Source organism: Lynx canadensis, chromosome B4 (assembly GCF_007474595.2).
Source record: "Lynx canadensis isolate LIC74 chromosome B4, mLynCan4.pri.v2, whole genome shotgun sequence".
Taxonomy (NCBI): Eukaryota; Metazoa; Chordata; class Mammalia; order Carnivora; family Felidae; genus Lynx; species Lynx canadensis.
In genome coordinates, this window is record NC_044309.1 from 64,922,330 (window position 1) to 65,066,508 (window position 144,179).

General features: G+C 35.5%; 1 protein-coding gene across 1 annotated transcript; it reads right to left on the reverse strand.

The window, feature by feature from the left end:
- Positions 1-15,380: 15,380 nt before the first annotated feature.
- On the reverse strand, positions 15,381-79,186 carry SYT10 (synaptotagmin 10). Its single transcript, XM_030321722.1, is given in 9 exon segments — positions 15,381-15,483; positions 18,492-18,515; positions 18,517-18,614; positions 21,110-21,216; positions 21,219-21,284; positions 24,617-24,737; positions 46,035-46,602; positions 60,531-60,888; positions 79,025-79,186. Coding segments are annotated over 9 exon segments (1,563 nt in total). The 5' UTR covers positions 79,176-79,186; the 3' UTR covers positions 15,381-15,413.
- Between the last annotated feature and the right edge of the window lie 64,993 nt (positions 79,187-144,179).

Consider the following 144,179-nt stretch of genomic DNA (forward strand, 5'->3'; position numbering starts at 1 on the left):
GTTAATCATAGTGCTTCGTTTGTAGACAAATTATCCTCATTGGTCCATGCAAAGCCGTCTTTTATTTTATGGTTGTAGGTATGGTGCATATGTGTATTATTCACATAAAGAGCATCAATGAACTCTCAATCAAGAATTAGACTCTTTCTAGTTATTTATACCTATACATTTATTTGTCCTTATTCTATTCCTCTAGCTCCCACTTCCAAATAAACACTATCCTGGATTTTTTTGTCATTCACTCTCCCTTTCTTTCTTTTTATAGCAACAGCTCTATTGGGATATAATTCATATACCAAATCCATCATTTAAAGTGCATAATTCATTTTTTTAGTGTATTCACCTAGTGGCGCGTTCATCAGTACAGTCAATTTTAGAACATTTTCATCTTCCTCAAAGTAACCCTGCTCCCTTTTGCCGTCTTCCCTGCCTCCACATCCACTGCAGCCTCAGGCATCCATTAATCTAATTTCTGCCTCTATGTATTTGCCTATGCTAGACATTTCATTTAAATGGAATCATCGTACCGATTGGTATCTTTCGTGACTGGCTTCTTTCGCTTAGCATAACGTTCCAAGGTTCACCATGTTGTAGTGTGTACTGGTGTTTCATTCTTATTTATTGCCAAATAATATTCCATGAGGTGGATACACCACATTTTATCTTTCTGTTCATCAGTTGGTGGGCATCTGGATTGTTTCCTCTTTTTTGTGCTAATATGAGTGATATTGCTCTGAACATCCATGTGCAGGTTTTTTTTTTTGCAGACATATGTTTTTATATTTCTTAGAGATATATTTAGGAGTAGAATTTCTGGGTCACGTGATAACTTTTTGTGTACAAGTTTAAGGAACTGCCACACAGTTTTCCAAAGTGGCTGCACCATTTTGTATTTCTATTAATCATCAGTTAGGGTTCCATTTAATTTTTTATAATTTTTGCAATACTTGTTAGTATTTATCTTGTATTTAATTTTTTAATGTTTTTCTCTTTATTTTTCAGAGAGAGAGAAAGAGAGCGTGAGCATGCACGAGTGGGGGGAGGGGCAGAGAGAGAGGGAGACACAGAATCTGAAGCAGGCTCCAGGCTCCGAGCTGTCAGCACAGAGCCTGATGTGGGGCCTGAAATTAGGAACCGTGAGATCATGACCTGAGCTGGAAGTCAGACGCTCAACTGACTGAGCCACCCAGGTGCCCCAGTTATTGTCTATCTTTTAAATTACAGGCATTTTAGGGGCACCTGGGTGGTTCAGTTGGTTAAGTGTTCGACTCTTGATTTTGACTCAGGTCAGGATCTCACAGTTTATGAGATTCTCTCTCTCCCTCTCTCTCTGCCCCTCCCCCCACTCGCGCATGCTCTCTCTCTTTCTCTGTTCACACTCTTTTTCTCTCAAAATAAATAAATAAACTTGAAGTTAGAGACATTTTAATGGGTGTGCAGTGGTCTCTCATTGTGGTTTTGATTTCCATTTCCCTGATAACTGATGATGCTGAACCTCTTTTTCAGTGCTTATGGCCATATGCATATCTTTTTGGAGAAATTCTTTTAAGGTCCCTTGCCCATTTTAAAATTGAGTTCTTTATCTTTTTATTATTGAGTTATAAGAGTTCTTTGTATATCTAGACACACAAGGCTTTTATAAGATATATAAGTTGCATATATTTTCTTCCACTTAATAGTCTGTCTTTTCACTTTCTTGATGGTATCCTTTGAAGCATAAAACTTTTTAATCTTGATGAAGTTCAATTTACTTATTTCTTTAATTGCTAGTGCTTTTGTTTTCACACTTGAGAAACTGTTGCTAATTCCAAGGTCATGGAAATTTATGTCTATGTTTTCTTTTAAGAATTTTATCATTTTTGCTCTTACATGTAGGTATTTGGTCCACTTTGAGTTAGTTTTTGTATATTGCATGAGGGAGGGGCCCAACTTTGTTTGGATGTGGATATCAAATTGTCCCAGCACTATTTGTTAAGAAAACTGTTGTTTTCTCTTTGAATTGTTTTGGCAAAATTGTCAAAAATTGGCTGATCATAAATATGAGGGCTCATTTCTAAAATCTAAATTCTATGCCACTGGTATATAGTATATTCTTATTCAATTATCAGTTTTTATTCTATTGCTCTAAGTTAGTTTGTGCATAGTTTCTGTTTGTAATGATACAATATACTTTAGAGATTAAAAATATATATAATATTGTATATGTAAACTCTTCAGAGGCTTAGTGTTTTTAGTCAGTGTTTTATTACTAAATTTTATCCCTGTTGTAGGTAGAAATAATTCAGTTATTTCACTGATATGTCATAATTTGTTGTTGAATATGCCATACTTTCTTTATCTAGCACCCTTTCTATAGGCATGTGGGTCATTTCCTGCTTTTATCACCCCTGTTTTGTACAGTGTTTCTATAAAGATTCTTGTCCTATTTACTAAATGCACGTGAATGAAGGTTTCTCTGGGTGTATACTCAAGGGTGGGATTGCTCCATCTTCAGTAGGTAGGTGTTTCATAGATATTTCCAAACAGTTTTCTTACTATTAGTCTCCTATCAGAAATATATTAGGAATCCCATTAGTCACCACCTCTTCACAGTTGGTGTTGTTAGACTTTGTGAGTTTGTCAATTAATACTGTATAATATATCACTATCTCATTACAGGATTGATTTGTATTTCCTTGACTAATAAGGTGGAGGATGTTTTTATATGTTCATTGCCCATATGCATTTATTCCTCATTAAAACACCTTTCATGGTTTTCATGTTTCTGCCCATTTTAAATTAGATTATTTAAGCTCTTAATGATTTAAGATTTTTTTTTATAAAAAAAATCTTTTTAACGTTTATTTATTTTTGAGACAGAGGGAGACAGAGCATGAACGGGGGAGGGTCAGAGAGAGGGAGACACAGAATCTGAAACAGGCTCCAGGCTCTGAGCTGTCAGCACAGAGCCCAATGCGGGGTTCGAACTCACAAACCGCGAGATCATGACCTGAGCCGAAGTCGGCCGCTTAACCGACTGAGCCACCCAGGCGCCCCAAGATTTTTTAAAATATAACTTGCTGCTAACTGTTTGCTAGTCATATGTGTTATAAATATCTTATCCCCAATTTGAGCTTCCTTTTCACTTCTGGAAGTTGTTGTTTTTTGTGTTTTTTTTTTTTTTTTTTGATGATGACAAGTTATTTAAGTTTTGAGGTATAATTGACATACATTATATTAGTTTTAGGTGTGCAACATAATGACTTGATATTTGTAAGATAATCATCACACTACGTCTGGTTAACATCTTTCACCATACATTGTTACAGCATGTTTTGTTCTTGTGATGAGAACTTTTAAGATCTGCTCTCTTAAGAACTTTCAAATACTCAATACAATATTATTAATTATAGTTGCTATGTTGTACATTACATTCTCATTATTTATTTATTTTATAACTAGAAGTTTGTACTTTTTGCCTTTCTTCAACAATTTCACCTTCCCTACCCTCATCCCATCGCCTCTGGCAGCCACCCATCTATTCTCTGTATCTATGAACTTAGTGTGTGTGTGTGTGTGTGTGTGTGTGTGTGTGTGTATAATGATACAATATGCTTAATGATATATATGTATATATATAAGATTCCACATATAATGAGATCATATGGTATTTGTCTTGCTCTGTCTGACTTATTTCACTTCACATAATGCCCTTAAGGTCGATTCATGTTGTTATAAATGGGAAGTTTTCATTTTTTTTAATGACTGAGTACTATTCCATTGCATATATATTTTACATGTTCTTTATCCATTCATCTGTTGATGACAGACATTTAGGTTGTTTTCATATCTTGGCTATTGTAAATACTGAAATGAACATGGCAGGAGGTGGGTACAGATACCTTTGCAAGTTAGTGTTTTCCTTTTGTTTGGATAAATTCCCAGAAATGCAAATACTGGATCATATGGTAATTCTATTTTTAATATTTGAGGAAACCCCACACTGTTTTCCATAGTTGCTGCGCCAATTTACATTCCCACCAATGGTGCTGGAGAGTTCCCTTTTCTCCATATGCTTACCAATACCTGTTAATTCTTATCTTTTTATAATAGCCATTCTAACAATGTGAGGTGATATCTCATTATGGTTTTGATTTGCAATTCCCTGATGATTAGTGATGTTGACCATCTTTTCAGGTACCTATTGGTTATTTTGATGTCCTCTTTGGAAAAATGTCTGTTCAGTTCATCTGCCCATTTTTTAATTGGGTTGTTTACCAATTAATTGGGTTGACTGGCTTACTGCTATTGAGTCAGATGAATTCTTTATATATTTTGGGTATTAACCCCTTATTAGATTTATGATCTGCAAATATTTTCTCCCATTCAGTAGGTTGCCTTTTCATTTTGTTGATGGCTTCTCTTGCTGTGCAGAAGCTTTTAGTTAGTGTAGTCCTACTTGTTTAGTCTTTTGTTGCTTTTGTTTTGGTGCTAAATTATTTGATGTAATACAATTCATTGGTCTTTTAAAAAATACCAAGCATATTTTATGCTCTGTCATTCTCTGTCTCTAAAAAATTTATAGTCTACAAAGAATTTTGACAGTTTTTGACATTTAATGCTACTGGAAGTTGAATTTAGTATGTGGACTGTATTTTTCCCTATGAATAACGATTCTTCCAAGTGCAATTATTAATAAATAGTTCCATTTTTCCACGATCTAGTATGTCCTCTCTGTCACATATCTCATTTCCGTATCTGTTTGACAAGTTTTTGCTCCATTTGTTTTGTGTATTTGTCTAACCCTGCACTCGTGTCACACTGTTTTAATCACTATAGCTTCAGAATAAGCCATGATATTTTCAGAGTAAGTCTCACCTCTTCCTCTTCCTTCTATTTCAGCAGTCTGGCTGTTCATAGACCTTTACTTTTCTATACACATTTAGGAATCACCTCATCATGTTCTATTAAAACAAAATAAAAAAAAAAACTCATTTGGGTTCTGATTAGACTGGCTTTGAAACTTTGAGTTGCTTTAGATCAATTTGGAGGAAATTTAAATCTTTCCATTTTAAGATTTTCTATAATTGCCTTGGGCTATTTCTAAGAAACTGGAAAGTCTTAGCCAGGGGTGCCTACCCCAAGGTCATAAAGATATCCTGCTTGGTCTTTCAGAAGCTATATAGGCTTACAATTAGGTGTGACATGTCTGAAATTACTTTTTATGTAGGATATGAAGTAGGTTTTCAAATTATTCTTTTAAAAATGAATTTCTAGTTGTTCCGGTACCATTCTTTTCCCCTTTAAGATTCATTTAAGGCTTTTTTGTAAGGATATGGGATGTACAGAGTTGCGTTTTCTAGAGGTGGACCTAATAGCAGTGGGTAGTAGAGAATGGTTTGGTGAGAATCTGAAAGTTTTTAAACCAATTAGCAAGATTTGCAGAATTCAAATAACAGGTTTCATGGCCTGAACTAAAATAGTGGCAATGGAAAAATAATTTAGAAATGAGATAAGAATAGCAAGACTCTAGGACATGAGCCTATGTATCATGCTCCCTCTCTTACCTTCTTTGCCCTTTTTTGCAAGGTCAGGGTCAATTTGGTATCTACTCCCTCCTTTTTAGCAACTTGATCTGCGCATACACCCAGCTTATGGCTCTTAGAAATATTTGTCCCATCCATAGGTATTAGGCATTAATGATAGGAATGGTACTGGTGACAAAAACTAGTACCCACTGTTTGCATAGTGGTTTACATATTATAAAAATGACACATACATTAACTAATTGGTAGATCGGACAGACACAACTTATCTCAGTTTATAGATGAGTAAAGTAAAAGTCAGTGAAGTTTATACATCTTTCATCTTGGTGATTTATCTACAGAGGCAAAAAACCAGTAAGTACTCTTTTGTTTCATAGCGTGTTTAGTGTTGTGTTCTGCTGAAAAAGCATCAGGTAATAAATTGTGCATGAAGTTTGAGGGCCAAAGACCTAGATTTGTGGCCCAGTCCCACCACCTACTATGTGAACTTGAGCTTTCATTTAACTTCTCTCAATCAGTCACCATCTCTGTAAAATGGGAGTGATAAAACCCACACGCCTTGTGGTAATGATCAAGAAACAGCATAAGTGAAAAAAAAAAAAAAGAAAGAAAAGAAACAGTGTATGTTAACATTTTTAATTTGCATAAATATTAGTTTTTATATTTCATGACACATAGAGAATAAAAGCCCAGACTTTGGAATGATTTAACCATGTGTTCATAGCTGTAGCTCTACCATTCAATGTATGTATGTCTACATAATTGATGTGAATCTCAATTTCTCCATTCAAAAATGGTCACAGTAATACTTCATAGGGATTTTGTGTAGATTAGGGCTAAGATAGAGCACACTGCTTGGTGCATCATACATGAGCTGTATGTTTTAGGCAATATGCCCAAATTTAAAACAAGACAAAACCAAAAAACTCTCTCTTAATCCTTGACCCTCGCTTTCAATTACAGTTTCTGGTTGAAGTAACTCTATAGCTTTTAGCACTGCTTCTCCATTGTTGTTCCCTGAGTTGGTTAGATTTTTGCACTCCTAGAGGCACCACTTCCATAGACTACAGTATGATCAATGCCCTCAGGAGCTGTGCAATTGGGTGGCTTGTTTGTGTTTTGTGTTCTCGGTATGATTTTTATGTATTAGTTCCTTTACTTTCTGGTTTGATTTTCTGCCGCTCACTCAGGCATAGCTTCCCATTTAGGATAAAATTTTCTGTCATATTTGTCCTGAAATTTAAAAAAAAATTGCTCACAAAAGTGCATACAAGCTAACAATTAGATTCACTAAGTGCATTCACAGTGGGAACTGATTTTGTTCACATAATTTATACTCCTATTTGGAACTTTTGGTGATTTTTCCATTTGGAGGAAAAGTGGGTTAAAAAACCAGAAACTGTCAGGTGTCCTATTTGTGGTTACTGTTCAGATTTTTGGCTTTATTCTCTGTAGATATCGATGGGTATATAGTCCTGTTGTATATGTTATGAGAGTGGATAGAATCAAACTGTTCAAATCTAGCACATAATGAATTTTTAATTGCTTATTAATGAATTGAATGCTTTTAAATTCTTTCAGATACACAGGTGGTGACAGCCCAAATTGTCAAATAACAACTCATGCTTTTCAGAGAGGATAGCTTTTGATTGCACTTTTCTTTATGTTTCTCACATATATTTTTAATGTATATTATTTTTAATCATATATATTATATAAATTGCTTTTCTGATTATAACCTAATTATTATACCTTGTGGTTAGCAGAATGGAGGTATGTTTAAGATGTGATCAAATGAAAAATTTGTCTGCATTTAAAAAATGGGATAATAGGGGCATCTGGGTGGCTCAGTCAGTTAAGTGTCCAACTTCGGCTCGGGTCATGATGTCATGGTTCATGAGTTGAGCCTCGCATTGGGTGAGCTCCAGCCCCTCTTCTGGCTCCACGCTGACAGTGCAGAGCCTGCGTGGGATTCTCTCTCTCTCTCTCTTCCTCTTGCTCACTCATACCCTCTCTCTCTCTCATAAATAAATAAAATTAAAATTTTTAAAATGGGATAACAATATCTGAAAATCAATAAGGAAGAGTATGGGGAAAATCTTAATGAAATCCAGATTTTCAAATAATACCTACGAAAAGTGATCATACCACTAGAAAAAAAAGAAATAAGAAAACATTGAAGAGATATCATTTTTGTCATGTCCCATTGGCAAAGATTAAAAAAATTGGCAAAGATTCTAATAACACCACAAGTACTGACTAGAGTACTTAGAAACTATCGTATATTGTTAGTGGAAATTAATTTTAAATCAATGTGAATAGAAATCTAAACATTTGTTGGGGAGATATTTGGAAATACTAACAAAGAAAAAGCCATTTGTTGTTCTTTTCAGAAGCAACTTAGATTCATTTGGGCTCCACCACACTTTTGGGTGTAGAAAACTTAAGCAAGGCCAGACAGGTCACATCACTAACTCTTTATCCTACATTCTATCCAGAGGCATAGATTGATTTACTTGCTGCTTCTTATGAGCTGGTTCTTTTTTTTGAACAATGATTCTAGTATAGAACATCCAGTTTATCATTGATCATGATTTCCTTTTGAGTCAAGTGCTCTGTTGACCACCTAAAACTAGATGCAACACCTATGTTGTCCTTATGAAAATATTTTTGAAAATCTGAGGAAAACAAAATGAACAAATGAACAAAATAATGGGTATACTCCAGCAGCTAGATCACTTTCTATTTATGGGGATTTTTTTTTTTTTTTTGCATATGAAACAAACGTAGCTAATATGTGTTAGTATTTACCTCTTTAACACTCAGGTCATGATTATTTCCTTACTCCTCAATGGAAATAATCTAGGACCGTACATTAATAGTTTTGTGAAAGAAAAATTTGTGTGCATTGAGATTTTTAAGGTATATTCAGTTGCTTGAGTTAGTGAATTATTGATAAATAAATTACACTGCTTTCTTTGGAGTGCCAAAAATAATGACTGCTAAAGAAAATTTTATCAAAGGAAAGGTCTCAAAATGAAATCTGAAAAAAGGTATTTTCTTCGAGGACAAACAAAAATAATTTATAATCACTTTATTTATTTTCAAAATACATAGGAAACAGTAAATTATATTTCAAGTGCTTTTCCATTTTCTTTTACAAAAGTAATCATAAACTGTACACTTCATAACAGCTGAGGTTTCATTGTTACATAATTCATCTGAACCTGACAAATATTCACACATTCTAAGAAGACATTGTAAAAATACTGAAATGTGTAACATCTTTTAAAGGTGGTTGCAAAACATTTGTTCTAAGTAATACAATTATATGCAGTCAAGTTTCACAAGTGGCTGGTACCATGTACAAAACCCGAAACACGAATTTCAAAAGATTTTAAAATTTCTGTTCTATAATGCAGAAGTCAAAGATATTGATTTGAACAATGGCTACGTATTACATCACAAACTTCAGTTAAAAGTCACCTTATGAACAATGACTGAAGGATACCAAAAAAGATCAAATATGATGGATCTAAATTATTCAATATCATGTGTGCATTGAAAAAAAATTAAGTTTTTCTGGCAGTTGAGAATAATTGGCAAATATCTTGGACTATTCATTAGTGGAATCATCACATTTAAAATGTGAGTTGGTTCTTTTCTATTTTGACCTCTCAATTCTTCATTCTGAAAGACAGTCTCACTCACTGTGTTCCATAACTTACTCATATTTTGCAGATGAACCCCATTACTTCTCTCAGGTGGAGGGTCAGTAAAAAGTTGATGCAAATGACATGAACTGTGTTGGACTTTTTGTTATAAAAAAACTATAAATGCAATGTGTTGTATATTAAAGTTGGTTTATCTGCTTCTTTCTTATAGGGATAGAATTAATGAAGCTATTCCTAATGGAGATTACTGTGTCTTTTAAATGGGCAGCTTAAGGGGTGGGTGGGGAGGGTGGGTTAAATGGGCGACGGGCCTTAAGGATGGTACTTTTCGGGATGAGCATTGGGTGTTAGGTAAGAGATGAATCGCTGAGTTTACTCCTTTTTTTAAATACCTTTTTTTTAATGTTTATTTATTTTTGGGAGAGAGAGAGGGGGAGGGAGGGGTAGAGAGAGGGGGAGGGAGGGGTAGAGAGAGGGGGAGGGAGGGGTAGAGAGAGAGGGAGACACAAAATCCAAAGCAGGTTTCAGGCTCCGAGCTGTCAGCAGAGAGCCTGACGCAGGGCTTGAACTCACGGACCAGACTGCGAGATCATGACCTGAGCCAAAGTTGGATGCTTAACCCACTGAACCACCCAGGTGCCCCACTGGGTTCTACTCCTGAAGCTAAGACTACACTGTATGTTAACTAACTTGAATATAAATCTAAAAAAATAAGTGGAAGGCTTAAAATGTCTTTTTAAGAAAAGAAATAAACCCACAAAATGATCTATATAGATACAAATAGAATAAATCATTCAATTTTTATAAAGAACGATCTTTAGCTAGCCTTAGTGATTATAGTGTTCTGTTGTTTTGGTTCATAAATTTTATTTCTATAGCAAAATCATAGCCAAACTCTGTATTGATGTTTGGACTGGGAAAATAAAAAAAAATAAAAAAAAATTTTTTTTTAAATTTTTTTTCAACGGTTTTTTTATTTTTGGGACAGAGAGAGACAGAGCATGAACGGGGGAGGGGCAGAGAGAGAGGGAGACACAGAATCGGAAACAGGCTCCAGGCTCTGAGCCATCAGCCCAGAGCCCGACGCGGGGCTCGAAACTCACGGACCGCGAGATCGTGACCTGGCTGAAGTCGGACGCTCAACCGACTGCGCCACCCAGGCGCCCCGGTAAAAATTTTTTGAAATATATAACAAAAACAAAAATCTGTATTAACCTTCCAACATTGAGACTGACTTCTGTAAGAATTTTTCATTCATTTTTATAATATCCCTCATTATCCATTAAATGGTTTTTGAGGGAACAAAATATGAAATTGAATAATTGAAATCCACCACCCTGTACAGTAAATAGGGATTCTGTGCACAGTTGATGTAAATCACAACAAAATTGCTAAAGAAAATGACACATTTTTTACGCTTTCATAAGATCAGGCATAGTTTGTTCTTCGGAGAGAGTTCTTATACCCAGGTGAGCTTAGAAGAAATTATTGTCAGTTGGAGATGAAAACAATTCCACATTAAGTGCCATCTGTATCTCTAGATCTATCAATAGTTAGTCATTTCCAGTATTTTCAATATAGATAAAAATAGAATTACTCTAATCAATTCCTCCTTGTAGGAGTGTATTTAAATCATGTCAGGCATAAAGAAGCCTATCTTTTCTCTTAAACACCTACTTATTTTTCAAACACCATTTCTGGTATTCAAAATGTTTGCATGCAATAACTTAAGCCTCATTGCAGTCCTTAATTTAGTTCTTTCTTTTTGAAGTTTCTATACCATGGTATTGTCATGCCATCAAATCATGCCACCTTCATGATGAGCAGGGTGAAAATGAAAAAAACACCTTTTTACTCTGATGAGAAACACTTGGGCTGAATATTACTTTACTGCCACTGTTCAAATACACATCTTTTTGGTTAACTGTAATGGTGGATGACAAGTATTAATGCATCTTTTATTAAATTATTATTCACTGTAACTAACATAAAATTGAGTTAATAGGAAAAGTATTTTAATGAAATAGAAAATTCTTACGTTAAAGAGCATCACTAAGTAATACATTGGAAACAGAATTACTTTAATCAGCTCTGTTTCCTATGTAAAGTATAAACTCACTATTTTCTTTGAAGAATGGGTCTTAGTAGGTTCAGATGAATCATATCTGAGCCATGTCACTGAGGAACTATTAAAATTCTGTGTCATGAATTTTTTTTGGACAGTATTAGAAGATTGTATTCCACCAAAAGTTTAAAAGTACAAAGAAGATTTTGATTTTGCATTCAAAATCTTTATTTCCATGTGCTTTAACATCTGTGTTTAACTACCATTTAGTTACATAGATTTTAACTTAAAACTTTTTTTTAGCATTTATTTATTTTTGAGAGACAGAGGAGTGGGAGAAGGGCAGAAAGAGAGGGAGACAAAGAATCCAAAGCAGGCACCAGGCTCTGAGCTGTCAGCACAGAGCCCGACACAGGGCTTGAACCCACAAACCACGAGATCATGACCTGAGCTGAAGTCAGATGCTTAACTGACTGAGCCACCCAGGTGCCCCATGTAGATTTTAACTTTAAATTACTTTACTTTGCATACTTCTGCATCATCTCTTATTGGCAGCAATAAATTCTTAGCCTAAAATCTATGAAAGTTTAGATCAACTGAAGTACATCAGAATAACCAGAGCTGCTGCAAGAACAAGTTGTGACTCAAACAGATCTCCACATTGTCTTTAGATTTAGTGGAGGCTGAATGACTTTCTGAAATCCTTATCAAGTCTATTTTGTTTTTTGTCTTAGTTATCAGGTAGTCAAGTTACCTGGTAATAATCACAATTAAGGTGGCAAAAATGAAATGCCATTCCATGAAACTATATGTACTGCACTTAGATGACATCAAGTACTCCTTAAAGAGGTAAAGAAATGACTATGTGTTCAAAGTTAAGATTTTGTATCCCTTTGTTTGCAATAGCCTTCAGCTCTTTGGAGATAACCCATTCTGAAATAAGTTATATTTTGTTTTATGGACAGCAGAAGTTGAGAAGGGATGTGAAAGTTTAGCTTTTTTCATTTTTAAAGGAATTCATCATTAAGGTAAAGTCTTACGAGATTGTTCTTATTGAGTCTGCAAAATCTTAAAATAAAAATTATAGGAGAATAAACAAGGTGGAAATGACAAGTATCATAACCAAATAGGTTCAAATATATTTGCTTTTATCTAAAACCTGAGTCAGTTTTGATCAATTGTGATCTCCCTGCAGTAACTAGAACACACGCACATTCGCCAAAACTGCATGAGAAAGTGGATGCTTGGCTTTGCGTTCCGTCTCTAGTTCCCTGACATAGTCGTAATGATAGTTTTTACTGAACTGTGAATGCATTCATATCATGAGTTTTTACATGTAAAACAAAGTATCAGAAACAGGGCTAGCCTTACAAAGAAGATTAAAATTGTCAAGAAAATATTAAGAAACTAGTGTAAAAAGCATTGTCTGTTCAGATTTTGGTGAGAAGACTGTAGACTCCACAAACATTAATGTTCTTTCATATTCAATTTCCTCATCCCCTGATTATTTAGAGAATCAGGTAAAATACACAAGTAAATAAATAAATTAAATTAAATTGAAAACCAAAAAGAAAATCAGTGTTACAAAATGAATCAACACTTGCTCCCTTTTCCTAGACTTTATGTTGGACAAGTCCCTGAATAAGTCCCTGAAATTAGGTGTTCATTATATACCCAAATTGCAACTTCATAATGGGTCAGTGTTGTCATTAAAATGTTAATTTTAAATACTGAATTCAAACATTCCATCTTCAATTACAAGCAGAAGGAGGATCAGTTTGAATCGGTGTGTGGCTGTGTAGAATGAGGGTGTGTTGTGTTGAAAGTGGTAGGATTATGTTTTTGCAACAAGAAGTATTATTTTAAATGATCACGCTTTATGAATAGGAGGGTAAATGTCCCTCATGCGTTGCGTGAAAGATGAGCTGTGGTAAGGTTTCTTTTCATCTGTCTCACAGGATTAACAAATACTTGGCATGATGGGTTTATTCTAATCCCTAGGAAACAGTTTTTAAAAACTACCCTAAAAACAGATTTTATCTATAATCCCCATAGTAAAGTCTCCTGTTTGGCTGGTTGTTTGTGTTGTTTTCATCACAAGCATTGGCTTTTTCTCCATAGGAGGCAAAGAAAAGCAGGAGCTCCTAAGAATGCATAAAAAGTCCTTTAAAATATGTTTTCAGATGAAAATAATTATTATAGGAGATATAAGGAAATACAGTCGCTAATTAGTTATAGGCTGCAGCTATATCTACTAATAAAAAATCTGTCAGCAAAAATGTTATTTTATTGAGTATCACTTGTCTTCCCATTTGACAATTTTTATTTCCTAGTGAAACAAAGATTTCCAAAATTGAATGATCATCTTCAGTCATTCTGTGTATAGCAAATGGTTCTTCTAAACTTCATAAGGTAGACAATTATTTTCAAACAAGAAACTTCAAACTTCAAACAAGTTCCCTTCTGTTATTTTTTATCAGCTAATATTAGCTAGAAATAATTTCTTTTGTTAGGAAGATACAGGCATTTTTGAAAAGTTGTAGGGAATTGTGTTTGCCTTTAAAATGTTAATGTGTAAAATATTTACATCTTAATTAAACAGTAATGCCATCAGATGAGAGATGCCATGATCAAAATTTCATAGCTTAATTTTTTTAACATGTAGAAATAAGGGATTCTACTAAAATCAAATTTTATAACTACTGATAAAATTTTCTCATTCTGATAATGTGTTTTTACATTCTAAATACAGATTTTTCTGCCTTTTTTGTTCTTTTAACCTCCTATCTTGAGATAGCTTTGAAATATGCACTATCCATTGCATATATATCTCAAAAATATGGTTGAGGTCATTCAATATGGATACCTTCAGATAGGGTCCAGAAATGAGACAATAAAAAGTTGACCTGATTTAAAAGAAAGTTCTGTCATGTAAAAACATTTGCATAGTTTTTACAACTCCTGGCCTGATCCTTGATCCTTATGAAGGCAATACCTTCATGAAAGGACTATGGGTCTGGGCCTTTAGAATTATTTTATTTCTATTAAATGTGGAAGTTATGTTATTATGGTATGTGATAGAATTTTCTGAAAAATAAGTCATCCATTCTTTAGGAAAATACCCAGTTCTAGTGATTAGTTTCTGATTGGGTTTAAAAGTTCACCATTACTATGTACAATCTAATTGACAATAAGCACAGACATTTTATTGTACCTTTGGTGTAGTATGTTCTACAGAAATACAGGATCTATGTAATACCTTTAATGTCATAAATATACAGGCACAGTACTTGAGAACTTTACAAACACTTAAAAACTAAACGACTTCTCATTCTATTGACTTAGGAATACTAACGCTTACATTTGAGATAAAGGTTATTAGAATTTTGAAAATATCAGTTAAACAGTTCAACAGATGTTTTGAACCACCGTAACATTAAGACAGTATAAAATGGTAGCCCAAATGGCTCAACCTCCATTTTCCAGCTACTAAATATTACTCCTTAAGTTTAATTCAAATTGTTCTTTAAATTACAGCTTTACGTGTATGCTTCAAAGAATGAGCTTGAGAGACAAAGTTTTGAGTTTAGCAGAGCCAAACCTCACTAAGGACCTAATTTTCTGAGAATGAAAGAATATATGATCAGATAAGTAACATTAATTTGATTGTTTAAGGATTTAATGCTGTTTAAGTTCAAAATTTCCATTAAAGTCTATATGGAACCATCTGTGCGACTAGAGATGAACATTGTAACAAAATCAAAACCATACATAAGTGACATGTGCTACTTTATACAATAGCAGCATAAACTATATTTAATTTTAGATAAGTATGGATTCTTTTAAAAGAATGTATTCTTATGCAAAGAATTGCAACTTATTAAAACACCTTTGTGCTAATAGGTATATGAAATGAAGAATAAAATGCCTTATGAAAGTAAGGACTATTTGTATTCAAGTAAAATATATCAAGATGTCCAAAGTTAAAGAAGGGACAAAAAAAAAAAAAAGCAAAATGAAAAATTGTACATCAAGTTTGTTCATTATCAGGATATATTTTAAATGAGGAAATCAAACCTTCCACTCTTTTTCTGATCTGATGAGCACATGGTCCTGGGTCCTTATTAAAATGGTCTTTATCTGGAGGCATTATGGTGTGGAAGGTGGTTTGGGAGATGGACAGGATCCTTGACTATCAAACTGGTTGCCCGGCAGGTAACTGAAAGACAATAATTTCATAATGGCATGATCTAATGCAAAAAAATAACAAAGTGGGTAGTTGTTGCTGTCTCTTAAAAAAATGTATATTTATTTTTTGAGTGAGAGAGAGCATGAGCAGGGAGGGGCCAGAGAGAGAGGGAGACACAGAATCCCAAACAGGCTCTGCACTGTCAGCACAGAACCTGATGCAAGGCTCAAACCACGAACTGTGAGATCATGACCTGAGCTGAAACCAAGAATCAGATGCTCAACCAACTGAGCCACCAGGGTGCCCCTGTTATTACCTTTTAATAGTGAATATTCACCCATGATATGCAGTCTCTGAGGAGAAGATATACATAAATACCCCCACCCCCAGAACTCACCTTCTCAGGCAGCACGATGGGGCACAGACATCTCACGGAGATGTAGACACAGCATGGTACAAAATGGCATGCAGACCAACACTGTACACACAATTATTCATGACTAGAGATTCATTTCACATTCTATGAATGTTCTCACTGCAAAATAATTAATGGTTGTGATAGTGGAGGACAGTTGCTAGGTTAAGCGCAAGAAGGCTCAAGGCACAAGAGACCGCATTGCACTTGTTCTAAGGCAGGAGGTGATTTTTATCAGGGTCATTAAACGAAACACAACAGGGACTGACTTTGGCAATGGGAGCCATGGGGGTTGAAGAATAATTTCTCATGGTTCTTAATATTACATGTATTTAAAAGTTCAATTACAACAGGATAAACTTTTGATTATTTAGGTAGAAGTAGCCAGATTTTCTAAATGATTCTTTAGTCTCTGTCCCACCAACTTACCCTGTTTTCGGGTAATTGTTCCTTTATTATTTTAATCCCTCCTCTGGCAACAAAAGACATAGTTATACACTCACCACTTTCCCAAAATGCAAAATCCAGCCCGTTCTAGGTCTCTAGTCCATATGTTCTGTTTGACCAATGAATGTAGGTGCAGGAGTTGGAAAAAAGGAGCTACTTGCTGGAGAAAGTAATTCCATAGTCTTTTAGTCCCATTTGTCCTCTGATACTCAGCTGCTATAAAAATATCAGGGATCTTCTTCTGATGCCCAGATTGTAGCTTGTTCTTCCTGTATGTCCTACAATGACTGAAAAGTGTTCACATTGTCCTGAGACACCAAACAGATGCCTATTCCATAGCTCCCCTTCACCAGATAAATATAGAGCTGCTTATTAAACACTTACAAGTAATTATAATATGCCTTGGGTCACACAAACCCTATCCTGTTTATTAGTGAAAAGTTTTTGCTTCATATTATCTCTTTTCTCCTTGCCTAATTCCCTGTGAGTCTGGAGGGGCATGCATTTCTATTTTCATTAAATATGCAGGAATGCGGCTGTAGATAGAATAAGTGATTGCTGAGGATTAGACAGCCAGAGAAGCAAGGATTAGAACCCACATCACTTTCCAGTGTGGTTCTCTGCCCAGCAAACTCTACTTTTCCTGTCTAGATTCTTAGAATAATATTCGCTTTTCAAATTTTAAGTAAAAACAAGATGAGAAGCAGGAAAAGGGATAGTGATCGAATAATAAAGTATAGTATACTTTAGACCAGTACCACACTGTTGACATGAAACACAACTTTCCCAAGACTTGCTGAATTAGAGAATGCACATGTCTGTACTTTGAGGGAAAGTGCTGCATGAATGTGCATTTGTGTTTGTATATGTGTATCTTTTATGATTTATATGAAATGAAATGAGGTAAAGATTAAAAGCATTAATATATATAAGCACATATCTATGATAACAGTTCACCTCTGTTGCCTGAACATGCACTGTTCATATAGGGTTCATCAGATTTTCCCTATAATATCCTGAGTAACAGCCAAGGTCACAGTTTTGTGACTAAGATGAAAGGAACCTGGACCCCTCTGACATTTAGTTAATTGCACTGTGCTGCCTTTCTCATTCAACCCAGGGCTTAGTGCCAGATAAGAAGCAGAATCTTACTGGTGAACATAGGGCAGAGTATTTTTCATTTACTATGTGGCTATCATAACTATTTTTATCGAATTGCATAAATTCCATCATCTACCACACAACGTTTTGTCAACCTGCATTATCTCTCAGGTCACATAAAAGGACTTACTTTGTGACTCTTCAAGAGGCCTCCAGAATCATCTTTGAGAAAGAAAGTCATTTCATCTAGCAACATTCAGTGTATCAAGTACTGACAAGTAACCTTAAAGCCTAAAAATCCTGATAGAAACTGGTATGATACTTATGGTTAATATAACTATTAATGTTAGTTGTAATCAGAGCTAACATTATGCCAGACTGCTAAGCACTACTATTTGGCATTTTATTTAGTTTTACTCTTTGACTTTACTACTATTACAGAGTAACAGCAGAAATGTAGAGAGGTTACAGTAACATGTCGAAAGTTCTCTAATAGACAGTCACAAAGCAGAGCCAGGCTTCGAACTCATGGCATGCTGATGTCTCAACATTCTAAATATTGTGAGCACTTTCACTTCCTGGACCAAGTATTGGGGAGATATACCTGTCCCTTTACACAGATGAGTCGATTAGAAGATAGTACTTCTATTTAAGGATCTTGGGATGTTTAGGTGAGGGTGGCTGTTTTCACAAAAAAGAAGCAGCAAATTCGGTTTCCAGTAGTAATTAAATTAACTTCATTGCTCTATCAATCATTGATAGAAGTTTCCAGGCTACGTAAAGATAATGACAGTCTTGCCAATTTCATGAGCTTACTGTCCAAAGGAATATCAAACACAGAAAGTTTATGGTTTCTAAAATACACAAGGCACACAGAACTCTGAATACTCGGATGATAGAATATGTAGGACAGAAGTAAGAGCAATCTCTGTTTAAAAAAATAGATGAATATATAAATTTCAGACAAATGTTGGCAGGATCAATAATAATTTAAGCAAAGAGATTAAGAGAGATAGAGAGAGAGAGAGAGAAGAGAGAGAGGAGAGTGAGTAGATGTCAGGGAATCACAGCATACCTCCAGCAAGGGTGCCAATGGTTTTGGTTTTCGGTGATAGGCCAGCATTTCATTCCAGTGGTCTCGCCCAAGACCCTCAGCGTCCAGTCCTGTTCTACACACTCCTATGACCTCATTGTGGTCCTACCCTACGATTCGGAGGATATTACACTTTCATTCCAACATTCAAAGATAAATGGAGTTTCATACATCTTAGCAGAATTTCAGCATATGATTTAAACATGGATTTTGTGATGGGCTCTAAATGATTCTGCAGATCAAACTACTTTCGGTTCAAATTAAAATCTTAAGGTAAACAAAATTTACTACACAAGATCAGCATTCAAATATGAATTTGTAAAGGAGCACACATAAACCATTTTAGTTCTCTGTAACTTGAGCACATGTCACAATAAACTAGAATGAGAAACACTGCTCCTTACCTGTACTGTTGAATTTGGAAGCAATACTATCAACTTTAAGTGACATAATCAGCTCTCATTTTTTCTTCACAAGGCTTAATGTTTTACAATGATGCTTAGATTTCTTATCAAAAGGTCAGTACCCACTTTCTTGTATAAATGACCATATTTAATTGACTCTAAGTGATATGTCAGCGTATGTTACTGCTTATTACTACAATTAAACAGGGCAGGGCTACTACAGCATTTGATTTATTATTGCATGGCACCAGAGCACACTGCACAACATTCCTATTTTCTATTCCTGTCCTGTTTTCACAGCAACAAATCAAAATAACAATGATAGTTAATAAGTCTGAGAGCTTATTATGTGCCAGACACTGTTGTAAGTAATTTAAATGTACTAACTCACTTAATTCTCACACCATGACCATGAGTATCATTATCATCATCTCATTTTACAGATAAAGAAAGTAAACACCCAGAGAAGTTAAGGGACCCACCCCTACTCACTTAGTAAGAGGCAGAGGCCAGGGTATGAATCAAGACAGTTGACTCAAGTGTGCATGTGCTAAGTTGCGTAAGAATGAAATGTTATTTATTTATTATTTATTTATTTATTTAGTCGCTCACTTATTTGAGGGGTGGGCAGAGAGGATGGGACAGAGAGGATCCCAACCAGGTTCTGCACTGTCAGCACAGACCCCGATGCAGGGCTCAAACCCACTAACTGTGAGATCATGACCTGAGCCAAAATCAAGAGTCAGATGCTTAACCGACTGAGCCACCCAGGTGCTCCTAGAATGGAATGTAATTTAAGGGCATTTCTATAGGGTATTTTGACAGACATCTCTAAGGAGACTTTTGAGATAATTTAAGATCTTTTCATTACTTTCTTCCTGTCATTGATGTAGATATGAATGCTTAGTATTGTGATCTTCCATATAAAATTTCGCAAACAAGCGTATTTTTAGGAATAATTTTTCAAATCTTTCTGTTTATATATTGTTAGCATCCATTTCCCTAAAACTGTCTGCATGACAAACACTCACTTGTATCTACCTGCAGTCACTGCTGTGGTAAATCAATAGGAGTAATTTTTGGTAAAACAGAACAAGGGCTTCTGATGGAAACATTGCAACATTTTTAGAGTTTGAAATTTTAACCAATTCAAGATTTCTCTCTCTATAAATAGTAAAATTTTTTCCCATAAGCTGTGATATAAACTAATTGCAAATAGATGGTATAAAACATTTTATTTTTTAGTGCTTCATTTCCTCTGAGCCAGAGGATAGCATATCAATTTCTCTAGGTTACAGGGTTCTGGTTACTACTATTTTCATCATACCATAAAATGGAGCACTCTTTTGAATATATTAGAACAAAATAAATGTAGTAAGACACTGTCTGTGTGCTGATAATTTTGTAGGTTAAACATACAGTATTCTTTTCTAAAAGGTGTGTGTGTGTGTGTGTGTGTGTGTGTGTGTGTGTGTGTGAAGCTGTGAGCATGGGTGGGATGGGGTACATAGAGCTAGGTAACATTTCAGACCCAGGCAAGAATGGGAGAATAAAGTAGGAGCTAAAGCAGGAAGAAACTTCAGATGTGCACTTGGGAGTTTGCCATTGATTTTGTGAAGAAGTGACTCAAAGTGTGTGAGCTGGAAGAATTATCCACAAAGCATGTTTTAAGATTGACGTGAAGGTATCAAGGCTGTCTTCCTATGGCCGTTATTCACCTTCCACTCTTAATACTCACTGTTAATGGTCCTATAATATGCTAATGTCTTTCAAATGGGAAAAGTGAATCCCAAAGAGATTACATAATTTGCCCTTTCACACAGCCAGTTGATGATAGAGCCTGGTTAAGAATTACTATATTCATATTCCAGCCCCGTTGGGAAAACAAACTTGACTGGTTGTAATTTCTGTTGTTACTGTAAAAGGACATCACAATAGTGCTTTGTGTAATGGGTTCCATACTACTTCTGCACCACCCTTACACCAGCCCCAGGTGTCCTGTCTTTCAACTTAAGAATGACTTCTTTTGGAAAGAAAAAAGAACTATTATAACATGGGAAAAATAAATTTTGAATGACTAAATTTTCCCTCTTCCAGTTTAAATTAAAACCGTTGTTGTAGCAGTAAATAACCAGAAAAACTGTATTTGCTCTACATATGACCACACAGGGCTGTTCTTCAGTGAGAGAAATACACATACCTATCATAATCCATGACTGCAATGGAGAGGCTGACCTGGTCCACATTCTCTGGAGGGATATCGAAAATAATAGCCTCATTGTACACAGGGTTTAGAGTGTTTTCTTCGTCGTTGTTTTCCTCTTTTTTAATCTCCGACCTTCACACATCAGAGACACTTTGACATAAGGATCTAGGAGTAGTGAGGTAATTTCATTAAAATGAAAGTAATAGTACAAGACATAAATCAAACTGTAGGTAACTATAACTAAATAAGGAAAGTAGTATATTAAGCCTTGTAGTATTACGTTTTAAATTCGAATGACTTATTTTGGGCAATAGACTAAGACTTCTTACTTAAAAAAAATTTTTTTTATGTTTTATTTATTTCTGAGACAGAGACAGAGCGTAAGCAGGGGAGGGGCAGAGAGAGAGGGAGATACAGAATCCGGAGCAGGCTCCAGGCTCTGAGTTGTCAGCATAGAGCCCGATGCGGGGCTCGAACTCACAGACCGCGAGATCAAGACCTGAGCTGAAGTCGGATGCTCAACCGACTGAGCCATCCAGGCGCCCCATGACTTCTTACTTAAATGTAAGAATTATCCTGAAAGAATCAGAAAAGAATTAATTTCATTTTTAATACAACAGAGAAAACCTACTAGTTTATCAAGAGCCAGTCTAGAACTATAATGTGTCTTTTAGTCACAGCTATTTGAGGACATATTTTGTTAAAAGTGATTTCTAGGGAATATAATCCTAACAAGTAAGAATAATTGCATTAAAGTTAATTTCCTTCAAATGATTTAGGATAAGAGTAAAATTTGTGAAGAGCAATATTGTATCATATATGTGTATATATATATATATATATGTATATATATGATACAGTACGTAGAAATTAGAAAGCAAAAACTACATTAGTTAGAATTTCCTCAATTGTTGGAAAGGTACTAAAATTAGAAGTTTAATTTTACAGTCAGCATGTTGGTGCTTGATTAAGGAGCTCCGATTGAAGAAGAGGTCACTACAAATATATTAAATAGATTGTATTATATTTATTTACATTGTATTTGGTATTATACAATAGTATACAATAAAAAAAGGCGATACTTGGTTTAAAGATGTTCTTAAGGAAACCTATTGATATGACATTGCCTATATGATGCCGACTTGGAAGAGAAAAATTTAGTTGGAGTACATTTTTATAGGCCAAACGGGTCAAATAAATGTTAACAAGTTCTGCCCCCACTGACTCATCTCCAGACTTACTTCTGCCACCTTAAGTAGAAAAACTGGTCCAGTATTATAGAAAATTATGCAGAATCATATGAAAGTTTCTGTAAAAGCCTTACTTTTGTACCTTTTTATGAGAAGCAGGTGTGGTTTTGGGAGGGGGTGTTGGCATTGGGGTGAGAACGCTATCTGGTGAAAATCCGTGACTGCTCTACATTCATTCTTGTTTTTTCTCCTTTCCACCTATGGAGTAATACATCTCATTTCCTTAGAATAAGACAAAAGCATGGCAGTATAAAGTTATTTGAGCAAATTAACACCTTTTAAGCGCTAGAAAAATGTATCTGTATATTTCATAAGCATTTCCATCAAGGGGCAAAATATATTTTCTGACTAGAAATAGAGTATGCAAAGGAAAACAAAGTAAAATGGTAATGTTCAGTGACTGCTTCCCATTTATTTTTCAGTTTTTTAATAGGAAGTATGTTCTAAGGAAGAAACTCACTTCTCTGATACTCTTTGGTCTATGAGCCCCAGGCCTAGGCCTCTCATTAACAATGGGAACAAGGCATGATTTATCCTCCACCACCCCCATCATGTCTCTGACCACATTTCTCTACTAGTGACAAGGATAATTTACTGGCTCCTTAGTTGATTCACAAGCCTCCTGTGAGAATTAATGAGGTGGTGTTCTCCGAGCATGCACTCCTCTGATGAAAAGCTTCATATAAACAAAAGTACTCTTGTAGCTAATTATAACTTTGATGCTGTCTGCTTGCCTCAAAATTTGATCTCTTTTGATACATGGTGGAAAGAGTAGAATAAACAATAATTTGCAGAGTTCTTCAACATTTACTGTCCCAAGACTTTTTCACCAAAATAAATGTGAAATTTACTTACTTTATTCCTACCTTTATATATCAATTATGTGTTGCAAATTAAAAAAGATGAAAACATAATTCACAAAATAGTTTAAAAGTGAAGATGATAGAGAAAAATTTACAATTGGAAGTCTCCCTCCCATCTGTTCCCATACCTCTCTCTCCACCGTTTAGTTTTTGTGTATCACTTTGGTATTTCTTTTGCAAATATTAACAACATAAATATATATTGTAATGTTCCCCATTCTTACACAGAAAGGAGCATGATTTTTGTATTTATTTTTGCACCTCACTTTTTATTTTTATTATTATTATTATTATTCACTTAGTATATCCTGGAGCTCTATCCCTTAAGCTTTTTGCAAATTTAGTTTATTTTTTTTGTTCTGTAGAATCATAAAGTTATAGATTCGTTTCCTTAGGTCATCCTTTCCTGTATCTCCACTACCATTTTTTATTTGTTTAATTCAACACATGCTTACTGACCTCCCTCTTCTGTCCTTACCATTTTTCCCTTCATAGACCTGTGCCAGAGTTCACATATTTAGTTAACATATAACCCTCCAGACTGTTGTGATTTAAACAAAGGGATAGGGGTGCTTGGGTGGGTCAGTCGGTTGAGCGTCTGGCTTCGGCTCAGGTCATGATCTCACGGTTTGTGAGTTCGAGCCCTGCGTTGGGCTCTGTGCTGACAGCTCAGAGCCTGGAGCCTGCTCCGGATTCTGTGTCTCCGTCTCTCTCTGCTCCTCCCCCGCTCGTGCACTGTCTCTCTCTCTCTCTCAAAATAAAAAAAACTTAAAAAAAAATATAAATAAACAAAGGGATAAAAGAGAATGGTGTGGCTTTACCTCTTTATCAAAATTAGCATAAGAGAAATTTCCTCCAAGAACATCCTTAAGAAACTTCAAGAAGCATTTCTTTACTTTATTATTTCTTTCAGTCCCTACTGTTGCCCCAATTCTTATTTAGAAAGGTGGTAAGAATAAATGCACATGATGGTGTTGGAAACAAGTTATTTCTCTATAGATCAGGTAAGGGAGATAAATTAAGTCTAAATGTGTTTTCATACTTGTAGGGTAATGCAAGCTTGAAGTCCAAGAATCTTTTATAAGCCAACTGACTGGTTAGAAGTGGGGCAGTGATTGGTAAATTATGAATTTTTGAGAAAGAACTAGATCAGCAGAGAAAGAAAAAATAAAAATCCAAGTTCATAGTCAATCTATTTGATAACATCTTTAAAAATTGTGAAATGATAATGTAAATAAAACAGGTGATTTGGAGTACTTTGTCCAAATGAACTATAGACAAATGAACTCAACAATTCAACAGCCATATAGTTCTGTATATATGAAATATTTTATTTGGAATTTGAGAATGTACCCTTGACCCATCAGGCCAATTGTGTACATACCTGATGACCCAGTGATATCCATAGCCTTCAGATTTCTGCACTTGATGACTGTCAATGTCATACGTCCAGCAGTTGGCAAATAACAAAGGGAGAACATGATTTCACCCAGATCTATACTTTCCTAGAAAGGCAATAGGTAATGTTAGTAATTTCAAGCACCAGATAGTGAAAACCAAATATAATTGAAGATGTTGAGTAAAAAATCACTTTAATAGAATATCTAAATGTCATTCTAAATTGTTTTTATTAAGGATACATATGACATTGCCAGAAGCTGTTCTAAACAGAGTAAAAAAAGGGAGTATAGTCCAGTCGCTCCTTTGACATCTCCACTTGTGTTTTTAACAGGAATCTCAAACTTATTATAGTCAAAACCAGACTGCTGATTCCATTCATTGCCATTCACTTTCTGAAACCAATTCCTCTGTCAGTCTTCCCCAAATCAGCACATGATGTCATAATTCAACCAGAGGCTGGAGCCAAAAGCCCAGCAGTCACTTTTCTTCCTTCTTTCCCTTCCTTACACATCCAATCCATGTCTTGTCTACAAAGTCTACAAAGTCTATCCAAATTAGTGACTTTCTTTTTAGCTCTAGGAGTATCAGGCAAATATCAGGATTACTTTATCAGTCTCTAAAATTGATCAATCTCAGAAGGAGCCAAAGTGATCACTTATGAAATGCAAATCAAATTATTTTGCTCTCCTGATTAAAACCATCTAAGGGTTCACAACTATACTGGAAACTTCAAACTCCTGGTATATAAGTGGGGTAACTATAAATCTTGGTATATCTGGGAAATTCTGGGTTTGTACCTACTTTCCTGGTGTAATTATTAAGAATATCCCTTTCGGGGAGCCTGGGTGGCTCAGTCGGTTATGCGTCCGACTTCAGCTCAGGTTGTGATCTCACAGTCTGTGAGTTCGAGCCCAGCATTGGGCTCTGTGCTGACAGCTCAGAGCCTGGAGCCTGCTTCAGATTCTGTGTCTCCCTCTCTCTGCCCATCCTCTGCTCATGCTCTGTCTCTCTCTGTCTCAAAAATAAATAAAAACATTAAAAAATAAAAAAAAGAACATCCCCTTTAATTATTTTTTCCCTTTTTTAATTTCAGAGAGAGCACGCATACGCACATGAAATGGGGGAGGGGCAGAGAGAAGGAGAGACAGAATCACAAGCAGGCTCTGTGCCACCAGAGCAGAGCCTGACACGGGGCTTGAACTCCCAAACTGTGAGATCATGACCTGAGCTGAGATCAAGAGTCCGCTTACCTGAGTGAGCCACCCAGGAGCCCCTTTCATTCCCTTTCAATTACTAAATATGTCTTTGGTTTGGACAATGCATTACAAGGTGACACATATAAGGCCTTGGTGATAGGGATCGTATCTTTCTAATTTTATTTCTTGACTCTCTTCTCAGCTTACTCTGATGCAGACTCAAAAGCCTTTTTTCTTTTCTGTTATTCAAACAAATGAAGTTTGTTCCTGCTTTTGCCAATTGAATTTTCTTTTTCTCTCTTATGTCTTTTTTGTGGATGACTCCTTCTCACCATGCAGGACTCGGCTCAAATAGCATCTCCTTCCATCTTCTTATCCTATGCTCAACTATTCACAGACCCTTTACACTTTTTCACAGCACTTATCATCAGAAATTATCTTTTAAATTCATTTTTTGTTTCTCTGATTCCCATATTTAAGGTTAGGACAGCAGAGTTCTTGTCTGTCTTATTGCTACTTCCTTCTGAAGTACATGGTAAATAGCTGGCTCTCAGTGCATTTTTTGGAAGGAATGAAAAGATTATTAGTTAATATGGACAAAAATTGATCTGCTTTGTATCAAATGTGAATTTGAACTGTGTCCAGTACCCTGATATAGATATATTTCCTCTCCATGGCTGCGTAGATGGTGGACAAATGAAAATGAGTGTGAACAATGCACATTTAAGATGCTTCCAAAAGAGCTGTTTACAGGATTTGATCAAATCATTCCTGGTGAGACAATATATGGTAGATTTAATTTGGTGGGAAATAAGTTGCTTATGTACCCAGGCCCATAGAAACAGGTTCCAAAAAATTCTTCATGACAAACTATTCACATTTGCTGGACTTATTCTTCCAGCTTAGGTTCCGACTTCTATAATTCTGATTTCTTTATCCAGGCTCTAGAAGTAGTGGAGCTTGGTAATTAAGAGCATAAACTTTACAGCCAGTTAACCTTGTGTTTCACTCCTGTTTTCTACTTCCTAGCTGTAAGATCCAGGAAATTTAATTCAACTTTGAATCTCTGAAGCTTCATTTTAAATTGGGAAAAAATACCCACTCAACAGTGGTGTTAATCATTAAATGAGATAATGTAAATAGAGTCCAGAGCATCCAACATAGTGTCTGGCATATGATAAAAGACGCTGTTTTGTTCATGGTTGTATTGCTATCACATGGAGCAATGCCTTACACATATGAGAAGCTCAGTAAGTACTAGATAAACGAAAAAAAAAATTACTGAAGGAAAGCAGCTATTATTTTTTAAGAACATTGGTAAAAAATATGTGTTTTAAAACAAAGATATATCCAACTGGGTCTCCTCTGGGCTGTTGAATTGCTACAGACCCCAAATAGTGAGTAAGATCCAATAGGAGAGGCCTGATGAAAAACAGGAAGAATATAATCTCTTACAAAGGATTCATTCTTTTCACCACCAAGCAGTTAATAAATATTATTTGCTGGGTGCACTGGTAGGTGCCGTAGATGCCAAGTAGATGTGGCATGATTCTGTCCTTGGAGATGTCAGTTGAGAAGGAAAACAGTAGGCTCTGAAAGGCTGAGAAATTAAGTCTGATCCTATTTTATCTGATTATTTTCTTCCTGTTTCTCTTTCTGTCTCTTTTTCCAAGTATTTCTTTTTCTTTCTTTCTTTCTTTCTTTCTTTCATTTTTCTCTTTCTATCTTTCTTTCTTCTTTTCTTTCTTTCACCTTTCTATCTCTTTCTTTCTTTCTCTCTTTCTCTCCTCTTCTCTTTTCTCTTTTCTTTTCTTTTCTTTTCTTTTCTTTTCTTTTCTTTTCTTTTCTTTTCTTTTCTTTTCTTTCTTAAGTAGGCTTCATGCCCAGCATGTAGCCCAATGTGGGTCTTGAACTCACAACCCTGAGATCAAGACCTGAGTGAGCTGAGATCAAGAGTCAGGAGCTTAATTGACTGAGCCACCAAGGTGCACCGCCCCCCCGCCCCCCCGCCCGCCTGAGTTGGTAGAGTTTTCTCCAAAGTTTTCTACCTAGCAGCCATCCCCCTTTCTCTCACTGTGTATTTCTCCTTCCAGGAATTATCAGTTGGGGATGGTGATGGAGAAGCTGGAAGGTAACAGGAGACATGGTCTCATAGATGAAATGCTTAGAGTCCAATAGGGAATGTACCACAAACAGTCAAAGGTACACAAACAGAGAAATCAAAGGGATTAATGAAACACTTTCATGTGTGGTGATTGATATGGTTTTCCTTTTACACATTAAACAATCTGTGGAAGTAATTTGTCTACTTTTCTAGATATATCACATGCTTACTGGTTGGAACAAAGAAAGTTTTGCCATATTTGGTCCCATCTCTCAAAGGTCCTTTCTATGGATCCAGCTGCAACATAATTTTGACTATCTGTTATTAATGGGTATTGGTAAACATAGAGGTTAAACTGAGGAGTTGACCAAAGTACTAGCCTAAATCAACTGAAAGCAAAGAGCATGATTAAAGAACATCTCCATGCAGCTCTGTATGACAAGCTAGCAGGCTTTTTGCCTACTGTAGTAGTAATAAATCTCCTGAAGCATTTAAACTCCATGAGGTCAGGGGTTTTAAGGAAACTGGAATGGACTGGGTGGTAATGCTTAATGTATAATATGCATGCATAACAAGTGCACAAAAGTTAGTCTTCATTAGACTAGATTTTTCCTTCAGGAAGTATGAATGTAAAAGAACTGAAACTGCTCACATACTGTAAAGGGCAGAATACTCTCTAAGATAAATACCAATATTCTAGAACTTTTTACATCTGGAAGTGATCTAAGAGATAAGTATGAAAAATGAACTTAATGAAGGTAAATGGCCATATAACCTTTAAAAAGGTCCTCTAACAAATGTAACAGCAGAACTCCAGACTTTGGCTATAGTCCTGTGAACTAGCATACACTAATGCTCAGTACCCTGACAGAGTTTGTCCCCGTGTTGATGGCCTCACTCCAGGGAGCTGAGTGTATTTTAATTCCTGCCTCTTCTCTGCCCCAGATCACTGCAGTTTATAAGGCCACACTCAGCCCCAACAATCTGAACCCTCCAGTGTCCAGCAAAGAATCAGGAAATAAGTTGAAAGGTCTCTGAACATATGGCATAAATATAACACAGTTATCTGATGAAATTCTCTTAAATAAGGATTCTACTTCATTTTTTATTCAACACCCGTTTACTATTATTTTAGACAAAATTCTAACAGTGTTTACTTGGCATATCAATAGCAGGTCAAAACTCACACGTGAAATGTGGAGATGGGGAAACAGAGTTGATCTGGTGAAGGCAGCAATAAATGATGGCTAGAGAGACAATATTCATACAAGAAAGAAGGAAACATTTTAAAAATGATAACAATCTGGGATCATCTTGTATCAAGGGGAACTAACACTAATAATGTCTTAGAAACTTAAAAACAGCATTTTATTATAAACTTCAACAGTAATTAGTATTCAAAATGATGACTCGAGTCATTAAGCTAAGAAAAAAATATTTCATATGTTCTGTTTAAGAAGGTAGAGAAGTATATACTAATTTTAGAGTTATTTTTATCGAAATTCCTTAAAATGTTGAAGTGGTAATTTGGGGTTTTAGTTTCTTAAATGAGAAAGGCTTTGAGTTTCTGAAAATTTTATTTATGGGTAACCTCATTTATTCCAATTCTACATAAGCATGAACTTCCCATATTAATCTTTGAGAAACTATTGTATCTTTGGGCAAATAATCATTTGAAAACCTGCTTTAAGTCTAGGATAGTGTTCCATAAAATTTCGTATGGGTAAGAAGACCATTCTCATACACACTAATGTAGTTGGTGGAACATTCACAGTGACAATCTTTTAACTGTATACTTGGGAGAAGGGCTTATGAAAAAGTCTGACACTGAGGCTGAGTCAGGGACCGTATGTTTGATTTCTTTATCCTGGTTCCACAGACATAGGGCTGGGTAGATAAAGATCATTTTCTAATAACTGGCTATAGTTAACCTCATAAACATAGTCACAGTTATAAAGTTTCTTTCCACGTACCACTCTCCAAGATAAAAATAGTCATTGGCAATCCTATCCCAGGACTGAGCTAATAGTAAGGTCAAACTATAGCAACTGAGTATAGAGATGGAGAGGAGGCAGATTCAAGGCTTGGTAACTACAGTATGTCATAACCAAGGGAAGCACTCCTGGAGGAGGTGAACATCATGTTGGGGTTTGAGAGTCTAAAGAGGTGGGATTTGACAGAGAACAAGAGGAATAGTGTTGTATGTGAGTACTATGATTGATATTTACAAATAAGAATGAGCAGCTTATGTTGAGAAATAAGGAATTTGGTAACATGTTGGAGGTCATGTAAGGCTATAGGTAGCTTATTCTGTGGCTCCTATGGTACCGGTAACAAGAAAGAATGGGAGCTTGGCGGAATGAAAAGGGCGTATAAGTTTCCAGATCAGAAAAACCAGAGTTAAAATCCTACATCTTCCATGTACTAATTCTTACATGTCAAAAATACATGACCTCCTTGAACTTCGGTTCAATCACAACATGGGGATAATAACATCTGCCTCACAAGGTAGGTATCATGCATGTAAAGTGCCTGACATAAACAGACACTCAAAAAATAAGGACAGTAATGTAAATAATATTTGAAAAACATTTCTTCGTTGTGAGTAGGCTAGGTTAGGATGAAAAAAAGAGAGGGGCCATTGAAGTAAACAGGTGTGTGAAGGTGTTGGCTGAAGAAAGGTCTGGATTCAGAAATCTATTAGGAAGTAAGAATCATTAGGACTTATTGAAAAGAAAATTTTAAACAAACAGTTGGTTGCTATGGTGACAGCAGTCCTCACATCCACTTAACACCCTAAATGCAGCCTGCCTTTCACATTTCCTGGTTGGTAAGAAAACGGATGGTTTTCCTCACACTGTTAAACGATGTGTTACTAGATCAAAATGAGCTTCTTCATTAAATTACCAGTGTTTCATCCACCTGCTCAGAAAATGAAGCTATGGTGCAGTGCAGACCCAGAGTGGGTCTGCTGCATTCAAACTACTATAAAATCTTTATTTCTTTCTGACCCACACAATCCATGCACCTGAGAAAATCATGGAATCCAACCTTGGGCAATCTACTTAAGCTCACTTAACCTCAGTGTCTTCGGTATAGCATGAGGGTGTTCCAAGAGATAAACTAGTTTATTTTCCAGCTCTAAAATTTTGTAATTTTAAGCACTGGTAAAATGAGGGCTAAATAGAATATATAATTCAGGCTTGTTGAGGAATGTATGAATAGGCCCTTTTAGCCCTTGTGCGCTACAGACCCAACAGAACCTCATTAGAAAGACCACAAAGGATCAACTAGTGCTACCAGCTCCATTTCAAACTCAAGAACAAGATCAGGGCTGATCTGGTTGGGGATTCATGAGAAAAGACCATACTGGATAATGATGTATCTGACTCTTCTCATGAGAATTAGGAGAACTTCAGAGGTAGGTGACTTTTGATCTGAATTTTGAAGAATGACCAAAGGTAAAGAGAATTAAAAACAGAGGGAGCAGCACAAAAAGAGGCCATGAGGTGAGAAATGAAGTGTCCGGCCATGACCAAAAGGTGAACGAGACCACTGGCTCTGGCAGGGCCACAGGATATTTAAATGGCAACACACTGGCCTTATTCTAAATGACCTCTCCTCAGGAATACTTAGATCACCCTGATTTTTTTCTGCAGTCAGGATGAGATCCATTGTCATGGCTAATACCAATTACCTGGAAGGGTTGCATTCAAATTTTAAAGGGATATATTATGGGTCCAGTTTGTAGTCTGACACATAGAGTGTTGGAAAAAATACCATTTCTTTTCTTGTTTATAACAATGTTTCTGGGGTCAGTGACTGGAATAAGGTTGAATGGTCAGTAAAAAACTTATTGAATGAATAAATCATAAGAGCATCAGGCTGGGTCATGACTTCAGTGATAGTAGGGACACCTACCATTTGAAGGAGTGAAGGCTACTCCATAACCAGAGAACAAGTGAGCAAAGGCACAGTTTATGGGTGTTGTGGACTCTGTGCGTGGGGCCCCCAGGAACTGTAGGGTATGTTCATACGGTGGCCCTGGAGGTACAATAAATAGTCCTAATAGTTTTGAGCCATCTAAAGATACACTAAGGGCTTGGGGAGCTAAAGCTAGAGGATACTTATCTATTGGTTTTATTGAACTTTATTTCTTGGGGCGCTTGAGTGGTTTAGGTCGGTTAGCATCTAACTTTGGCTGAGGGCATGATCTCATGGTTTGGTGAGTTTGAGCCCTGCATTGGGCTCTCTGCTGTCAGCTGAGCCTGCTTCAGATCCTCTATCCCCCATCCCTCTCTGCCCCTCCCCTGCCTTGCACTCTCTCTCTTTAAAATAAATAAAAACATTTTCAAAAAAGAACTTTATTTCTTCAAAGATCCTTCTACTCTGGAGTGATCTGGGATTATGTTTGCTATAATTCTGTCATGCATTGGAATTTGTGAATCAAATGTATCTTTAAGGTGTATAAATTGTGTTTTTTCCTTGCACATCTGGCCATCTCCTCCAACTTGCCGGCACAAGCAGTCTTGTGACTCTGGGAGGCAAAGGAGGAGGAGGAAGCTGTTTGATAGAATACAATTAGGAAATGTAATTAACATTGTAAATCTTCTCCAGTTTCTATTCCACTTCTCTCCTTTTCTTTCAAAGAACCACAATTTTCACACACTTCCTTCCTGCCCTGCCTCCTTTTCCCAGTGATGTGATTAAACCAAATTTCACCATGTTGAATGAGGGTGCAGGAAGGAACAGGCAAAGGAAGGTTCTGCCACAGCACCTGGTTGAACTCCTGGATTTTTACATACATTTTCATTATTGATTATTTTCCACTATCTCCACTGGAAGACAGAGAAAATGCTTACCAGGTGCCCTTTAGCAGGACCTACTCATATTTCTGCAGGAAGGAAGGAATACACTTTTCAATAATATATTTTCAGTAATACAGTATCATATTAAGCATTGTGCTTGGCCATAGCACAAAGTCCAGGTGAAACTTTGCTGAAGTCAGGGCAGAAAGGGGCAGAGAACATGGCAGTGTTAGAGATGGAATGATTACAAACCCCAATGAGCATTAGTGATCAATAGTCACCACGCAGAGCTACTATTGCCAGGGATGCAATTTAATAGTGCCATGTTTCTACTCAGTGGGGAACCACTGTCAGCTCCCAATCTGGGTGGGAAGTAACTCTGCCTGCCAAAATGGTTTAGCTTTTATCCTATCCAACACAACCATGGATTTAGCTCTAGAAGCCACAAAGTGCTCAGGTTGTAGAAAAGAGCTGAGACCTTAAAACAGCCTTTCCTGGATTTAACAATCAAATTTCATAACTACTGGTATAATAAGCTGCCTGAAACAAAGAGGGGATAGTCTGTTGTAGACACTGGGACAAGAGCAACCTGGGGCATAAGAAGAGAATACAAATCTAATAAGAACTCTTCCCTTTATAATACTGATTAAGAGATACTTTAAACTTTTTGCTGAGAGGAACTGGTGACTTATTCTCAAACCTTGATGACTGTTTATAGATAGTGGCATAGAAACTTGTGTAATAACTATGCAGCTCTCCTTAGAGTGTTTGAAGCTTTTAAATACCTTCCTAAAATTCCTAATTAAAGACATCCCTCTCAGTATCGTTGTACATAGACACTTGGACTGGAGGAACTTGGCTTCACTATTTAAGAAACTACCTTACTTTACATGGTTCACCATCCCATTGTGTATTGACTTGTGATTTCAAACCAATGTTTTGAAAGCTTGTTTTGTTTTCTTTGTTTTTTTTTTTTTTTTTTTTTTTTTTTTAAGTAGGCTACATGCCCAGTGTGGAGCCCAATGTGGGGTTTGAAATCACCAGCCTGAGGTCAAGACCTGAGTTGAGATCAAGAGTTGGACATTCAACCAAACCACCCAGGCACCCCTGAAAGCTTGTTTTGGACAGCACTGTTTGTAGTTTGAATTTGTTTTGAATAACTTGTTTCAATGAAATTGTTCTGCAGTTAGATATTAAGACTTTCTTGCCAAACTCTTGCACATGGAGTAGAGAACCATTATATCACTGATAGTGGAGTAATGGCAAGGGTGTCCATCACGTGATGGACTTTTAAACTTTAAAAACCAAGGTTTGACCAGTAACTCGAGAGTGTTTGGTTTGGGCTACTCTTGGCTAATCTAAATAGCTGTCTGTAGATTTTGACACACCTCCTCCTGCCATGGCCAGGCTACTCTTGGTTGGCAGTGCCATTAAACTGTGCAGCAGTGTCAGGAAGGGACAGGTGTTTCTGACTTGGCAAGGCTACTTGTCATAGGCAGTGGTGTAAGCTGTGTCCCCTGAGTAATAACCTTCATAGAAGCCCATCTTGTCTGTAATATTGGTGCTGCCTCCTGCTAGCTACATGGTCCTAGCTCCTACTAGGCCAGCAACTGATACCCAGATTTTAGTTGGAAGAGTTGACTACCAAGAACAAACTCGTAGAAAGGAATACCTCGGCTAAATGTGGATTTTATTTCATTCATCTCCTCTTTGCCTGGAGCAATATTGTAATTATTCTATCATTGACTTGGTATCTCTTTATTGGCATATTAAAAGATGTTATCTGGTATGCTATTGGTTTGTGAACTATTATTGTAAATTATAATTCCCACAGTGACCTATGTTAAGCAAATTACTGGCAAAGACAATCTTAGTCTCCTCAGCATAATTCGCTATAAACAAAACAACCTTAGCTCCCCCATGTCTGTTCTTCATATAGTAGTCAGAAATCTTACTGAGGCTAAGTGACACCATAGCTCACTTCTGACCAAAAGCCATCAATGGTTTCACAAGTCAATCCAAGTAAAACTAAAAGCTCTTCCATGGCCTGAGGGCTCTAGAAGATCCGGCCCCTCATCTTCTAACACTCTCATCGGAGAGGCCCTTTCTGACCACCCTTGTACAGCAACTCTGCCCCACTGCCACTTACTGTCCCTTTACTCTGCCTCTGTTTCACAAAGCATTCATTCACTGGACATATTACATATTTTCCATTATTACCTGCCTCCCTTTTCTACAAAGTAGCCCTATATGGTGGGGACAGATTATGCTCTAAAACCATCCAGAAGAGTGCCTGGTAAAATGGAGAATTCAATAGAGTTGGATGAAATGGTGGATTTAAGATTCCTGTTCTATGAGTGGATGGGGTAGGTAACGACTTCCATCACAAAATGTTCTTTTATTCATTATTTTTCTCTGGATGTGCAATATATCATACTACCTGCTACTCTGTAGATAGACTATAAGTTAAACATCTGACCTGCTCTGACAAAAGCCTGACTGGGCATAATTTTCTGCTTCTGGTTATAGACTCTTTTGTAGATTGGTATTTGATAAGTGCCTGTACTTGTAAAGCATCCTTTACTTACCATGGGGTGTGGGACGTCATAAAGTATTTAAAAATGTAAAGGCACTCTAAAGACATGAGTAAAACTGATACTCAGTAGAATCTCTGGTTTAGTGAATTAAATTTATAGAAAGACTGAATTTGATATATGCCATGGTATAGTCTTTTATAATACTATCCTATTTTATTCAAGTTCAAGACTGAAGAAAAGAAGTAAAGGAAAACTATCTCATTCATTTTAAAAAAAAACATGAAGGTGATTCACTTAGGAAATTTAATTATTAGGGTAAGAAATTTAAAACATGGAAGAAACTGGGTTCTTAGCAATCAAGTGGATAACAAACAGCTGTTTGTGTGCAAGATTACAGCATGCTGGGATAAATGACACTTGGTAACTTTAAATTGTACAAGAAGTTCACATTTATTATCTCATTTTATTTTCAAATATTCCTGTTGGTTGATTTTATTATACACCTTTTTTATATGGACAAAGAAACGAGGTCAGAATGTTAAGAAACTTACCCAAAGTAATGGAGCCAGAAGGCAGCAGAGCCAGGCTTCTAATGAAACTACACTCACTTAAGTTCCTGTAGACTTTTCTTTCCCTCTTACCTTCCCCAGCCAGAAACAATGCTTCAAATTTTACTAGCCAGGACAAAAAACTTTAAATTGTTTTTCATGGCCTTAGATTTCAAAGCCAAGAGATGAGTAACTATATGTCCTTGAAAAAATTTTTTAGAAATTAGGAAATCAATTACCTGATATATAGGAAACTGTTTTAATGCAGTCTACTATAGGGAAGGAGGAGAATATTTTAAACATTCACATTTAAAGTCAACTGCATGTTCTCTTCACTATATAAGAGCATGTTAATAATACTTAAATTAGTAAAGTGCAAAAGGAACACATTTAACTCAATGGTACCTTTAGAACTATAATGAATTCCTAAAACTTACAACGAATGCAGATATATTGCTAGAATGTCATGGGGCTGAAACCTTCTCCTTTTTTATTCATTTTTTAAAAATTTTTTGAGGGGAGGGGCAGAGAGAGGGAGAAAGAGAATCCTGAGCAGGCTCCAGGCTCTGAACTTCAGCACAGAGCCTAATGCGGGGCTTAAACTCAGGAACTATGAGATTATGACCTGAGCTGAAATCGAGAGTTGGAAGCTCAACTGACCAAGCCACCCAGAAGCTCCCTGAAAAGTTTCTCCTTATCTTTTGCAACTTCCAAACATTAAATACAGTAAGACACAAGTGGTAAATTCAATTATACCCCAAATATGGATTTTTTTTCACTAGTTCCATCTAAGAGGAGAAAATGGCCTAGAAATTTCCTGAAATAACATTGATTGCAACTGTTCCTTTTGAATAAGGCCAAGAGAGTCATTGTTTAGCTCTCCATGCATTTTAATAAAAGTTGTTAACAAGACAGATTTGACAAGATTATAAATTTTTAAAAGCCTTAAGCATATTTTTGTCATAAGTATCATATTAAAAAATTTCTTTAATTCAACTACGTAAATATTTTGAGATTTCAACTCTGTAAGCCAAAAGTTGAACTCCCATATTAAAAGAAATTCTCTTTATTTCTTTTTAGTATATTCCAAGAACAGTAACACTCCAACATAATTCAAGACAAGGAACACTGGACTAAGAGTTGATTAAAGATTTAAAATATAGTTCTGGATCTCCTATTAACCAGCTGGATGGACATAAGTGATTTTTTTTTAACATTCCTTGGCCTTCATTTTCTAGATGATAAAATTAAAGGATTAAATTGAACTTTCTAGCAATTCTAAAATACGATCACATGATCTAGACCTGAGTGTTCTCAAAATTCTACTCCAAACACACACCAGAATTTTTAAGTTAATATGAAAAGTCTTCTGACCTATTGTAAGTTCAAGCATTTTACTCTGAGAAAAAGATCTCAGGTCATTATTTAAGGCATTGATTTTATTTGTACACAATTCTCTCAGTGTAAATATTCTTTTAGAAACCTAAAAGCAACAAATTGGAAAGGTAAGGAATGCAGGAAGCATGTGTACTTATAATGGAAGAGTAATGGACAGAAATAAAAATTTGCTTTTTAAATTTATTATAACAACTGATGGTCATAAAGATCACCACTATTAAGAAAAGGTTAAATTATTCAGTAGATTTTACTTAAAAAACCAGGACATGCATAATATTTGATAGTGTTTCTATTTAAAATTTTTTAAGTAGGAAATTAGGCACATAAATATGTTTTGAAACTTATTAACATAGAGTTTTTTTCAGACTATTCTTAATAAATAATGTGTTATTTGTCTGAAATCTTGATTTTTAAGAAGCAGAAATTCTGACTTTCTCAATTGTGATGAAATGTGAAATTCCATTTTAAGGAGTTCCTTTGCAATTCTCTGTGTATAAAGATGAGAGGATGTTAGCATGGCCATGGTTCTTTCTCACTTTCTGCAGTTGAAGGCTTTGTCTTACTATCAAGCTTGTGAAGGACTAAAGACAATGAACACACAGAATAGCTCAGACACAAGGCAAAGTCCAAGGTTACAATAAATTAACCTGTTTGTAATCAGGAATCTTTTTTTTTCTTTCTTTAGGTTATCAGTCAGGGATCCAGGAGGAAACAGGTGGCACACACAAATTAGACTATTTCCAGAGGGCTTACTAAATAGACTATCTACAGAGATGTGAGCCAGGGTAGAAAACCACCAGAGATGGTACTGCACCCGGCTGCTGGGAAGAGGGGAGGCCATGATGCCCTACTTCTAAGTCTGAAAGGACAAGGGTGGGAGAACCATTACCTGGACTTGGATGGAAAAATGGTGAAAGCAAAGGCTGCTTTGAGAGAAATTGTGCCCTCAGGTGAAGGACACGGCCAGCCTGAGGCATCCTCTCAAGAGAAAGATGAGAGAATACACATCCAAATGACATTCTCCTCCTGCCCTAATGTCTCTTGCCAGAACTCCGAGAACAGTGTCAACAGTGTCGGTAGACCTAATTGGCCAGCCCCCTGAGGTACCAGACAGGGTGGAGAATAGTAGAGAGTGAACCTAAAGGGACACATGGACTACATCTAGCATCTTTAGCTCCTGAAGTTTTACAAGATGCACTTTTTAATAAACACATGTACAGGTTGGTGAAGGAATAAAGAGAAGTGCCCAGTGTAAAAGGAAGAGTCAAGTCAGGGTGCAGATGAGAGGCGTGTGATGTAACATTATAAGTGTATACTTCATTTAAAAATCATATACTCACTGAATCACACCATAGGTAACTAAAAAGATTTAAATTAACTCTTACACAAAACTTTCCACCCTAAATAGAAAAGCGTACCACCTAAAACTATCTCCTACCATAATATTAAGACATAACCATTTTTTTGCACCAAGATCTCTATTCCTATTTCATATGTAAGTGACATCAACAACCAAAACCATATCCTGTATCATTCTGTAATAACTTTTTGGCAGCTAACATACAGTGAGCATTTACAAATGCCTGACTCTGTGCTAAGCACTTATTTTATTTACTCTATTCAACAAACTGTGGTTTGCCTTCTCATAATTTCCATTTTATAAATAAGGTAATTAAGGCTTAGAGAGACTTTGTAACTTGCTCAAAGCCATAGATTCATTCAAAGTCATAAGTGACACAGCAGGGATGCAAAGGTTGTTAGTTTGTCCCAGAGCCTAAATTCTTCAGTGATTGGGCTACTCTCCTTCCAATAATAGCCAGAGAGGGAGAGGGAAAGAAGGGGGTGGGGTGGGAAAGGGGGGCCAGGAAAAGGGGAAGAGGAGGGGAATGGGGGAGAGGGAGAGGAAGAGAGCCAAGAATGATAGAGAAGTTAGATAGCATTATAATCTTTACAAATTGAGCAAGGTAGGAATTTAAATTGGAAATTATGTGGATGCAATGAATTTAGGCAAAAAAAATTATCTTGCCTTTTGAGCAACCCCAAATGTTATGACTAAAATATGGTCAGCTTTGGCTACCAATCTGTGATATTCTTTTAATGACTCAAAATGTCTTACTGTGCTCACCCAACAATGCTGTATTTATTTAGCATGTGTGGGTTCAGTTTTGAATTAAGACTAAAACTGGTGGCATACATACATTTAAGTATTGGATATGCATTAACTTTTTTTGTTGTGTGAAACAAAATACTATAATCAATATTACAGGAATCTACTGCTTAAACTGATAATAAAAGGCCAATATAATTGTTATGAGCTATTTTAAAGCCAATTTGCCTGAGGTATTTTATGTAAAATGCAAAGGTAGTCAAAACAGACCAAACACTAAAGCCTTGCTCTCTAAATGTACACAGATGTGACTTAACTGTCAAAATAATATAAACAACTATGGTGATTTATTTAATTCCAAATATTCATGAGACAAATTTCCTTATTTTTATTTCCTTTTCCTCCATTTGGCCCATCTCTCCACTCTCTTCCCCTGTGGCAACCACCAGTTTGTTGTGTTTTTATGGGTCTGTTCCTGCTTTGTTTGTTTCCTTGATTGCGTTAGAGTCCTTTAACAATCTTTTGGAGTTGAGCAGGTGTTAAGGCCAAGAAGAGCCAAGGTTTGGGAACTCACATAATCTTTTGATAGTCTATGATAGACTCTATTATTTTGAATTTAATTTTAATTTGATTTTATATTGCAACAAAGATACTTCCTATAAATTCTTGCAAAATGATCTAAGACCAAAAGATCTGATAGGTTTATAGATTCGCATCATGTAAGTTAATAATAAATTAATGGTGGCCCTTTAGCAGATGTGGTATCTGTGACACTCCAGAGATGAAATAGAAAATTAGGAATGCTTAAGGAGGAGCAGATATGGGTTCATTGTCCCATTCTGCAGGCCTATGACTATAATCCTGCTGCTGCACTCTGGAGATGTAGCGGGACAGCCCCTGACCAAAAAGGTTTACTCTCTCCCACCTTGCCTTTCACCACATTTTTCTTTAGAAGAAGGTTGGAATTTTGCCATTCTTTAAAATGTTACTGGCTAACCCATTATTCCATAGTTAGCAAACTTTAAAAGTGAATTGATAGCTAAATGCAAACAAAGCAAAACAAAACAAAAACCAGCATTATTTTGATCCTAGGATAGACCCAAGATGCTCAGAAAAATTAAAAATATATCACTAGAAATAGAAACAAATTAAAAACAATTTTTAAACATTTAAAGAAATTTTAGTCACGGACATTAAAATACATTACTTCAAACTCAAGCTCAGCTAGTACATTTAGTACTCTGGTTGGTACAATGAACATAACAGTTTCTTTCTTTCAAACTTGACAGATCCTTAGTTAAAAGATAATAGATTCAAGTACTTTATAGCTGTAAACTAGGTCAGTGTGGTTATGTGCATATACCCTTTTTTCCTGTGAGAATTCTTGTCTAGAACATCGTTGGTGCTGAAAAAAAATGTTCATTGAATAGATGAGTAAATAAATATGTAAGATGAAGTTCTAGTAAAAAATAAAGACAAGCTTTTCTTTATCTAGCTATACTTTCAGTGGCTTCTTGAGTGTGCATGAGATCACTATATTTAAATATTCAAAATACATTAGTCTTTATACTGATTGACTTTTTGAAAATAAGTGAATTAAAATTTGACAAATACACTTTTACATAGCTTAAAAGTAAATGTGTATAAAGCATACATTGCAAACGTATTCTACCATTTTTGCCAACTTTCTATATTAGTGCAAGAGATGACTGGCTTGCCATATTTCTGATATATAGTAGGATGATCCCTAAAGTGAAAATTATTTTTTTGTAAAGAATTAAGGCATACCTTTTTTTTTATATCCTTTGCCATTCAATCTTAAATTTTAAAAAACCCTGATTCCTGATAAAATGTTAATTCTTGTATAGACATAATTAGTAATTAAATGTGAGTACAAAATATGTTTCAACCTGATGGAGTTTTTTAAAAAAAAAATTTTTTTTAACGTTTATTTATTTTTGAGACAGAGAGAGACAGAGCATGAACGGGGGAGGGTCAGAGAGAGGGAGACACAGAATCCGAAACAGGCTCCAGGCTCTGAGCTGGCAGCACAGAGCCCGACACGGGGCCCGAACTCACGGACCTCGAGATCATGACCTGAGCCGAAGTCGGCCGCTTAACCGACTGAGCCACCCAGGCGCCCCACAACCTGATGGAGTTTTGACAATAAAATATTCCTGCTTTATTTTACATAAGAATTTATGCCACAAAGTTTTTCATTTTTTCTTACAGAAGGTAGTTGATGTTAACAAATAGAACTAAGAAAATATTTATTAATTTGTAATCAATAGGGTACAATACTGCATTGTTTTTTCCCTCTGGTAGTGGCAGATTTATACTTGCAAACATTCTCACACTTGACCTTGTGTGAAAATTTGCTATGTTAATTTATTCAACAAGTATTTATTGACTAATCACTAAGTGCTCATATATGCTGAGAAGAATATAAGAGGTATACAAGGTGATTTCTGTCTTCCAGCTCAGAGGGAAGAGGAAGACATGAGACATCTACTCAGACAAGGTATAAATATGTGCTACAGACAGCGCTTCCATCGGCAGATATTAGCTTCTTTCCATTTCCATGGCTCCCAGCCTACTCCCGTCTCTATTTCATTTAATCTAGACTCCTACCTGGACACCTACATTTCATGATCCTTTACTCCTACCCACTGTACACACTGAAGCCATATAGGATGATAGCTCCACTAGTTTTATTCTCCTGATAAAAACAAATATAAATTCCCACAGCATTAAAGGGCTTACTGATTGTAGTTTAAATAGAACATTCTACTTTTGGTTCCCTTTAGTCCCTCCTTCATCTCATATTCCACACAAGTCTACTATTTTCCCCCTGAAAACGTGCTGGTCTTGTTTATTTCCTTTTCCTCATGCTGTTTCCCTGTCAAGAAACATCCCTTTCCTTTATTCAGAATTCTATCATCCTCATATGGTGGTCTTATAAACCATTTTCATATTAGACATAGTCTGCATGAGAGGAGAGAGAGAGAGAGAGAGAGAGAGAGAGAGAATGTATGTGTGAACAAGACCGTATTTGTGGAGGTTTTCAGGAAAATGTTATATAGTATTATTTATACATTAACATATACTTTATTTCTTTGTTTCTTCTATTAAAGTTCTTGATCAAATACAAATTTATTAAATTTTATTAAATTTGTATTTTACTAAAGTATAAACTTTGTACATAGGTGATTCTCAGTAAATTCTTATGTAATCAAATTGAAGTTGTTTGAATCTAATGCCATAGGGAAAAAGTCAATTTCATTTAATGAACCGGCCTAGGAAGATTTTTTTGAACAGGGCCTTGGACAGGCATCTGGATATATGGAAAAAAAATTGTGACAGATACTCTAAGATGAAAATTTTTTGGAATAAGACACATAAAATAATTAAAAACAACAATCACAAAAAAGCAGCAACTCTTATTTCCATAGAGTTCTATATTAATAATTATGTCATTGGCCTGAAGAAGAAAAAAGAGGTCCATGGCATTTACATCAATTGATATTAGTAAAGCAGGAGATTCAACAAGTTGGTGACAAAAATTTTTTTTACTAAATTTTAGAATTTTTAACTTGGACGTTTGTAGTATATAAAGGCACTCTCTAAAATACACATGATTGGGGCACCTGGGTGGCTCAGTCGGCTAAGTGTCCGACTTCGGCTCAGGTCATGATCTCACGGCTTGTGAGTTTGAGCCCTGTGTTGGGCTATCTGCTGACAGCTCAGAGCCTAGAGCTTCTTCAGATTCTGTGTCTTTCTCTCTCTCTCTGCCCCTCCCGCGCTCACACTCTCTTTCAAAAAAAATAATAAATAGAAAACAAAATACACATGATTATCTCAGTATGAGAACCTTAAATTATAAGAATGGTTTTTCTAGATCTGTGTTTACTTAACTAGGTATTTATCTATATTTATCATTAGTGTCTCATAATATAAAGATAGCTAATATTTTAATTCAAATATATGTTTTATCTGTTACTTAAATTCTTTTATATCTCTGTTCACATAGTTGGATCACCTTTGCAGGTTCTACAAAACTTGGGTGAGTGAGGGCATATGACTACATTTCTTTCTATCTCTTTCCTTTTTTCTCCTTCTTTGTAGGAAGCTCTGTATTTCTGTATGAAATTACTTGAAGTTAAAAGTGTGTAAGAAAAGATAGTCACTTAAGCAATTTCAACCCATATTGTTTTCATTAATCTGAAATATAAAATTGCTTAATCATTTTTCAAAAGCTGACGAGAAGCTTTAATTAAACACTATGCTATGCATAAAGATGATACTATCATATATTGTGAACTTGGGTCCCATAGTCAAGAAATGTAGGTTTCATTATGATCTTCCTAAAAGAAAACCCGTAAATAGTATCTAGAACAATATGTACCTCAATGTTCCAGTTACAGAGAAATGTCATTTGGCTAGAATAATTTAATAATATATTTTATTATTACCCACTTATTTTTGTATCCAGAATATTGAAGCGAAAATGTGTATAGATGTGGTAATCAGAATAAAGGTACCCCCAAAGATGGCCACATCCTAATTTCTGGGACCTATGAATATGTTGCCTACATGGCAAAAGGACTTTGCAGATATGATTAAGATTATGAATCTTGAGATGGGGAAATTATCCTAGATTTTCCATATGGGCCCAAGAACATGCTTTAAAACAATTTTTTGCATCCTTAAATATCTAGAACATGCTAAACCCATACTAGGCACTTAGCAAATATTTATTGAATGAATAAAAAAGAAGGGATAGTTTAAGATTGGGGCATCAAGAAAGAAATAACCTAACAATTAACTATTACCTGCATTTGCAGATTTTCCACTATAGGAATATAAGTAATAAAGTAAAAAACAATGTGAAATTAAAAGAGCTCCAATGTATCTTTGAAATATGATCTGGTTTCAAAATTTCTTCTTTGTTCCCTAATAAATTTCACAGTGGAAACCAAGAAATAAAGACCCAACAAGTGAGAATGTTATGATGATGCAATTCAACAAACTGGAAGTATAAAATTTTAAATGATCTTATCTATATCATTCTTAGTGAAAATATAATGACCCCAAATTTGGTTTTCATTAGTAAAACATTGACGGGGGAAAAAGTAAAAGGAGTACTCTTGGGGCACCTAAGTGGCTCAGTCAGTTGAGCATCCGACTCTGGATTTCGGCTCAGGTCATGATCCCAGGGTAGTAGAATTGAGCCCCGAGTTGGGCTTCGCACTGAGCACGGAGCATGCTTAAGATTCTTTCCTTCTCTTTCTCTCCCTTTGCCATTTCCCCTGTTGACATACTTCTCTCTAAAAATTAAAAACAGCAGCTACTCTGTATTAAAATATAATTCCTATTTTTATTTTTAATATATTTTTAAAAAATTATCTTATTTTTAAAATTATCCCTTATCTCTAGTAAGGACTTCTACATTTTAAGCTTATAAATTTTGGTAAAATTTCGACAAAAGATGGTAAATACTTAAAGACAACCTGGTGGTAAAAAATTAAATGTACCCATTTAAAAACCAACAAATCAATACAATTCTGCAATCTAACCTAAGTGACCAGTTTTCTAATTCCAATTCCATAATTCTATCCTAGATACATAATCTTAAATAAAACAGATTTGTGTAAATAAGAACATAACAATTTTTAGTATACCAAAATTTATGCCTAACTCAAATGTCCAACAGTAAGAGAATGGTTAGGTAAATAGATTATATATTTAAACATTATACAATAAAACAAATGTAACATAAAAGAAAATCAGTGGGAAAAAATTTAAACGTGGTTTGAACTATTTATTTATTTATTTATTTATTTACTTACTTACTTATTTATTTATTTAGAGAGAGAGTGGAGGGACAGAGAGAGAGAGAGAGAGAGAGAGAAAATCCCAAGTAGGTTCAGTGCCATCAGCACAGAACCCAACACATGGCTCGAATCCACAAACCATGAGATCATGACCTGAGCCTAAATCAAGAGTTGGATGCTTAACCAAGTGGGCCACCCAGGTACCCTGAAACTTAGTTTGAACAATAATTTCAAAACATGTATGGAAAAAATTTACAAAGCAATATGCCATGATATTATATGTAATTGGTAGCATTATGGAGTATTTTATTTTGTATTATGTTTTTTACTGTTTTCCAAATTTTCAATATTAAAGTTATTATTTTATATTAAGAGAAAGAGTTTTGTAATGTAAAACAAACATTCTAAATCACTTCTGCTCATTCAACATTTCAAATTCTGTAATTGTGTCTATTCCATGAAACTTCTGAAGAAATGGGCTGTTTTAGACTAAACCAAGGGCTTTTCCAAATATCATCAAAGTACATTTTAGGTTTGATCTGAGGAACAATATCTGAAATAATGAAAGTCACTCAATATTAACTATGAGGAAACTGAGTGCTGGGAATAGGTTATAAAATAAACATTTTACAAAAGAAAAGAACTACTATTTTTGTTAACTTACAAGAGCTGGGTTTTTTTATTTACATAGTCACTAATATCATGTAAGTGCCTAAATTATTATTACATACGTAATCAAATCCTACCTTTGCACGTTCTTAATACATAAATTCCGTAACTTTGTAAACTCATTCCAATAAGTTGAATGATAATTAGTTTTATATACTACTACAGGTGAAAGAAAATAGTTTGGTGGAATTATTACTTACTGTGGTAGCACAATGAATATCTTTCCACACTGTGGCTTCCCTGGAGAGATCAGAGACTTCAAACAAATTATCAAGAATCACTTCCCCAATCATGTCATGTCTAGAAAATCTGTCAAAATCATATACACTGAAATGTAGTTTTCGGTTGCTTAGTTGGTCATATGCTACAGGAAACTGAAAAGTTTCATCAAATAGAGGATTTAAAGTCTTTCTGTGCACACGGGTCTGAAATTTCTTTTTCCTATCTGGAAGAAGATACATCTTCACATAAGGGTCAGAAGTGCCTGTGAAGTCTTTAGCAGGGAGATCTAAGGCTTTGATAATTTTAACAATCAGAAGTTCATTTTCATAGTCATACTGGAGGGTGAAGTTAAGTTTCCCACAGGTTTTGACATCTTCTTCCCTGTTGCCCTCAGAGTCAACGGATTTCTGTTTGTAGAGCTCTGGTTTTATCCTCCCAATGCTGGTTGTTGTTTCTCCTCTTTGTAAAACTGGTTCTGTGCCCATGCTAAAATCAACACTGGAAACCTGCATTTGCCTTGGTAGGTGTCTCCTGAAGGAATTGTGGCTGTATATACACACATGTACACACAAGATAATTTAGGTAGATCATTTTGATGACATTATACAGTGGCATATAAACTCACCCCCACCCCAGGATAATGAAAGCATTGCATTTGTATAAACAGAAAAACGGATGGACACACACGCATGCATGCACACGCAAACACACACACACACACACACACACACACAGCTACTTTCGAAAAACCAGAAATGCAATATTCAAAGGAAAAGACTTCTAAAATTATAGAAACATCTGAAACACTCAAATGTACATTTTTATGAACTTTTGGAATTTTTTACTCTCAATCATAAGGACATAATTAAAAACAATTGTGAAGAAACACAGTTACAAAGTTTAGTATTCCACAAATACCACAAATCATACATCATCTGGTTATATCTTGTTGTAATTTTTGTGTAGACAAATCATGTTGATGATTGGTTTCTTTATATCTGGATTTTTTGTATCTCATGAATTTCGTGTTTTTAGTGACTGCCCCATTACAATAAAAAACATAAGTCCACCTATTCTAATACTATTTAATTATTCCTAATACTTAAGATAACTAAATGAATATTTACTTGTGAAAAGAATATATAGTGGTGACAGCCAAAATTAGTACATTTTCCTTTTTTCAACATGGAGTGGGCTTCAGAAATTCTAAGGATTAAAAATATACACTTTTAGAATTTGGGTCCAACCTAATAGAGTTTTTTAGAATTCAAACTGACTTTCCTTTATCACTGTTACTATTCATCTAGTCAACATTTCTGGAACATTAGCTATATCAACTTACCATTGTCTTGTAAATGTGACTTGCATTAAAATCTGCTTCTCTTCTACTTCATCTGTGATTTCTGGTATGAGCCGTGTCAACTTACGTGTCTCCTCAAGGCTTAGTCCCAGGTCTTTAGTTCTTTATTCTCCTTAGTCTCTCCAGTAGACTAATCATCAATTCTTGAACTATAACTGTCATCTTAAATCTGGTGGTTCCCTGCATATATCTCAGATATGTAAACTTCTAGTCCCATACTTACACATCTCTAAGGGAGATTTCTAAGTGGATATCTTAATTTTTCCCCAAACTCAAGCAAAATCATTTTCTGCCTTTTGCTCTCAAACTAGTTCTCCCTTCCACAATCTCACACAATAGCTCTAACATATTTATCAGCCACTTGTGCTTGGGAATCTGCAGTATGCTCTGAATCACATTTCCTTCATTCATGAGATTTACTCAATTTTCGAAATCCAGTTGATGTTTGCTTTGAAACATTCCATATACTTGTCCATTCTGTTCCATTTCTATTGCTACTCAGTCCAGATCCTCATCAACTTCTGTTTTGCTTTCTCTACTAGTCTTTGCCTGACTCTCCTTTCAGCTCTCTCTTACACTTAATATCTATCTAGCACTTACTTTAAAATCCTGTATTCACTTCTGTTGTCTGTTACATCAGATCTACATTTTTTACAGTAAACACAAAGTAATACTGAGGACATTGGTTTAACTAATATTTGATTCATTGATGCACACATAAGGACTGATTTAAGAGGGATAAAAAAAAATGAGTGAATATCCAGAAGATACCTAGCCATGTTACCATTTGAGCAGTAATTTGAGGAGCTGAGGATGTTGAACCTAGAAAGGAGAGGAATCTGTCTTCTAATTTCTAAAGCACTGTCATGGCAGAATTAATAAGAATCTATGGAAGTTACACGTAAAGATGGACTTTGGCTTAATATAAGGGAGCATTTAAAAATATCTACAGTTGTCCAGGGGCGCCTGGGTGGCTCAGTCGGTTGAGCGTCCGACTTCAGCTCAGGTCACGATCTCGCAGTCCGTGAGTTCCAGCCCCGCGTCGGGCTCTGGGCTGATGGCTCAGAGCCTGGAGCCTGCTTCCGATTCTGTGTCTCCCTCTCTCTCTGCCCCTCCCCCGTTCATGCTCTGTCTCTCTCTGTCTCAAAAATAAATAAACATTAAAAAAAATTTTTTTCAATAAAAAAAATAAAAAAATAAAAATATCTACAGCTGTCCAAAATGGTGTACATGAAGTATAGAAACCAAAGTTAGATGTTGAAGAAAAAGGTTTATGCCTCAGGTTGAGATGTTAGACTTCTGTTTTCTAACACTTAATTTCTACGATTCTCTATCATTCTATGATTCTTTAATAATTTTATTCATGATATCATTATGTATATTAATAAAATGGAATTTTATTATGTAAATTATGTTATGTAAAATCAGAATTATAATCTGAGGTGTTCCAAATTTACTCTCTTGTGTTTAATTAGCTTATTTTCTATTCTCAGGACGGAAATATTAAACAACTATTTAAATACCATAAAAATGGTATAGCTAATCCCATTCTAATTCTTTTTTTTTTTTTTTAACTTTTTTTTTCAACGTTTATTTATTTTTGGGACAGAGAGAGACAGAGCATGAACGGGGGAGGGGCAGAGAGAGAGGGAGACACAGAATCAGAAACAGGCTCCGAGCCATCAGCCCAGAGCCTGACGCGGGGCTCGAACTCACGGACCGCGAGATCGTGACCTGGCTGAAGTCGGACGCTTAACCGACTGCGCCACCCAGGCGCCCCAATCCCATTCTAATTCTTGATATTCTTTAGTGCTAATCTGGTATTGGAATATCATTTTTTCCTTAAGCTTCTATATCTGTTCCTTATATAGAATCAGGGGCTTAAATTGGGGTCAGGCCACCATTGGAGAGTATTTGTGAAAATAAGAATAATTTTAAAAAGAATACAAGTAGTATATGTTCTGAATTATTAAAGGGGTCTAATATAATTTAGTTATATATTCAGTGTTCTTAAGCAATTTAGAATATATTGTTGAATAAATATTTCTGCCTAAATCACTTTCCCTTATGTAATGATTTTCATTTTTAAAATATTTATCTATTTACTTATTTATTTATAGAGCATGTGCATGAACGGGGGGAGGAGCAGAGGGAGAGAGAGAGAGAATTCTAAGTAGGCCCTGTGCTGCTAGCATGGAGACTGATGCAGGGCTCCATCTCATGAACCATGAGATCATGACCTTCACCAAAATCAAGAGCCAGAGGCTCAATCAACTGAGCCACCTAGGAGCTCCTGTATTGATATTTAAAGAAAATTTTTGTAAGCAAAATTCCCCCAAAAGTTAATTCCTTATTTCTTATAAATTGATTCCATAATTTTACCCTCATACTTTTCGATATAACAAAATTTTAATCTTCTAATCTCTCCCTAAAAATCAGCACTTTCTTTATGTCTGTGAATATAATTGTACAGCTGTAAAGCCCCTCTGGCAAGAATCAAAGATTAGTAATGTTTTTGTTCTAGTAAGCCAGTGCCCTAATTATAGGGTAAATAGTGCATATTCTAAGTCATAGTTTAGCTAGTCAGTTAAGAGAAGCTTTAATTATTACAATGTTAAACTATTGCCATGACAAAACAGACCTTTTTCTTTTTGCTTCCCCCCCCCACCCCTTTCCTTTTTCTCTTTTGGAATGATATGATAAGTGGCTAGTCTCACAAATATCCAGCCAATCAAAGTATAGGACATTTTACTATTACTGATCCCATTCTTACCCTTCAAACCCTAGGATGGCACCACCCAACTATTTCTCCAATAGAGAAGGAAAAACTTTCCCTACCTTGCCTAGAATATCTGACAGCAGCTAGATAGATCAAACTTAACTTAATGCCATAGGAATAGCATGCATTACCATGGTGATTTTCAAATATTTATTACCAACAGATCCCTTCCTTCAACGAAATCAGAAGCCAGAAGTTGAATATGTAAAGACAGCACTGCTCTGGTTGACGTGTGGGTAGAGTCCTGGAATCTCACTGGAAACCAAGCCAACTTTTCCCTACTACCCAGAAGAAAGTGCTTGAAGATCCTAACACTGAGATGAGGTAGGCAAAGTGCTGGACTAGAATCAGACAGTTTGCTCCCAGCTTCCCTATAAAATAAGAGCAACTTTGGGCAAGTCCCTTAACTTGTTTGGGCTTTCCGCTCCTTACCTATAAAACAGTCCTTTCACATTGTGAAGACCCAGTGAGATATTAGATGACTGAAAACTGTAATTTCTCGTCTGATAATATCATTACAATTCAGGATACAAGGAGCTAAGGTGCAAATGCCATACTGAACTCTCTGGTTCTGACAATCTGAAGTATAGGGTTGCTATTTGGGGGTGCACAGATGGCACAGAGTCACTCCTGTGGGAGAATGTCCTGCAGCCACCGCCCTGGACAACATAGACTCTCTGATTAACTCACTTCTCAGCACCTACCAGTTCTCTTCTCCTTAAGTGGGAAACCTTTATCCTCCTACTCTTAACTGTAGTGCCTTTACCATCTGTTCAGTTTACCTTAGATATTGCTTGAGAAATCAGAGAGGAACAACAAAAATATATTTAGCAGCACTTTATTGACTTATTTTAATGTTTATATGGAATTCATCTTACCTTGTTTTTTGTTGGTATCGAAGTTTGTATCAGAGACTGTCAGCATATATTAAAGGTTACAGCCCCATTTCATAGTTAAGAAGTCTTGAAAAGTAAGACTAAATCAAGTTTCTGGTAAAGTAAGTTTTCATCTTTATTTGTTTCCTATTCTATTCAATTCGAAACAAGGATTCACTCAATACAGGCACAAAAATAACAGGCAGAGCACCACATATACGAAGGCAGACTAAGTTGTATAATATGTCACAATGAATTTTTAAAATAAAAATTGGAAGGGAGCCTGGGTGGCTCATTCCACCAGCATCCAAGTTTTGATTTCGCCTCAGGTCATGATCTTGTGGTTTGTGACTTCGAGCCCTGCGTTGGGCTCTGCACTGACAGTGTGGAGCCTGCTTGGGATTCTCTCTCTCCCCCGCTCTCTCTGCCCCTCCCCTGCTCACACACTATCTCTCAAAATAAATGAATAAAACTTAAGTAAATAAATAAAAATTGGACATCGGCAAAATCCTCTATATCCTTAATCTCTTCTTTGAATGTTCTCACATTATTGCTCAGTAGAAACATGACTTTTCTCCAAGGACATGTTTCCTGTGTGCCCCTCTCATGTGGTGGCTGATGTTTTCCCTGCAATCCTGTTCCACTGGCCTGGAGGCCAGGCAGTCGTACATTCCTCTTGTTCTCCATTGCTCCTTTGACACCATTCTCCCTTCATCCACCTCTCCCAGTGCTGGAGCTCAAGTCAGCAAGTCATATCCCCATTACTACTTATTTTTAGTAGTCTGTTGATTACATCACTCTCATTTAAGTCGTCATTGTTTCATTTCCTGCTCCACTAAAACACTGCCTTTGACAATGTTTTTGTTCTAACTGCTAGCAATGCACATGTCTCTTCCCACCTTGTGGCCTCTAGGTTCCCTGAACTCCCCTTCTACCATGATGCTCTTTACTTACTCAAGCTACTACCATGTACATAGATTTTGTCATCATTAGCTGCAAACTCTCCAGAATCCCAGTGTCATGCATGCCTCTCTCTGATCAACACCCATTATCCTTCTAGCTCAGACCCTCTTACACTCCAACTCAGACAACCTTTCCAATTCACCAGAACCTCCAATCCATTGTCTATACCACCATTTCATAATCCCTATTTCCCTGATGTCATTTCCCTCTCTTTACCCAGTTTTAATTTCATAGCTAATCAGTAGTCACTCTCATTAACACATCCCCTATTCCCTGTTGCTCCCTACCTTCTTAGTAGCAGGACAAAACTGTGGCTCTGGTTGAATTCAAGTCTCCATCATTTCTACACCTGCACAAGTGCAAGTGAATGCAATTGGAGAAATACATAAAACAACTCTCACTGGTCTACTTTATTTTTTATTTAGAGAGAGAGAGAGAAAGAGAGCACACGTGTGTGCATGCATGCACTTCAGTGGAGGAGGGGCAGAGAGGGGAAGAGAGAATCCCCAAACCCATGGGGTTTGATCTCACGAGAGATCAAGAGTTGGATGCTTAACCACCTGAGCCACCCAGGTGCCCCTCACTGCTCCACTTTAAATTTGTGACCACATTCCTCATGCAAACTCTAATGTAGCATAGCAATCCCTTCTCCCTCTCAACCTCCTGGATTCACAAGACGACTATTTCATACCTTCTCATTTTTCTACAAACCTCCATCACCACCTTCTTCATTCTTAGTCTACATTAAGGACCAAACTTCCCATTGCACTCAGAAAAAACTGAAGCAAAGAGCAGAAACCTTCCGCAGACTCCCACTATCATCAACCCTCTTATCAGCATTTGTACCTATATGTTTTGCCTTGAAGCCAGTCCCTCCACTTATATACTAAATCCCATTTTTTCTCTTATTACCTTGAAGAATATTCCCTCTGCTTAATGCATTAATCCTCCCTCTCTGTTGAATCACTGCCTATCAGTATAAAAGCACACTATTGTTTCTCCCAACTTAAAGGAAACTTCTTTACACCACTTCTTCTCTCTGTACTACACTGTTTCTCTGTCACATTTGTAGCAAAACTCCTTGAAAGAGTTGAGGACAGTCTGTTTACTGTCTAATTGATTTCCTTCTATTTAAACATATTCTAATTAGCTTTACATATGCCCAACTCCACCATAACCACTCTTAGAAATGTGAACAATGTCTTCCCCACTTTGCTAAGCTCCCAGGGCAATTCACGGTCTTCATCCCAGCTGACCTTATTAGGGTCACTTAACAATTAATCATTCCTGGTTATTTACATACTCTGTTCACTTGGCTTCCAAGTTATACCTCTTGGCTTTTCTCCTGCTTTACAAGTCTCCATTTCTCAGTCTGTTATGCTCTTCCTGATGTCTGCAAACAGTGTATTGAAATTATTTGTTTCCACATCTGTCTTCCATTCCTCAACCCGTGTGCTAGACTGTAGTCTTCATAACAGCAGAGACTAAGTATTATTCACCTTTTCATGAATTTCATAATAACATATGCTGAGATTCAGGAAATGTTAATTGGAGTTTGTATTAAAACAATTTACCCTAGGGGCGCCTGGGTGGCTCAGTCAGTTAAGCATCCGACTTCGGCTCAGGTCATGATCTCACAGTTTGTGAGTTCGAGTCCTGCATCAGGCTCTGTGTTGACAGCTCAGAGCCTGGAGCCTGCTTTGGATTCTGTGTCTCCTCCCCTCTCTTCCCCTCCCCTGCTCATGCTCTGTCTCTGTCTCTCAATAATAAATAAACGTTAAAAAAATTTTAAAACAATTTACCCTAATATTCCTGTGACTCATGAAATCAAACTTCCCAAGAATATTCTGTATTATAAAGAAGAGTCCAATCAATTCATAATTAGTGCTTATAAAGAGGAGATGGTATTTGTCAGTGCCAGAAAACAAACTCTCCAAGTTTGAATTTATTTTATAAAGTTTTGTCTTTGACCTTGGTTCAAAGAGCCATCCCACTTCAGAAAAGAAGTTAGTGTATTTATCAAATACATGTTTCATGAAAAGGGTTATTTAACCATTTCAAGCACCTGTACAGCATGTTTCATGAAATTTTATTTCAAAGAGATAGTTCTCAGTTCTCTCAGTTTTGGGTAAATACTGCTTCTTGACATCCTAGCTAGGTTTATATCTTTTATACTCTCCCTTTGTGTAACATCTTGCTTTCCATTACTTACAGTGCCCTGGAATGGATAATTGCAATTTCTGCTTTTAGGAGGAATTTAATTGAAAAAAAAATCTCTTAAAGAAAACTATACAATCCAGTTTTATGTATTTTTATATAATTCTTTCATTTCTCTTATATAATGATTTTAAAAATTACTTTTGTAAGCAACCATACATAGCTGATTGTAAGTCCATGAACACATATAAGACAATTTCTTCCTATGCACATTTTCCTGCTTTTGTTAATGTTCAGTTGGCTCTGCCATTAGGTTTCCCAATTATTTTTCAGTAGGTATTTAGAATCCTAACAGTGGCTAACCTATGTAATTCCTCATCCTCAACAAATTACTTTCCACTTACTATTCACCTCTTCTCTATACCATTAATGAATGCACAGAAAATTGGCCCTCAAACTCATCCCTGGGAGTATACCATCATTAACCTCTTTCTAATATGGGCAGTTTATCTCACCACCTGATGCTGTTGTTAAAAGAGCACAGAGAAGTGGAGACGACCCCAATCAGTTAGAAGCATCACTTGACACTTATTCTGTATCTACACAGTGATAGAAATTAGGAGCGCATAAAAGTAGGCTACACAGCCTTGTTCTCCTGAGAACTTAGCATCGAGTTTGGCAAATAGCTAGAGCTAAATATTAGGACAATAGATAATTGCTAGATTGTAACTATGGCTTCAAATGATAAAGGGTAATAGCTCATAATTGGGCAGAGAAGGTAGACTCTGGAATGCATTTTCCTTAAACATCTTACAGTAGATAAAAAAGAGGTCACCATCCCAGATGAAGGAAGCACAGAAGCAAAAATGCAGATGCCGAGAGGTGGGGATAGTCAAAAGACCAAGCACTCCTCTAGTGGACAATCATGAAGTATCCATTTGGATCAATAGGATGAGGTCATCAAATTATTTAATGATTTTTTTTTTAGACCAACAAATATAACCTGAGTTCCTACAGTACTTTGTCTAGGTGTCAAGAGCAATACACAAGTGAATTCGGCATTTTCTGCCTAAGAAAGCAGCATAGAGCTCTATGTGTGGGGGAATATGGAACCATAATGCTTGAATGGTAGCTTGATATCATCAAATTGTAATTGTTTGAATGGTAGGCTTTTATTTATTTATTTATTTATTAAATGTTTATTTATTTTTGAGAGAGAGAGAGACACACACAGAGTGCGAGTGGGGGAGGGGCAGAGAGAGAGGGAGACACAGAATCCGAAGCAGGCTCCAGGCTCTGAGCAAGCAGTCAGCACAGAGCCTGATGCGGGGCTCAAACCCACGAATGGCAAGATCATGACCTGAGCCAAAGTCGGACGCTGAACCGACTGAGCCACCTAGGCGCCCCTGAATGGTAGGCTTTTAAAAGGTATAGGCTACACTCATAATGACTAAAATGTCACAGTGTTTTTTATAAGGGATCTTAGATTCTTCCTTTACAACTTCCCTCAGGTTTTTGTCTTTTGGTTATTGTTTGCTATTTCTTGATTTTTATCATGCCTGAACTACTATATTAGTTTCCAAATAGATGTCTTTTTCTTTAGTCTGTCCTATAAACTGTTGCCAAATTAATTTTCCTAGAACACAGCTCTTTATCCAAGGGACTCTTCTGCTGCAAATATTTTTGACAGGGCAGACCTTGAGTATCCTGCCCATGGTTTCAAGACCTCCTTATATAGTTTGAGTCCAGCCAACTTTCTCTTCTATTTTACTCCTCCACTGAACTCTGTTTTCTGATCAAGTAAATTCCACTTTCATGGCAACATTTCCTATTCTAGGTCTTTTCACATAAAATGTTTCCATCTGGGATGCAAACTTTCTCCCAATTGCCATTTGTGTGAATTCTTCATTTCCTTTAGCCTTTGCCTATTGGCCCTTTTCTAAGCCTCATGCTAGGAATAATTTTTCTGTTCTCAGAATTCCACATTCTCCACCACAGTCTATACTTGTAATTCCTTATATTGAAGTTGGTCTTTCATGTCTTATCTTTGCATTATGTTGTAAATTTTTTTCCTGCTCCCTTAAGTTTGCAGAGTGGACAGGGTATGTATAAGACACTGATGATACCTATTAGTAAATATCTACTGAATAAGACTATTGAATGAATGAACAATCAATCAAGATACATGCTAGAATAATGTTAATAACTAAGAAATACGGAGATGCCTCCTGAGTCATTTGGCTGCTGGCAAGCTGATGTGGCCAAGTGTCTAGGCACTTGAAAAGGAAGATAAGAACTTGGAAAATGTTCCAGTTTCCAGCAATGCTGTTAATCTCTGAACAAATCAAAATGTTATTAAGTTATAGAGACAAATAAGACTTGAAAGGGTAAGATGTTTGTCAGCTACTGTCTGAGCCAAGTAAAAGGGAGTCCCAAAGGGAGTCCCAATGGCAGACTGGAACTGGCATAGCCTAATAAGGTGACAAAACCAATTCATTGTGTGCGTGTGCATGTGTGTGTATGTGTGTGGTTTGATTTTGCTACATTTCAGTGAAAAGTTAAGATTTGAGCAGAATAATCTGATTTATGATAATGTGCCCTCAATCTGTGTCCAAGTGGGCTGCATAATGAACTCAGCAATTTCTTCCTCCTTCCATATAAAGGTAATTTCTAGTATGATGAAGGAATTAATGTAGATGAGGGGTTTTGAGAACTAAGTATAATCAAGTTTTAGGCAAGGAATTCATCTCAAGGCCAAAGAGATTAAAATCGTGACTCTAGTCATTCACAATAACCACGTACAATCTTAGATTTCTGAGTAGAATGAGCAGGAAGATGCCCTCATTCTTCAACCTCCAAACTCTCTGTCCTCAGCAGACTGTAACCAACATCTTTGATTGTAAAAAACTATATATCCCCTTGGCTTTAATGCTTAAAATGTGAAACCATCAATCTGGATAAATTTGAATTCTAACTTTCACCAGCTGCATGACTTTAGGCAAAATTGTAAATTTCCCTGGGCCTTGAGTTAACTCACAAGTAATGGGAATAATTAATAACACTTACTTCATTCAGGTCGGCAGGATTAGCAGGAAGGGTGCCTGGCATAGTGACCAAATTGCAAGTGCTCAAAAATAAATCTTTCTTCCTTCCCCAGCCACTCATATAAACAAGGAAATTCAAAGAGGTAGATGAAATATCAAAGTTCTAGCAAAACTATGAATTTGTATTCTACTTTTTCTCTTAGAAAATACAAGATATGTGTAATTTAATCTTTATGTTTTTTTAAGATTGGGGGACAAAGTGCACTTATCAACTAAAAGAGCTTAATGATTCTGAGTGCTAAGCTGATTGATGTACATACTGCTGTCAATATTTAAAATATGTTTTATAAAAAATAAATAAAAATGTTTTGTAAATTAATTGAACATTTTTACTCTAAAACTTCTGAGTGTCTTTAAGGCTTTACCAAATACTGTATTTGGCTACTGTTGCCAGTGATGAGAGTAGTGATAATCAAGTAATATGATAGTTTTAAAGCAGTTTTTCTTACAAATATTTTTTTTATTTTTAATTTTTCTTAATATTTATTTATTATTGAGAGATACAGACAGAGCATGAGTATGGGAGGGGCAGAGAGAGGGGGAGACATAGAATCTGAAGCAGGTACCAGGCTCCGAGCTGTCAGCACAGAGCCTGATGTGGGGCTTGAATTCACAAACCATGAGATCATGACCTGAGCCAAAGTCAGATGCTTAACTCACTGAGCCACCCAGGTGCCCCTCTTATAAATGTTTTTAAAAGTGGCATAGGAGATAATTATTTCAGTTAAATATCCATAATAGATAAGTTTAAGTTAACATATATTCATATTACATAGAAATCATAAAAATTAAAAATGACCCTAAATGCCACTGCTCAGAAAAACTAACTATGAGACATACATTGGTTATAAATTTTTTTTTTTAATTTTTTTTTCAACGCTTATTTATTTTTGGGACAGAGAGAGACAGAGCATGAACAGGGGAGGGGCAGAGAGAGAGGGAGACACAGAATTGGAAACAGGCTCCAGGCTCTGAGCCATCAGCCCAGAGCCTGACGCGGGGCTCGAACTCCCTGACCGCGAGATCGTGACCTGGCTGAAGTCGGACGCTTAACGACTGCGCCACCCAGGTGCCCCGGTTATAAATTTTAAAGAGCACAGAAAAGCATAACGTGGAAGACACCTCCATCCATCCTCCTTATTCCAAAGTTCCTTATCCCCAAAGTAACAGTTATTCTTACTTGTTTGTCTGGAATGTATTTCAGAAAGAGGTGGATTTATTTATTGATACAATTCTCTTCTTTTCTTTTTTTAAAAAAATTTTTAATGCTTTTATTTATTTTTGAGACAGAGAGAGACAGAGCACGAGCAGGGGAGGGGCAGAGAGCGAGGGAGACACAGAATCCGAAGCAGGCTCCAGGCTCTGAGCTGTAAGCATAGAGCCCGATGCAGGGCTCAGACCCACGGAGTGTGAGATCATGACCTGAGCCAAAGTCAGACACTTAATGGACGGAGCCACCCAGGCGACTCTGATACAATTCTTTTCTATTTCACAAAAGATATACTGAATATTCTTTCAATCCTAGTGGCAAACATGATCCATGCACATTGTTTCAATTTCACAGATTTTTAAACCTACAAAAGCATGTCATGTCAGAAAGCATAGATGTTACTTAGATTTAGAGAGGTAGAAAGGGAAGATTAGGAAGTCAGTTACTTAGCAGGAAACCACACTTGCCTTCCCAAACCACTGATTTTCCTCTGCCCTCGGGTGAAACTAGTTGTTACTTCTGAGAACCAGAGAAAAACCAGTACCACTACTTTGTCATTCATTTTAAGGACTGATGACCATCCTTAATAGAAAAAAATGACCCTTCACAAGAATGTGTTTTTCCTTGGGACGCCTGGGTGGCTCAGTTGGTTGGGCATCTGACTTCGGCTCAGGTCGTGATCTCGCAGTTCCCGGGTTCGAGCCCCGCGTCGGGCTCTGTGCTGACAGCTCAGAGCCTGGAGCCCGTTTGGGATTCTGTGTCTCCTTCTCTCTCTGCCCCTCCCTGTTCATGCTCTGTCTCTTTCTCAGAAATAAATAAACATTAAAAAATTTAAAAAAAGGAATCTATGTTTCCTTTAGAGTTAACACAATTTGAAATACATTACAGCAAATTATTTTCATTCAAGCAATCTTTTACTGATTTTTCCAAGCAGAGTTAAAATATATCTCCATGAAGAGGCTCTCATTTCCCTCCTTTTGTATACACTCTTTAATGTGCTCAGGATATTCACCAAAACTCCTGTGGCATTTACCACACTCTGCCCAATATGGCTTGGCCTGTATGTGTTCAAATAGCATTTTCCAGTGGTTCCATGTTACTAAACAACTGTAGACTCAGTATTAATCTCTGTTACTCAATTTTGATTGTGAACTTCCAGATGATTTCATGACAGACATTGCAAGTAGCTGTTTTCTTGATATTTATTGGTTGACTTAAACTACACTGAGACTGCAAGTAGCAACTATCAAGCAATGATCTTTCAAGGGAAAGAGTTAACAAATAATAGTCAGTAGTTATGTTATCTTACTGAGACCTTAAATTCTACTAAAACCCCTTCATGGTACTGCTCCCTGTCTGGCTCCTTTGTCCTCAGTTTCCCTCATCCTTACTTCCTCTGTCCTACCCTTTTCCTCTTTTTTTGTTTTTAAGGTTTATTTATTTATTTAATTTTGTAATGCTTCTTCATTTTGAAAGAGACAACATCTGTGCATGAGTGAATGGGGGAGAGGCAGAGAGGAAGGGAGAGAATCTCAAGCAGACTCTGTGCTGTCAGCATGAAGCCCGACTCAGGGCTTGATCTCAAGAACTGTGGGATCATGACCTGAGCAGAAATCGAGTTGGACCTTACCCGACTGTACCACCCAGGTGCCCCTATTTATTTATTTTTGAGAGCCAGAGACAGCCAGAGAGCTAGCATGAGAAGAGGAGGGGCAGAGAGAGAGAGAGACAGAGAATCCCAAGCAAGCTCCATGTTGTCAGCTCAGAGCCTGATGTAGGCCTTGAACTCATGAACCGCGAGATTATGACCTGAGTTGAAATCAAGAGTTGGATGCTTAACTGTCCTGCCCTTTTCCTCTTTATTCAATGATCTGTTTCTTATGTCATTCTCATTTCTCCTGTTTTTCTTTGCTCCTTTCTCATCTCCATTTTTCTCCCCTTACAAGGTCACACACACACACACACACACACACACACGCACACACATACATGCACGCACAGTTTTATATATTTGATCTTTTCTTACCGGGATGAGGATGTAGGTTCAGTAATTTGTCTTTGCACACGTGCATGTTTAATTAAATGTTCTTTTAAAGCATTTTGGACTTCTGCTGGGATATCAGGGGAAGTGTGGCTGATTTTTATAGCAGGCTCAATAGCTTTTAGAGCTGGCTTTTCATTTTCTTTAACTTCTTTTTTCTCTTCGGTCTCAAAGACTTCAGTAGGAGCACTTGAAATGCTCTGTGGAAGGGTGCTGACATTGGAAGTCACAGGTTTGCTTTTCCAACAAGGCCAGCACAACTTCCAGAAGACAAAAAGTGAGACAACCAACAAGGCCAGGCCACAGAAGCTGACAACCACCGCTAACAAGCTGACCGAAATATCTGGAAAAAAAATCACAATGTAAAGAAATATTAATCCACTGATAGTGTACATAAAAGAGCAGAAACAGTGAGATAATTTACATTATGGTTATTGTCAACAGATTTCTTTTTTAGAGTTTCAAAATTTACTTTTAAGTTAGGGAGGAAAGATTAATAATTAAGCCTGGAAATTCTCAAAGGAGATATATGAAAAATCCCAATTGTGTACAGAAAAGGCATGATGTATGCACATTATTTCAAAGAACAGTACAAGGGGTCCAAGAGTTTGCAAAATGAAAGGTGGCAACTTATAACCTGCCATGAAGTTATGAAACTTAAGAAACTCAGAAAATGCACACAATAAGAAGGCTTCTGTTTGTTTCATCTTTTATCTAAAGATGTAAACTTCTCACTTTCTAAGCAGGGAATCATATCAAATATTTGTATAAACCACTTTCTGTAGTCCAAATAAGAATAATATGTTACTAACAGAGAAGAGGTACACTGGTAGTTATATTTTTAACCTCCCTAGGTCCTTTCTGATAACCTTGCATGTTCCTACTTTCTAATGTCCCAAATTAATGATGTAAGTATCTCTAAAATATCCTTATTTCAAAATAACCACAAAATTAATATATGCTCATTATGTAAAATGATCCAAAGAAATATAGTAAAAAAAAAAAAGTAAGATTGAGTAAATAAATGAATGAGAGAAAAGAAACAAATCTCCTGTGCAGAAGAATTCCAAGCAATATACATAGATACTCTGTTCTAAAGAAGGTGGACCACAGCTCCCACCCCTCAAGTGTGGACATAGTGCACATACTGCACATAGTGACTTCCTTCCAGAGAAGACAGTATGAAAAGGAGTAAAAAAGGGTAACTATAGTTGGAGAGACCTCACCAGGTGATCAAGGTGACTATTGGCAATAATGAATCATGTTGATAGTACACACCCTTAATATGATGTGATGAAAATGGCACTCTACCTTTGTGGTCTTCTTTCCCAAACCCATAACCCAAGACTAATCATTAGAAATCTATAAGACAAATTCCAGTAGGAGGGCATTCTACAAAATATCTTACCAGCACTCTTCAACACTGCCAAGGTTGTCAAATAAAAAGTCTGAAAAACTATCATAGCCAAGAGGAGATTATGGAGACAATGACAACCAAATGTAATGTGGTATCCTAGATGGAGTCCTGAGATAGGAAAAGGATATTAGGTAAAAACTAAGGAAATTTGAATAAAGTATGGACTTTAACGGTGTATCAATACTGCTTCATTAATTACAACAAATAACCCATATTAATGTAAAATATTAATAACAGGAGAAACTGGGTGTGGGGTATATGGGAACTCTGTACTATCTTCCCAATTTCTATGTAAATCTAAAGCTGCTCTAAACAATCAAGTCTGTTTTTTAAAAAGTTAAGGATATCCCCCTACCTACTTCCATTTTCACCTTCCTAAGAAAACCAATGTTGGCAATCTGGTGTTACAGCACCCTTAAAAACTAAACAGATTTCCTGTAAAGGGAAATTTGTCTAGATGTAAATAATCTTGTCATTTTCTTTTACAACTTTGCTTAGCCTCAATGTAAATATGAATCCAATTTCTTTTGTTTAAAATAAAAATGTTAGGAATATGTTATAGGCTGAATTGTGTCTGTCCCTTAATCCTTTCCATTTTCTTATGTTGAAATCCTCACCCCCTAGTGCCTCAGAATGTGACTGTATTTGGAGATAGGGCCTTTAAATTAGTCATAAACGTAAAATGAGGTCATTATGAATAGGCACTATTCCAGTATGACTGGTGTCCTTGTAAGAAGAGGAGATTAGGACAAAGGTGCTCACAGTGGAAAGACCATGTGAAAACACAGGGAGAAGGTGGCCACCTATAAGCAAGGGGAGAGGCCTCGGAAAAAAAATCAACCCTCCTGATACCTTGATCTCAGACATCAAGTTTTCACAACTGTGAGGAAATAAGTTTCTATTGTTTAAGCTACCAGTCTGTGGTACTTTGCTATGAAAGGCCTAAAAAACTAATAAAGAATAAATCTAATTTCCTTTAACCACCACTGGAAATTCAAGATTTCCTACCCCTCCCTAGAAGCAACCACTGATCCCAGTTTGGGGTGTATCTGTCCAGCCCAAGCACTAATAGAGACACTTCTTAAAAACCCATACACAACTTTTTTAAAAAATCTTAAATGGCTTACTGCATATTTGTTTCTTCAATTTGCTTTAGTTTTTAATTCAATGATCCTTGGGGTCTAACTTCATCTCACATAGCATTCCATAATACTTCCCCATGATGGATATTATGGGATAGATTATACCCAGTGTTTTGCTATTACCACATAGCTATAATGAGCACCTTTGCCCCTTCTTCTTGTACATATTCGTGAGTGTTTCTCTAAGGTAAATGTCTAGAAATAGAATTGCAAGGTCATAGGTTATGCACATATTTCATTTTATTAGCTATTTCCAAAAGAATCCCAGAGTGTCTATAACAAAAACATCCTAAGAGTATACTAGTTCCTGTAATCTCAGAGAAAAGCTGTTATACTTTAATTTTCACTGACATGATGGGAAAATGATACCTTGTTTTAATTTACATTTTCCTGATTAGTAAGATAAAATGGTTCTGTTGAAACTCCCAATTTGTAGCTAATGGAAATCTATTCAGAAATTGAAATAATTCCAAATTTTTAATGCTACCTAATTATAAGATAAAAATTAATTTGACATACTGTGATACATAGATATTAATATTTTCCTTCATTTTCTACTTGCTTATTAAAGCAACCATTAAATATATTTCCCATTTATATTCAATTGGTGAAGAATGTGTGATCATATTTTATATTTTGTAATTTACTTTTACTTATTAATTTGTTCATTAGCCCCGTAACTTGAGGAAAAAAAGAAAAACACATCAGTATACTTCCTACTTTTTTTAATGTTTATTTTTGAGAGAGAGAGAGAAAACATGTGCATGTGCACAAGTGGGGGAAGGGCAGAAAGAGAGAGGGAGACACAGAATCCAAAGCAGGGTCCAGGCTCTGAGCTGTCAGCACAGAGCCTGATGACGTGGAGCCCAAACCCATGAACTGATCATGACCTGAGCCAGTCAGACGCTTAACCGACTGAGCCACCCAGGTGCCCCTTGCTTCCTAATTATTTTAAATGGAGGCATAAATACTACAATTATGGATTCATAATATTTATGTATTTTCAGCTCCACTTACGTTAATTTTTCTGGGTATTTTAACGCAGTTAACTTCTTCAACTCAGCTGGAGCCAAAAGCCAAGATATAAGGAAACCGCAGGACAATGTGAGGTAGAAGAAAGGATGGAGTTCGTTTTCAGTCCATAACTGAAAATGCCTCCCTTCTTACTTATAGGCATTAGAAAACTTTTACTCACCCACAAAAATGTGATGACATTCTTTTATGCCATTTTTCCTACATGCTAGGTTTTGGAATTCATAAGGTTATTCTCATTTTAGGAAAAAGTCCTGTGGAAATCTCTGACCCTAATTCCATTTTCCCTACTACTGACAATTTTCTTTCTAAAATCAGTATCTGGTTCTACCATTTAGGGGCCCATAAACTATTTCAGCCAAACTAAATTACTTGTGAAAGTGAAAAATTGTGTTATCAATAATGCTTGGGTAGCAGGAAGAAACCGAGTCATGTCCTGGCAACTGAGATGTATGGTCACCTTACCTCTCTTAGCCTAACATTCTTCTATATCACCTCTTAGCCATCTGGGACAAATCCAAACTTTGTAAGGCATTCCACAGCACCTTTGTGATTTGACCCCTGGGAACTGCTCAGCTTTATTCTTCTGTCACTTTCCTACCTGTACTCCTTCCCCTGACCACTCATTACTCTCTCGTGATTTTGTTCAGGCTGTTGCGTGTAGTTCCACTGCATTTATCTTCCTCCATTTGGCTTCCTGGCAAATTTGTATTCAACAATCAGATCCAAATAGTACCTTTTTTGACACTCTCTTACCCAAAACTCCTGGGACACAATGTGTTTCAAAAATTATTATTTTCTTTTGAATATTAGAAAGGCAATATAGTACACATTATGTGGGATAACACTGAGTAACCAGACACATTGATACATCTAAAATGAAATGTATGAATTAGTCACACTGAGTGGGATCACTGAAGATTATAAGTAGCTTAATGCCAATTCAGATAGGATGTTGATACCAAAATGCTACAATTTACAAAATAATTGTCAGTTTTCGGGATTTTGAGGTTTTGTGATTGTGGATAAGAGATTGCACATCTGTACTTATTTTGCTTCTCCAAATGTTCCCATCCTACACATAAACTCATTCCTTGATCCTTCAGAGCAGAAACCAAATTTATTCACCTATTGTAGTGTCTGGTATTTATCAAATGGTCAAAAAATGTTTATGGAGCTATTGAATCCACATTTTGGGAATTACCTGAAAAAGAACTTAAAAGGCTGTAGGTTTTGAGGTGGCTAGATGACTAAAAACTGAGTGATTTAGAAGGAATATGCAGAAATCCTTCTACCAGGAAGATAATATAATGTAGCTTGTACCCTGGCACAGTTTAGATCTGGGTTCAAATGTCAGCTCCACCACGGGGACTTTGGGCAAGTTGTTTAGGTTTTAAGAGTCTCGTAAAAATAGAAGTATTTATATTTATTTCATAGGATGTTGTGAGGTTTAAATAAAGGTATATAAAGTATATAAAGGTATATAAAGTTAATTTGGATAGTAAGTGCAGTGATGGTTTGCTGTCATTATCAACTCTTTATTTTTCTTTAAACAAGAGTACTGAGGAGAAAAGAGGCATAGTTATGGATTGAGTATAGACTGAATGGTGATTCACAGATTAGTAACAAGAGGAGAGACTCATCTGATGACAACTGGTACTGAAAGGAGTGAATTTGTTTAAAATGAACACTAGCATTTCTAAGTAAATATTAATGTTTCAGGAAGCTAACAAGTAACATTCCATTTTCCTGTCCATATGTGCTCAAAACAACTGAGAGGCAAACACATGTTCAAACAGGCAGCAATTAAAATACAGGCAGCTATCAGCTTAGGTCTATCAGAAAGTGAACTTGCTAATATGCCACCTTGAATTGAATTAGACTTGACCATACAGTCACAAGCCTGGCTGCACCACCACTGGTATTCCCCATGAGGACTGGACCCCATAAAATTTACTACATGGAGGAGTAGAGAATATTTGTTTCCTGAGGATATGAAGCTCATACATCAAAGAAGGGGGAAACTGATAAGTCATTTCTCAGAGATGAGGGTGGGCCAAGATTCCTATCTTGTAGCTCCTTTCATTCAAAAGCATACAGCAAAGGGAAAAAGAGATTTCCTTCTTCTCAACAGCAAGAAGTGAAAGAAGTTGGGATAATTAGAATTTTATCCTGAAACAATAAAACTAAATTTATAAAAATAAGCTTATTGTATTTTATATATTTTGCATTGCTTGCTATTGTAATTATGGCTAACCAGTAAAGGTATTAAAAACAAAATGAACTGTTTAATACTTAGGTCTTTATGACATAAATTTTTTCAACAAAATTTGTTTAGCAAAATAAAAGTATCTGACTATCAAAAGAATAAGGAAGAATCTGGGAGAATTTATAAAGTCATCAAAATGTTTTAAATGATTTTTTTTATGACTGTGACTCACACTTAACCATGGTATAAAAAATGTTATGAGTCTGGACTTAGTTCAAAGAAAAATAAGTAACCTCAGAAACATTTTTAAATAAAGATATTGAAATGGTCAGAAATGCATTTCAGAAATAACACTCTGGCTAAGGAGAAGATAAGAGTGGAGGTCAGACTAGAAGAAGAGAAACTAGTTAACATATGATAATAGTCATTCATTGAAGGATTATAGTGGTTCTGAATGAGGGCTGCTGAAATGAGGAGAAAAGCAGATTCAGGAGATAACTGGAAGTTAAAGTTCCAGTTAAGGAGTGTGAAGACTGAAGGATAAGAATGTGAGTTAGTGGGAGACAAACAGGATGATGAAGTAAGGAAGACCATGCCTTCAGCTTTGGTCATACTAAGTCTGAAGTACTTGTGCTCATGCAAGTAGAAATTTTGAGGAAGTTATTGGTAATGCCTGACTGCAACTAAAGATGAAATTGAAGGACTTCCTTTAATAGTGGAATCTGAATCCATGAAAGAGAAGACAAAATTTGATAGAAACCTGAGTACATCAGTATTTAAAGAAAAAGAACTTAAAGGAACAAAGAGCCTGTGTGCATAGAAACCTGAGAAAGTATGAAAAAACAAACTCAGGTCAATGTGTTTTCATATATATATTTGAGAGAGAAGGAGCGAGCAAGAGAAAGCATAATAAGGGGGGAGGGACAAAGGGACAGAGAATCTTAAGCAGGCTCTATGCTCAGCAAGGAGCCTGACTAGGGGCACCATCTTACAACTGTCAGATCTTGACTTGAGCCAAAATCAAGAGTCAGACACTTAACTGACTCAGCTACCAAGACATCCCTGGAGGAGAATATCCTAAGAAGTAATCAACATAAAAACGTTAAAGTAAGTTCAATTAGAATAAGTAACTATTAACATTAACAAGTAGGTTTTAGTGAATTCAATGAGATTAGTGAAGGAGAGGCTATATTAAGTACATTAATGTGGTTAAATAAATGAATAGGAGTGAGGAAGTGGATTCTATGAGAGTAGACCATTCCTTCAGGAAACTGGATGTTAGAAAGGAGGAAAGAGTAGCACGTGGAGGTGATGGAGGTGTTTTATTAGGATGTGCAATACTCAAGCATGTTTTAAAACTTAAGGGAAGGAATCAGCAGACAAGAAGACATAGAAAGTTAAGCAAATGAATAATTAAATGAAGTCCCATAAATGGTGAAAATGGATGGATGGGGTCTGAAGCAAAGATGAAAGGATTGCCTCACTTTTTCCTTTACAAGTAAAAGAGGATGGTTCTGCAATCAGGGAAGTTTTTAGGTCTTGGGTAGAAAGTCAAGTGAATTCTTATTTATAAGTAGTATTTTCTCTCCAAAGTAGGAGTTGGGGTCAACTGCCAGTTACTTTGGGATATTTGGGAATAGCTTGGATTATTTAGATATAGTGGGGGGAAGTTTGAAAATAGGAATTGTAGAGAACAGGAGAAAATTGAATAGGAAAACACAGGATTTCCGTTCAGAATTGAGGGCTCTTTTGAAATTGGATACTAGCTTGCCTGGTTTTAAAACCTCCTAAATAGTTGATTGCTCTGGTGTAGGGATAGAGAAGCAGATGAATTTATTCATGAATGAGGTCTCCCTTCCCCACAGCACTGGAAGATGTAATATATTTCAAAGGAGAAAGCGATTGCAATGATGAAATGATGCATCATTAAGTATGGTGCCATATCTATTGACAGAGAATTCACAGAGAAGTAGAAAGGTGAAAGGACTGGAGTTTCCAAGTGAGAAAGGTGAAGGCATAGGAACTTGTGGTTGGGGACTGGGGAGGTTAGGTAGAGAAAAGAACACTGGAGGAAAAAGGTCAGCCATGGGGAGGCCAGGGTGATGAATATAAATGGCTTTGCTTGCCTTCTCTGCAGGGCCTGTGAAGTTACCCTTGCAATAGGGAAACTTGATGAGTAGACCCTATCTCAAATTTTTAATGTCTCTGAATAGTTAAAAAGAATCCATTATATGACATTCATCTTATTATATTTTGGGAAGATTAAGAGTTAATTAAATTTACAGATATTAGATTAGGTGCCCAGATAATCAGGTTTAAAATTGCTCAAACTCTGGCTTGATTACATAAATATGCATAACCATTGCTTTACCACTGTCTACTTATCTGTCGAGATGTCTCTGACTCACTTTTGGTATAAAGATTTTATTCTTTCATTGTGTCTTAATAATTCAAAATAAAGTGACCCAGTTCTGAAAAACTGAGAAAACACAACTCTCATAAGAGAAGAGTAAGCCATGGGGCCCCTGGGTGGCTCAGTCGGTTAAGCATCCGACTTTGGCTCAGGTCATGATCTCACAGTTTGTGAGTTTGAGCCCCGTGTCGGGCTCTGTGCTGATAGCTTGGAGCCTGGAGCCTGCTTCGGATTCTGTGTCTCCCTCTCTCTCTGCCCCTCCCCTGCTCATGTTCTGTCTCTCATAAATAAATAAATGTTAAAGGAAAAAAAAGAGAGAGAGAGAGAAGAGTAAGCCAAAAAATGCTAATTCCTCAGAAACTTTTGTAAAGCAGAACTTTGCTAAAGTCTATGTAACCAGACCATAACATTTGCATGGTCCTATTCACTGAGGCTTGTAAAAAGTGTTAGATCTAATTGTCTACTACCTACACAGATGGATATGATCACACAGAAAAGCACAGACCAATTGGTGTGCTCTCCATTCCCATCACCACTGCGTTAATTGATATCTGTGGTTTCTGTATCATTTTTTTAAATTTTAAAGTTCTAGTTCTTTAATTTTCAAAATGTACAAAAATATGATTTCTTGTAATTAATCAAAACTTATAATTTAGTTCATTGATATTTCAAGCCTTTTGTTCTTTGGTTTCTTCCCATTATTGCCTGAACATAGACCATATTTATGGCATCATTCCATAGAGAAAGAAGGGGAATAAAACCCAAATCAGCAACTCTTTTTTTTTTTTGAGAGAGAGAGAAAGCATGAGTAGAGGAGGAACAGAGTGGGGGGGGGGGGAGAGAGAATGAATCCCAAGCAGGCTCCACACAGCACAGAGCCCAATCCAGGGCTCGAACCCATGAACCATGAGACCATGACCTGAGCTGAAGTCGGATGCTTAACTGACTAAGCCACCCACGTGCCCCAAATCAACAACTCTTACTCAAAGAAAGCTGAGAGAAACTGTTTCTAAGATAAAAATTTGGAATTATCTTTGAAGTTAACCTATTTATCCTATTCAGATGATGTTGTGGTTGACCCTTAAACAATGAGGGGGTTAGAGGCACCAAGTCCCACACAGTTGAAAACTGCCATATAAGTTTTGACTCCCCTAAAACTATTGATAGCCTACTGTTGACCAGAAGCCTTGCCAATAACATAAACACTTGATTAACATATATTTTATATGTTATATTATATGCTGTATTCTTACAATAAAGTTAGAAAAAATAAAATGTTCTTAAGTGAATTATAAAAAAGAGAAAATACATTTAGAGTACTGTACTAGAAAAAATCTGCATATAAGTAGATCCACACAGTTGGATCCTGTGTCGTTCAAGGGTCAACTCTAATATTATAATAGGGCATAATTCTGATTTCTATAACAAGAGGCTAACCTAGCAGTGACTTAAACAAGGTAGAAGAAGTTTATTTCTCTCTCATGTAATTAACTATTCCAGCATAAGCAGGCCAGGGCATACACATCAGGTTCAAGGTGTCTAGAGTCCTAATTTTTTTTTTTATATTTGTGCTTTGCTATTCAAAGGTTTTTGCCTTCTCCTTAATGTCCAAGATGGCAAGCTACCATGCCCATGTTCCAGGCAGTTAGGTGGTAGAATACCATGGGGAAAGGGAAGGTGAGAGTCTGTCCTTTAATTCTAAGGGCACAGCCTGGAAGTAGTACACATCACTGCCACTAACATTCTGATGGTCAGATGTAGTCATGTGGCTGCAGCAAACCAGAAAGAAAGCTGAGAAAAGTTGTCATTTATAAATTAAAAAAAATAAGTTATTTTAATGCTGCTACATATCTAAATAAAAATAAAGGATTCTGATACTGTGAAATAAAAGGGGGGAAATGAATACTTGGAAATAACTAGCAGTCTCTTTTTCATCTATATATCCAATACATAATCAATCAACATATTATCCTTGCAACAATGCCTCTTATAATTTCCATTTTAACAGTACTGATTTGCCTTTTTCTTGAATTTCAATAAATGATAAAAACTTTGTATTAATACTATATTGAGTTGATTATAATATGCATATTTTAAAACATTTACATTTTCTGAAATCTGAATATATTTTAGTATCAATGGCTTATTACAATCACTAATAGCCAGGAAGTATGTCATAATTTTCTCTGTGTATGTGCAAAACAAAGGCATCAATATAAAAAGCCATAGAATGAGTCCAAGTGGCTTAAAAAACAACAACAACCAAAAAAAAACCAAAACAGTGGAGAAAACAGTAAAGCCTAGCACTAAACCTTACAAGACAAACTTTTGGGGGATAGGTGGAGAAGGCACTGAGTCAGTGAGTTTGCCAACATTGCTAACATTGCACATAACTGTACAGGTAGCTTAGAGCACAACACCAAATGGCCTTTATATCTTTTATGAATTCTTTTAAGGAAAAAAATGCACCATTACCACTCTTGACAGCACTCTTGATGGCACAGAGCCTAATAATGAGTGGAAAAACAATGGTGTCACCAATTCTGAAATCAAAAAGCCATTCAGAAGAATCATGGTCAACTTTAAACTTATTTTAACCCATTTATGTCTTTTAGTTTACTTTTTATGTTTGTACAAGAGTGATATATGATTTCAACAATTTATGTCTGTTTTAAAAGAAGTCTCTACATAAGTATGAAATAAAAACTCTGTGATAACAAAGTATCAAGTTATAATTTATTTAGTGACATTTCTTTTTCTTTTTGGTACCATATAAAATAATGGTGCATCTTATAATCAATAGCATCTTAGATTCAATCAAATATGGTATTCAATATGATATAAAAGTATCCTAACTTATAAAAAAATCTTTACACATGTTCATAATTGAGTAAATAATTTATAATCTGTGATTATCTATTAATTCTACATTTACAATAACTTGAACTATGTACAGCATTTAATTAATGGTACAAGTACATTTTATTTTTTTAAGTTTATTTATTTATTTTGAAAGAGAGAGGGCACATGTGTGCACATGCACCCAGCAGGGGAGAGGCAGAGAGAGAGGATCCCAAACAGGCTCTGCCCTACCAATGCAACCCCTGATGGAGGAATCATGGTTCGTGAGATCATGACCTGAGCTGAAATCAAGGGTGAGACACTTTACTGACTGAGCCACCCAGGCCGCCTAGTACGAGTACATTTTATGTCTGGCACAGTGGCTTTTACCTAAGTGTTCAATAAATATTTGTTGAATAAAAGCATAATGCTAAAACCACCTCTCAGATATAGTAACAACTCATTGTAACATGTTAGAAATGATAATAAGCTTAATATTGTTTTATCCATTATTCCTATAAATCTATGACTATTGAAACAGAATTAAGGGAATAATAAAGACTGTAAACTATAGTCCTCATTGTTTGATTAAAATAATTCTGCAGTATGAACAAATTGACATTTACAAGGTTTTTTAAATTGACTGTAATGTTCTCTATTCCATAACAGAATGTTAAATAGCAGATCGTAACACACTTCAGGATCCACCCGGATGAAAAAAAGGTAGTATCAGTCCCTCCCACCTTCATCATTCTACCCTTCTAGCTCTGAGGCATCACAGAACAATTTTATGATTTTATGTATACATATACAGTATTTGTGTGTGTGTGTGTATATATACATGTATATATACATGTATACACATACATATATATACACATCTGTGTATATATACATATATATACATATATACACATCTATGTATATATACATATATACGTATATATACATATATACATACATACATATGTATGTATATATATACAGCTTTATTTTCAGACAGTCTACCTAAGTCATGATGATGTCAGCTTTTACAGTTTCAGTAGTCATTTAGGATATTTAAAATGATAAAGAAAGGGGCACCTGGGTGGCTCAGTCAGTTGAGTGTCCGACTTCAGCCTAGGTCATGATCTCACCAGTCCCGAGTTCGAGCTCCGTGGTGGGCTCCTGTGCTGACAGCTCAGAGGCTGGGGCCGGTTTCAGATACCGGGTCTCCCTCTCCCTCTCTGCCCCTCCCCCATTTGCACTCTGTCTCTCTCTCTCTCTCAAAAATAAACATTAAAAAATAAAATAAAATAAAATAAAATAAAATAAAATAAAATAAAATAAAATAAAATAAAATAAAATAAAATAAAATAAAATAAAATAAAGTAAAATAAGGGAAAAGAAAACTATTATACAATAACAAGAAGCCATCGCTTCAGTCAGGGACTGTTTCTAAACTTGGCCAGTGCTGGATATTCCACCAACAGAGAAAATCAGTATTGTACAAATTAGAAATAAACAACATAATTTATTGAGCTTTAATAATAACACTTCCTATTAGGAGGCCTAGTTTTCTTTGATATCATAGCACTGAATTTTAATAATGACATATATAGACGGTTGACTACTAAACTTACATACCCAAAAAATGGTAGGAAAATAAAGCAAAAATTGATTGTAATGTATTATTTTTCTAATTACAAAGTAACAAAAATAATTTAACCAGAAATTTAATATCTGTTTTCATTATAGGCTTATTTATGGACATACAGAAGGAGCTATATTTATAATTATATGCATTCAAAGTTGTGCATTTCAAACACACTAAAATCTTTTACATGATTTTACTGTTCAAATGAATCAATTATATTTAGCTAAGCATTCATGAATTAACACTCATGTACACTTAATTATATGCATGCATGTACTCAAGTAAGAAAAATAATGTTGTGTCTTACGCTTGTATGACAGTATATCTAACAAAAGGAAATTTTGGAATTTGGGTCATAATTACACACTGAGAAATCTTAATACCTTCCAATACATCACTAATTATAGCCAACGGTATAATGATAGTTAAGAGCCTATTTTTTACAAACATTTGTTCCAGTGCCCTGTGGCATCAAGGATGCCCCTAGGAAATCTTCCTATGCTTACTTTTTGTGGAACCTAAGGAACCCTGGGTTTTTATCCTTGCTGCTTCATTAACTAGCTTGATTTGAGGGGAAGTTGCTAACTTTCCCTGCCTTCGTTTTCAACACTGCAAAATAATGACTTCTAGTTCTAACTGGTATGACTAATAGGCATTTGAAAAAAGATGATTATCTTCCCCATGCTAGTTTCTACTTAAGCAAACAGGCTTTCTTTTACTATTATAAATTGATATTTTAAGTAGATATTCCCACTTTTCTAGAACTTGCATAAACTTAATACATTTATTACACAACACTTACAAATTTAGCCACTGGATCATAGCTCTACCTGAACACACTCTGTGGGAAGTCAACAGATACCCATAAGGTGTTAAGTTGCTTTTTTGTGAGTATTTTGCTCGTATTCTAGGTTTTAAATACCTCCAATGCTCTAATTTCTGCTATTATCATAAACAAAATACGATTTCTTATAATTAATCAAAACTCATAATTTAGTTCATTGATATTTCAAGCCTTTTGTTCTGTGGCTTCTTGAGGATGAATTTATTAATTCATTCATTCTTTCATTAATCCAACAAATATTTATTGAGACTAAGAGGAGCCATCGGTTTTTCTAGGCACTGAGAATAAGACAGTAGACAAACCACTGCTCTCAAAGAGCTTATGTTCTACTGATTTAATGTATACATCAGGAAGAACACAATTGTATTTTCAAAATATAGATAATTTTAATTGGCATTAGAGATTCCAATAAACATTTGTGATAATGTTTATCTTCTGCCAGAATCTTGTAAAAAAATCTTGTAAATGAATGTAGATGTATCCAAATAATGACTAATTTTTTCCATAAAACAAAATGATGATTAAGTTTTAAAGACAATGGGATTTGAATGAAATGGACAGCTATAGATCTTATATATAAAATCATTCTTGTAAGGATCTGATTTCAGAGATTCACAGCTCATATAAAGAGGAAATATAAGGGTGCCTAGGTGGCTCAGGTGGTTAAGCATCTGACTCTTGATTTTAGCTCAGGTCATGATCTCATGGTTGGTGACTTTGAGCCCTACACTGGGCTCTGTGCTGGTGGTGCTGAACCTGCTTGGGATTTTCTCTCCCTCTCTCTCTCTGCCCCTCCCTGCCTCTCTCTCTCTCAAAATAAATAAACTTAAAAAATTTTTTTAAAAAGAAGAAATATAGATCTTAATTTGTCTCAAGAAGAAAAAAGATTAAAGCAAAACAAATCCTGTCAATATTGTCAAAATACTGATATCTCAGAATTAAGAAAAGTAGGTGTTTGCGGACACTGGCTTGGCCTTTGAAAGCAGTTGTTCATTTCCCTTTGGAGCAAATGATACCAAGCATAGTATGTATTGATGATCATGTAAAAATGAGACTTTCTTGATTGGAGTGGCATTCTTCATTGGAGTGACAATGTGGGAGAAGGAAAAAAATCCTTTCTTACATCCTTCTTCATATATGGGTGTATCTGAATTTATTATGGTTCAATTACTCTGTCTCATGTTTACAAGTTTTGAGGAAAAATTTCCACTATATTTCTAAATTGTAACTCTTTATACAATCATTAGAATGTGTAAAACTCAGTGTGTAGTTGTACCAGAATTATAGATTAAGTAATCATTTGCTTTGTGTCTGTAGAGAAAAACCTACGAAACACCCTTACTCATTTTAAGCCCTTATCATAGACTTAAAATGCCTCAATCTCAGAGAATCACAGTGTAATTTTAAAAATCTTACTTAGCAATCTCCTTTATTAGTCAAGTAACTTCAAAGAAATTCTTTGCCAAACTACTGATCCCTACATCTACAAAATTCAGGAATACACATAGAAATTGAGAAAGAAATTGTTTAAACTTTTATTTTAGAATTTTTAGTCCCAAATTAAAAGTATTAAAATGCAAAATCAAAACAATGATGAATTAAATGTTTATTGAAAATATTTAAATTAAGGTTAGGTCTATACAATTGTGATGTGACTATGTGCTTCAGGGGGTTCGATTAGCTATGGTTTATGAGGTCTGCCTTTTAAGCAACATACTTTCCTAAAACCTCATAAGCATTTGGATATGGGGCAGCAATTAAAGACTGACCAGAAATGAACCCAAATGCAGTTCCAAAACTATTATGTGTATTAGTCATGGTATATCTGAAAAATAACATTTTTGGCTGATATATTGTTTTGTATGTTCCCTAAGTATTAAATCATATTGTGCATGAAGATGAATTTAGTTGGTGACATGTCTATTGGGGGTGGGGGTGGGGGTCAGAGGCAAAGAGAGGGCAAACATTTGATTTTCTAAAAATTACACATGATGAACTTTCCAGTGTGCTAGTAATGCTGACATCAATAATGTGTCTAATAAACTATTTCAAAAAAGTAAATTAATTGGTGTTGGCAGATGCAGTCTAATTCTTCACAAATCTTATGAAAATATGGGATTAGCCAACTTGATTAATGCCAATAACACTGCTGATGCTTCTGCTACTGCTGTTATAGTAAAGAGGATGGTGGAGGCCGCTCTTTATTGGCACTTAAAACACTGGTAGGAGAATATATTATTTATATGTATGATTCATAAATTCTTTAATGTAGAATGACTTTAATTGGGATTACCAGAATTTCTCCCCCTCTACTCCTATGGGAAGGAATCTAAAAATATACACAATCTGGAAGCCTGTAATTGTCACTTCACCCTTTGAATAACTGACACCATATGGGCAGTGCTGATTAACATTCAAAGTAAATAACCACTGTGCCATTCAATGTAGATGCCCTCCTACCAATAATGTGTTTCCTATTCAACAAACAGTGAGTAGAAGGGTCACCTACTGGAAGTGTTTTTATTTAGAGACCTAGAATAAAGGGCACAGGTGCTAAGTTATAAGAAAATCGACTATAAAGAATAATGTGAAGCTGAGTGGCTAATATAAAGATTCACTAGGTAATATTTGAATCCATTTTGCAGATATCTATTGGTATTGGGAGTTTATTTGTGGATTATTTTATTTCTAATTGTACAGATATACAAATGGAAAATGTAAAGTAATCTTGTGCATCTTTAGATCTCATACAACCTTACAGAATGTCTTCTTTAGTGGTAGCCACTCAAAATATATCCATATATTAAATCAAATACTCCATCTGAATAGCATATATTTTCTCTTTACAGAAGAAAAATATCCATGAAATTGTTTTAGACTCATTTTTCCCCAATTTTTCTTTCCAAGGGAAAGGCCAAAAGGAATGCGAACTACGACTACCTCTTGTGGGCTTAGGACATGCTCAACACCCTTTCTGCAATTCATATACTGTGTTTTACCTTAAGTTTATATGGTTGTATATTTAGAAAGATTTATAAGCTAGTAATTGGTTTCCGACTGCACAGTTTTCTTCATTACCAGCCAATCTGAGAACCAGGAGACCACTTCTTGGTGTATGATCACAAACAGATGATCACAGCATCAACGGTTAAATGACCAAATTACAGGTATTTAAATTTAAATACTTTAATTTCTTCCACTATACCCCCTTCTCGGAGTCTTATCTTTAGAAAGTCGATCGCTAAAGATGTTTCAGAAGAGTTTATCCAATATCAACACAGAGGACTTTTAAGGTCACACTATTTTGGGTATTTATCTCATGCTTAGCAACCATACACGTGACACACATATACACTGTGTTCACCCAGTTCCTTCCACTAATAGTTGTTTGATACACTCGTTGGAATTCAACACCTACTGAACAAGTGAAGAAAGACTGTTTTATTTGTATATGCACAAAACGTCTAAGTGTCCAGCATGGGGACAGCACCAATCATGTACCCTTCCGCTCCAGGGTTCAAGTAGCAGCATCTCTCAGGTTCTGCCAACCGCAGACAGAAAAGAAGCCTCTCTTGGTTCCGGTTGCCACGATCAGAGAATTTGAAAACCCTGCAGATAGTCCATTTAAATACTGGTAGGGAAAAGCTAAACCACATCTATTCCCACCTCCCCTTCCTCTCCCTTTTCTTTGGTGCTGGTGGTGGATGGGAGAGATTCACTCAGTACGCCCTCCTGGCCCCCTTCCCCAGCCCGCAGAGCTGTGGGCAGTCGCGCTCCGCTTGAGTTGAGCGGTCCAGCTCTCACCTGTTGCCCTGGCTGCCCTCAAGCCACGAAGCCCCGCCACGAGGACAAAAATGACAGAAAGCAAAGGGGAAGAAACAAGACCTACAGAAGAGATGGCGATCTTCCAGCCCGTTGCCGAAAATCCCGAAAGCAGTGCTTGTTGGTCGCCCAAAGCCACAAGTGACCGTCACAAGGGACTCTCGAAATCACGCGGCCCGCAACTCTGGAGTCCCTCTCGCTCGTGTGAACGGACAACAGGCTACATTAACCAAGTACTGCGCAGGTGGTTAAAACCCTTTACCCAGGAGTGACCAAACACTAGTTCTGATACGGTTCCCCTCAACCCTCCGAGAAAAACCTGTCACCTGAGGCTTCTTTCCACTTCCAGATTTCTGACGGTCGGTGTCCTTCTCCATCTCACCCCATTTCTTCCAAGTTTCGTTAAGGGAGAGGGAGGATGCCCGTGCGTTGGGGTGTGCATGACAGCATGTGTGTAGAAAGAATGTCTAATCTTTTCTCTTTCCTCCACTTTATATGTGACTCGAGCCTTGGTTGTCGCCTCAAAAAAGAATCCCTGTTTTGCCAACGCTGTCACGAAACCCTCCAAAATCACATTTAATAAGGGGTTCGGACACGGTCAAAGGCTCGACAGGTTGTAGCCGCGAGTTACACACACACCCCCTCCCCCGCCCCCGGAGCCTTTCCGCTCCCGGAGGCCAAGGCAACCCCATTTGCAAGGCGGTTTTTCGCGTCCAAGCAGGGATTCTCCGGCCCGACCCCTTCCCCAAGCTCGCGAGCCGCGACACGAGAGAGGGCAGCTGGGGTCCCGCCGGCGAGCGGCTCTCGCAGGCAGCGCTGGGTAACAGGCTGTGCGCCGCCGCCCTCGCTCGCCTCGCCTCGCCACCCCGGAAGGGAGCCCGCAGGCGTGGGAGAGCGGCGGCGAGCGAGGGACGGCGTGGCGGGCTCGGAGCACACCGGGGAGGTGGAAGAAGCCGGGCAGGCGGAGTCGAGCCGACAAAACCCGAAGAACCCACGCTCCAGGTGTCCGGGAGCTGAGCGGAAAGAGGAGCGAGGTAAGAAGGCGCGGCGTCCCACGGGCGCCCTGGCGCCGCGCGGGGTCCCGGCGGAGCGCGCGGACACGAGGGGGGCCCTCCCCGGTTACCTGTGCTGCTTCCGCCCTGGCTGCCCCTGTCCCGGGGGAAGATGCCCGAGCACTTCTCCCACTCCACCTGGCCCGCGAAGCACAGCTCGGTGACGATGTGCAGCGCCTTCTGGCACAGGCTGCTCACTCCGTCCTCCTTGTGGAAACTCATGGTTGGCCTCTTTTTCCCCAGTCGGCCGGCCGAATTTCCCCTTCCCGGTACCTCTGGGCTGGCCCCTCTGGCGCCCTAAGCCATCGCCCGCTCGTGGGGAAATGGGCGGGAGAGCGCGCTGCTCCCAGCGGCAACTCTTAGGAGCCGCAGGTTGGCCCCATGGCGCGAGCGGGGGGCGCAGGGGAAGGCGGAGAGGCTGGGGCTGGAAGCGCGCGAGGCGGCGGCGGTTAGGTTTGCGCCAAGTCTCCTGCGGCGGGAGCCAGCCAGACGCGGCGAGCTGGAGAGAGAGACCCGGCATGGAGTGCGGAGAGGAAGGGTAGGGGGTGGGGGAGACGTGAAAAAGCCAAAGCCCTCGACTCGCTAGAACTCCCCCCGCCTCCTCCCAGCGCTTTAGTGTTTGGGCTGGTGGCTGGCGGCGGCGCGTCCAATCGCAGCCCGGCGCGGGCCGGCCGACCGGTTGAGGCACCCGCAGCGCCCCCTCCGCGCTCAGTCAGGGGCCCGAGGTGGCCTTGCAAGAGGCGCGACTCCTGGTCCCTGCCGGGACCCCAGCTTGGGCTGCAGGTGCACGATGCAGAGGGGCGGGGGATAGAGAAATCTTCGTTTTCTCCGTACTTTTTCCCCAGCCTCCGTCCGCCCCTCAGCTTCCTGTCTCTCCAACTTTACTGCATGTGTGTGGCTCTCCGTGGTCTGTCTAGTTTTACTTTTCTGAAAAGTCGTTACAACTGAAGACAAACTGAAAAAGTTAAATTTTAAAAATGAATAGGCGAATAATCAAGTCAGACGTCTACAGAGAAAGAGAAGTGTGCCTGGAAAGCACGTTTAAAATGATTTCTAACGATGATGGTTTAGAGACAAAATTTAATTCCAGAGTTCTTTTTATTGCTATTACTGAAATTCACCGTAAGATATATTTCCTATCTATCCAATTCAGTTTTTCTTGATGCATAAATACTATGAATAGGCAGATTTTAATTTATTGCCTTTGACTTTGTTTTCTAATTCTCTTACGTATTTCACAAAACGAAATCTTATTTGTATTAATATTCACTGTCGATTAATCCGTAATTGGCAGTTAAGAATGCACAACTTGTCTTATCACTTCTGCACTGGAATACTGAAAACAACAACAAGACCTGGGTTTAAAGGGGAGAAGGGTCAAGTTCATATCTGTCACACACACCTGTGCTTAACCTTGAAGAAATTGCTTCTAGATCCTTCTTTCAATCTGTAAAATGAAGCCTTGGGACTCTTCTGTTGTAACACTTCTCTAAGGCAAACGGGCTTACTCATGGAGCTACAACTACAAAATAGTGTTGATAAGTATGGGCCACACGGTTATAGTAAATGGGTTCACATTTACTATAAATGGGTTTCATTGTTTTTAAATTGTTTTGGGGCAGAGTTTGATACTCGCTTATAACCTGAAGATTGATTTAACCTTTATTAGGTGAGGATTCTTTATTTTCGAAGTGGAATATCCTGACGTTGTGGGCATATTTATATAGACAGTTTATGATAAATCATTTCCTGCGTAAGGACACTGTGGTAAACTTACTATAAATACTCGGCATAGAATCACAGTAGATAAGCATTCATTAGTTGAATCATTTTGACCTGATTCATAGGACAATTGGTATAACTAGGAGTAATTTTATCGTGAATCAAGACAAACTAAAATCTGAAGGTCTCATTTGCTTTTTGTTTTTATGCACATTGCTTTGGATGGCTTTTAGATAAAATTGACTATTTCAAAATAATTTCACTGTCAAAAAATATTGAATATCTACTGTATGTTTGGAGCAATGTAAACACACTTTAATAAGGCCCTTTCCAGCTGTCCTTGCCTCCCAGTCCTCCACAGTCTAGACACCCTCCTGTAGAACAACCTGCAATGCAATGCTGTGCTTTCATATTTACTGTATGAGCAAACTGTTATGTGGGAGTCCAAATGAGTAATTTAGCTCTATACTACCTAGATTCTAATTGCTTAAGTGGAGTAATGCAGATCTCTCTCATGACCCTCTTCTGTTTGATTTCAGTGCTCAATATTATTAGGTAAACAGATTCTGAAAATAACTTTCCCCGTATTTGTTTATCCTGCTCCTGGCCTCTTGCTTACTCTTCCCCGTGTTTCCACAATAAGCAGTTCACCTGTATGTTCATTTTTCTGAATTTATTTGTCTGAAATATTTTTGCTTTCATCTAAATCTCCTAAGGTTTTGCTTTTTTTTCTTTGATCTTTAGACCATCTCTACAGCTCATTAGCAGATGAATCAAACCAGTTTTTCTTGTCACTTATTAACAGCTCCGGTAAGAGGTGTGGGGAATGTAGAAACTGCATTCAAGGTCATTATTTTCAATGCTGAAGGATGAGATGACAAGAATTTCAATTCACAATCTTTAAAAATTTTTTGCCAACTATTTGAACTAACAAGAGCCTACCCATCAAGTAAACCAAGCAATACACATTTGCATTTACTTCCCCACCCACACTCCGAAGGAGTTGCTGAACAGTAAAGGAGGGGAGAGCAGGTGAGATTGATTTTACTAAGCACCGGTTGCTATACTAAGTGATATATGAGGCATTAATAGTCCAAAAATACAGGCAGGTCTCTGACACAGCTTCCTTCCGAATGATCCCTGCATTAAGACAAGGAAGAATTGGTGTAGAGGTGAACAGGCCCCCAGCGCTCCCATCCGTATAAGCTAAGCCAAGCCATCCTCTTTCAGGGGTAATTCTGAAGGGTCAATACTGTGATTTCCCTGCTTATTCAATCCTTTTCCATTTCTTTCTTCTCCCCCTCCCTATGGCTCTTTCAAAATATGGAGGGGAGGGAGTTATCTTCTCAGGTAGAGATCTCCCTAAAGTAAGGGAAATCTGGGAATCATTCCTGTGACTAGAATTTCAAATACTACTTGATCTCCGTGACAGGCACCAAGAAGGTGGGTAAATGAGGAAATCTCAGAACAGCTGAGCTCAGTCTGAATGAAGATGAGAGACGAGTAACTTACTTAAAGCTCCCCTACCTTACTTTTCTGTGTTCTACAGCTCAGATTCCTATGAGCCCAATTCTCATCGCCTGTACATACTTGGGCCTGCTCCTGTACTCCTTAAGTTGAAGAGTGGCATCACCACTCACTCTCAACTGGAAAGATGACCCCAGACTTCTCATTTGCATGGATGCATATTGCTACTGAGAAGTCTATTTCTGTTCTGACTCCAGATCCTTTGATTAGCCTGATTCATCTCTCTCTGGAAGGTTTGTTGTCTTCTCTATCGGCTGTGCTCACTTTTGTTCATTCATCCTGATGGATACTCACTCAGCACTTCAAACAGACTCACTTTTGAAACCTGCAATTTTGAGAAATTGTATTGATTTATTTCTTTTCTTCCTTCTGTTTTTCTGTGTAGTCTCTCTCTGGAACTCTTTTATGTTGAATTTTTGGCCGCCAAGATTGAATCTCTAATTTTCATTTCTCTTCAGTTTTGCATCTCTACCACCTCCTACTCCTTGTGCTCTAAGTTTTGGGAGATTTCCTAGGCTTTCTCTTCTGAGCCTTCTATCAAATCACAATTTCAACTGTTGTAGTTTTAAGATATGCATAGTTTTTTTCTTAGTAGTTGTTCTTGTTTCTTATTTCATGCATACTATAATCTGTTCTTATTTTTCTGACTCTATTATATATTTTTTAACTCCCCCACCTGTGCTTCTGTCTTGTATCTTTTTTCTCTGAATAACTTGTTTTGTTGTTGTCATTTTTCATGTTGTAAGATTTCTCAGATGTTTGCTCATCCAAATAATCAAATATAAATACCAGTAAGATATGGAGTTGAAGCTCTAGGTATATTAGTAAGGCTTAAAAACAGGGTGTTCACTGCAGGGTGATTCAAGTTATTTTGAATTGGAGCACCCCCAAATATCAGAGAGGGCTATCTAATCTTTTACTAGGGATGTGGGGCAATATTTAAAGCCTACGTACTTTTCTTTTTTTTTAATTTTTAATGTTTATTTATTTTTGAGAGAGAAACAGAGTGTGAATGTGGGAAGGGGAGAGAGAGAGGGAGACACAGAATCCAAAGCAGGCTCCAGGCTCTGCAGCTGTCAGCACAGAGCCTGATGTGGGGCTCAAACTCACAGACTGTGAGATCATGACCTGAGCCAAAGTTGGACCCTTAGCTAACTGAGCCACCCAGGTGCCCCAGCCTGCTTTTATTTTCCAATCTGGGGCCTCTCATGGTTCTGTCTTCTTATACTTCTGGTGCCTTAGGTCTGGAGACTTTCCTTTGCTATCTCCAGGGGAAAACTATTTGCAAGTTTGGGGAAGGGTAATCACCAGACCACAGGAGTTGTGTGGATGGAGACTTGAGCCTTGAGACATCTTAAGAGTGACACTCCTAGGGTACCTGGGTTGCTCAGTTCATTAAGCATCTGACTTCGGCTCAGGTCATGATCTCATGGTTCGTGGGTTTGAGCCCCACATCGGACTCTGTGCTGACAGCTCAGAGCCTGGAGCCTGCTTTGGATTCTGTGTCTCCCTCTCTCCCTGCCCCTCCCCTGCTTGTTCTCTCTCTTTCTCTCTCTGTCTCTGCCTCTCTCTCTCTCTCTGTGTGTCTCTCTCCATCAAAAATAAATAAATAAACATTAAAAAAAAGTGTGACAGTCCTCTTTTTTAGCCTTTCTCCCTAATGCCATCTTCTGTGGAATCAGTACAAGATAACTCCGTTTCTGAGTTTTTCTGAAACTCTGTGAGGTGAGAAGCCAGCTCCTCATTGCTATCTGCCTCTGGAGGTCTCAGCTCCCTCTGCTCAGTAAGGCAGTTACTACTCCTTCACTGCTTCCATCTGGTGAACCGTTTGACATCTTCTATCCTTGCGTCATCTCCTGTGTCCTTTCCTATTCCGTCTGTCCTTTTACACTTCTAGCTTTTTATTGCTTTATTATCATTTCAGTGTCTTTTCAGGAGTGGCAGGAAACATGTACATTTTCAATCCATCATGTGTAACTGTTTGAAGGTTGTCTTCAATCTTTTTTGTTTTTATGTTGAGAGAGAGAAAGAGAGAGAGAGGAAGGGCAGAGAGAGAGGGACAGAGAGAATCCCAAGCAGGTTCCATGCCATCAGCACAGAGCCCAGCACGGGATTCAATCCCACAAACTGTGAGATTATTACCTGAGCTGCAATCAAGAGTCTGACACTTAACTGACTGCGCCACCCAGGCGTCTCCATCATGTGTAACTGTTTAAAAAGGCAATTCTGATTGTGTCCCTTCCAGTGCCTTCCCCTTGTGCTTTAGATACATTGAATACCTTGAATGTGGCCTATAGACTCTATGTGGCCTGGCCTCTGCCTAGTTTTTTTTGTTGATTTCTGAATTCATTGACTTGTGCTTTCTTTTCATTCTCTATTTCTCCTTTGTGGCACATAACATAATTTAAATAATTAATTTGGTATAAATTGGTAGGTAGAGAACCTGTCCTCCCTCATCACTGCCCTTTCCAAGAGCCTTCACTTTGTCAGCAGTAATAGTCACTCAGTAACATTTGCTGAATAAATTAATGTATGTCTTTTGTTAACCCTCTTTCTAGTTATCAGAAATAAAAGCCTTTATTTACTTGTTGAAGAAATACCAGGGTATAGTAGAAACTGATAAATTTCCATTTCCAAGGAAGTTGGGAGAAGAGGGAAGAGAAGGAAGAGTGGTAGTAGTCCTTTGAGAAGGAAGAAGATGGTCATTTGTACCTTAGGGACAAACAGTAACTCTTGAATACCTACTTTGTACAGGTCTGTTATATGTATTATATATATGGTTTAATAATTACAGTGATAGTTTTTGTGTGATGTGTAACTTGTATAAAACTAAATGCTTTGTAAGCTGATTGTTATAGTAACTCTTAGGTTAATTCATTTAGAACAGTGATAGGTATAGTACTAAGCTTTGTAGATACATTAACTTATTAAATCCTACAACAAACTTATGAGATAGGTACAATTATGTTCTCATTTAATAGGTAAGAAAACTGAGCCATAGGGGTGCCTGGGTGTCTCAGTTGGTTAAGTGTCCGACTCTTGATTTCGGCTTAGGTCATGATCTCGAGGTTTGTGGGCTTGAGCCTTGCATTGGGCTCTGTGCTCACAGTACAGAGCCTGCTTGAGATTCTCTCTCTCCCTCTCTCATTGCCCTTCCCCTACTTGCACTCTCTCTCTTTCTCTCTAAGATAAATAAATAAACTTGAAAGAAAAAAAGAGCCACAGAGAGGTTAAGTAGCCTTTCTTAGGCTATGTAGCTGTTGGTAGTAAAGCCCGATTTGGACTAAGGCCTTAAGGTTGCAGAATTTAGGTTCTTCACTATTGTAGTATGCTGCTTCTTATCTATCCTCATGACATGGTTGTAGGGTAGGCAGAATGTGATTAAAGGGCTATTCGGCCAGACAGCTCTCTAACTGATAAAAGCATATAATTATAAAATTATGACCTTTATCTACTTCACATTAGCAATCAGTCCCTGTGCCAATAGTTATGCCATTTAAGAACTTACAATGCATTTTGTCATATTCTTCTTCTCTCTCATATAATTAAATAAGCGCATGGATGGACATGTGTATACATAGGTGCTATTCTGTCATTGTCTATTTTCCAAAAAGGTGCAGTTTTTACCCAACTGTAATGACAGTCTCTCTAGTTCACTTGGGTAGCCTTAACTAATTATTTTAAATGGCTATAAATTATTCAATATATACCATAATTTATTCAACTGTTTCCCAACTGATAGGAATTCACTTTACTTCTAGTTATTTACTACAGTGGATCTCTGTACAGAGACCTGTACTCTGTACAGAGTAGTATATACTACATGTTGCAGTAAACCTCCTTGTAATATTTACTTACATACTGAGGATTTTATTTATTTGATCTAGATTCCCAAGGAAGAGAATTCTGATGTATGAAATCACATTCCTACCAGAAATATATACAATATAATTTTTTGATCTCTTGCTTACAAAAATAGATGTTACAAATTCTTGCTACTATTTTGTGTGAAATTTTTCAGGTTTCACTAAAAATCATGAAATTAAACCGTCATATTTTTATCTATACAATAATTTTATCTATGTGTATAAATGAAGTTAAAATTAAAGTTTAAACATATTTACAGTAAAACCTTGGATTGCGAGTAATTTGTTCTATGAATGTTCCACAAGACAAGCAAACATTTGTAATAAATTTTAACTTGATAAATGAGTGATGCCTTACAATATGAGTAGTACGTGATGCTAAACATCACATGATCACAACTGAGCCTATGGTTCTTCTCTCTCTCTGTCTTTCTCTCTGTCTCTCTTGCTGTGGGATTGTGGGTGATTGTCTCCCATGCTTGGATGCCCTGTCTCGGCTGTGGTGTTTGGCAGAAATCAGTGATTTTTCAGAACTTTGGAAGGTGCCCACACTGGCACTAGTGTATTTTTTGTCACTTCAAAGCTCCTATGGACAGTCGTTTGCTTTTCCATTCGAGAGTAAGCTTAAGAACGCTTTGCTTCATTCTAAGTTAATGGATAGGTTCCTTGATAAAATTTCATGAAAAGAAAGAGATTTCATTAAGCCAATAGATAGCAGTGATTCTGTTAGTGATAGTGAAAGTCATCCTACACAATAACCCTCCTTTCTCTTGTCTCCTGACCAGCCATGAAAGTTTTCAAAGATAAGTGCAAGTTAATTTGTTTACATTTCTTTATATTTTGTGTTTTCTTTATTTTGTATTACAGTATTATAATCATTTTGTATGAATATTTTTGGGTTGTGGGACAAATTATCTGAGGTTCCATTATTTCTTATGGGGAAAATTGCTTTGATATGGAAGTGCTTTGGATCACAATCATGTTTCCAGAATGAATAATGCCTGCAAACCAAAGTTTTACTGTATTGTCAATTAAAAAAAACAAAAACCACAAGAATATGGGGATAGACTGTTTTTTGTTTGCTAAATTATTTTTGAGACAGACAGAACACAAGTTGGGGAGGGGCAGAGAGAGAGGGAGACACAGAATGTGAAACAGGCTCCAGACTCTCAGCTGTCAGCACAGAGCCCAACTGCCTGGCTTGAACCCACCAACTGTGAGATCATGACCTGAGTGGAAGTCGGACACTCAACCAACTGAGCCTACCCAGGTGCCTTGGGGATAACCATTTCTTACCTTTTAATTTAGTAATCTCAAACCATAGCATGTATCGGAATCACCTGGAAGGTTTGCTAAACCACAAATAGTTGGGCCCCACTCTCAGAGTTTCCAATTTGAGGTTTGAGGTGGGAGTCTGAGAATTTGCATTTCCATAAGTTCCCATGCAACAATGCTGCTTGTCCCTGGGATCACATACTGGGAATCATTGTCCTGGTGGCCTGTTTGAAATCAAGAAGTATTCCTAAAAATTTACACCAGAAGTAATTTCCCCAATAATCATACCTGATCAATTCAAAATAACCAATCTAAAATAACAAAAATTCAGAGTATTGGTTCCATTAGGTAGAAAACCTTAGTTCTAGTCTAAATTCCATCATTTGCCAGCTGTGTGATACATAGTTTACTCAATCTCTTTGAACTTAGTTTTTCTTTTTAAACTTTAGAATAGTAGTGTTTTACTTTCATCAAAGGATTGTCCTGAGGCACAATAGAGGCAAGGAATGTGAAAATATGAAAAAAGCTATCAAACACTATGCAAATACAGGTTATCATCATCATCCTTTGGATTCGTATTATTTGATATGTAAACAAGCCTTGTCAAGGCTTTTCTTAATTTGACATCTCATTCATAAGTAAAACAAGGAGACCCACAAAAGCCTTAAAAAGTGCACCTTTCTTAAGAGATAAGTGATGTTCTACCTCACAAGCACATCATTAACCTCCCTGAAAGTCCTCCTTAGACAATATTCTCCTCCAATTTCTATGCATTGAGGAGGTTCCAGTTGTTACAAATCATATTATTCTATCATCTCTGTAGCAATAGCCCCTCTCTGAAATTATCTTGCTTATTTGTTCATAATCTATCTTCCACTCAGTAGAGTACACACTCCATGAGAACTAGATCTCTCTGACTTTTTCAATCACTACATCCCCAGAACTGAGCACAATGATGGGCAGAGTATCAATGAAATAATTTAGTTTTTAGGGACTGAATGAAACTGTACAAAAGCCTATAAGTAGGTTTATGTGACTGACGAGTTTGAAGTAGTCACTTAGAATGTGCTATGCCAATTCCTAAGCTCCAGAAAGTTGAAACATTATTTGTTATTTGGGGAAATTCCAGAGGGAGGATATAGTGATTCAATGTTTTGTAAATCACCATGATTACAATTTGTTCATTCATTGAACAAATACTCATGCAATTTATAAATGATAAAATTAACGGTTTGTAAGTTTTTAGCAATTTTTTTTTTATTCCAAGACATATTCTTGGAAGAAAGCTTACCCAGAAAAAAAGCAATTCTAATCTGGTACACTAGAACCAATTGTCCTAATGTTAAGTACACTTTTCCCAGCTGAAGAAATGACAAAGTTATTGTAGGTCTACTCTTGGAAGCAGAACTAGGGTAAATGGGGTAAATTCCAGGAAGACAACTTTGGCTGAATATTAGAAACAACTTTCTGATGATGATTATTCTCATAATATTTCAATTTTAACTTGTGGAATAAGTCTTCTGCAGAAGCATTTGTACCTTTCTTGGCTGTAAACATTAAAGAGTAAGTCCTAGAACATACAATCTGCTTATAAAATAAGGAGTATACTGTTTTTCTGAATAGTTGTTTTTATAGGATTATCACTAATTTTCATAATGTTACATTTACTCACAATATTTTGGGATTACTTCTTTTTTTGAACTGACTTCAAAATCAATTCACATGCTACCAGGAAAACCAGAAAACTTTAGGATAATGCCATTTTTTAAACCTAAATTGTAGTTGTGTAATTTGGTTAAATGTTTTATTTATCAATGTTGAATGCCGGCTGTTTAATGTCGACTTAAAAACATTAGATCCAAGATTCTTCCATGATAAAAACATTCAACAAACTAGGGATAGAAGAGGACTGCCAGAAGGTGATAAAAAGCTCTATGAAAAACCCCAGCTAAGGGTGAAAGTCTGAATGCTTTCCTCCTGAGATCAGGAAATGATAAGGATATCCACTCTTGACATATGTTATTCAATATTGTACTAGAGGTTCTAGCCAGGGAAATTAGGCAAGAAAATGAAGTAAAAGGCATCCAGATTGAAAAGGGAGAAATAAAACCATATCTATTTGCAGAGGGCATGATCTTAAATATAGAAAATCCTAAGGAGCCCATATCAAAACTATCACAGCTAATAAATGAATTCTTCACAGTTGCAGGATACAAGACCAATAGTTTAAAAGATTGTGTTGCTATCCACTAGCAAAGAACACTCTAAGTAAACAGTTTCATTTATAATAGCATCAAGAAAATAAAATATTTAAGAATAAAGTTAACAAAAGAAGTATAAGACTTGACCCCTGAAAATTACAAAACATTGCTATTCAAGAATTTAAAGACTTTAATAAATGAAAAATATCCTGTGTTTATGAGTCACAAGATTTGACCGACAGATTTAATGTTATCCGTATAAAAATCGCAGCTGCTTTTTTTGCAAAATTGATGGAATGATCTTCAAATTTATATGGAAATGTAATACACTCAGAATAACCACAAGAATCTTGAAAAAGAAGAAAATTAGGGGACCCACACTTCCAATTTTCAAAATTAACTAAAAGCTCTATAGCAATTCAGACAATGAGATGCTTGTATAGATTAATGGAAAAGAACTGAAAACCCCAAAAAGGAAAGAATAGTCTTTTCCATAAATGGGCTGGGATAAGTGGTATCCACATATGAAACAATGAAGTTGGACCTCTTTCACACATCATACACAATAATTAACTCATAGTGGATCATAGGCCTAAATATATATTCTTTTTAGAAGAAAATGTAGGAGTAAATTTTTGTGTCCTTAGGTTAGACAATGATTTTTTTTTTTTTTTTTGAGAGAGAGAGAGAGAGAAAGAGAGACTGAGTGTGAGCCGGGTAGAGGCAGAGAGAGAGGGAGACACAGAATCTGAAGCAGGCTCCAGGCTCTGAGCTGTCAACACAGAACCCAATGTGAGGCTTGAACCCACAAACCATGAGATCATGACCTGAGCTGAAGTTGGATGCTTAACCAACTGAGCCACCCAAGCGCCCTGACAATGATTTTTTTTTAAAAATGACACCAAAAGCTCAATCAACAAATGAAAAAAAATAGGTAAAGTGAACTTAATGAAAATTAAAACTTGTGCTTCAAAGGAAATTATCAAGAGAGTGAAAGGCAGCCAACATGTTTGAAAATATTGTACAACGTATGTAAAGGGATTTTTATCCAGAGAATATAAAGAACTCTTACAAGTCAACAATAAAAAGAGAACCCAATTAAAAAATAGGCAAAGGATTTGAATAGATATTTCTCCAGAGAAGATATACAAATTGTCAATAAGCCTATGAAAAGATGCACAACATCATTAGCCATTAGGGAAATGAAAATTAAAAGCACAATAATATACCACTTCAAATTAAGTAAGATAATTATTACCAAAAAGACAAACGTGCATTGGAGAGAATGGAGTAATAAGAACTCTCATACATTTCTGGTAGGAATATAATGTGTGCAGTCACTTGGGAAAACAGTTTGGAACTTCCTATTAGGTATCTACTAATTCACTATTCAGTATCTACTCAAGAGAATTAAAAACAAATGTTCACACAAAAACTTGTACTCTGCTGTTTAAGTAGCATTATTTCTAGCAGCCAGAAAATGGTAATGTCCATTAATTGATAAAGGTGGTATATCTATACAGTGGAATATTATTTGGCAGTAGAAAGGAATGCATTATTGATACATTCTATAGCATGTGTGAACCCTAAAAAGATTGTGTTAAAGAACCCTGTCATGAAAGAGAATATATATGATAACCACTCACACGAAAGTCTAGAATATAGATACATAGAATAAAAAGTAGATTAGTGGTTTCTAGGGTGTGGGTGGGTGGAGACAACTAGAGAATGGAGAGTGGCTGCTAACAGAGACAGGATTTCTCCATTTTCACTTGAAATTGTTTAAAAATTATATAGTGGTAGTGTTTGCATGATTCTATGAATACACTAAAACCCACTGAATTCTATTCTTTATGACTATTCTGGTATGGGAATTAGATCTCACCAAAGCTGTTATATTTTGTAAAAATGCTGATTTGTCACAATGGACCTAATTTGATTTTAAATATTTAAAATTCAAAAAACAATAAAAAATGAAAATTTCTGTTAGAGAATTTTATAATTCAAAATTGAACTATAAAAATTGAGACCAGGGGCGCCTGGGTGGCGCAGTCGGTTAAGCGTCCGACTTCAGCCAGGTCACGATCTCGCGGTCCGTGAGTTCGAGCCCCGCGTCGGGCTCTGGGCTGATGGCTCAGAGCCTGGAGCCTGTTTCCGATTCTGTGTCTCCCTCTCTCTCTGCCCTTCCCCCGTTCATGCTCTGTCTCTCTCTGTCCCAAAAATAAATAAACGTTGAAAAAAAAAATTTAAAAAAAAAAAAATTGAGACCATAACATACAGGGCAAAAATATACTGAGAAAACACCGTAAAAATTGAACTGAGGAAATTGTGTGTGGTATATATGCAAGAAAAAGGCTAATAACCATAATAATGACATCTCAATAGAAAAAGATCTCTTTAAATCAGTTAAAACAAAAGTTTAATTTTAATGAAGTAGGAAATATGAATTTAAAAAACTACACATATGACAAATTAACATGTAAAATAACTTTATTAATAGTCAAATAACTGCAAAGCTTAACAATATGACAATCTTTATAAAAAATTATAAGGTCCAGTGTAGGCAAGATTTTGGAGGAAACTGGGTAGTTGTGTACATTGCTGGTAAGAAAACAAATTGATACCATATTTCTCTAAATCATTTAACAGCATTACAATGTTTTGTATACTTTATTTAGAAATTCCTTTCTAACAGCGTATCTTAAGGAAGATATCATAAATGTGTTGAGTCAGCCACAAAAATATTTCTGAATATTTATTTATTTTGAGACAGAGAGAGAAAGCACAAGTGGAGGGAAGAAGCAGAGAGAGAGGAGAGAGAAAGAGAATCCCAAACAGGCTCCATGCCATCAGTTCAGAGCCTGATGCGGGGCTCAATCTCACCAACCATGAGATCGTGACCTGAGGCGAAATCAAGAGTCAGATTCTTAACCAACTAAGCCACTCAGGCGCTGGTAGCCACAAAAATACTTACTGAAACACTGTAACATTGTAATATTAAAACACACTACATTGTTATAACAATCTACATTTTCAAAATGGAGCTTTTATTAGATTAACTGTGTATATCCATAAAATTGAACACCATTCAGGTATTCAATTAAAAAAAATCAGATTAAAATGAACAAATCAGGAGACTATAGATGCTGGAGAGGATGTGGAGAAACGGGAACCCTCTTGCACTGTTGGTGGGAATGCAAACTGGTGCAGCTGCTCTGGAAAACAGTGTGGAGGTTCCTCAAAAAATTAAAAATAGATCTACCCTATGACCCAGCAATAGCACTGTTAGGAATTTACCCAAGGGATACAGGAGAGCTCATGCATAGGGGCATTTGTACCCCAATGTTTATAGCAGCACTCTCAACAATAGCCAAATTATGGAAAGAGCCTAAATGTCCATCAACTGATGAATGGATAAAGAAATTGTGGTTTATATACACAATGGAATACTACGTGGCAATGAGAAAAAATGAAATATGGCCTTTTGTAGCAACATGGATGGAACTGGAGAGTGTTATGCTATGTGAAATAAGTCATACAGAGAAAGACAAATACCATATGTTTTCACTCTTATGTGGATCCTGAGAAACTTAACAGAAACCTATGGGGGAGGGGAAGGAAAAAAAAAAAGGGGAAGGGGAAAAAAAAAAAGAGAAAAGAGGTTAGAGTGGGAGAGAGCCAAAGCATAAGAGGATTTAGACTTGCTAGTCCCCACAATTATGTAAGCTAATTCTTTGAAACAAATCTTTTTGTCTTCCCCCTTCTTAATTTATCTATCTATCTATCTATCTATCTATCATCATCTATCTATCTACCTACCTATCTATCTTACAAGTACGATTTGTCTGTTGGAATCCTGATTAATGCAGATTTTGGTACCAAGAGTGGTTCTAGAAAAAGAGAATTTTAGGGTGAATTTTTAAAATTGGTTCTGGGTGTTCTGGAATTGATTCTGTAATCTCATTAGATTTGAATTCATTAATGACTGTGTCTGGAGAAGTAAAGAGAACCCTGATAGCCCTTGGCACTCAGTGGCTATAGAAATGCAAAATATTGGCATTGAATACTCCAAATGCTTACCCAGCTAGGACCTAGTGGGGCTAGAGTTTAAATGTAGTTTATTCAGATGTTAAAATCTGTGAAGTTGCCACTCCATGAACAAAAGTTCAGTCTTCTAAGAGCGATAGATACTTGTAACATCTCCTTGGAAATCTGTTCTTGGGTGGGAAAGCCTAAGACTTATAGTCACAATGTACTAAGAGAGACTGGCTTCACTATCACCCTACTATCCTTTCAGACCTAGAATTAAGGTCGCCCTATAATATCCACAGTGGCTACACTCAAGCTGTTAACAGAATCAAAACTCAATTTTTCCATCACATTTATAATCTTATTTGTTATAAGAAGAAGCAAAAATCCTGGTGTTTGTGATGACGTTGTACTAAGTGGCCATAACAGGCCATGAGAGGGGACATAGACATTTCGTTTTTTTAGTTTTTTTTTTAATGTTTATTTGTTTTTGAGACAGAGAGAGACAGACAGACAGAGACAGAGAGAGACAAATACGGAATCCAAAGCAGGCTCCAGGCTCTGAGCCCTCAGCACAGAGCCTGAGGCAGGGCTCAAACTCAAGAACCACGAGATCATGAGCTAAGCTGAAGTCGGACACCCAACCAACTGAGCCACCTGGGCACCCCAGGACACAGACATTTCTGCTTACATGTCAGACACAATAGGAAATGAATTAAATATACATTAGGTTTTATTTGACTTTCTAGGCAAAGACTCTGAGGTTAGGGCAAACTTGGTAGTTTACATTGAGTAGTTACTGAATTTTAGGGCTTGAAGGGATGCAATTACTCTTCTGTAGGGCTATAAAATATCTACCGGTTCCTAGTTTTTATTTGATCATTGAATAAAATTTAAGTAGCCCACCAAATAAATTTATTTAAATTCATGCATATATTACCATTATGGAGTCTCAAAGAGTAGAGACTAGAATTTTGCCTAATAAAATGGGCACAGATATATAAAAGTAAAGCTATTAAATATATATTTTTTCATTACACATATAGAGGATGAATTAGCAATATGTACCTCTGGGTATTCATCCGAGTTCCCTGCAGGGCTTCCTAAAATACTTATGCCTTGATTATACCACAGACTCATGAATAAAATTCTCAGAGGGGGATTCCAGAAACCTGAATTTTTTACAAAGTGCTACAGGTGGCTTTGATCCATGGCCAGTGTTGAAAAAATATAGAAGTCACAAAAGAGAAGCTTTAAAATTTGCATCTTTTAACTAAGTCAACTGATTTTCTACCCTGCTCCCACTTTATGTGCCCAACTTCTCGTTCTACACACACATTCCTTTTTTCTTAATGTTTATTTATTTTTAAGAGAGAGAGAGAGAGCGCGAGTACATGGGAGCAGCGAGGGGCAAAGAGAAAGGGGGGACAGAGGATCTGAAGTGGACTCCCGTGCTGACAGCAGAGAGCCTGATGCATGACTCAAACCCACAAACTGTGAGATTATGACCTAAACTGAAGTTGGAGGCTTAACCAGTTAAGTCACCCTCAAGTGTCCCTACACATACATTCCTATTCAGTTTTATTAGGTTCACTTTGCCAACAATTTAATTTTGGACTTTCTATATAACTCTACTCTTCCAGGCTGACAGGAATATTTTCTTTGATTCTTAAAGGATTGCTTTCTTCAGGACTTTGTAAAGCCCTGGCATATATCAGTTCTGGTTTGGTGATATATTTTTATTTTTTAAATTGACTTTTCATTATACACACACACACACGCACACACACACACACACACACACAAATGTGTTAGTATCTAGATTTTTTTTTCCTTGAGTTAATTTGTTTGCTTGCTTTGTTGGAGGGGAAAAAAACAAGCAAACAGTGTTTGAGAACAAATACAAGTGGCTTATTTTTCATTAGCTGAATTTTGGAAGAGCATTGACAAATCAGCTGTGCAGAATAAAATTCAAGAATACACCCATTCTAATATTCTCATTTTATACATGTATATAATTATTTTTGCATTGCCTTTTTATTTTTTTGTGTATAATACATTCAAACATGTCTCTCTTTTTTTAAATTTGTAATGTGAATGTTGGTAAATGGACAAAATTGTGTTTGCTATATATGTGCAATTTTCTAATTAATAATTGAATAGCGGTATAAACTAAAATGGAATTAAGATGTTAAAAATTTATTATAAAATGAGTTCTCTTCTTGAGCTTATTTCTCATTTGAAGTCAAATGAAGTGTAGAGGGAAAAAAATCTGGTATATTAGTCTTAGCAGTGTGACATTATTATTCCTTAGGTGGATTACTCATATCTGGGATGCAGTATGATTCTTTAGGGTAGAATTTAGGTGTTTACAATCACTTACAGCCCCCAATTTTAAGATATTTGGTCTTGGTCATACCAGGTAAAATTTTATATTCATCATTATATTAAAAGCATAGAAAATGGTAACCTCCTTTAAAATATTCTTGCAATTTTTTGCAATTTTTATATAATTATAATTTTTTAAATGTTATGTAATACTGTATCCTTGAATTCTGATAATATGTACAACAATACTTGGAATAAGATCTCTTTAAAATACACCTGCTCAAGAAATGTTACTACTTTTAAATTCTACTAAAAAGATCTTCAGAAACATAATGGCTACTGTTAATAGGGTAAGCATAGAAAAATAACTTGATTTACATTATAGAATTCAAAGATTTAACAAAGCTTGTCAATTATCTAGGTCCTCTAGGGAATATGTTCATAAATAAGTTATAAATTCAAGTATGATAGTCATTTCCATTTGTAATTCATGAATTCTATCTTAATAGTTTGTCATTTTTTGGGTAAAACATTTAAAAATATGCTTTAATAAAAGTGACAGTATGGAAAAGAGTAGGGAGCTCACTCCACTGAAACTCATTAAGTTGGCAAAAACAGAATAAACTTTTTAGAAATCTAGAAACTTATGAAAAATTTACAGCAACCAGTGAAGTGCTTGATGAAGAAAAATGATGCTAAATTTAAGCATTTAAAGAAATCTCTGTCAGGTCACTGGCTAAGTCTTGAGATAATGGAACAGAGAATGAGTGGCTACATACAACAAAGAAAACAATTTTTGTTAAAATAGTTTGGAAAAGTCATTAAGTGAATGGATAGGTGTAGCCCCCAACAAGCAACAACAGCAAACCTTTGGGGCGGTGGGAGGCAGAAAGGAGAAAAATCTGATTTCTGGAGTTCACACATTAGAATATGCAAAATGTCAACTTTTCAGCAAACAAAATTAAAAGCAAACAAAGAAATAGGAGAGTATGGCCTTCCTGGAATAAAGGGGAGGGGGGGACAAAAACCATAACTGAACAAGCCTAGACATTGGACTTATAAGACAGTACTTTAAGTCAACTGTCTTAATTTTCTCAAAGAGCTAAAAGAAGCCATTAAAGAATTAAATGAACCCCAGAGGCTGATGTCTCATGATATAGATAATATCAATAAGGACATACAAATTATAAGAAAGAGATCAGATAGAAATTTTGGAGCTGAAGAAATTACAATATCTGAAATAAAAGATTCACTAAAGGGAAAAAATAATATATTTGAGTAGGCAGAAGAAAAAATCATTAAACTCAAATATAGGACAATTGAAATTATCCACTCTGAGGAATAAAAGAGAAAAAAAAAAGTAAAATGAACAGGGCCTAAGGAATCTTTTGGGCACTATCAAGTGTATTGGCACAACATTTTGGGAGCCCCAGGAAAAGAGAGAGTTAGAATGTATAAAGAAACAATGGTGAAAACCTCACAAATTTGATGAAAGAAGTGAATCTACAATTCCAACAAGTTCATCAAACTTCAATAGAATGAACTCAGAGGTTAACAGTGAGACACGTTAAAATAAAACTATAAAAAATCAAAAACAAAGAATCTTGTAAGCAGCAAGAGAGACATGACTCATCATCTACAAGTGATCCTGAATAAGATTAATAACTGAATTACCATTACAAATCATACAGACCAGCAGATAGTGGATGACATATCTAAGTTACTAAAAGGAAAAAAAAAAACCTGTCAACCAAGAAGTTCATATCTGGGCAAACTATCTTACAGAAAAAAAAAAGTATTAATAGAGGAACAAAAGCTGTAGACTTGCCCTACAAGTAATGTCAAAGGGAGTCCTTTATGGTGAAATGAAAAGATAGTAGAAAATAACTTAAAGGCATACACAGAAATAAAGTGCTCCAGTAAAAGTAACTACACAGGTTAATATAAAGTAGGTATTATGGTATTCTTAGTTTGTAACACCTCTTTCTTTTCATATATGATTTGAAAGGTAAATGCATAAAACAATCATTATAATCATTAGCAGAGACACACAATGTACAAAGATGTAACTTTTGACAGTAATAACATAAAGGGGGCGTGGAGCTAAGAAACAGAGTTTGTGAATGCTATTGAAGCTAAGTTAGTATCAATTCAGACTAGACTTCTAATTTATGTTGCTAATAGTAATTCCCAAGGAAAACATTAAGAAAATTACTAAAAGTATACAGAAAAGAAAATGAGGACGAAATCAAAATGATACACCAGAAATCATCAAACAGAAAAAAACAGTATTAGATAAATTGTAAAACAATAAAAGTTAAGACATACAGAAAACATATTTCAAAATAGAGAAGTTCTAATCAGTAATCACTTTAAATGGATTAAACTCACCAATTCAAGATAGACATTGACAGAATAGATCTAAAAAAACTTAAAAGGCAACCGACAGAATGGGAGAAGATATTTGCAAACGACATATCAGATAAAGGGTTAGTATCCAAAATCTATAAAGAACTTATCAAACTCAACACCCAAAAAACAAATAATCCAGTGAAGAAATGGGCAGAAGACATGAATAGACATTTCTCCAAAGAAGACATCCAGATGGCCAACCGACACATGAAAAAATGCTCAACATCACTCATCATCAGGGAAACGCAAATCAAAACCACAATGAGATACCACCTCACCCCTGTCAGAATGGCTCACCTTAACAACTCAGGCAAAAACAGATGTTGGCGAGGATGTGGAGAAAGAGGATTTCTTTTGCATTGCTGGTGGGAATGCAAGCTGGTGCAGCCATTCTGGAAAACAGTATGGAGGTTCCTCAATACACTAAAAATAGAACTACCCTATGACCCAGAAATTGCACTACTAGGTACTTATCCAAGGGATACAGGTGTACTGTTTCGAAGGGACACATGCACCCCAATGTTTATAGCAGCACTATCAACAATAGCCAAAGTATGGAAAGAGCCCAAATCTCCATTGATGGATGAATGGATAAAGAAGATGTAGTATACACACACACACACACACACACACACACACACACACACACACACACACACACACCGGAGTATTACTCAGCAATCAAAAAGAATGAAATCTTGCCATTTGCAACTACACGGATGGAACTGGAGGGTATTAGGCTAAGTGAAATCAGTCAGTCAGAGAAAGACAAATATCATATGACTTCACTCATATGAGGACTTTAAGAGACAAAACAGATGAACATAAGATATGGGAAACAAAAATAATATAAAAATAGGGAGGGGGACAAAGCATAAGAGACTCATAAATATGGAGAACAAACAGAGGGTTAGAGGAGGGGTTGTGGGAGGGCGGATGGGCTAAATGGGTAAGGGTCATTAAGGAATCTATTCCTGAAATCATTGTTGCACTATATGCTAACTAATTTGGATATAAATTAAAAAAAATAAAAAAAATAAATGAAAACAATCTCTAAATAAATAAATACAAACACACGATGCAGGAAACTCACTTTAGCTTCAAAGATACAAATAAGTTCACAGTGAAGGGATGGGAAAAAAGGATGCAAATGGGAACAAGAGAGCCGAGGTAGCTATTATGAAAAGGAAAGTTTACATCAACATCAATAAAGACGATATAAAATTTATAAACATATCCAAACAACAGAGCCTTAAAATATATGCAGCAAACACTGGCAGAATTGAAGGGAAAAATAGAGAGTTGTACAATAATTATTGGAAATTTCAAAACCCCTGTTTTAGTAATGGATAGAACAGTTGGATGGGAGAATAATAAGAAAGTTGAGGACTTAAACAACACTATAAAACAACTAGCCTTAACAGACATATATAGAACACTTTATCTAAAAACATCAGAATACACATTCTTCTCAAATGTAGAAGAACATTGTCTAGGAAACATGATATAAAAGGCTACCAAACAAGTTTTAATACATTTAAAAGATTGAAATCATGTAAAGTATCTTCTCTGACCATATGGAATGAAACTAGAAACCAATAATAGAAGAAAAACTAGAAAATTTGTAAATATCTGGAAACACACTCTTCACTAATTAGTCAAAGAAGAAATCATGAGAAAAACTAGAAAATAATTAAAGATGAATGAAAGCAAAAACACAGTATACCAAAGCTTATAGCATTCAGTGAAAGCTGTGTTCTGTAGAAAATTTATACATTTAAATAAGTACAATGAAAAAGAATAAAAATCTCAAATCTTTAACCCAATTTTACACCATAAGGCATTAGAAAAAGAAGAGCAAATTAAATGGAAAGGACAAAAATTAAAGTTGAAGTCAACAAAACAGAAAAAAAAAATAGAATCAATGAAACACAAAATAAGTTCTTTGAAAAAGATTAACAAGGTTGACAAAACTTTAGCTAGATCGATTACAGGGGGAAAAAAACAACAGAGAAGCTGTAAGTAACTAAAATCAAAAATGAAAGAGTGGACATTACTACTGACCTTACAGAAATTAAAAGGATTATAAGAATACTATAAACAACTGTACATCAACAAATTAGACAAGATGAAATTGACAACTTCCCAGAAACATACAAATTATCAAAGCTGACTGAGAAAGCAGTAACAAATCTGAACAGATCCAGGACAAATATCAAGTGATTCAATCAGTAGTCAAAACCTCCCTGCAAAAAAAAAAAATTTGCCAGGACCAGATGCCTTTATTGGTGAATTCTGCCAAACGTTTAAAGAGGAGTTAATACCAACCCTTCTCAACTGCTTCCAAAAACTAGAAGAGAGAGGAATATTTCATACCCTTTGTGGCCAGCATTACCTTATTATCAAAGCCAAAGACACCACAAGAAGAGAAAACCACAGATTAATATCCCTTATGAATAAATATACAAAAACACCAACAGAATACTAGTAAAGCAAATCCAAAAGCACGTGAAAAAGGACAATACATTATGACCAAGTGGAGTTAATCCCAGGAATGCAAGGGTGGTTCAACATGAGAAAATCAAAATGAAAAACCACATTAATAGAACAAAAAGAAAAAAAAAAACATGATTATCTCAGTTGGTTCAGAGAAAGCATATGACAAAATTCAACACCCTTCTATAGTAAAAACACTCAGTAAACTAAGATTAGAAGGTAACTTCCTCAACATAATAAAAGGCATTTGTGAAAAGCCTATAACTGACATCATATTCAGTGGTGACAGTCTGAAAGCTTTCCCCCTAAGATCAGAAATAAGACCAGTATGTCTGCTTTCAATACTGCAACTCAACATTGTACCGGATGTTCATGTCAGGACAAATAGTCAAAAATAAATAAAAGGAATCCAAATTAGAAAAGAGGTAAAACTATCTCTATTTATAGATGACATAATCCTATATATAGAAAATCCCCCATAACTAATAGAATTGGCAAATGAATTTAGCAAAATTGCAGGGGAACATACCAACACACAAAATCAGTTGTGTTTCCATACAAGAGCAATTAACAATCTGAAAAGAAATTTATGAAAATGATCCTATTTTTAATATTACCCAAAGAATAAAATATCTACACAAAAAGTTAACCAATGAGGTAAGAGACTTATATAACAACAATTATAAAATGTTGCTGAAAGAAATTATGGAACACCTAAATAAAAGGAAAGGCACTCTGGGTTCATGGGTTGGAAGACGTTATTATGAAGTATTATGAAATATTACCCAAAGTGATCTACAGATTGAAGGCAATCCCTAGAAAAACTCTGACATCTTTTTTTGCAGAATTTAGAAATGCCAGTTCTCAAATTCATCTGGAATTGCAAAGAGTTCTGACTAGCCCAAACAATAATGAAAAAGGAAAAAAATTGGAGCTAACACTTTCTGATTTCAAAACTTAGTATACAGCTGCAGTTAATCAAAACAGTGTGGTACCAGTATTAGAATAGACAGATAGATGGAATACAATTGAAAGTCCTGAATTAAACCCATACATTTGTGTGCAATTGATTTTTTAAAGTAAGCTCTATGCCCAACGTGAGGCTTGAACTCATGTGCCTGATATCAACAGTTGCAGACTGTACCAACTGAGCTAACCAGGCTCCCCTGTGTGCAACTGATTTTTGACAAGGATGGCAAATCCATTCAATGAGGAAGTAGTCTTTTCAACAAATGGTGCTGGCACAACTGGTTATCCACATACAAAAGAATGAAGTTAATGCTGACTTCACACAGTGCACAAAAAGTTAACTCAAACTGGGTCAGTTATGTAAATATAAAAGCTAAAGCTATAAGACTCTTACAAGAAAACATAAGGAAAAATCATGACATTGGATATGGCAATGTATTCTTCAATATGACACTGAAGCATGAGCAACACAAGAAAAACTAGATAAACTGGACTACATAAAAATTTAAAACTTGTGTGCATCAAAGGACATTATCAAGAAAGTAAGAAGAAAACCTACATAATAGGAGAAAATATTTGTAAATCATTTATCTGATAAAAGTCTATTATCCAGAATATAAAAAGAAATCTTCCAACCAACTTAAAAATGAGCAAAAGACTTGAATAGAGATTTCTCCAGAGCAGATATATAATGGTCAAGAAACACGAAAGATGATCAACATCATTAGAGAAATCCAAATTGGAGCCATGAGATACTCTTTTACACCCATTAAGATGGCTATAACTTAAAAAACTAAAAATAAAAAAAATTGGTGCCTGGGTCTGACTTCAGCTCAGGTCATTATGTCAAGGTTCCTGAGTCTGAGACCTGTGTTGGACTCTGTGCTGATAACTCAGAGCCTGGCCTACTTTGGATTCTTTGTCTCCTTTGCTCTCTACCCCTCCCCCGCTCATGCTCTGTCTCTGTCTCTCTCTGTCTCTCTCTCAAAAATAAATAAACATGAAAAAATTTAAAAATAAATGAAAAATAGCAAATGGCAAAAATGTGGAGAAACTGAAACCATTGTACATTGCTGGTGGGAATATAAAATGGTGCAGCCACAATGGAAAACAGTTTGGTGATTCGTCAAAAAGTTTAAATAGAGGATTACTGTATGGTTAATATTTATACTTGTAGGTATATATCCCAAAGAATTAAAAACAGAGACTCTTACCAATTCTCGCATATTAAAATTCATAGCAGCACTATTTATAATAACTAAAAGGTACAACTAACTCAAATGTCTTTCAATAAATGTATGGATAAGCAAATGTGTATACATAGAATGAAATGTTACCTTGAAAAGGAATGAAGTACTGATACATGTCTCTATGTGGCTGAAGCTTGAAAACATTATGTGAATGAAGCTAGACACAAAAGGTCACGTATATTCCATTTATATGAAATAATCAACATAGGTAAACCTATATAACAACAGAAAGCAGATTGGTGATTTCTAGGAAGAAGGCAAAGGGAAAATGGAGAGTTACCACTTAATGAGAAAAGGTTTTCTTTTGGGGTGATAAAAATATCTTGGAACTAGATAAGAGGTATGTGGTGTTTGAGCAACATTGAGAATGTATTAAATGCACTGAATGACATATTTTTAAATGGTTAATTTCATATTAAATAAATTGTACCTCAATAAGAAAATAAAAAATCCACTACATTCTGGTACATTCTTTTTTTTTTTTAAATGATGGGATAAAACTGAAAGTTGTGCTAGTTAGGGTCCAGTCAAAAAGATAGAAAGTATATAGTAATTTTAGCAAGGTTTAATATAAAGAATTATAATGGACTACCTACTAATAGGAAAGGAGAACTCTGAAGAATAGAAGAGCAGACATAAGGAGGAGCCCCTACCTTTTTGGCCGAGACAGCCCTGAAAGAAGGAACAAATATGGAAGAACCTTCTTCCCAAGGCTGAGCCCTTTACTTTGTTGGAGAGGGTGTAGCAGTAGCTCATACAATGGTGAAAATGTTCTCTGAGGGTCCTGGGCCATGGAACTTAGTGGTAATCCTCCTGCAAGGATGTGAATTGGAAAACTGCCTGCTGGGGGACACTGCCCAAGAAGTGCTGTTGGCGGTTGTGCACTGCAGGAGTTTACCAAGAGGAGCATTCTGAAACCAAGAAAAGACCCTTACTCCTGCTGGGTCCCTGCAGCACCCTGCACCAACAAAGCCTAACATGTACCAACTGGCAAAGGAAAGTGTTTACAAGGTTACATTATTGTTTTCACTATTGCATGAGAGGAAGTTATTAAAAAGGGTTTTCAGCTGAGAAAAAATAAATTGTTAATTGGCACAAAATTATTTTAACAAAATAAGTTTAGATCAAATAATTTACAGAGTTCTCTAAGTTTGGCAATAGCTTCCGATATTAATTCATGAGTCATATAATAATTCATACATGATTACTTAGTTGTCATTTGACGTTGGATATTACTTCTAATCATATGAGAATTGGAAAGATATATTCCTTAGAAAAAAATGTAGGTTAGTTAAAAAATAGGCATATTAAACTATAATATTCAACTGAAGGTATTAAATAAAAATGTAACAGTGAATTTAAAAACATTATCAGTACAACATGCTTATTGATAATAAATTAGTACATTGTTTTTTTACTTAGACCCTCAGGTGTAAATCATTTTTTTCAAGTAAAGCTTATATAGGCTAACTGTGTAAGAAGTAAAGTAACTAGTTGTGCTGGGAAATACACTGAAATAAACACTTCTAAATTGTTAAAAATCAAAATGCCAGATTTTGAATAACCATAACATTGAATATAATAACAAATAACTGTCAGGACACAATTATAGCATCCCTATTATAAAATAATTACTTTTTCTAGCATTTTTAGAGCAAGGTATAATGTATCCAAAATAAATTATTGCAATACAACATTGTTTAAAGGTTATTATTTTATGAGATAAAAATTCCTGTCTCAACTTTGACATTTGTTTTTGAAAAATTGGCTCCACTTCAACATTTATATAGCAGCAGGAGGCCATTATCTTGTGACAACACTTCATTGCATTGACATTATCCGTTAATTATCTTTGTCACCACTAATTTCAAGCCTGGTGTGCTATATATGCTGGCTCTTACCAGTGGTATGATTGCTCTTTCTTTCTTCATTGATGAGTCTGAAAAATATACAAAGCTTAATTAAAAGTGAAACTCAGACAAAGGCTATACTTTGCACAATCATAAGATACAGAAAATGAAAAACAGTAAGCGTAATAATTTTTTATTTAATAGGGGCTATGTTCTATTTCTAATATAAAGTGCTCTTATGAGTTGCATGGATATTTTAAATCTGAAAACCAAGTAAAGGAGAACATTTAATTATTGATATATAAAAACATTTAGAAAAGAGAAAAATTTTATAAGTACTGTAATAAAACATAAACAGATGAGTAGTGTGAAGGGAGATTTACTTTTGTAGGCAAGTAGATCAATAAAATTCTGGCTAGAAGCCCATCAGTTACTGTTGTTATTAAATTGCCCTGTTATCAGTGTGCTCATTACTTGGAAACACTTTTAAAGATAAAATTGTTAGTTCTGTGTGTGTGTGTATGTTTGTGTACGTGTGTGCACTGTTTTTTTTTTTTTAAAGAAGAAAAGCTACCTATTGAAGACTTGCTTTTTCCCCTTATCGATTCACATGCCTTTAGTATAGTATTACAGGACTTAGGGTTTGTTTGTTTTAACTTACACAGGCTTCTCTTCTCCTCAGGGAAACTCACTGAAAAGGGTATTTCTAATAAATTTATAATACCAAAAAGCAACTCAGAAAACAAATTGATATTACTGTGTTCTTTTAAAGATGAGGAAATTGGGGCAGAGATAAAACCAAATAACCTACCGAAGTGTGCACACTTACTGAGGTCATCCGTGTATAATGCATAGTTTAATGTCTGATGTATGGCAGGTAATCAACAGATCATGGGTACTATTGAATATAACCAAATACATACAAATCTACTGAATATTTGACCACAAATGTGACATATTTTCTGATATTTAACTGAAATACAAATAGATACTCTTTTGCTTTTTTGAGATATTTTTAGTGGTGTTTTTATGCGTGTCTTACTCTATGTGTATACATTTGTGTCAGTGCCTGATAAATATTCTTTGGTTCAATACCAAGATGGAGGATACAAGAGTCTGACATTTGAGGATATAATATTTATAGTGGGAAAATAATCTCTTTTCTACTCTTAAATAAAACATAGTCATAGTCTCCCCTAATCAGGCTTTATACAAGGCTTGAACTGGTGAATAGGTGAGAATAAGTTAGTACTACTTAATATTTGGTGTTTTTAAACACTAAAATTATATTTGTATCGCTATGCCAATATAAAATATGTTTTATAGCAAAGACTGTTAAGGAAAGGTCAAACTATAATTTCAACAGGTTCAGGCCTCCCTGAACATAATTTACTTCTGAACATTAAGATTATAATAGCATAATCTCAGGTTATATGAGAAAAAATTCAAATAACTATGAACATTGGTGTGCTAATTAACCATCATCATGTGAGATTTCAACATACCTAATTGATGAAACAAGCACACATTAATAAGGATATGGAACAAAATTAATAAGCTTGATAAAGTAGATATAATGTAATTAAAATTTGAACAGCTCTTATCCTTCTTAAGTATTCATGAAATATTTACCAAATTGAATGATTAATATGCCATAAATGAAGCCTCAAATTTTCAAAAACTGGTAACCATACAGATGTAATTCAACTATAATTCAGTTAATTGAAACTTTCGATGTTAAAGATAATATATATCCAAATGCCTTACATTGCAAAGAAGAATTTCTAATGCACATAACATATTCAGAAGAATATTGAAATGATCATATGGTTCTTTCCCTTTCTTTTATTAATGTGGTGTATCACATTGATTGATTTGCAGATATTGAACCACACCTAAAACCCAGGAATAAATCCCACTTCATCATGGTGAATGATTTTTTAAATGTATTATTGGATTTGTCCATTGGTTGATGAATGGATAAAGATGTGGTGTACGTATACAATGGAATATTACTCAGCCTCAAAAAGAATGAAATCTTGCCATTTGCAACAATGCTAAATAAGTGAAATAAGTCAGAGAAAGACAAATGTCATATGATTTCACTCATATGTGGAATTTAAAAAACAACAAGAGAACATGGGGTGGGGGGAAGAGAGAGGCAAGCCAAGAAACAGGCTCTTAACTATAGGGAACAAACTTATGGTTACCAGAGGGGTGGTGGTTGGGGGATGGGTTAAATAGGTGAAGGCGATTAAGGAGTGCACTTGTGATGAGCACCAGGTGTTGTATGGAAGTGTCAAACCACTTAATATTGTACACCTGAAACTAATATTATACTGTATGTTAACTAACTGGAAATTAAAAAAATACTTAAAAAATAGTTTGTTATGTATTGGCAAAACAAAAAGTATATTGAAAATACCACTTATTGAAATGCTTGTATGTAGCCAAAATAGTACAACAAAGGAAATACTTAATCTCAAATGCATATGAAAAATAGGAAAAATTACTCAAAACCTATAAGATGGGTATCTACCAAAAGAAAAAAAGAAAACACAACAAATACAGTGAATAGAAGAAAGAAGAAAATAGAAGAATAAAAATGCAGTGAAACAGAATTTCTACTTCTGGCATGTTGGAGTAACTGCTACTAGATTTGCCTTCCTATTGGAAAAAAAGGAAAAACTAGAAAATCACACAAAATATATGAAATAACTGTTTTCAGATATTGGGCAATAGGCATCAAAAGACCATTCTTCCTGAAAGAAGGGAAACAAGAGATGGGCCCTGCAAAATACCCTATGTTTCTGTCTGAAGGTGCATTTTGAACCTTGGCCTTCATAGGGTCAAATATTTATAGTGGTGATAAACTGGCCCAATACTAAAGGCAGCTATTTTCACCCTTCCTAGCAATGCTAAAAAACTAATCTTGAAAGGATCACACTTAACTTAAAACACCTTCTCCTTTTTAGTAGATTGCCTTTTCGTTAACTGCCTGATTAAGAAAGTTTAATATTGTTAAAGGAAGATCTAAAAATCCAGAAACTCAAAATACACCATGTAATCCAAAAATTTCTATAAATTCCACGGAATTTAAAAAGTAGAAGCTCTCTCATATTTATTTTACAAGCCCAGTATTACCTTGCTACACAACTATATACAAAGAGCATGAGAATTAAGAATTGTAGTCCACAATTAATCATTCACATAGGTCCCATTATGCAAAGGAATATATAAGCAAATCAGCAGTAAGTAAAAATGGAAACTCGACAGGTCCAAATTGAATTTATCTTAGTAATTCAAGAATGGTTTAACGTTAGGAAAAACAATATAGCAATGTAATTCCCACATGAATAGATTAAAGAAGAAAAGCAGTGTAATTTTTACTAGTAAAGGAAGAAACGCTATTTGAAAAACTTTGGTAGAGATTTAACCCTATCAGAATTCTGGAAGACAAAGATTTATAGCAATCCAGTTAATGCTTAACCAGAAGGGACACTTAAGGTGGGATAAATTTTTGTATTTTAACTTACTTTCCTCCCTACAGCAGTGGCAGTCTTGAAAATGGCAGCAGGATGCCTGGGTGGCTCAGTTGGTTAAACATCTGACTCTTGATTTTGGCTCAGTCATGAACTTGCAGTTTTTGAGTTTGAGCCCACCAGTGGGCTCTGTGCTGACAAAGTAGAGCCTATGTGGGATTCTCTCTCTGTCCCTCCTCTACTTGCGTGATCTCTTTCTTTCTTTCAAAATAAATAAACATTGGAAAAAATGGAAGTTCACATTCTCAGTGTAGGTATTTCATCCTTGAAGAAGCAGAGCAAACATTATACCCAAAGGATTATGTTTGTCTGTTTTGTCCTGTCTGTGGGTTCCCTGAAGGACCTGCATAACCTTCCTTTGTTTTTACTAACTTGGAACTTTTTCAGGGGCAAATAGATAGAATGACTACACAGATGTTCCCTGGAAAGGTTGGAAGTCAAATGAATAAGCTGCTGTCATGTGGGCAAAAAATAAGGAACACGGAAAGCTATAGAAAAATTTGGGGAGTGAGAATCTTTAAGGACTAAGGGTTTTGCTCAATATACCAGGGAAATTAGAAAGCCATACATATGTCCAGGGTAGGATGCATGCTTTAAAAAGACCACAGACTGACTGCTGGCTTCTTTTTAGTTTCAGCACATGTGGGAAGTGAAGCCTAAGACAGAGTTGCAGATGCTTGGCCAAGTGTTAAAAGAGTGCCCCCAACCCAGAGCCAATCTGCAATGACCTATGGATTATCTTTTTTAATTAAATTCGTTCTTTGTTCGTGATAATATTTAAATGCCCATTTTTTTCAACCAAACATGCTTTTTTTTAGTTTGCAAAGAAAAAAGAACATATGGCACATCATCAAAAAAAAATAACAGAAATCGTCCCAGAGGAAGCATGGACATTGCATTTATTAGACAAATACTTTAAACCAACTGTCTTAAATTTGCTAAGAAAGGTAAAAAACCATGTGAAAAGAACTAAATGAAATCAGGATAATGATGTCTCACCAATAAAGAATATCAATAAACACATAGAAATTATATTAAAAAAAGAATCAGAAATTCTGGAGTTGAAAAAATACAATAGCTGAAATAAAAATTCACTAGTGGGGTCAATAACAGATAACAGATAGAAGAAAGGTAGAAGAAGTGAATTTGAAGATAGGTCAAATGAAATTATCCAATCTGCTTGTAGAAAAAGAAAAGAATTAAGAAAACTGAACAGAGCATAAGAGACTGTGGGATACCATTAACATGCCAACATGTGCACAGTGAGAGTTGCAGGACAGGAGAGAAAGGCATCATCTCATGATAAGTGATGTTGAGCCATTTTTCATGTGCCTAATTGACTTTCTGTATATTTTCTTTGCAAAAATGTTTACTCAGCTTCTTTTCAGTTTTTAATCAGATTTTTTTCTTTTGCTATTGAGTTGTGTGAGTTTTTAAAATATATTTTGGACATTAGCCACTTATATGTGATTTGCAATATTTTTTTCTCATTCAGTAGGTGACTTTTTCATTTTGTTGATGGTTTCCTTTTCTGTATAGAAGTTTGTTAATTAGATGTGTTCCTACTTGTTTGTTTTTATTTTGGTGCTTTTGCTTTTGGAATAAAAAAAATCATTGCCGAGGCTGATGTCAAGGACCTGACCCCCTGTTTTATTCTAGGAATTTTATGGTCTTAGATTCAATCTAATTCATTTTGAGTTAGTTTTTGTTTATGGTGTAGGATAGTGATATCATGTGGCTTTCCAGTTTTCCAAATACTACCAATTTTTCCCAAGGAAGAGAATAACTTTTCCTCAGCGTATACTCTTGCCTCCTTTGTCACAAATTAATTGAATATATATGTATGGGTTTCTTTATGGGCTCTCTGTTCTATTGATCGATGTGGCTGTTTCTGTGCCAGTAGTATACTATTTTGATTACTAGAGCTTTGTAATATAGTTTGAAATAAGGGATCATGGTGTCTTCGGATTTTTTTCTTTCCTAAGATTGCTTTGGATATTCAGGGTCTTTTGTGATTTCATACAAATTTTAGGATTGTTCAATCTTTTTCTGTGAAAAATGCCATTGACATTTTGATAGGGATTGTATTGAATCTGTATATTGTTTTGAGTAATATGGAAATTACAGAATTATTAGTTCTTCCACTTCATAAGCATGGAATATTGTTCGATTTATTTGTGTCCTCTTCAATTTCTTTTGTCAGTGTCTTACGGTTTTCAGTGTACAGGTCTTTCACCTCCTTGGTAAAATTTATTTCTAGGTATTTCTTGCCTGGTTTTGGTATCAGGGTAATGCTGGCCTCGTAAAATGAGTTTCGAAGCATTTCCTTCTCTTCAGTTTTTTAGAAGAGTTTGAGAAGGATAGGAATTAATTTTTCTTTATATGTTTGAATTCTATATATGTGAATTTCTATATATGTAGAATTCACCAGTGAATCCATTTGATCCTGAAATTTCTTCGTTGGAAGATTTTGGAGGATTCAGTCTCCTTACTATTAATTGATCGATCTATTCAAATTTCTTATTTTTTTGGGATTTAATCTTGGAAGGTTTCTTTTTCTGGGAATTTGTCCATTTCTTGCTTGTCCAGTTTGTTGGTGTGTAATTGTTCCTAGTAGTCTCTTATGATCCTTTGTATATCTGTGATATCAGTTGTAACATCTCCTTCATTTTTAATATTATTTATTTCAGCCCTTCCCCTTCCTTTTCTTGGTGAGTCTAGCTAAAAATTTGTCAATTTTGTTTATTTTTTCAAAGAACCCACTCTTAGTTTCATTGATCCTTTCTATTTTTCATCTCTATTTTGTTTAGTTCTGTTCTGATCTTATTCTTTCTGCTAACTCTGGGCTTTGTTTATTGTTGTTTTTCCTACTTCATTTAGGTGTGTAGTTGAATAGTTTATTTGATATTTTTCTTGTTTCTTGAGGTACACCTGTAATGTTATGAACTTCCTTCTTAAAATCACTTTTGCTGCATTCTATGTAGTTTGAAACATATTTCCATTTTAATTTGTCTCTAAAAATACTTTTTGAATAAACAAAAAAATCAATAAAACCTAATGATTAAAAACAGAATTTTAGCAAACTAGGAATAGAAATGAATTTTCATGGAGAAATTAAAACTTACATTTAAAATGAGACAAAGAAGTCTGCACTCCCCACTTTTATTTAACCTTGTAGTAGAGGTGCTAGGCAATATCATAAGACAAGAAAATACAAACAGAAGGTATGAAGAGCAGAAGAAAAATATGTTATGAATATATAATATAATTGTCTGAAAGAAAACCCAGAAGAGACTAACAAATTATTAGAGTCAATAAGGAGTTCACTGAAATTACTTATTCTGAGTGAACGACAACACAAGTGTAATCATGGCTTTGGGAAGATTATTTAAATTCTCCATGTTAGTTTTGTAATAAAAAAAAAAAGTAGATAAGGGCACCTGGCTGGCTCAGTCAGTAGTGCATGCAATTCTTGATTTTGGGGTCATGAGTTCAAGCTTCATGTTGGGCATAGAGCTTACTTTTTAAAAAAGGTAGATAATAATTATATAAATGTTACTAAGACTTAAATGATTTAATTTGAGTAAAGAATCTAAAATTGTGTCTTCATGTGGTTGGTTTTATATAAATGTTAGCTATTTTTATTATTATAGAAACAGTGTAAAAGATTCATGGCATTGCTACATAAAACAAGTAAAGAACCAAAAATGTATAATTTTAAGTATACCATTAATAATAAGAATGGAAAGTATATTTAGGAATAACCCTAACAAAATTTGTAAAACATTTATTTTTTATTTTTTTTAATGTTTTTATTTATTTTTGAGACAGAGAGAGACAGACCATGAGCAGGGGAGGGGCAGAGAGAGAGAGGGAAACACAGAATCCGAAGCAGGCTCCAGGCTCTGAGCTGTCAGCACAGAGCCCAATGTGGGGCTCGAACTCACAGACCATGAGATCATGACCTGAGCCGAAGTCAGACGCTTAACCGACTGAGCCACTCAGGCGCCCCCAAAATTTGTAAAACATTTAATGAGTTAATCTTAAAATGAAGATAATCAAGGAGACTTAATTAAATATAAGAACATATCATGTTTGTGGACTTGGAGCCCATTAAAATATCAAATTTGCCCGAAAGGAACTAAAAATTTAACCAATTTCATGTAAAATTCATTCAAGTGTGTGTGTGTGTGTGTGTGCATGTGGTCGAATTTCTAATGGGTTATTCTAATGCTGATTCTAGTAGAAGAATAAAGAACAAGATAGAGAAAATGGGATTTGTTCCAAAGATTTCAGACTTGTTTTAAACATATAGGAGTGGTATTCATACAGTTACAGATGATCCAATAACACAGGATAGCTTGGAAAAAGACCTATGAAGATGTGGAAATGTAATATGTAACAGAGGTAGCATTGCACATGGTACAAAAAAGTTGAATATTACTATAAATAGCACTGGGATACTATTTGTGAAAAAAAAATCAGTGCTTGGGATGCCTGGATGGCTCAGTTGGTTAAGCATCTGACTTCATCTCAGGTCATGATCTCATTGTGAGTCTGAGCCCTGCATTGGGCTCTCTGCTGTCAGAACAGAGCCCACTACAGATCCTCTGTACCCCCCTCCCCATTCCCATTCTTTCTCTCTCTCTCAAAAATAAATAAACATTAAATAAGTCAGTGCTTAATGGATTAAAGTTTAAATGTGACAGAGCTTTTTGACTTGTGTAAGAAGATGTAAGAAATTATCTTCCTTGCCTTGGAATGGGGAAAGGACATCACACAAAGGCACAAAACCTTAAATAAATATTTGATAAATATTATTAGATTAAAAAACAGATTCATTGGGGTACCTGGATGGCTCAGTCATTTGGGTGTCATACTCTTGATTTTGGCTCAGGTCATGATTTCAGGGTCATGGGACTGAACCCCGTGTTGGTCTCTGTGCTGAGTATGGAGCCTGCTTAAGATTCTCTCTCTCTCTCTCTCTCTCTCTCTCTCTCTGCCCCTCTCACCCACTCATGCTCTCTCGGTATCTCTAAAATAAAAATTAAAAACCCCCACATTCATCAAAAGACATTGTTAAGAAGTAGACAAATAACTATACTGGAAAGCAAATTGTTTTCAACACAAAAATATGACAAATATTTTCATACATTATATATAATATTAAAATATTAAAATATTAAAATATAACTATTAAACAGATATGTCACTAAAGAAAATACATAAATTGCCATAAAATATGAAAAAATGACCTACACCATCCTAATCAGAGAAGTGCAAATTTAAACCACAAGAATTCACATTTCAGACTCATTAGGTTAGCTATAGTTTAAAAAGTCTGTCAATATAAGTGTTGGTGAAAACGTGGAGCAACAAAAAATTTTTATACACTCCTGGTATAAATTTGAACTCTAAATTTGGAAAAGACTAATAAATTTGAAGGCTCACAAACCCTTTGACATGGGAAGAACTGTCTTTGACATATACCACAGACTCTTGTACTATTCAAATCGATATTTTTAAGAATGTTTAAAGCATCAGTGTTTGTAATCTCAACAAATGGAAATAAAATAAATACCTACCAGATGAGCAAAACAAATATGTTGCAATATGGTTAACTGAATATTAAAATACACTGCAGAGGAATGAACCGTATCACTAATATATAGAGAGTAAAAAAAAAAAAAGCAAGTTGAAGATGACATACAATGATATAATTTATGTAATAGTAACATTCAGTCAAACATTACAATAAATTCTTAAGTATATTTGCATTGTAGTAAAATCATAAAGTAATATAAGGTTATGAGAAAAATTAAGTTCCGTATATATTGAGAAGGAGAAAATATGAGATCAGAGTAGAATATACAAGCCTTCAATTTTTTTGTAATCCTTTTTATTTTAAGATAATTTAATGAGTTCATGTAATTTATTACATTATTTCTTATATTTCTTTGCATATTTTAAAAATCACACAAAGAGTGTTAATGAAAAATAAAGTTATCTTCTTAAAATGGTTAAAATGATAAATTTCAAGTTATATATATATATATGTGTGTGTGTGTGTGTGTGTGTGTTTGTATACAATATGTTTTAATCACAATTCAAACAAAAACAAAGTGATCACCTTTTATAGATACTGTTTCTTAATGAAAAAACTCTGAATGGTAGCATTCCCAAAAGCATATGGCCACACTTTGATTTATGTATCTGTGTGTATTAATTGGCCAGATAGGTATAATTTTTTAATAAACAAAATAAATATTTGGATATAAGACCATATCCTTAGCCACTTTTGCTTTAATCTTCTTAGCGGATTCCAAAATCACTTATTAAATAGAACAATACTGGTATTAAAGTGAGTGACCACAGGATAAGTAGCAAAGCTAGCCAAGATGAGGCATGTGTCTGTATCTCATCAGTATTGAATACTGCCTATAACTATCACATTCATCTTTGCTTTTAATACCCTGCATAAGACTAACTGAATAACCCAAAACATTTTGCAAATCTTAGGTAAGTTTAGAGAATATACTTTTTTCCAGAATGTAGCTATAATGAACCTGTGAATCATACATGTATTGCCTGTTTTTACAAGATTATGATACTGTAAAAAATAAAAATAATATAAAATTCTGTCTGTAAGGTTATTAAATTTAATGTACACTTAAGTATCTTCTCTATTCAAAAATTATGATATTTCTTTTATAAGCTAAATCTAACTTATAAATTAATTTTCTGAATATCGTTCTAATAAGGTATACATCTTCTAGGAGAGATACTTAATGAACCAGTAGACAGAATGATGGAGTTTGTTGAATTTAGCTAGTATTTACTGCAAGTTACCCTGTATTTGGCATTATGGGCACATGAACATAGGGGCCACAGTGGAAAAGGTAGGGATTATGTATGAATTCAACAGCATAGGTTCTCATTTGCCAAGGCCAATCAACCTCTAAATGTTCAACCTGAGGGCTGCCTTTGATAGAGCACTATATCTTGAGAAGTTGAACCAAGCACTTGGAGCAAATTGGCTATATGGGACCCTTCTATCTTAGAAAGGTGAGCAGTTTGCCATTTCAGGGATAGATGCATAGGCCAGGTATGACTTTTCCTCTTCTTACACTACACTTAGCCAACACTGTTAGCCAGGGTGTATGGAATGCTTAATCTATGAGTATGTAATCCCATAGAGTACACCACTCAACCAGGGGACCCACTTCATACTGAAGGAGGTGTAAGAGTGGATCCATATCCATGGGCTCCATTGGTCATTATCGCATACCATACTATTCAGAAGTAGCTGACCTCATAGAATTCTGGAAAAGCCTTTTAAAGGCACACTTAAAGGACCACCTGAAGGCAACACTCTTAGAGAATGGGATGCTATCCTTTAGAAGGTGGTACATGAATTGAATCAGAGGCTTCTAATATGATCCTATGGTCTCAATAAATAGGGCTACAAAACAAGGGGTGGAAGACTGGCCCCACTTAACAACACTCTCAAAGGTAAGAGTGGTCAGACCCCTTTTGTTTTTCATCCTTGCAACTGTGGGCTCTTGAGAGTTGAACGTACTGGTTCCTAAAGAGGACACTGCCCAGAAAGAGCAAGTAACCATTTAGCTACAAGCTATGGCTTCCCAGGGAACTTTGTACTTTTAATATCTATTGAGCAGCAGACAAGAAGAGGCACCATTCTGATTTGAGTAATTGATCAACAGAGGTTGGTAGGATTGTTTTTATACAATGTGGGCAGGGAGGAATCCATGTGCATTTACTTGCATGATCTACTTGAGTGCCTTTTGGTACTATCTTGGCCCACTGATATTGTGAGCAAACACATGTAACAACTAGATCAGAGAAGCAAGTGATTACAAGGGTTCAGACCCTGCAGGAATGAAGGCTTGCTTTATACTTCCGGATAAGTCAACTAAAACCGCTAACATAATAATTAAGGGGAGGAAGATTTAGAATGGCAGTGGGGGAGAGGGTGTGTGTGAACTATATCTCCAGAAATAACTCCAATAATCAAAGTTCATTCTTAAAACCTCCCTCTTGTAAGTTTTCTATTAGGGTGAAAGCTGCATAGGAACATGAAGGATTAGGGAGTTTTATCTTACCTCACCAAAGTCACAGTATTTTCTATTTTCCGAATTATTTGGAATCTTCTTTATGGGAGAATGCTTCCATATGGAAGATTTGTCTTTTCTCTTCTGTTTGCCTATTTAATCTTTTATTTATATCAGTCTGGATCATGGGGACTTATTTTATACTCTGGTTATAACCCAAACATTATTTTTTTTGGTAAAATTATTCTAGCTTTGGCCAAAGGGTACTATTTCATTTGGTTCCTATGTCCCTTTGACATATCACCATCATTATGTTTTTTCACTTTATTTCTAAATTATATTTTTTATTGGATATTGAATTTAGGCTTGGGCATTCCCCGCCCCCCCCCCCCCCAAGTACTTTCATGATGCTGTTATCTTGTCTTTTGCCTTCCACTATTTTAATTGTTAATCTTAATTTTGCTTTTCTTAATGTAAGGTCTTTTCTTGTTTCACTTTATCTTTGGCTTAGCAGCAGTTTTATGATGATGACTACATGTGTGTTTTTTAATCCCGTAGCAGATTTGCTGAATTTCTTGAAGGTTTGGTGCTTGATATCTTTCGTTAATTTTGGAAAATATTCAGTCATTATTTCTTCTGATATTTCTTCTATTTTATTCTCTGTCATTTTTTTTTCCTTCTGGGTCTCTCTATCACACAATTCTATATTGTTCTATTGATCTCTGGTGTTCTGAGTTTTCATTCTTTTTTCCTCTGTGTATTTCCTTTTGCATAATTTCTATTGAGCTACCTTAGAGCTTTCTGGTTGTCATTCAGCTCTTAACTCATCCAATAAATTAAAAATACTAAATTTTATTTTGATACAATATAAAGCTTACAAAAAATGGTAAGAACAAAATAATGAACTTCAGAAAGACATTATAGAATATGTTGCCCACATGATGCCCTATCATGCCCCAATACTTTAGTATGTATTTTCTATAAAAGGATATTCCCCTATAAACACAATGCATCCATATAAAATCAGGAAATTAATATTTACTTGTTATAACCATGTAATGCTTTGTTTCCACTCAACTTTTCCCACACTCTTAGTAAAAGTACTATTGGGGAGAATCAGTGGGATGGTGGAATTGGCTGTTTATTTTCAGTTTCTATCAGTTCCAGTTCATCCCATCGACTCACACTGTCATTAAAAACTGTGGCTAGTAATTCCTTGATTCAGTGGAATAATTCAACTTGCAGGAACATCAGTTCTCTGCTCTACAGTGAAGGGTATAGCTACTAAATTCTAGTCATTAAGTTTTGTTTTTTTCTTACCTTCCCCCCCCCCACGCCCCACCATTTCTTTAGCTTTTTTTGCTACAGTAGGAACAATGGTTTGTGTTATCGTATATTTTGCTAAAAGTAAAACCTCTACTTCTATGGATTGTTTTTTATTTTTTTCCCCTTTTGAACAGATTGTATAATTTTTTTCTTGTCATTTTAATTCTTTAATAAGTTTTGAAGTTACATGTTTTCTTGTTATTCTTAAGTATAATAGAAATTAAAACATAATACTTGTTAAAATCTAAACTTTCTCCCTTACCCTCCCCTGAGAAAATCATGTTGACTATTCCACTAACTCCTCTCAAATGTTTTATTATTGTTGGGATACATCTTCATTAGATATCTTTAATCCAACAAAATATATTGTGTTATACAGTCAATGTTCATTTAATTGTAGTTATATAACTTTCTACATCAGTTTTTTTTTGCAGCTCAGATTCTTCTATCAGCCCTTTGTTTCTGCCTAAAGTAAACCTTTAAGAATTTCTTTTGGTCAGTCCTTCGGTGGAAAATTGGTTATGTTGGCAAACTCTTATGGCTTTATTTTTCTTGAGGTAAAATCACTATATTGTAAAATTCATCCTTTTTTGTGTGGAATTCTATGACTTTTCATAAACATATACTGCCATGTTACCACCACCAATATTAAGATATGAAACATTGCCAACACCCCCAAGGATTCCCTCTTGTCACTTTATAGTCAGTTCCTTTCTCAGTTCCAGCCTCTGGAAAACACTAATCTGTTTTCTGTTCCTATAGTTTTGTCTTTTCTGGAATGATAGTATGTAGGTCTTTTGAGTTTGTCCTCTTTTGCCTATCTTAATGCATTTGTGACCCATCCATGATGTTGTATATGGTTTATTCATTTTTATTGCTGATTAGTATTACATTGAATGAGGTACACAGTTTGTTTAACCATTCACTAGTCAAAGTACATTTGAGGTGTTCATAATTTTTAGCAATTATGAATATAAGAGCTATAAACATTCATATATGGTTCTTAACATGTACATAAATTTCATTATACTTGTATAAATACCTAAGTATGGTATTGTAAGATCATATTGTAATGATATGCTTAACTTTATAGGATATTGCCAAATGCTTCCATTTGACTATACCATTTTGCATTATCATCACAATTTATGAAAGTTCCAGGTTTTCACCATCTGTATCATTTTAACTATTCTAATAGATTTGTAGTGGTATCTCATTATGATTTTAATTTGTCTTTCCCTAATGTCTAATAATGTTTAGCATTATTACATGTGTTTTTCTATCCATATATCATCTTTCGTTTTGTATGTACTCAAACTTTGTTGTATATCAATTGTGTTTTGTTGATCTATCCCTTTACCTTGATTTGTAGCTTTATAATAAGAATTGAAATCAGAATTTACATTCTTCTCTTCAACCCCAGGAGATTTTGGGAGAGGACTGCATAATTTTGAGCAGAGTCACATGTTTATTAAATATGACAAGTATCAATGCAGCACATGTATTAGGCCTAGAACAGTGTTCACTTGCAGAAGCTCAGAGAGAATAGAATGGTAGCAAATATGCAGATTTTTTTCTGTCTCTTGCACTCAGGAGCAGTGCAAACTGATAAAGTTGTGCAGTATGCTAGGCTATTCAATGAGGGACTCTGGCTTCATAATATGGAGTGTAAAAGCTCAACCAATTGGGAAGCAATAGCACCTTTCCTGGCATAGGCAAGGGCTTTGAATTACGTCTTTTGTTCCATGAGGTCACCAACACTAAAGCCCACCTTTTCTTGAGGTTGAAGAATCTATTCTTGATCTTGCCTTATCAGATAATCTTACTCAGAGTTGCAGATTAATTGGTGTTAATTATTTCCTAGATGTGGTAGAATTTACCAGTAAAGCCATCTGTTCCTGGACATTCTTTGTTATGAGGTTTTTGATTACTAATTCAATCTTCTTACTGGTAATTGATCTGATCAGATTTTCTGTTTCTTCATGATTTAGTCTTGATAGGTTGTATGTTTTTAGGAATTTTTTATTTCTTATAGGTTGTCCAATTTGTTGGTACTGTACTTGTTCATAGTAGTCTCATGATTTCTTTTATTTGTGTGTTTTCAGTTGTAATGTCTCCTCTGTCATTTCTAATTTATGTGTTTGAGTCCTCTTTTTTTTTTTCTTGGTAAGTCTAGCTTTTAAAGGTTTGTCAATTTTGTTTATCTTTTTAAAAAATTAGCTCTTAGTTTCATTGTTTTTTTTCCTGTTGTCTTTTTAGTCTCTATTTCATTTATTTTCACTATGATTTTTATTATTTCCCCCTTTCTACTAACTTTGATCTTCATTTGTTCTTCTTCTTCTAACTCCTTGATGTGTAAAGTTAGTTTTTTTTAATTTGAACTTTTTTTTTCTTAATATAAGTGTTTATCACTATGAACTTCCCTGTTAGAACTGCTTTTGCTGCATTTTGTAAGTTTTGGTGTTTGTATTTTCATTTTCATTCATCTCAAGATATTTTTGATTTGTCTTTTGATTTTTTCCAAATTCATTTTACTAGACCACTGTTACACTGGTACTAAAACCAGACAAAGACATTGTAAGAACAAAATAAAAAAACAAAACAAAAAAAATCTGCAGACCAATATCCCTGATGAGCATAGATGCAAAAATCTTCAAAAAGATATTAGGAAGCCAAATTCAACAATGCATTAAAAGGATTATATGCTGTGAGATTTATTCCAGGTATGCAAGAATAATTCATCACTTACAAATCAATCAGTGTGATACACCACATCAACAAAATGAAGGATAAAAATCACATGTTCATTTTAAGGTGCAGAAAAAGCATTTGATAAAATTCAACATCCATGCACAATAAAAACTCTCACAAAACAGTATAGAGGAAAAGTACCTCAACATAATAAAAGCCATTTATAATAAATCCGCAACTAACATCATTCTCAAAAGTAAAATGATGAAAGCTTTTCCTCTAAGATTAGGAACAAGGCAAGGATGCCCATTCTTACTACTTTTATTCAACATAATAGTGGAAATCCTAGCCACAGCAATTGGCAAGAAAAAGAAGGAAAAGCCATCAAAATCAGAAAGGAATAAGAAAACTATCTCTATTTGCAGATGATATGACCCTAAAGGCTCCATAAATGAAAAAAAAATTGGAACTAAAAAATGAATTCAGTAAATTGCAGAATACAAAATTAATGTACAAACATCAATTGCATTTCTTTCTTTCTTTTTATATTTCTATACAGTAACAATGGAGTATAAGAAAGAGAAATTAAGAAAACAATCCTATTCACAATCACATTGAAAAGAATAAAATACCTAGGAATGGATTTAGTCATGTAGGTGATGGACCTGTACTCTGAAAACTATGACGCTGATGAAATAAATTAAAGAAGATAATCATAAATGGAAAAACATTCCATGTTTATGACTGGAAGAATTAATAATGTTAAAATGTCCATACCATCCTAAACAATCTAGAGAGTCAATACAATGCCTATTAAAATTTCAATGGCATTTTTCACAGAAATAGAAAAAAAAACAATCCTAATATTTTTGTGGAACCAGAAAAGTCCCCAAATAACCAAAGTAACCTTGAGAAAGGAGAGCAAAGCTGGAAGTATTACACTTTCTGATTTCAAACTATATTACAAAGCTTTTTACAGTTCTTAGTAACCGAACTGTATAATATTGACATAAAAATAGATACATACATTAATGGGACAAAATAAAGAGCCCAGAAATAAGACCATGCATTTATGTCAATTAATTTACAACAAATGAGCCAAGAATACACAATGAGGAAAGGATAATCTCTTCAATAAATAGTGTTGGGAAAACTGATCAGCCACGTGCAAAAGAATGAAATTGGATCTTTATCTTAAGCCACTAGCAAAAATCAACTCGAAATGGACTAAAGACTTTAACATAACACCTGAAACCATAAAAACCCCAGAAGAAAACAGAGAGAGTAAACTCCTTGACATAAGTTTTGTTAATGAATTTTTTGGATTTGATGCCCAAAGCAAAAGCAACGAAAGCAAAAATAAATGGTATGACTACATTATACTAAAAAGTTCCTGCACAGCAAAGACCATCAACAAAGTGACAAGGCAACCTACGTGTGGGAGGAAATATTTTCAAATCATATATTTGGTAAGTAACTAGTATCTAAAATATATAAAGAACTCATACACTCAACAGCAAAAAGCAATCTGAATAGAAAATGGCAGAAGACCTGAATAGACAGTTTCCCAAAGAAGACATACAAATAAAGCAACAGGTACATGAAAAGGTGCTCAACTTCGTTTAATTATCAGAGAAAAGCAAGTGAAAAGCACAATGAGATATGACCTCACACCTGTTAGAATGGCTATTATCAAAAAGATAACATAACAAGTGTTGGCGATGATGTAGTCAATAGGGAACATTTGTGCACTGTTGGTTGGAATTTAAATTGGTGCAGTTACTATGGAAAATAGTATGGAGAGTCCTCAAAAATTAAAAATAGAACTACCATATGAATCAGCAATTTAACTTCTAGTTATATATTTGGAAGAACAATATTACTATCTCTAAATGATATCCCCATGTTCATTGCAGTATTATTTACAATAGCCAAGACATGAAAACAACCTAAGTGTCTACTGATTGAAGAATGGACAAAAAAAATATTTTATATATAACCATCAAAAACAAGGAAATCCTGCCATATGTGACAAAAGGATGAAGCTTGACAGCATTATGCTAAGTAAAATAAGTCAAACAGAAGAAGGCAAATATTGTATCAGCTGACATATATGTTGAACCAAAAAAAAAAAAAATCCAAACCCATGAATACAGAGAACAAATTGATTTTTGCCAGATTTGGGGTGGGGGTGGTCAGTGGAAGAAATGGCTGAAGATGGTCAAAGGGTGCAAACTTCCAGTTATAAGATAAATAAGTTCTTAAGATGCAATATACAGTATGATGACTATCCTTGATAATACTGTATTATATATTTGAAAGTTGCTAAGAGAGTAAATCTTAAACGTTCTTATCACAAAAAATAAAATTTGTAACTATGTGTGGTGGTCGTTAACTAAACTTATTATGGTGATAATTTCACCATATGTACATCTATGAAATCATGTGTATGCTTTAAGCTAATACACTGTTATACATTATTATTTCTCAATAAAACTAGAAAAAATGTTTTTTTTCTAAGTAGTAGGATTAGCAAATATTTTATGGGACTAAATCTCTTTGCTGATCAACATTTGGTAATTTTTCTATGATTATGTGTTATATAAACCAAACATAATAGTTTTCAAGATTTGCCTATACTTGAAGACCCACATAAAAGCCACCTGTTATAATATTTTGCAATTTCCTGCCCTCTACCCATAGCGATGAATCGCAGTTTTCTCTGAATTTTCACAACATGTTAGTTATTCCAATGCTATAGCACTGAAAGAAAGAGAAAAAGATCTTCATCACTCTAAGTTTTGGTATTCTGCAATACCAATTTTCCTTAGGGTCTTAATTTTTCTTAATGTTCATCTGATGGTTCTTTATTATTCTGTTTCCTCATTAATTTTTAAAGGAGTTTTGATGATATTTAATGAAGTATTTTGTTTTTTATGAGAGGATTGATCTAAAAAAACTAGCTCATCACTAATAACAAGTATGGATTATCTCTCACTGTTTTAAATTATTCATTCCATTAGAATAGCACTTATTAAATTACTATCTTTTTGTGTAAAATATAACCTACTTTATAAAAGATAAAATACATATTTTTAATAAGAAAAACCTGGAAGAATTAACATTATCTTTTTAAATTTAAGGTATATTGAGCACCCATTATATGTAAAAAGGGGACAGAAAATATTTCATTCAGTAACATATCTTGCCAAGTATCTTGCAATGAAATGTAAAACTTGGGCTGAAATTTTGTGAATTGTTATTTTCTATTGTGTTCCAGTAAGATGTTTTTTAGCTGAATATTGTTATAGTGGTTCCCCTTCAAAAGAGGACCTAAAGTTTTAAACACCTATGCCTATACCAAAATTTTAACAATTACAATAATAACATTATTATTTTAATATGCATCAAAGAATAAGTGTGTAATGTATTTTGAATGGAAATAGCATTATTTCTATTGTCCTTAACTTTCTCAGGCTAACAAGGAGACAGGCAGTTGAAAAGATAACAGAATTCCAGTCTCATATTTTATATCAAGCTCAAGAAATATTGTCTTATCTGAAATTGTTAAGATTACCTTGGTATTCAGATTGAATAATCTATGCTATGTATTATAAAGTAAGTTGATATATGATTAAACAATAATTGCTGACAGGGTCATGAATGATAATGTTCGGGAGCTTGTTAAATTTTATCGCTATGGGAACTGAATTTCTATATTTGTGTGAATTTAAAATGTTTATCTTTTTCATTCATTATTTCACTGATATCTTTTCATATATTCACTCATTTTCTCAACAAGAATTTATATATCGTCTGGTAAAAGATATATTCACTTTGATAAATGGCCAGTGGAATTAAAGACCTGCGTTCAAGTTTTACCACAATGTATGACATCAGAGAGTTTACCACTTCATAAAGGAGAGACTTTGACTTGGGAAATCTCTTCTTGTTCTGTAATTCCATCTATGTTACAGATTTGTACAGGAAGAGTATCTGACCTCTTGTCATTTATAATATACTAAGGAGATAAGAAAATGACATACTATGTTAGGACACCTGCATAAAGCTTAAAAAACTATTAATCAAAGCTTAAAATAATTCATCAGTAAAGGTGTTTAAATGCAGAGGCTGTCAGCAGGTTCAGGAATCTCCAAGGGATGGTCTTTCAAGCCTAGAATCTTGGTCCTGAGTGGCTCAATGATTCACTATCACCAAAATCATGACTTTTTAGTGTGTAATGTAGAATGCCAATTTATTTATTTTAATTTACAATGACACAAATAATTCCCAGTGAATCATCTTGAGCAGTATATTCTTTATACCAGAAAAACTACATGGGAAGCTAAACTATTGGTAGGATTTTCTTTTAGGGGATTCTCATAGGCTCCAAACAATGGAAGCTACAAATAAGATTTTATGTTTAATAGACTAAATTTCTGGGGTCTATGCAATGAAGTCAATGAGATCAAATAGTTTTATAGTAATTTAAGACATTTGCAAGTACCAACTCTAAGTACTTTGCTGACTAATTATCTAGAATCCTGGTTGACCAAACTCCACTTAGAATGATGCATTACTTCTTAAGATTTACCAATACATTCAACTAATCTTGTGGGTGTCATTATATCTTTTTGCCTATTTTTAATTCAGTGTGTGTGGAATTTGGATCATGTGTTCCTAATGGCAATATTATTCATTTATATCCAAGGACTTGGAGGGGTTACTTGTTTAGTACCCCAAAATATTTTGGGAAATGATAATGTCATTTTTGAAACTTTTAAAGATCAATATTATAATAATTATTATTTTGGTTATTTCTGTACTATTATTGTTTGAGCCATTGATCTATGGCTTCTTCTATTTTGAAAAGTGCCAATATTTTAGATTTTTAAAAGTTGACTTGTATGACAGATTACTTAATTTTAGAGATATGTGATGGAAACTAAGATAATTAAGATATTATAGTCACGTTTATTACATCTTAAGTACTTTTCCTGGATTTCTCTAATTTAAAAATGTAGGTTTGAGTCAGTATGTCATAAAATGTATTTCCAAATATTCTAGTCTGAGGATTATATGAGTTTAAATTGAGTCATTATGACAGATCCTGTACAATATGTTAAACATGTTGCTACACATTATGAAAGTTTTCCTTTATTACTATTTGTGTAAATTATCTGTGTTTATTTGCCAGGAAAAAATGGTCGCCTTGTTACTGATTCGTTAACTATTATCTCTCTGCTCCAAATTTACATTTATATTCTCTTTCCTGTGGTTCTGGAGCAGGGACTGCAAACTATTACCCAGACTCATTTGCCAGAAGGCTTCTGCCAATAAGAGGCACTAGGGCAGTGCTTCTTAACCTTGGCTGTGTATTGGAATCACCTGGGAAAGTTTGAGGACTGTCAGTGCCTAACATCCATGTCCACAATTTCAGATTTCTTTATTTGCAGGTGAGGACTGGGTATCGGGCTTTTTAAGATTAAATGATTCTTGGGACACCTGGGTGGCTCAGTTGGTTAAGCGTCTGACTTCAGCTCCGGGCATGATCTTGTGTTTGTGGGTTCAAGCCCCACGTTGGGCTCTGTGCTGACAGCTCAGAGCCTGGAGCCTGCTTCGGATTCTGTGTTTTCCTTTCTCTCTGCTGCTCCCTGCTCATGCTTTGTCTTGCTCTGTCTCTCAAAAATAAATAAACATTAAAAAAAAAAAGGTTAAATGATTCTCATGAGAAGCTAAGACTAAGAGTGATTATGCCAAAGGATGGTAGTCAGGTAGAAGGTATTTCCTCCTGCTTTAATCTTCCTTCACTGACACCTGAAGAGCAGCATTCACTCCCAGCAGGGGCAGTTGGCCCCTGTTTTCAGCCTCTTTAAGGCACTTCTAGAATCACTCTTTTGTATCCCCTTAAAGATATCAGCAAAAGCTTAGTGGTGCCACTACCTGTCCTTCAGAAGTCTGAGAACTCTCTTTCAAGTTCTTAAGGTACTAGTAGCACCCAAGACCCTTCTCTCCATCAAAAATCTGAGCACCTAATTCACAAAGCCTCACCTCTGAACTCCAATCTATTCTTTTATGCCACCAGTTTTAGGGTCAGAGCTGATTGCTACAGTTATTATCTCTGAGTTATTTAAGCATCCCTCTTGTGTTCTTTCGACACTCCAAAGTTTATGTAACCATTTTTCTATATTAAAGTTATTTTGTGGAACTATGTAGATGTTTTCCATTTTCCGGGCTGGACCCAACTGCATCTAAACTTTTTGTTAACTACTTTAATGATATGGCTGTAATAGTCATAGATTAAATGAGAAATTGGAATGTAGTAGCACTTGCCCTTGGATTATGAAATTAGAATTATGGGGAATTTTTTTTCCAGCTTCTGTCTCTTTCTCATTCTCTCTCATCTCTATTTCTCTATCTCCATCTTATCTTGATCATCTATATCCTATCTATATCTATATCATCTCTCTCTCTCTCTCTCTCTCTCTCTCTCCCCCTCCCTCCCTCCCTCCCTCTTTATATCTATGTCTGTGGAAGTAGATGAAATTCAGAAGGGGAAACTTTACTTTGAAACCTGAATGTAACTGCTAAAATTTAGTACTGCTTACTATGGTATTTACCTTATTAATAAAAATTGAATATATTATTGTTTATTATTCTGCTTTAAAAAGAACAGTAAGAGGTTGTTTAAGAGATGGACCACAATTAGGAATACTGTTTTCAATGCTAGCATTCAGGGAAATAATTTGATGATGTTTTAAATATTCCAACTTAGAGATTACATTCAGATGTTATATTAAATAGATCAGAATAAGTTTGATACCTTTTATATGGGAAGTTTCAATGACAACTATTTTACCATTTCTCTATGCATGGCTATTTAGGATTCATGTAGAAAATAACTGGATTGTTCAAATGCGATCAGTACATTTTTCTGCTCGCCTTGCTTTAAGTGTCCAGTACAAATGTAATCTGCCTGAAAACAACAATTGGTGTCCGTGATAGCTATCCAAAACAATATAGAATTACCTCTTTTAAGGGAAGCAGATTATAGTATCCATCATACTGTAGTATTATGTTATAACTTGTGAGAGGATTTAACTTTTATCTCATTTTTCCCTTGAAGAGTCCTCTGTGGTGGATGTTCATGAACTCTATCTTTGCTTTGCAGTATAAGATACTGGAGACATTTTCTAGTTAGGTGCAGAACTAAATACAATACACATGTCATGTCTATTTTCTAGTTGAGACAACAGAGTTTTAAATAAGTGCTAAAATAAAAATACTTAGTTTAAACTATTTGAAAAAGCAATGGATTAAAAATAATTTATAACAAATAACACTGTCACTTTTTGCAGACGACCTGATACCAAATATAGGAAAATCCTAAAAATTCCACCAAAAAATTGTTAGAGCTAATAAATGAATTTAGTAATGCCACAGAATACAAAATCTGTGGTGTTTCTATCCACTAGTAACAAACTATCAGAAAGAGAAATTAAGAAAACAATCCTATTTGCAATTTCATCTGATAGAATACCTAGGAATAAATTTAACCAAGGAAGTTAAAGAATTGCACACTGAAAACTACAACACTGGTGAAAGAAATTGAAGAAGACAAAAATAAATAAAAGGATATTCAGTGCTAATGGATTGGAAAATTAATGTTAAAATGCCCATACTACCTAAAGCAATCTACAGATTCAATGAAATCTCTATCAAAACACAAACAGCATTTTTCACTAAACTAGAAATAATTCTAAAATTTGTGTGGAACCACAAAAGATCCCAAATAGCCAAAGCATCTTGAGAAAGAAGAAGAAAGCTGAAGGTATCACACTTCCTGACTTCAAAGTGTACTACATAGCTATAGTAATCAACACAGTATGGTACTGGCACAAAAAAAGACACACAGATCAAAGGAACAGAATTGAGATCCCAGAAATAAACCCCCACGTATATGGATGGCAAAGGAGCCAAGAACATACAATAAAGAAAGGGCAGCCTCTTTAATAAATGGTGTTGGGAAAACTGATCAGCCACATGCAAAAGAATGAAACTAGACCACTGTGTTACACCAAACACAAAAATTAACTCAAAGTGGATTAAAAGATTTGAATGTAATAACTGAAACTATAACATTTCTAAAAGAAAACATAGGCAGTAAGCTCCTTGACATCAGTCTTAGTGGTGTTTTTGTGGATCAGATTCCAAAGGCAAGGGAAACAAAAGCAAAAAATAAACAAATGGGACAATACCAAACTAAAAACCTTCTGCACAACAAAGGCAACCATCATCAAAATGAAAAGGCAAACTACTCAATGCGGGAAGATATTTGCAAATCATGTGCCCATTAAGGGGTAATATCCAAAACATGTAAAGAACTTATACAACAAAAAACAAACAACCTAATAAAAAATGAGCAGAGGATCTGAATATTTTTTTCCAAAGAAGAAATACAGAGGACCAAATGGCACATGAAAAGATGTTCAGTATCACTAACTATTACGGAAATGCAAATCAAAATATCATCTCATACCTATTAGAATGGCTATTATCAAAAAGACAAGAAATGAGGGTGCCAGGGTGGCTCAGTCAGTTGAGTGTTCAACTCTTGGTTTCAGCTCAGGTCATGATCTCCTCGTCTCTTGAGTTCAAGCCTCGCTGTGGGCTCTGGGCTGGCAACGATGGGCCTGCTTGGGATTCTGTCTCTCCCTTTCTCTCTCTGCCCCTCTCCCCCACTCACATTGTCTCTGTCTCTCTCAAAAAATAAATAAATAAACCTTAAAAAAAGATAAGAAATAACAAGTGATGATGAGGATGTGAAGAAAAGAGGACCTTTGTAGATTGTTGGTGGGGTTGCAAATTGGTGTACTCACTGTGGGAAACAGTATGGAGACTCTTCATAAATTTTAATTTAAGAGCTACTATATGATTCAGCAGTTCCACTTCTGAGTATTTATCTAAACAAAACAAAAACACTAATTTGAAAGGATACATTCACCCTTATGTTTATTGCATTAGTTACACTAGCCAACATATGGAAATAACCTAAATATCCATCAATGGATGAATGGATAAAGAAGTTCTGGTATACTTATTATTGTATACAATACAATATTACTTGGCCATAAAAAGGAATGAAATGTTGACATTTACAACAGCATGGATGGACTTTGAGGGTACTATGTTAAATGAAATAAATCATAAAGATAAAGACCAATAACATATGATTTCGCTTATCTCTACAAAAGCAAAGAAACAAAAACAAAAACAAAACAAAATTAATTCAGATACCAAGAACAGATTAGTGGCCACCAGATGGGAAAAGGGTTGGGAGGTGAGAAAAAAGGGGGTCAGTTGTAGGGTGACAGATGGTAATAGATGTTTGGGTGTGATCACTTTGTAGTGTATACAGGTGGCAAATTGTAATGTTGTACACCTGAAAATTATGCATAAAAATACTCCAAAGTTTAAAAAAAGCTAGAAAAATTGAAATAAGTAAAAAAGAAATATACTAATGGATTCACAGAATAAGCTCTAAAACTATAACAGCTTGAGAGGACACCTCTCTGTAAGCAAGATAATTTAAAGGTAATTTCTAGTTTTGCATTTTATGATGAATGTATATAGTTGAGAAGTTTGTGCAAATAAGTAGCAATACATAGAATCACAAGAGACCAAATTCCTATGGAGAGAAAGATAATAAAATAATTAAGACATCTGTATTAAATAGTTACAGGTGCTTCTTATATGATGAATGCCACTCCTTTTTTTTTAAAAAAAATATTTATTTATTTATTTATTTTGAGAGAGAGAAGGAGAGAGAGAGAGAAAGAGAGAGAGAGTGCAGAGGAGGGGCAGAGAGAGAGGGAGAGAGAGAGAATCTCAAGCAGGCTCTGCACCATCAGTGCAGAGCCCCACACGCGGCTCAAACTCACAAACTGTGAGATCATGACCTGAGCTGAAATCAAGAGTCAGTTGCTTAACCCACTGAGCCATTAGGCACCCCATCTACTTCCTTCCTAATAAAATTCCTTAAATCACCAGCATTATTTGTGTTATTACCCATACAACAACACCTTGGAATAATCAACTTCATATAAAAGTTATAATTTATAATGTTTTGAGTAAATTTTACCATCATCTATTAAATAAATAGCAACTTCATCTTAGCTTTCAGCAGAGGGCACTGGAGCACATCATGGAAAAACAACCAAAAATTCTAATGCAAAGAAGTACTCAAGGCATGGAAAACAGCTTTAAACATGTCCTGTGTTTTACATAAGATGATTAGACATGAGTAACTGATAAACTTATCAACATTTTTTAAGACAGTATTTTACACTATAATGAATTTGTGGAAACTTCTGTTTCTATTGCAATTTTCAAAATGACTACTTTGTTCTTTCAAAACACAATGCAAGTAACCTATTATAATTTGGTGACAATGTAGCTTGCTCATTTATATGGATTAGGTATCCAGCTATGATAAAAAATTTAACAGCTCTTTAATAAACTAAATCTTTCTGTCTCTACACATAATAAATGGATTTGTCAGGGCTCAGAAATTGACACTCTTTTTTGTTCTGTACAAGTTCATTAAAATATGTATGATATGGGAGTGTTCTAGCTTTGTTTCTGCCATAAGCCAGATGATAAAGATAAAGCTCCTTTATTTCATCTCACTTAGTAGAGATAGCAAGACTTCTAATGGTTCAAACAACAAGCTTTTATGAGTATTCAGTAAAGAAGCTAGTCTTTTTGTTTTTAGTAAGGCAGTTGTAATGGTTGTGTAGTATTATAAATTTGAGACTAAAGTTATTTTGAAGACTTCAGCTTCAGATTAAGACAAAGTGGGTGATTATAAAAAAGACAACCAAAGTAAGAATACTGAATAATTACTGTAAATTTCTTCTCTTTATAATGAACATATTTTAAGTGAAAGAAAACTGTATCATTATTTTATTTAATTTTTGTATTGGTCTGCAGGGGAGGTAAGAATTAGTGATCTTGCAAAATAATAATTTATAATAGAAATTTTAGTATAATTTTCTATCCATTCTCTGGATTCCACTGATGAAATTAATTTTTATTTATGTTGTAACATCAGTGTGCGTTTTATAGTTTATTGTCCTTCAGTGGAGAAAGAACATCTTTAATGTTCTTGTTGTTTGAAAAAGTGGGCATTTATAAATTCAGAATGATGAGTCACACATTTAATTAAATCAAAGTTCTTTACATATTTAAAACTCAAGCAGAGAAACTCCTGTATTAAAAAAATCTAATTTATGCAAATTGTACAGCAGGAAAATGTATATGGCAACAAGTTTTAAATGTCATTTTTGCTTTGCTTAATGGATGTACTATGATCAAAATAGAGCAAAACATAATATTAAGCCAAGCTGCTCACACAGTTCTTACTTTACTCCATGGGAACAAATTGCTCTCTGGAGAGCAAATAGAATAGCCAGAGCAGAGACTTAAAAACAGTTTTAAAGATACTGGCCAATACCAGCCCCAAATAAATAACAATTACAGAATAGAAAAAAAAATTATAATCATAATCTGATAAGACTGGATTTTTTTTGGCACACTGAGATACCATGGAAATAAAGAGTCAAAGATGTTCTTTTTTTAAAAATGATTTTACTTATTTAGAGTAATTTTAGGTCTACAACAAAATTAAGAGATACAGAGATTTCCCATATGTCCCCTGCCCCCACACATGCATAGTCTTCACTATTACTACTAACATCACTCACCAGAATGGCACCTTTTTTTGCCAAGAATGCACCTACATTTGTACGTCATCATCACTCAGAGTCTTTAGTTTACCTTAAGATTCACTCTTGACTTTGTATAATCTGTGGGTTTGAACAAATAGATTTCATTGCTCTAAAAGTCCTCTGTGCTCTGCCTATTCACTGCCTTCCCAACCACTGATCTTTTATTTGTCTTCTCCAGAATGTCATATGGCAGTAATCATACAGTATGTAGGGCTTCTTTCTTGAATGTTCCTCGTGTCTTTTCATGGTTTGATAGCTCATTTATTTTTAGTTCTATTGTTTGGATGCACCCCAGTTTGTTAATCCTTTCATCTATTAAAGAACATTTGAATTGCTACCAAGTTTGGGCAATTAAGAATATAACTGATAAAACATCTGTGTGCAAGTTTTTGAGTGGATGTAAAATTTCAGCTTCTTTGGGTAAATTCCAAGGAGAGCAACTGCTAGACTGTATGGTTAGAATATGTTTAGTTTTATAAGAAACCACCATACTGTCTTCAAAAATAGCTGTAGGATTTTGCATTTTCACCTGCGATGTATGAGATTTCCTGCTGGTCCACATCCTCACCAGCATTTGATGTTGTTAGTGTTCTGGATTTTGGCCATTCTAATAGGTGTCTAATAAGTATCTCATCATTTCATTTTTCTGATAACATGTGATGTGGAGTATCTTTTCATTTGCTTATTTTCCATCTGTGTATCTTCTTTGGTGAGATGTCTTGTAAGGCCTTTGGCCCATTTTTTAAATTGGGTTGTTTGTTTTCTTATTGTTGAGTTTTAAGAGCTATATATTTTGGATAATAGCCTTTATCAGATATATCATTTGAAAATATTTTCTTTCAGCCTATGGCTTGTTTTATAGTTCTCTTGATACTCTCTTCCACAGAGCAGAAGTTTTTAATTTTAAAGAAGTTTATCTTATTAATTATTTCTTTCATGGATTATGTTTTTGTTGTTGTACCTAAAAGGACATCACTGAATCCAAAGTCATGTAGGTTTTCTTTTATGTTATATTCTAGGAGTTTTATAGTGTATTTTACACTCTATGATCCATTTTGAGTTAATTTTTGTAATAGGTGTGAGGTCTGTGTCCAGATTTATTTTTTTGCCTGTGGATGTCCAGTTAATTCAGTACCATTTGTTGAAGAGATTGCCTTTGCTCCATTGTATTGACTTTGCTCCTTTCTCAAAGATTAGTTGACTATATGTGTGTGTGTATATATATATATATATATATATATTATGTAATGTATATTAGTTGTATATATATATATATACACACATATGTATTATGTAATATGTATTAGTTGACTATATATAATATCTATTTTCTATTTTATATGTATGTATATATACATATATTATATATAATTATATATTATATATATACATATAAAAAGTGTCTGGGCTCTTGGGCTCTTTTGTCTCTATTACTGTAGATACATTTTAAGTCTTAAAGTAAAGAAGTAATGCCAAGTTTTTTTTTCTCCTTCAATATTGTGCTAGCTGTTCTAGATATTTTGCCTCTTCATATAAACTTTAGAATCAGTTTGTTGATATCCACAAAAGAACTTGCTGGGATTTTGATTGTGATTGCATTGGATCTATAAATCAAGTTAGGAAGAATTGGCATGTTGACAATATTGAGCCTTTCTATCAATGGCCATGGACTTTTCTCCATTTATTTAGTTCTTTAATTCATTTGAGTTTTGTACATATATATATATAGTTTAGTATATGTGTTTTTAGATTTATTCCATAGTATTTCATTTTTTCGCATGCTAATGTAAAGGGTATTGTGTTCTTAATTTCTAAGTCTGCTTATTCATTATTAGTATATAGGAAAACAGTTTATTCTTGTAAATAAAACTTGTATCTTGCAAGCTTGTTCTAATTGCTTATTAATTCCAGGAGTTTTTTGGTTGATTCTTTGAGATTTGTTACATAGGTAATCATGTCACTTGTAAACAAAGGCAGTTTTATGTTTTTCTTCTCAATCTACATGCTTTTATTTCCTTTTCTGGCTTTATGGCAATTAACAAGGACTTCCAGTACAATGTTGAAAGCCAGTGATGAGAGGGAACATCTTTTTTTTTTTTGTCTCTGATGTTAGTAGGAAAACTTTACATTTCTCACCAGTAAGTATGATGTTAGCTGTAGGATTTTTTTTGTGGATAGTCTTTATCAAATTGAGAAAGTTTGTCTTTGTTGCTAGTTTACTATGAGTTTTTATCATGAATAGGTGTTGGAATTTGTCAAGTGCTTTTTGTGCATCTGTTGATATGATAATGTGTAATTTTTTTTTTTAGTCTGTTAATGTGATGAACAACAGTTATTGACTTTTGAATGTTGAACCAGTCTTGTACACCTAGTATAAATCCCACTTAGTTGTGGTATATAATTCTTTATATACATTGTTGGATTCATTCTGCTAATAACTTGTTGAATATTTTTGCATCTATATTCATGAGATATTGATCTGTACTTTCTTTTCTTATAATATCTTTCTCTGGTTTTGATCTTAGGGTAATGCTGGCCTCATGGAATGAAAGCTATTCTTAAAGTTCAATTGCATTGGAAATTCTTGGGTCAGACAAAATGATATCCTGGCACTTTTGGCCCTTCTAGAATTAGCTGAGTGGAGTTACAATTTTCCTCCCTCAAATAAGTCATATTTTCAAGTAACATTAGGTCTGAATAATTTTTACCAGTTATTTATGTACACTTTCCTGTTTGCTCAGATATTTTATTTAGTACAGGATAGTTTAAGTGCTTTTGCTATATCCTTGTGCAATAAAATGGCATCTATTTTTTCACTTTATAAGTAACAAAACTAAGGCATGAAAATCTTAAGTATCAGAACAAAAATCAGTGATAAGTCAATAATAGCACTAGTTAGGTCCTTTGTTTACTAAACTTGGTGATAAAAAAAATTGTAGAAGTAATTGAAGTGCAGTAACATTCAACTTAGCAATTGCTGTTGTAGCTTTAAAATTTTTAACCTGGTCTGTAAGTTGAGTTATATTAGAAATAAACTAAGGTTATTCCTATAGTGAGGCTATATCCCAGGCTTATAGAAAATAAATCTTTACCATTTTTATAATTTTCCCTACACAGATAGCCGTGTCAATATCTTTAAAAGAAAATGTGCCTAGGAAAAGAAAAATTCACGTCTTCTCATTTCTAGCATTTCCTTCTTGTTCCCCAGTTCAATACACAGCTGAAAATTTGCCTAGAGCTGATAAACTCTGAGTTGTCTTCAAAGCATTGAGCAACACAGAAGAAAATCAAGCCAACATGAGATGGAAAAGACAACAAGAAGCGTTTTAAAATTTCTTTTTAGGTCTGCTGACTCATTCTCATTAAGACTAGCTTCTGATTCTTTTATGAACTCTATATTAATTATTTGTAAAAAGGATCAAAGGCTATTATTTTAAGTGGAAACTCTTTGAGGGTAGAGGTAATGCTTTATCTTTTTATAATAATGTGCCTAATAGACTGCATTGTTCAAGTAAGTAAGGAATGAAAAAGATGAATGCATGTATTTATAAGTGGATTTCTAACTTTAAATGCTAATTATTTAGACATTCTAAAATCTACTCATTGCACTCAGTAGACATTTGTGGAGTAGCTACTAGGTGCAATGCACTCAACTATGTATTGTAGATAATATAAGATTAGTAAATACTTCCTTTCAAGGAGCTCACAGTCACAGAAATAACAGAATACTAGCACCTAAAGAGACCACAGAGAACTTCTAGCTCAACCCCCTCATTTTACATACATGAGAAATGAGGAATAGGGAGGCTAATCACTTCCCAATGTGAAAAAGCTATACAGTAGGGAGTCCTCGACTCCAAAATCCAAAATACATTGGAAAGAGAAGCATGTGTTCTGATAATTTAAGTACATGGCAGATGGTGAGATTTGCTAGGACAGACACACGATGCCCTGTAATTTTGTGGGACTCTGTGTTTTATGATGAAAAGCACTCCTTGTAATGGCCATTCCAAGATCACCATTTACTATGTGACTTGTGAAAGTTGTTTAAAGACTAAGTATTTCCATTTGTAAAAATGATAGCATAATGAAGATATTGCAATATTCTGTGAGTTCTAGACACAAAGTAATCATTTAATAGCAGTTATTGTTATTTTTGTGATGAAAGCATAATATTTCATAAATTTAAACAAAATAAAAAATTAAACTGAAGGTATAATATTTAATAAACTTATAAATTAAAAAAATAAAATTTAAACATAAGTTTAAATATAAAGATAAATTTAAATAAGTTTAAAGAAATAAAGAGATTTTGTTATGTAATAAGCTAAATACACACACACACATGTTTAATATTAATTTCCCTTAAACTAAGAAAATTCCATTTTGTGGACAGGTATGTTAGGGATTTGACAAACCTAATAGCAGTTGAGATACCCTTGCTCCCTAAGAGTTAGAAGGCAGTATATCCATCATAGAGGAAAAGTGTAGGCCAGGGATCAAAAACTAGACCTCAACCTGGTAAGAAATGTATTGGCAGAAGGAAGGGAGATTAATGTTGAACTGTTGGATGGTTAATGTCCTCTCCAGTGCCAGAAGTAAGTCTAATTCAGTGCATTCCCAAGACCAATGAAAAAAAAACATTGAGCTGCATAACAGTATAATGGAAAACAAAATCATCTAAATGAAGACTAAAATTGAGGTCATGCCTTAAAATTACATAAGTTCAGTGGTACAATTTCAGCTTTCTGAAATTGGCAGTCCTATATCTTAAAGATTTCTGTAAACTGTATTACAGAGTATGCTTTCATTGTCCCAAAGATGACAAGTGGTAATTTATTCTTTTATAGAAAAACACCGTCTTTTCTTCCTCCCACAATTTTTTTATTCATATGGTTTGTAAGACATTAATTAAAATTATGCAGCTTTTAATTAAAGTGGAGGGGAAGAGATGTGTAGGTCCTTGCTGGCTTAAGATTTGTAAACAAGAAATAGGCAGTTCTGAGAGGGGTGATTTTGATTTTTTACTGTTCTTTTTATATCTGAATGATAAATTATTCTCAAGAAATCTGAACTGTAAAATGTATGCTTAATAGATTAAAATAGCAAATAGTGATATTTATGAGGTAAAATCATCAGGACTTGGTGATGCATTACATAAAGTTTGTGGGAGAAGTGTCAAAGGTGACCTTCAGGGTTTTGGTAAGTGACAGAGCCCTTTTCTGCTTTTGGAAACATCAGACGGTTTGGTTTTTGATATGGTCAGATGCTTTTGAGATGTCCATGTGGAGCTGCCAATTACATGGATGGATACAGACCTCTAAAACTCAGTGAAATGGAGAGGGGAGGTCATAGATTAAATATTGTAGATTATAGATAGCTAAAAATTCTTTGATACTTGTACCTTTGAGAGATCTATTTTCTCTCCTATTTAGTCTGGACAGGTTCTCTATTTTCACAAGTAGAATATGCTGGAAATGATTCCATGGTAGTTTCTAGACCCAAGCCTTAAGAAAATGGTAGCTTCCAATTACCATCTCTTGGAATAGTCTCTCTGGGGAAGACAGCTACCACACAATAAGTCTATCTGAGACTACTGTGCTATGGGGAAGCCCAGACTTCCATGTGGAAAAGACATGAAGAGAGGACCAGATGTTCATCTAGCCTCTGCTGTTCCCTACACCCTGGCCCAGGTGCCTAATATGTGAGCAAAGGAGATATCTTAGACATTCTTTATTACATTGCGGTAGAAAATATAGGAAACCTCTGACCTGAAGTAACATGAAAAATAGGAAATTCACCTGCTCAATTAATGGATCTGGCTAAAAAAAATTCCAGACATAATGTCAAAAATGTCAACTGGTTTCTTTTAGTTGATAATCATATAATACAGATGGAGAGAGATGATGTAACAAAGTAATTGTTTACTCATTACAAGGAATTTAAAGATAATTTAAAGGAGCCAGGATTTGCTGGGTTAGAAAATAAAATTATGTTTTATTCCCAGTCTCTTCTAACAGAAAATTCTAAAAGTAAGAAAGGCATCAGGACAATGATTAATTGAGTGCTATCAGGAGAGCATGCTATCCACATAAAGATGAACCCCAAAGTCTTATGAGTGTGATTACAAAACCCTTTGTTAAGAGCTCAGACAGAGGTAAGGGCATGTCTTGCAGATACTGGCCATTGGGCAGTATGGTTTCTAAGAACCTAGTGGGCTGCATGAGGGTCCTCTTCTCAGAACTAAACTTCGTGCACATGCATAATTTTTGAATGAATGAGCCAAAAGGTCAGTAACCTTACAGAAACGTGCTTGGCAAACATTCTCTAACAAGAGGGAGGTAAATCACTATTTTGTAAGGTACACAAAGAACTTAGTCCTAGTAGGCACCCCCATGAGCAATGTCAAGTGGGAATATGGGTCTCTATAATTAGTAAGAATGGCCAACACTTCCAGAAGGCTTCTCTCAGCCTTGTCAGGGTTACAAATGAAAGTCTGGAAAGGGGTAAACTTTTCAGGACACACAGGTGAGAGAATAGCAAATACACTAGACATCCCCGCCCACCGACCCGCCCCCGATCCAAGGTTTCCCTTTCCCCAGCTTCAGTTACCGGTGGTCCACCGGTGTCTGGAAGCAGGTGATCCTCCTTCTGAGGACACATCAGAAAGTCAATAGTAGCCTAACACTCTATCATTCATCTCACTTAATCTCATCACTGAGACATTTTATCAACTCACATCATCACAAAAAGGGTGATATTCTGAGAGAGAAACCACATTCACATAACTTTTATTATAGTATATTGTTCTAAATGTTCCGTTTTATTATTAGCTGTTGTTGCTAATCTCTTACTGTGCCTAATTTGTAAATTAAACTTCATCATTAGCTATGTGTGTATAGGAAAAACACATAGTATACACAGGGTCTGGTACGATCCATAGTTTAGGTGTCCACTGGAAGTCTTGGAACATATCGATATCCCTGTGGATAAGTGAGAACAACTGTATAACGGACCCTAAATGAACTAAAGAACTATAGTTTCAGTGTCTTCACCAGAGCTAACTGAGGGAATTCAACCTCCAGAAGTCAAAAGAAGATTGCCAAGTGAGCTTTTAGTCAAATTAGTTGCGTGTGTTTAAGAAGGCAGAAAAGGTCAGAATTAATATAATTTATTGAATTCAGGATCAAATTCTTACTACTTCTTATGAAAAAGAATGATTGTTTATTCAATGAAAAATATGTTTCAACTTTACTCCCTCATTGCCATATTTCTAAGAAAAATATTAGAGGATTCAGAATCATGAAGCAAGAGCCCCCCAATATGCTCATTTGATGCTCTCATATTACACTGCATTAATTTCTTATTTCTATGTTAGGGGTTGGCCCTGTATTAGACCATGGCTAATGCCCATCCTCAATTCTATCAAATGTCCAAGGACTGAAATTGGTCTAATATTGATGTATGTAGGCTGGGGGAGGTAAGAGATATGAATATGGCCTGATACAGATAACTTATTTTTTTCTGTCTGTATAAGGTGGGTCAGGCTCTGATCTTACAGCCTGTTAAATACCTTAACTTCAGGTATTTTCTGAATGAGTTTTCTTCATCCTTTGTGTAATAGTTGCTTCCTAGTGTCTCTTTTCTTCCTAGAGATGAAACTGTCACGGGAAGCTGACTAAATAGACTGACACAGAAAGGGAAATGCAAACATGGTGTGGACACTAATTGTAGAAAAAACATTGTTTTAAATTTTGCACTGTTTATGATTTAGAAGTATTTCACATTTTTATTTTTATTTTTTTAAGTTTATTTATTTATTTTGTGTGTGTGAGAGAGAAAGAGAATGAGAAGTGGGAGGGGGCAGAGAAAGAGGGACAGGATCCCTGATAGGAGGCTTGAACCCACAAACCGTGAGATCATGACCTGAGCTGAAATCAAGAGTTGGATGCTTAGCTGACTGAACCCCTCAGGCTCCATGAAGTATTTCACATTTTTAAAGCCCTGTGAGAAAGTTCAGAGTTCATATAGTTCCTTGGATGAAAGGATTTCTTTTAGTGCACATATCAGGGACATGATCATTTGAGAGCCTGAGTGAGCCAGACCCCACACAGTCTCTCTCTCCCTTCCTTTCTTCTTTGCTAATTTATTTCCCCTTCTTTTATTCCCCCCTTTCTTTTATTTAGCCACATCTGCTTTAACATAGTCAGTCCTCTCCCATGGGCTAAGTCTTCAGAGAAATGTACTAAGGCTCATGGTTAGACCTCACCACAAAGATGCCCTTCCTGAGATGAAATTTATAGGTTAAAAGCAATTGTGCTACCCTCTGCAAAGATTACTTCACCGCTTCTATTCCCAGGGCCAGGAGAAGACCTTCAATTGCCAAAATCAAAACCTAAATGCTATCTTTGCACAAGTGAGACTCTGTGCAAGAGGACTTAGAACAAATCAGCACAAACATGAACTATTTCTTTCAGTATATTAAGTCATACTTTCAATGAGTGTACCTCATTGAAGCTGGCCTCATGAAGTTCAGGCCTGACAACATGTAACATTTAAAGACAAACAAGCATAAAGCAATCTTATGAGGGATTCACTGTTTTACTTCTTGGTATGCAGAATATTATAAGGAATATTAACATTTATAACCTCGGTCTAGCAACATTTCTCATGCCTCATTCTGGAGAACTTCACTTCAGGGAGTCTTTGTCACTCGCACCCTTTCCCTCAATTCTTCCAAATACCTCATGCTATTTACTCTGAGGACCTCAATTTAAGAACTGATTTTTGAAAAATTACTTCCCTCCGTCTTCATATTCTGATCTCTTTCTTTACTTTTTTTTTTTTTTGTACATGAAAGTTAGCTTCAAGTGTGACCAATGACTTTCCTGGGAGAGGAACTGAAGAGATAGTTGGGGTGGGGTATGTGTATATGTATATTATGTATATACATAATATATATATATATATAATTATAGAAATTTATATATATTATATATATTATGATAAATAATTTGTTTAGAATTTCCAGCTCTGACTATATTAAAATGGTAAGCAGCTTCAGGTGGAACTTTGAATCCCCCAAGCATTTCTATTTTCAAAGCATTTATATGTAAGAGCCAAAAGGCTTTTCAAGTTTCTCTGTTTATGTGTGTTTCCTACTGGATAATATTTTTCCTTTGTTCTCCAGTGTATTCCTGATCTCAAGTTTGCCTCAAGATACATCTTATTAGTGTGATATCCTCTTAGCTAAGTCAGCTTGGAAACGTTTTGACAAATCATATTTCGAGGCTCATTATTTTAACTAAAGTTTCTCTATAGTTTTCATTTAGTGTTTTATCGAATGTAAATAAACCCTGATATCGAATCTTACCCATCTCTTGAAATCTGGTTTGTTTCCTCCTCTTCTGTAAACCTTTTTCTATAAAAGCCCACAATGAGTTATCACCTTCCTAAATATTTAAAAACTTATTCCTTATAACCTTCCATGTTTCCAGGGTTATATTCATTTTTCAACAACATGCACTGAGCATTTATGATATGAAAGATCTTGTGTGTAAAGAACTCTGCTAGACCTTAAAGACACAGTCAAGAATACATTGAAATTATTTGCTTCAAGGAGTGCCAAGTCTAGTGGGAAAAAGAAGAAAATCCATAATTATAATCCCCATCCCAGAATAATGCAATGAGTATTAAAGTAGAGATATTCTATTTTATTGTATTGTTCCCCTAAATACTTTAGAGCAGTATATTGGATTAAAAGATCTTCAAACTAAAACAGCAAGAATAAGAGTAAAGTGGATCTCGTGGTAACTCATTAGAATCTTATATATTTGTATGTGATTTATTTCCAATAATTTAGAGAACAGAGATTATTTACACAAAATTTAAATACATTAATTTCTTACTGGGTGTTTCCTGTCAAACCTTAACATATGTCTGGTGTCAGCAATATTTAAATGCTGCCTTGTTAACTAATTATTTGGTTCTTTAATGTTTTCTGCAGAAACAAAGTATGAGAGGTAGGAACTTCACACTTATGTTTAAATGTACTGCATTAAAATGTGCTGTTCTGACTCTAGACACACTTTTCTAATGGCACTTTTGACTTTGTGCCTTTCTAGTTCCCCCTTAAGTACTATTTTCTCTCCTTTCTGTGCTTCTCCTATCTACAGACAATCATTGCTTTCCCATCTCTCACTAGCTTCTTCTACTCATCTTTTTTAAATTTTATTTTACTTATTTAAGTAGTCTCATCTTTATTTAATTTTATTTTACTTATTTACTTAATTAGGTAATTTTATTTTACTTATTTAAGAAAATGCTTTCTGTGCCCTTCCATTCCTGTCTAAAGGCAATCATTGCTTTCCCATCTCTCACTAGTTTCTTCTACTCATCTTTTTTAAATTATATTTTACTTATTTAAGGAATCTCTACACCCACCATGGGCTTGAACTCATAATCCCAAGATCAAGAGTGTCATGCTCTTCTGACCGAGCCAGCCAGGAGCTCCTCTTCTACTCATGTTTCATCCATACCTCTCTCTCCTATCCCATTTTCCCAGAGACTGGTTCTGCCGCTACCCAGAACTATGCTTGCCACTTAGAATTGGGAGTCATGGAATCCTGAAGGTATCTGATGAAAACTGTGGATTCTCTCTCTCTCAACAATGCCCTAATATGTACATTTATTTTCATTATAGATTTGTCAAGTTCACAGATTTACTCAATTCCATTTGAACCTCTCCTCAAAATGGAGCTTCCCACCTTATTTATTGAAAGCAGAAATCTCCTGTGCTGACCAGAGATAGGATTGGCCACCTATCTCACCTTCCCTACTCTCTACTTCCATTCAAAACCACAATGTTAAAGCTTTGAGAGCACCATGTCACATCAAGTTTTAATGACCTAAATGCTTCACATGATTTATTTTTCAGGGAACATGTATTTTAATAGAGTTTAGGTAATTTAATATGCCATCACAAATCATAAGAGTAAATATAAGAAAGTTTTCTTTTCCCTAGTAATTGCTGCCAGTAGTGCCTTAAACCCACTTTCCATCTGGACAGAGGAAATAGTATGTCATTCTGATTTCATGACATTTCACATATTTTCTAATATTAAAATAATCTCACTTTTAATTCTGTACATTTAAAACTCCAATCTCCAGGTGGTTCAAATATTTTTTGTTTTCCCAACAAAGGTTAGACAACATGACACTTGTGGCTATGTGAATATCTGGTAGGGGTCTGTGGGGAGCTGGTGAAGGGATCTGCTTTCACATGACCCCACTGTTCCTCTTTCTGGCACATACTGCCCTAGTGTTAAGAGTACAGAAGAGGGAAAGAGAAGTATATGCCTCCGTATATGGTTGTCCACCGTTAAGTTGCTATTGAATCTTTGGTTAGTTTCCCTGTTTGGCCCCCTGAACAATGGGGAATTCCTGTTGACCCATATCTGACCTATATGGAAACAAACAAGATTCCAACCCTGGGATCTCAGTCAGATTAGAACCTATTTTCTGAACCAATTGGTAAAGAACCTAGAAAGCAGCTTCTGTCACCTTTCCCCTGGCCATGACTCCAGTGGTTCTTCTCCTTCACTGACACAGATACAGATGAGCAAGCCTAATAGCAAAGTGCATGTCTCATCTTGGAACAAAAATATTCACCTTTTCTCATTCAGGGCCTTTCTTCCTTGATTCAAGAAAGCCAGGATTTGATCACACACAATCCAGCTGTAAAGCCCCTAGTTGCAACCACAGTAGTATTTTCTACTTCTAAAGGTAGAAATAAGTGTGTTTCTGAAAATTAATTATTGTTTTTATATTATTTGTTATATTTTATTTTTAAATAGCTTTATTAAGGAATAACTGACAATTA